The sequence below is a fragment of the Mustela putorius genome, unplaced genomic scaffold (assembly GCF_011764305.1).
Source record: "Mustela putorius furo isolate JIRA1106 unplaced genomic scaffold, ASM1176430v1.1 tig00000151_pilon_pilon_pilon, whole genome shotgun sequence".
NCBI classification, from domain to species: Eukaryota; Metazoa; Chordata; class Mammalia; order Carnivora; family Mustelidae; genus Mustela; species Mustela putorius.
In genome coordinates this window covers 10,621,067-10,765,245 of record NW_025421296.1, presented here as the reverse complement: position 1 = coordinate 10,765,245, position 144,179 = coordinate 10,621,067, and the positions used below count along the sequence as shown (strand labels likewise).

Here is a 144,179-nt window from a genome sequence, read left to right as displayed (position 1 = left end):
AATGAGGTCAAGAGAAATTAGAGTATTTCATAAAGCAGTGCTCAAGCTGTGTTAATGTTGCTTGGAGATCAAATAGGAATGGAGAGAGAATCCAAAAATCAATCAATGTATTTATTACGTTATATCACTAGAATAAAGGACAAAACCCACATGATCATTTCAACAGAAATGGAAGAAAAATATGACAATGTTCAACATACCTTTTTTTTTTTTAAAGATTTTATTTATTTATTTGACAGAGACACAGCGAGAGAGGGAACAGAAGGAGTGGAAACAGGAGAGGGAGAAGCAAGCAAGCTTCCTGCTGAGCAGGGAGTGCATGCTGGGACTCCATCCCAGGACCCTGGGATCATAACCTGAGCCAAATGCAGAGGCTTATGGACTTGAGCCACCCCAGGCGCCCAAAGTTCAGCATACCTTAATGATAAAAACACTCAACAAACTAGGACTAGAATGTAACTTACTCAACATAATAAAGGACCTCTATGGAAAACCCACAACCAACATCCTACCTAATGATGAAAGACAAACAGGATTGCAGGATACAAGATTAATAGAAGAACATCAACTGTATTTCTAAACTGAAGCAATAAATAATCCAAAAATGAAATTTAAAAAAGATTTCATTTCTAATAGTATGAGAAAGGATAAAATACTCTGGAATAAATTTAACAAAAGAAGTAAAAAACTTATAATCTGAAAATTATAAAACATTGTTGAAGGACATTAAGGAAGGCCTAAGTAAATGTAAATACCTCCAGTGTTCATGAGTTGGAATAGTTAATATCATCAGGACATCAGTACTTCTCAAATCAGTATATAAAATCAATGTAATTCCTATTAAAATCCCAGTTGGCTTCTTTGCAGAAATTGTCAGGCTGATCCTGACACTCCCATGAAAATTTGAAAACAATCTTGAAAAAGCAAAACAAAGTTGGGGGACTCGCACTTCTTGATTTAAAAACTTGCTTCAAAGTTATAGTAATCAAGACAGTGCAGTACTGGCATAAAGACTGACATATAACCCAGTGGAATGGAATTGAGAATCTAGGAAAAAGCTCTCACTTTTTAGAAAATTGATTTTTGAAATAGATATTAGAATATGATTAATAAGGGCTGGGGAAGGAGGAAAAGAGGACTTTCAATTCAAATGGGGAGAAGGAATAGCCTTTTCACAAATGGTGTGGGTACAGCTGCGTACTCATACACAAAAGAATGAAATTGGATCCCTACACATACCATGTGCAAAAATTAATTCAAAATGTATCTAAGACCAAAATGTAAGAGATTAAACTTTAAAACTCTTAGAAGAAAACATAAATGTTTGTGACCCTGGATTTGACAATGGTTTCGGAGATACGACAGCAAAAGCACATTCAACAAGAGAAAAAAAGATAAATTATACTTCATCAAAATTAAACACTCTTGCATGTCAGAGAACACTATGAAAAAGTGAAAAGATAGCCGAGTGTAATGTGAGAAAATATTTGCAAATCATAAATCTAATAAGGGAGGTATATATAGAATGTATAAAGAAATCTTATAATTCAATAATAGAAGACAAATAACCCAATTGAAATATGAATAGAAACTTCTTAAAGATATACAAATGGCCAATAAAAATATAAAAAGATGCTCAAAATAATTAGCCATCAATGAAATGACATAAGAATTAAGAAGACATGGGACACCTGGGTGGCTCAGTTGGTTAAGTGGCTGCCTTCGGCTCAGGTCATGATCCCAGTGTCCTGGGATCAAGTCCCACATCGGGCTCCTTGCTCGGCGGGGAGCCTGCTTCTCCCTCTGCCTCTGCCTGCCATTCTGTCTGCCTATGCTCTCTCTCGCTCCTCTCTCTCTCTTTAACAAATAAATAAAATCTTAAAAAAAAAGAATTAAGAAGACAATTGATAACAAGTATTAATGAAGATGTGGAGAAATTGGGAGCCCTCTTACACTGCTGGTGGGAATGTGAAATGGCTCAGCTACTTTGGAGGACAGTTCCTCAAAAGGTTATTTACTATCTGACTTAGCAATTACACTCTTAGATCTATACCCTAAATAAATGAAAACATATCCATGCAAAAACTTGCATGTGAATGTCCATAGCAGGATTATTCATAAAGAGCCAATAAGTGGAAACAACTGATGAACAGATACATAAAATCCTATGTGTGTCTATAATGTTATTTTAATATAATGTAGAGTAGTATATGTATAATATATAATGTTATTTGGCAATAAAATGAAATTAAGTACTGTTACATATTACAAAGGAATTTACCTTGAAAACATGAGGCCAATTGAAAGAACCCAGTCAAAAAGACCACATTGTATATGATTCCACTTACATGAAATGTTAAGACTAAGCAAGATTGTAGAGATAGAAAGTAGATTAGTGTTCATCTGAATTTTGAGAGGGGAAGAAAAGTGGAGTGCTGCTAATGGGTATGGGGATGTTGAAAATATTCTCGCATCATTTATGATGATGTTTGTGAATATACTCAAAACCATTTAATTATGTACTTTGAATAGGTGAATTGTATATTGAATTATATCTTAGCAAGGCTGGTTTTAAAAAACAAGATAGAGGGGCGCCTGGGTGGCTCAGTAGGTTGAGCCTCTGCCTTCGGCTCAGGTCATGATCTCAGGGTCCTGGGATCAAGCCCCGCATGGGGCTCTCTGCTCAGTGGGGAGCCTGCTTCCCCTCTCTCTCTGCCTGCCTCTCTGCCTACTTGTGAACTCTCTCTCTCTCTGTCAAATAAATAAATAAAATATAAAAAAAAAAAAACAAGATAGAAAATGGACCATTGATTTCTCAAAGTGGAAGCAGTGGTATGCATGACCTTGATAACAAGATATTTCAAGATAGTATTAGGTTTGAAGTGGGGACTGCTCTTTGAAAAACTTTTACTTTAAATGAAAGCATGTGCGTACATAAACCATTTATTCATTTTATTATATTTTTTGATGTCTTAATTTTTTGTGATAAAAACATAAAATTTACCATTTAAAGCATTAAGTGTACAGTTCAGTAGTGTTATGTGTATTCACATTGTTAGGAAAGGATTTCCAGAACTTTTTTATCTTGAAAATTTGAAATTCTGTACTAATTAACAAGTCCTTTTAAGTTTGATGTAGTCTCATTTGTCCATTTTTACTCTTGTTGCCTGTGCCTCTGGTGTCATATCCAAGAAATCATTGCCAAGTCCAATGTCATGAAGCTTTTCTCCTCCTTGTTTTATAGTTCTAGGTCTTATGTTTAGGTCCTTAATCCATTTTGAGTTAATATTTGCATAAGAGTAAGGTAAGAGTCTAATTTCATTCTTTTGCATATCCAGTTTGCTCAGAACCATTTGTTGAAGAGATTGTTCTTGTCTCATTAAGTGGTCTTGGCACTCTTGTCAAAGACCATTTGACCATATATGTGAGGGTTAATTTCTGGGCTATTTTATTCTATTGGTCTATTTGTCGATCTCTGCCATTAGCACGATGTGGATTATTGTGGCTTTGTAAAACATTTTGAATCAGAAAGTTGTGAAGCCCTCAACTTTGTTCTGCTTTAATCAAAATTGTTTGGGTTATTTGGGGTCCCTTGAAATTCTATTTGAATGTTAGAATCAATTTTTCTCTTTCTGAAAATTTTCATTGGGATTTTGATAGGGATTGTGTTGAATTTGTAGATTGCTTTGGGTAGTATGGACAGTCTTAAAAATATTAAAGTCTTCCAATTAATGAACATAAGATGTCTTTCCATTTATTTATTCCTTAATTCCTGTCAGCACTATTTTGTCATTTTCAGTGTACAAACCTTTCATCTCCTCGGTTAGATTTATTCCTATTTTCTTTTTGATACCATTGTAAATTGGAATTGTTTTCTTAATTTCCTTTCCATATTGTTCATTGTTTATACACATGCAAGTGATTTTGGTGGCCATTTATTTTTAAATAAGTATTTCATTATAAAGAATTTTGAAAATGGAAAATAAGAAAAGCTTTTAAAAAATAAAAAAAAGAGACAGCCACAGGTCCCCAGACAACCAGCCCCAAACAAAAACTTCATTCTTTTTCTACATGTTTTGAAAATGACTTGTTTATTTAAAAAGTGATAAAAAAAAAAAAACCTGATAATTTTGTATCCCACGCCATTCACTTAACACTGTAGTATAGCCATTTTTATGTTGCTATAATCACTGTAACATTTTTAAATCAACTATTGTATTGTAATTTATTTAACCATTTTGTACATTTACCTTGTTTCAAATTTTGCTCAAAATAAATGGCTCTTAGTGAACATTTTATTAATTAAAATACTTATTTTGTAGCATTTGCTATGATGGAGTTCCAGAAGCATTATTAGTGAGTCAGTGAATGGCAAGGACTTGCCAAAAAATTTCAGTTATCTCTACTGATACCAGCAACATATAGAAGATTCTGTTTTATTGCAACTTCATTAGCATTAAAAATATCATGCATTGTCTATTTTTAATACACCCTATTTCCCCTTTGCATTTCTTTAAGGACTTGTGAGATCGACATTTTCCTGTATTTCGTATTTGTCTCCTAAATGTAAAATCGACTTTTCAAGATTTGTACATTTCTCTATTAGAACATGGTGATATTTCATTTTTATTTTTATGTGTTTGTTATAGAAAAAGTATTAACCATTGTCAGTCACATTTTGATCAAATATTTTTCTCAGCTCATTGTTTGCATTTTATTTATTTTATTTTACTATCCAGAAGTTATCATTTTTATGTATTTAAATGTGGCAATCTCTATAGTTTTTACATTTCCTTGTAGAAAAGTTTAGAGATTGTTTCCTCCTTCGAATATGTATTAACAATTCAGTTCTGTCTTCCTCCAGCCTTACAGATGCACTCCAATCCATCTGGAAGTGATTTTGGTGTGTGGTATGTAAAGTATTTATTTAAAAAAATATATACTTTTAGGGGCGCCTGGGTGGCTCAGTTGGTTAAGCAACTGCCTTGGGCTCATCAAGTCCAGGGATCGAGTCCTGCATCGGGCACCCAGCTCAACGGGGTGTCAGCTTCTCCCTCTGACCTTCTGCTCTCTCATGTTCTCTCTCGGTGTCTCTCTCTCAAATAAATAAATAAATAAAATCTTTAAAATATCTATATTTATATATATAGATATATATACTTTTAGTAAAGCTATTGGTGGTATGCTAAAAGCTCTTTGAAAACAGAAAGCATGACTTCCTCACTCTATGGTTTCCTCCACTTTGCGAGAGAGAAGACTCACTAAACACAGCCTCTGTTTCCTCTGGCTGCAGCAGCCACGCTACAGTCAGAAAAGATGGGTTCCCTCCTCCTTCCCTCTGCTCAGAGACGCCAACTGCTTGTCTCCTTGGCTGGTGTCATGACAGCTCCCCAGGGGCTGCTGCCTCTGTTCTCTCTTGCAAACGTCTACCTTCGCAGAAGCAGGGAAAAGGTTACCCCAGCTGTTAGCCAGCAGCGCCCCCTAGCGCCTATTTTTATTTTAATTGTTCTGATTTCAATTGTTCATAGAACCGTCCACCCTCCCCACTGGTAATTTTTCCTGGAAGACACCTTCAAAGATCTTCTCGATCCCTAAGGTAGCCTAACCTACTTGCCCTGATACTGTTTTCAGAATAGATTTTTTTTTTCCATTTGAACAAACTCCTCCTCAACTAAGGAGATACTATTATTTCCTGATCCTCATTTTATCTTTTTGATAGGGTGAGGTGGAGGGATTGTGGGTGGGGATCCGCTGTTGACCCTAACTTCTTAGAGATCTCTTCCATGAAGACTCTGAGGCTTTGTACCAACAAAATCCCAGTCTGGCCCTTCCCTTGCCTTCACCGATGCCTGCAGTTGTGAGTTCCAACTACAGATCTGACTCTGGAATCCCATTAAAGAGTTAAAACAAAAACAAAAACAAACCCCCCACCCCGCCCCAAACCCAAAGCAACCAACTCTTTAAAATTGAATTTTTGTTGCCTAAGGAGGAATCTGCAAAATAAGGAGCTGGTGAGGATACAAATAAATGAAATCTACAAGTAGTCCTCAAATCTAATTAAAGCCAATGCTGGATAACAGACCTGTTAGGAAAAAAACAAAACAAAACATAGAATGTATTTCTATCATTTTCTCTCTTACACCCTAGTCAGGGTGCTAAGGAGTGCCAGAATGGCCAAAATACAGACAGCAAGAAATCCAGAAGACAGATCCTGAACAGGAATTACATACTCAAGCCTGAATTCAGTCAGTCGACTCTATCACAGAAACATAATTGTCCTTGTGATGGGTAATTCTCACTCAAATTAGTAGCAGGAATTTCTGAAATAATTACGGAACAATAAATTCAGTAGACAATGAGTTATCTGATCTACTTATAGAAGACTAGCGTGATCCTGTCATGAGATTCATTTGAGAAATAGGAGTGAAAACAGGTTATTTTCTTGTCTTTTTTTCCCCCAGTGGTTTATTCTTCAGATTGTGGCAGCATCACAATTTCTTAAGGACTTCAGTAAAGATTACTCAATGTTTAACAAATGTTTGGTCAGACTGACTGTACAGTGTGTTCTAATATGATTCACTATTCCTGAAAGGGGGGAAATCTACTTCCAGTTCTGAAGCCAGGGAAATTCTGTAACTTGACTCCACTGTAAGGGGACTTGCTTCTGGCATTGGCAGCCATTATACTGTCAAGTTTTTCTCTCCTTTCCCTTTAAATTTCTTCTGGCTGTACTCTATTATTCCATAGACCTTTAGGTTTTCCCTCTTTGTAATTTGATGCCCTATTCAGCAGTGTTCAGGAAGCTGTCTTGCTTTACTTTAGTCTGCTGCTTCTGCTTTCCTTAGCTGAATGGGTGGCTTGTTCCTTCTTTTAGGCTTTTTCCCTTTTGAGAGAGCCTGTACTATTTCATCATGCTATTATAAGGAAAGTATGGATTTCACATAGTTCAGTTGATTCACATGTATCAAAGTAATCAAGGAGAATATTTAGCTTACTTTTTGTTTCTTAAAATTCAGTTTATAGGAAAAGCATGGTAAAATATTTCCCTATCATCCACCTTTTCCTGAGACACACTCACAGAATTATTTTCTTTTTCTTTCTCAAATTTAGTTTTACTTTTCATCAGTTATACATGAACATCAGTTAAAGAGTCAAACAGTTGCACTAGAATTATTGCGAAAAAAATTTAAAAAGGCTTCTAGGATGCCACACCAACTCTTGGAGTCTTGCAACCATTTTCGACTCCCTTTTGGTGTTGGTTTTGGTATCTATGTCTGTGCCTGGAAGCAGTGTACTCATGTGGACATTTCTTGATTTTTTTTCCCCCTTAGTTTAAGGAAATACCTATTGACTTGTGTCTTCAGAAGATCAGGATTTCGTGTTTTCCCCAATTCCCCTCCACCAGCCCTTCCTTTATCGTTGTAACTTCTGTTAGATCAACATAGACTGTTGCATTATTATAGCTACATAAGGCTATTTTGAATTGAACCATTTGTTATGCCGTATTTGCTTTTCTTGTATTGCCCAACTACCTGTGTTAATAAATTTCTTATTTCATTTGCTTTGTTTTCTCCATACTCATCAGTTAACCCCAAACTCTCCTCAAACTATGGAACTGTTCTTTCAGATACTCATTAGTTTCATCTTCTTGAGTCTGGGATCTGCTCTAATCTGCATCACTGCATCCCAAAACAGCTTGTGATTTTCAGTCACCACCATCTTTGGAGATTCCCTTTGTCTATTGGGCTGTAACTGTTTCTTGGATCCCATATTTTCTTTTTTGGTTTATACTTGTGCTTTGGTGGGATACCTCCTAGAGTAGTTTCCTGAGAAAGGGTACACAGGCATAAATTTTTGAGGTCTTGCTTGCCTGGAAAGGATTTCAGTCAGATGCACAGTCACTCGATATTTTGGCTGGGTATAGATTTCCAAGTTGGAAATGGTTTTCCGTCAGAAGTTTGGAGGTGGCAGCCTCTGTTATCTTTTAGGATCCTTATCTTTTGTATGTGATTTTTGTGTGTGTGTGTGTGTTGGGGGGACTTTTAGAACTTTCTAATTGCTCTTACTGTTCTCAAATTCTATGGTAATATGCCTTTGTGTAGTTTGTTTTCACTTGTATTGGCAGTCAATCCTGCATCTTTTCAGTCTGGAAACTTTTGTTTCCTAAATTGTGTGTTGGTAATCTTCTCCTCTTTTCCATATTTTCTCTTCTTGCAATGTCTATTGTTTGGATATTAGACTTTCCAGGCTGACCCTCCCTTGTCTTGTTTTTCTATTTTTAATCTGTTTTTCTGTATTTTCTGAAAGATTTACTTATCTTTGTGTATCAGTTTTTCTAGTGAATTTTTCATTTATGTTAACATAGTTTTAACTTCCAAGAGCTCTTTACTATTTTCCAGGTTTTTTTTAAAAAATAAAACCCTATTTTTTTTAAATGTTGCTGATAGCTACTTTTATATATATGTTATTGAGGATGGTTAAGGTTTTTTTATCTTACTCTTTTATATTCAAGACTCTCTTTAAAAATAAGTTGAGCTTCAAAAAAAAAAAAAATGCTGAACTATCTTCTCCTATTTAATAGTAGGGCACCAAAAAGCTGTCTGGTGACTCTGTACATGTGGATGGACCATTAAGAATGAAAGTCTGACCATAGGTTATTCTGGCTGTTTTACTGGGGAACCTCCACTGTTGGATTAATCATATTTCCTGGACTATTCATATTTCTTTGCCTACGGAGTATTAGCTCAGTTGCCAGATTCTGTGAACTTAAACAACCAGTGCAACCTTTGGGCATTCTATGCTACAACTCAGGTAGTATCTCAGTTTCCTCTAATAATGGCTCAGGATTAAGCTTTCTGGGGCATACTGAACTTTCCAGATTCCAAGATTTTGTTTCTGTAATTTGTTCTCTCATTCTCTTTGCCCTTATGAACTCATTCTTTAAAAAATTCATTGGCTGTCAATTCGTTACTCTAGGAAGGAGAAGAGAGAGATAAATGAGTATGTTTTGCCCTTTATCATTCATTGGAAGTTCCAAAATATCCAGGATGGTCAGGCAGTTTTAAATTTTGGAAATGTGTTTAATATACCAATAATGAAGTCAGTATCCACAAAAATCTTAATTTAAATATAGTATTACATGACCTCTTCAGCTGGAACATAATATCAAATCCTGGGTCTGTCTTTGTGCCTGGGTTTTCTCATGCAGTGCCTGCCAGGATATTTTGGATGATGAAATATAGCCTTGCTGAATATGTGAATACATGGGTAAGAATGATTTTTAGGAGAGGATTTATGTGAAGGAAAGGAATAAGTACAGACTATAACCATTTTTTCTTTTTCTCAACCTTGAGCACCATATACTTCTAGATGTCTTTTCTGTTTCTTTTAAAAATTATCCTCAGGGGCGCCTGGGTGGCTCAGTGGGTTGGGCCTCTGCCTTCCGCTCGGGTCGTGATCCCGGGGGCCTGGGATCGAGTCCTGCATGGGGCTCTCTGCTCAGCGGGGAGCCTGCTTTTCCTCATCTCTCTCTCTGTCTGTCTCTCTGCCTGTTTGTGGTCTCTTTCTCTGTCGAATAGATAGATAAAATCTTTAAAAAAAAAATAAATAAATAAAAATAAAAATTATCCTCAATTGCACTGTTCTACTATTTGTACAAAGTAATGCCTTAAATAGTAATTTTCTTGGTTGATTTCTGTGAATTAGATAAAACAAATTGTTGAAACATTTGAGATAATGACACGAAGAGTAGGGTATTTCCTGCCCCTACCGCCATCCCAGGTGCTGGATTGAAATGGTTAAGGATATGGGTTCTGGCCCTGTCCTTTAGCTGTATGACCCTAGGTAAGTTCTTAATCTCTCTGTGTCTGTCTCCTCAATATTTAACAAGAAAATAGCAGTAAATATAGAAAATAATAATAGTAAATATGTTAAGAGTAGTTGTGAGGATTTAATTTGATATCTATGTAAAGCACTTTACAGTTCCTGATACATAATGCTCTCAATAGAGTTTAGCTCTGATGTTGATGATTCTTCTGAGCCATAAAGATAGTAATTATAAGAGTGGTGGATGCTGTGGAGATGCAGAGTGTGTTGAGAATGTTTACCAGAGGATGTAACTTCACCTGGGTGAGCTTTAGTCTTTTTCCTTCAGAGGCCGTGGCCCTGGAAGCTGCTCTCTGCTTTGAATCTGAGAAAGGTCAGAAAGAAATGAATTTCCTGGCACACTTAAAAGCATGTTTACCATGATTTCATTGGCTCAAGGGAAGCTGGATGAAGGGAGCAATTAGGTGAGAGGACCTAATTCAAGGTGGTTTAAGGCAACTTGTTTGACTTTATTTTTAAACATTGTTACTATTAAGTGGTACTATTTTTGAATAGGCAACGCGTTCATATGGTTCAAATATTAAATTAATAGAATGGATACACAGCAAAAGCTCTCATTACCATTCTTGCTCCATCCATCTCTTTTCCTGCCACAGAGAATAACTTTTATTTTGTTTTTCCTTCTAGAGTTCTTAAATAATTACAAAGAAATATGAAAATGTATTCTTATTTTCCTTCTTTCTTTCACAAAAGGAAGCATAGCATGCCATATTGCCTTTGTTAGTGTCTTATACCCTGCTTTGAATTTAAAAATACATTATGCAGATTTCTCAGTAACAGTAAAAGGTTTATTCTTTTTGTTCCCAAGCAGAGTGTTTTAGTATATGGATGTATCATAATCTAACCAGCTCTTATTGAAAAGGGCTTGACTTGCTTCTAATCTTTTGCTATTATAAAAATCCTATAATGAATAAGCTTGTTCATATATCTATGAGTATATCAACAGGATACATTTCCAGGAGTAAGATTAGTGGATCATAGGGAAATGATTTGGTAATTTTAATACATGTAACCAAATTACTTTCCATAGTTTATTGCAATTTATACTTCCATTAGCAATAGCTAAGAGGACCTAGTTCCCTATGCCTCAACAACGATATTTGCCAATTTTTTACATTATAGTGATCTATTTTCAATTTCTGTAACAGAAAATGGTATCTCAGAGTAACTTTAATTAGGAATTCTCATATGTTTAAGGACTATTCATGTTCCTATTTCTGTGAACTGATTGTTCATCTTTTATTTTTTTCTTATCAAATTCTAATCACTTCTTTTATGTTAGGGAGATTAGCTCTTTGCCGTGATTTGAAGTACAAATATTTTTCCCCCAGTTTGTTATTTCTCTTTTGACCTTATCTATATTGTTGATTTTTTCCCATGTAGCTATGTTCCTTCTTTTTGTAGTTAAGAATACCATCTATTCCTTTCATGACTTTGGAAAGACTTTCTCATTCTAATGTTATAAAGGAATTTACTCATCCCGCCCCCACCACCCCATAGTTCTCCTCAATTCATTTTTCACTCTAAATCTTTGACTCATTGAAAATGTATCTGTTTGTTGTGAGATCTAGTCTAATTTTGGTTTCAGTTGGCCACATAGGTGTCCCAACATAATTTCATTGAAAAGTCCATCTTTTCTCCACAGATTTAAAAAACCATCTTTATCGTGTACCAAATTCCCATAGGTGTTTGGACATTCTTTCTGTTTGAATGATCTGTGTATTCACACATCATACCACAATATTTTTATTACTTAGATTTTATACTAGATATTAACGTTTAGAGGGGTTAGTTCTTCCTTATTGCTTATCTATTTCTGAATTTTTCTGGTTCTTTTTGTTTTTTTTTAAATTTTTTATATAAATTTTACAGTCAGCTTGTCTGATTTTCAGTTGGAGATAAACACACACATATATTGAAATTTGGAATCATTTTAATATTATAAGTTAATTTAGGAAGAATAGCCACCTTTGTAGTAAGTCTTCATTTTGTTGGATGCCTCTTATGTTAAGTGTTTTAAAGTCTTCCCCATAAAGATTTTGCACATTTTATTAAACTTACACCTACATTTTCCCCTTTGTTTTAATTGTTTTATTTTGAAATAATTCTAACTTACAGAAAAATTGCAAGAATGACACAAAAGCCGCCCAAATTCTCTTCAACCAACATTCCCCCAATTGTTAAATTTGATCACATTTACTGTATCATTCTCTTTATTCTGAAACAATTGTTTTTTATTCTGAACCAATTGAGAGTAAGTTACAGACATGGACACCTCATTACCCTTTTAGCATCTCGGCAAGTATTTCCTAAAAACAAGGACACACTCTAACATAACTGCAGTATAACCATGGAAATCAAGAAATTGATTATGACACGAGCGTCTAATCCAGAGACTTCATTCAAATTTTGCCAACTGTCCTAATAATGTCCTTTATGGGACCATAATCCTATTCAAGATTATGTGTTCTATTGGATTGTCATGTCCTTCTCAGTCTCTCCTTGATAGTTTTGAACTACACTGGCCAATTTGGGTTTGTATGTTGTTCCTTGATTTGAATCAGGTTACATATCTTTCTCGGGAATATCACAGAAATGGTGCTATGCTTTTTTCTGTGCACCATATCAGGAGGCACATAATTCAATTTATCCCATTGCTGGTGATATTAACTTGATTAAAGTAGCTTATATCTATCTATAACACTTGTAAAATAGTGTCAGCAGGTCTTCTCCACTCTAAAGGTAATAATTAATAAGTATTTTATACTAATTAGCAATTCTGCTGAAAGGTAGGACTTTACTTTCTCCTTTATTTAGTTATTCATGTTAGTATGAAATCCTATTTCATTCACTATGATTATTTGTTCCTGCTTTTCTTGCTATTGTTTTTTTTAAATGCTCACATAGCCTTAGGTTTGGCCAGTGGAGACCTGTCCTGTGTCCTTTTGACATGTACCTCTCATTCCTGGAGCACTTTCTTATTTGGGGCATAAGATGTTCTAGGTCCATTTTGTGTTTTCCTGCTGTAGAATCAGTCATTTTTCTAAGAAGCCCTGGATTCCTTCTATTGTGAGTAATTAAGAAGTTAGGAACTAAAACTCAGAATTCACAAAATAAGATCTGGTGCTAAAGTCTGCTTCAAAAAATTATTTTAGATCCTCTCAAAGGACAGAGCTAGGAAATGCATGTATGTGCATATAACACATATACTCATTTGTCTATTTCTGTATCTATCTGTATCTCTCTAGCCATCTATCTATATTAACAAGTGAATTCACACTGATACCTCTTATTTCAATCCATCAGAATACAATTTATTACAGACTTCCTCCTTTCTGTACCTATAGCCCTGTTCTCCAACAGTTGTGAAGCATGATTCCCATTATCTTCAATATGTTTACTTCTTCAGCCCCCAGGTATACAACTAATATTCCTCCCATACTGGCCAAATAGCCCATTTTCTGGCCCTAGTATCACCAACCAAGCAGGCCATGGATGTGTCAGAAAGGATATTTTCTCTTTTTCATTGCTATTGAAAAATGTATCCTCTTCTATAAATAATGGTATTTTTAAAAAACTGTTTACGTATTCAAAGTCTCTTGACTTATGTTAATTTTTTTATTATTGAAATACAGTTGACATACTTCATGGTAATTTTATATAGTGCTATACTATACACAGTATTTTCATTGCTCATAAGTTTTTCTGTTAATTCTTTTTATTTTCAGTTACACATCCTGAAAATAGAATCTGTAAACAGAGTTAGTTTTCCTTCTGTCTTTACAGTTATTAAACCCTAGATTTCCTGCATTTTTCTAATTTCATTGACAAATAGAGTGTTAAATAGTAGGGTAATGGTATACATAATGAGAGAGGCAGCGAGAGAGAGGGAACACAAGTGGAGTAGTGGGAGACAGAGAAGCCGGCTTCCCACTGAGCAGGGAGCCCAGTTCGAGGCTTGAGCTCAGGACCCCAGAATCATGACCTGCTTAACCAACTGAGCCACCCAGGCGCTCCTATTCTTGACTTTAGCGGGAATGCCCCCACCTAATGTTGGGCTGAAGTGTGTGTGTGTGTTTTATGATTTTTAACTTTTTCTTTTGAAATAAGTTTAGAAATACAGAAGTTTCAAAGATAGTACAGACAATTCTTGTATGCCTTTCACTCAGCCTCCCTTAATGTTAACATGTTATGTAACCATGATACATTTATAAACACTAAGAAATTAGCATTGGTATATAGAGTGTTTTAAAAAATATTAAGGAGTCCTCTTTTTTTAGTCTCTTTTTAAAAATTGGGAATGAATGTCTAATTTTGTCAAATGTCTTCTCAGGATACTTATTTTTTTTCTTTTGACCAATGAATATAATGAATTAATAGATTTTTAAATATTGAGCCATCCCTGCATCTTGGAATAAATCTATGTTTATTTATCATATATATTTATCATGTGTATGTGCATGGTTTTTAAAATTAACTGTTGATGGGGTGCCTGGGTGGCTCAGTTGGTTAAGCATCTGCCTCTGGATTTCAGCTCAGGTCATGATCTCAGGATTGTGAGATTGAGCCCCACATGAGGCTCTGCCCTGGGCATGAAGCCTGACTAAAATTTTTTTCTCTCCTTTTCCCTCTGCCCCCTGCTCCCAAATAAATAAATAAAAATAAAATTAGCTGTTGGATTCTGTTTGCTAATGTTTTATTTAGAACATTTACACTGGTAGTTATAAATGAGGTTGGTCTGTAGTTTCTTTTTAACGCAATCTTTATCAGGCTTCAGTGTATTATTCTCAAAAAGAATTTGGAAGTTTTTCTTCTAATTTAAGTTGTATCAAGATTACCTGGTTCTTAAGGTTTTCTAGAAGTCAGTGGACTTTGGGTCTTATGCCTTATGGGGTGGGGAGGAGAATGATTAGACAACCTTCTCTATTCTGTAGAAATTGACCTGTTTAGATTTTCTATCTTCACTGGTGTCAGATTTAGTAAATTGTCATTTTCTAAAATATTGTATATTCTTCTGTATATTCTTATAATTTATCTACTTGAGACTACAAAATTTTTTGACTTTATTGTTTTCCTTTGGTTCTAATATATGTGTTTTCATTATTGTTGCTCTCTGGAGTTCCTGCAATTTTGACTAGCATTTCTTTCAGATACACAGTTACTTAGGAGTATTGAAATTTCTAGAACAAGGAGCCTTTTAAATTTTGTTAAAATTTCAATTTTAAGGGCGCCTGGGTGGGTGGCTCAGTTGGTTAAACGACTGCCTTCATATCAGGTAATAATCCCAGAGTCCTGGGATCGATTCCTGCATTGGGTTCCCTGCTCAATGGGGGTCTGCTTCTCCCTCTAACCCTCTCCTCTCCCCTCTCATGCTCTCTCTCTCTATCACTCACTCTCTCAAAAAAAAAAAAAATCAATTTTATTTGACTTTACTATTTTTAGGTTTTGGAATTTGTACTAAATGGTATAGATTAGTTTTCCACAGGTACTTTAAAAGAGCTATCTTTATTTTTTACAGTCTCAAATGTCAGTGTTACAACCAAATGTATTCTATTAATTCTCAATGTCTTCTACATCATTCCTTATTTTGTGCCCATCTAATCTGTTAGTCTTCCATGGAAAATGTTTCAATTTGTTCTTACACTGCTTGTTATTTCTGGTCTGTGAAAACAAATATTTGGTTCACAGTTACTTGTGATTTTTGTTTCTTTAGTGTGAATTATATTCTTTGACATTGTTTCTTTAGTGTGAATTATATTCTTTGACATTGTTCAGTATCCTTCTTTGGCTTCAATTCCATTTTCTCTTGTAAAATTGTGGCTCCTTTTTTTTTTTTTTTTTTTTTTTAAGATGACAGAGAGAGATCGCAGGTAGGCACAAAGAGAGAGGTCCTATTTTTGGCTTGCATTTAGTTGCTTATTTTTGTCCGTACTTTAAAAAAAGAACTGTATCTGACAGGACAAATATTTTCTTTAATAGCTGAATGAAGTCACTCATATTTATTGATAATGACAGATGAGTTTGATCTTAACTCTCACATTTTAAGTTATTTTGTTTCTATAGTGTGTGTTGTTGTCTTGCATTCTGTACTTGGTTCTTTAGCCTTTTTATTTTGTTTCAGTAGTTCTGATTTTGAGGAAGGGTGTCTTTGAATCTTAGTACAATTATTTAACTGTATATAATTTCCTTAATCCTAGAAGATATCTATGAGTTTACTTCTATGAATAATAATAATATTGACAGCTTTTCCTCTCTCCTCCTCTGCCCCAATTTAAGTCCATAGTATATCTTTAATACTTATCTTTGTACTATTAAATATGCCTTTACCTCTGACTTGATTTGTCTACTTTAAATAATTTCCTTTGACTGTTAACTGTTGCAGGTGAAGCAGCCCACGTGCTTACTCTACCTCCCACAGAGCAGTCCTCCCACAGCTCAAAGACTTCCTTTCTCTGTGTCCCCAAAGACCATATTTGTTTCCTTCAAATATGGCATTTCTGTGGGTTTCTTCAGGCAACCACACCTTTTTCTCTCTCTTAGGAGGCTTCTGTGCCTGTCTCACATTTGCCTGGCCCCACCCCCAGACTGACTGTCTCCTGTGTAGAAGGAGCTCTTTTTTCTTCCTTCCTTCCGTTCTTTCTTTTTTTAAAATTTTGTTTCTTTGAGACAGAGTGACAGAGATAGCAAGAGAGAGCACCAGTGGAGAGGAGAGGGAGAAGCAGGCTCCTCAGGGAGCAGGGAGCCCGATGTAGAGCTCCATCCCAGGACCCTGTGATCATGATCGGAGCTGAAGGCAGACGCTAAAGGACTGAGCCAACCAGAAGCTCCCAGAAGGGGCTATTTGCCTCCACTTTCTGAGCTCTGTCCTGGCTAGACGCTTCTCAACACTCTCTGTTTCTTCTTTCTGTATCAACTCCTGTAAGCTCTGCTCAGTTTGACCTCAGCCCGGTCCTCAAAGAGTTTTTTTCCTCACCTTCGGCACTTCAGTATCTATCTGTTTATCAGGACATCTATGTTTGCCAAGACTTTCTGAGATCTGCCACTGACAGGTCCTCCCCTGAGCTATCCCTCACTGCTCTGTGCACTCATTTCCTACAGGCTCTGTCCAGTCATCTGGCATCACTGCATACATGTCAGAGTCTGTACACTTTCTCTGTCTTCTCATGTCACCGATTATGGAGTTTACAAAGCACCTCCCACTTTGGTATTCAGGAGAAGGGAAAATATTTGAATCCAAGCTGTGGTCATGTTCATTCTGGAAGTGAATTCTGGACCTTAAAGCTTTTCGTAGAGGATCCCCATGTAGCTCACTGACAGTCTGTTTATGAGGTAGCAGAATTAGAATCTCATTTCAGCACACTTAGTCGAACAAACGGATTTGTTGTAATTTTGTCTGTGAGCCATTGTATCTTAAACTTTCCAACACGAGCTCCTGTTGTTACAGTGAACAGAGGAGGAAATTAGTCATTGGTATATGGGTGGTTTGTTCTCTAAGCTGCACGGACAGAGCTAGCATCACTGTATTTTATGTAGCCATGGACAGCTCCCTTCTGCTTCCCTCAAGAACAGTTCCAAACCATGATTTCCATGTAGACCTCCTACTCTCAATCCACTCTTAACAGAAAAAATAGAAGTCCACAGATGTGAACCTCCCCAGTGTCTCTTTTTCTTATGGAAAACTTCTCTTCCATGGCAGTTGTCCCATCTTCCAATGCTCACATATAGGGAGAGATGCTCTTTCCTTGTGAAGCTATAGCCTCTTTTCCTGGGTATTACTTTTCATTTCTTTTATAATTTTTTAAATTTTATCAGTTATCTTTGTCTCTTCTTGCTTCACTCACAAATAAACTCATTTCCTTCATCCCAAGACAACTAAACCAAACCCCAAATCCAAGAACATGTGTATCTTATTCCTTTTAAAAGTTTCTGCTCCCCCCTTTTTCCTCAATAGCAAGTCCTCGCTGTAACTGTCTGGTCCAGTGCAATGGCTTTGCCCTCCACCACTCACAGAAACTACTGTTGCTAAATGGAAGTCACAGTGGTCCTAATGGCAAAATCCAGTCACCTCATTCTTTTAAATCTTATGTACTGGCAGCCATTGTCTTGCTTTCTAGAATGGGCAGTCTGGTTTTACTTGTCTGATCTCCATCCAAATGTTAAATTTTACTGTTCCTCAGGGTTGTCATTTTTTCCCTCACATATCATAAATCTTTGCTTTGTCATCTACTTCTGAGTCCAAATAATAAGAAAAAGAGACCCAGTTGAGAAGCATACAATTTTTCTATTCATGGCATGTACAAGTCAAAATATCACAAGAAATCATTTAAGATACTATTCCTTTAAAAATAAATGTACCTCAGTTGGTAAATTTTACGTCTGAGGGTCATTACAAACAAATTTTGGGTGGAGGGGCAGAAAAAAATTAGTATTTTTCAAAAAATTTTTACTTGTTTGGTTTGGGAGTAGTAAACTGTTAATAGTTTACATTTAGGTGGTGGGTTTGGAGTTTATTATTTTAGTTTATAGAACATCTTGGCATTTTACAATTCAGTTCTGTCTTGGACAAGCTGGCTTCATCAATAACAAATCAGAACAAGTGCAATACTAGAGAACTGTTGAAGTAAGCACATTTGCAGCGAAAGCAAATGCTCTGTGAGGGCATAAGTTGAGTTACTAACAATATTAAGCAGTCTACTAGATTTGTAGCTGTGCTATTTGTCTTAGAAAAAGCATTTAGACCAAAAGCCGTTTTTAATAACTTTATTTTCTAAAAATCCGTCCTGCAAATATGTTTTTTTTCTACACAGTCACTAATTTAAGAACGAAGAGAAATAAAAACAAAGCTTATGTCGATACAGATTAATAGTCAGTAAAATTCAGCCCTTAAAGAGTTAAGTTCAACCAGGAGGAGTTCTGCACTTGGCCGCTGCAAAGCACTGGCCCTCCAGCAGCATTGGATGATCTTCTCAAGTCTCTTCCCAGAGATGGAGTCAGTGAAGACAGCTGCTGACAGAGACGGCCGGAGATTATAGGCCACCACGGCGTAGAGCACGTAGTGCCTCTCCCCTGAGTAAGGGGCTTCCTTGGTCACCATTTGCCAGAGAGTGATGGCAAAGGAATAGATGTCAGCTTTAGGCGTTAGGGTCTCTCCTTTCAGGAGCTCTGGGGCTCGGTGTGTGTACGTGCCCCCTAGGGGGTAAGGAGGAGTCCGGAAGCACAGCAGATCTTCCAGCTTCTCTGAGCAACCAAAGTCACCAATTTTGCAGACATCCTGCTCACTGATCAGAATGTTAGCCGGCTTCAGGTCCAAGTGTACAACGTTTTGCGAGTGAAGGAAGAGCAGGCCATTCATAACATCTAGGGAATACCTGAGACACTTTTCCAGATTTAATTGCTCTCCAGCACAGCAGTGGGGCTGCACATTGTCCTCGTCGGGGCGGCTGGCTGCACCGTATATGGCTTGGTGTAAGGTGACATTGCCACCAAACTCCATGATTATGGTGCCCAGGCTGTTAAAGCCCGCAGGTGTGCGTGTGCTGGCAGCCACCACCCGCACGATGTTATCATGGTGAAGCCCTGCAACATTGAGCTCTGCCCAGAAACTGCGCTGGGATGCCAGTCGGTTCTTGGTGCACTTTTTCACTTGCTTTATGGCCACCAGAACACCGTGGTAGGTTGCCTTGTACACGGAGCCAAACCCGCCAGCTCCCAGCCTCTGCAGGAGGCACACCTGTTCCCAGTCAATGGAGCACCAGGCCAGCCGGCGTGGTAGCCTTGGGGCCCTGGGGGGAGTGCCCAGGAAGAGCTTCCCTGCCTTACCTGGGAGCACTGAAGGGCTACTGCAGGGCCTGGAGTCCACCGAGGGAGAAAACTCGCTGGGGAGGTAACTTCGCCAGGGAAGAGGGGAGGGCATCGCGCCTGACCCCAGAGTGCCTCAGGTAAATGAAAAAAGAAAAGAAAAGAAAAGGGCCAGCAAAAAAGGGAAGTCGCTGACTACTCCTTTGCTCCACCCAGCGTTTTTCTCCTCTTCCTTCATTGTCCTCCAAATAAGCCACATCTGTGCTGTTACTCGGGGGTTTTTATCAGATGAGGGGAAATAATCTGAATGAAGCACAACCCTCCTGTTTAGATGAAAATATTTCCCTTCAACACTTAAAGTGACTTATAAAAACAAACCCTCCTCGGAGAAGAGTTCGCCAGATAACACTGAGCTGCTCATAGACTCACCCCCCCCTTTCCATTATTTCCTTAATTATAATAAAACTGGCTCCCCCCCACCAAAGTGTCATACCCTGAACATGATCAGTCCTCACGCTAAAGAGACCGCAGTAGTGTAATGAAATTATTTCACACTTTGCAGGCTATAATGATTGTCAGTGTTATTCTCCAGCTGCATTAAATCACTTCCAGCAGTTATTGGCAGAAAGAGTTGAAATGCGAACAGCTGACATTTGTTTAACTGATTACGGGGATAATTAGGTGCAATATTCATATATGGATAAAAAAAATTATAATCTTAAAGTAATTGATCCAAATACAATCACTGATACAGGTCAAAACATACACCTCCTAAGTTCATCAGGGGAAAGGAAAATTCTCTGACGCTCCATTCAGCTTATATAGCAAATTAGCAAGACTTCTTAGCAACCTATTGACTTCCTAACAATCCTGGTCCACAGCAGTTTGGCCCACCCAGTAAGCTCACTGGCAAGAGAGTCTAGATTGCACAGCAAATGGATTACAGAAGTTTTGAAACAGAGTTGGGGGAGGAAAAAAAATAGATTCAGAGCTACAATCAGAGTTACAGAAAATAACAAAGATGAGAGCCTCCTAGGAGAGGAAAAATCTGAATAAAAATGGCAAAGAATCACCACTGCCTATATATATAATGTGGAAAACCAGATGTTCAAATTAAATCAGGGTCTTGCTATCCAGCTGCAAGTTTCCCCTTTCTGGTTTTTATAACAACAAACTCCCCAACCTCCCACTCATTTTCATTCCATATCTTTGGGGGAAAGACCAATAATATTAACCTGTTGATTAAAAAAACATAGAAAGTATTAGGATCTGTGTCTTTAACAAAATCGAATGGTAAAGTTCTGTTCTGAATTGTACTTAGAGTACATAAGTGACGTTTAACCACATTTTTATGATGATAGGTCTACGCTTCTGAGATATATTGGTTCTGAGAAGGTGTGTGAATAAACACAAGCCATTTACATAAACCATTAGGTGTCTGTTGAGCCCTAGGATAGGATTTCTAGTCTATACTACCCATCTGCCTTAGTATGTGATATTGTGTATAATATTTAACCTGTTTGAGCATCAGTTTTTTCACTTAAGAAATTAGGATAATAATTATTCAGCTTTTAAAATTTTGGAATAGAAGTTGGGGAGCCCTATACAAATGAATAACTAAAGTCTAAAAAATGTACACTATGAAACATTTTAGAAGGCAGTTGAATCAAACTCAAAATATAAAAGGATAGCAGTGAAGAGAGTAAAATAAGATTATATTTTACAGTAAGTCTATACTGCAAAATTTATTTAGTAGTCATCACATGGCAGTATAATTCAGGTTTCTGAAACTGTTTTATGGTATTAGGAATGCTGTGAATGAGTATTAGTCAAATAATAGAGTGCCATAACCTTCTTGGCAAAATGATGTGATTTGTTATTATATCATCTTTATTTTTAAAATAAGAGCATAGAGGGGCGCCTCGGTGGCTCAGTGGGTTAAGCCTCTGTCTTCGGCTCAGGTCATGATCTCACGGTCCTGGGATTGAGTCCTGCATCTGGCTCTCTGCTTGGCAGGGAGCCTGCTTCCTCCTCTCTCTCTGCTTGCCTCTCTGCCTACTTGTGATCTCTGTCTGTCAAATAAATAAATAAAATATTAAAAAACAAAAAAAAAGATAAGAGCATAGACCATTAATTTTCCAAAGGCTGATTTTATCCCTTACATAGAATGTAAGGTATCAATGAAAATGTGGTACTTTACATTCACAAGCCCCAAGTTCATTATAGCCATCATCTCCAATCCGCTCAAGAGAGTATTTCAGTGAATACCCATTTTAAAACAGCTGCTGGGGCCAGGAGGCCTGGGTTTCTTACTGTCCCTCAGTTTCCTCATCTGCAAGTTGAGGGAAATCTGACTACCTCAGGACTGCTGTCAGGACTGACAGAATTCCAGATACTTAGATCAGGTCCTGATAAGTAATACCTAATTGTGAATTATTATTTATGAAACTCATTTTTAAAAAGTGTACATGGGTTCATGCCAGTAAGAAACAGATTGGTTAGTATTGGTTTAAAATGCACCCTGCCAGGGCTGAAGTAACTCATTATAAGCTAAACCAATCTAAAGTTTGACTGTTTTTCCAACTTAAATTTTATTTGAGGTTGTAGATATGAGAGCATATTGCCTTACTGTTCTATACTAAAAATGCAGAGCGTTCACCTGAATTCGATCAAATGCAATAATCCTGCCATCCCAAATAAAGGCAAGAACATCATTTGTTGATAACACGGTAGACACTATCTACCTTGGAAGTGCAAACGAAACAAAGGAGAGAAAGACACCGGGTGCACCCACGGAGGAGCTTTCAGATTTTCAGAGTAAAGGCGTTACAGTTTCGCTCAGATCGGCAGCATTTCTGTTAAGAGCTGCTTGGGCATCAGGCAAACATCCGCGTACTCATCACCAGCTGTGACAACCGACTGCGGAACTGAAGCCCCCCTGAATTCGACTGAGGGGCCCCGACTGCGAGAGAGATTCCCGCGGCTCGCGCAACGTTTCCCTTCCTAAAGGGCGTCAGCTCCGGTGGCCAGGCCGGGCGCTCCGGCTCCCGGGCAGCGCCGGCGTCCCGCCGCGCCTCCTCTCCCAGGCCCCGGGCTCGGGGGAGGGGGGCGCTCTCCCCGCGCCGCTCGCGGGCAGGCACGGGGACGACGACGTCAGCGCCTCCCCTCCACGACGTACGGTCCCGAGGCCTCCCCGGCCCTGAAGTCCGCGCGCAGCCCCTCAGGCACCGCAGCGCGGCGGCGGCTGCCACGGCGCTCCCTGGGGTGCCCAGACGCACGTGGCCCAGGCCGTCACGCCCGAGGCGGCTCGCTGCCCGGGGTCGAGTGCGCGCCCCGCGGCTGTGTTTCCCTGCCCCTCGGCCTACACCGAATTTCATTTTCATTTCAATTCAGAATCATCACGTAATCTCCCGGAAGGCATTTTTAAAAGGCCGTTAAACTCAAGGTCGCACCGACTACGCACACAGCCCCACTGATGACGACCACGTCGGATCGGCCACGGCCATATCTGCGCATGCGCGCCGAGTGACCGCGGCTTCCCAGCGATCTCAGGTTACAATCCAATTTCAGAACGCAAAAATGGGAAGGAATAGGCGTTTTGGAGTGGTTGAACTGGGTTGGGGTTTGCAAGCATGAATTAGGGTCGAATATACACTTTTGCTTTTTTTAGAAGTATAAAACTAGTGAGCGAAGACGTGCTTTGCTAAAAATAAAGATTATAGAGTCAGACCTGAAAAACTTTTTTTTTTTAATTTAAATGGGATTATACTATTGATATTATTCCGAAATTTGAATTATATGCTTAGCAGTGTATCATGGACTTGTTTCCGTGTCTTTACAGAAGCATAGAGAGCTACCTTGGGTTTTCTACAATAATATGGTCAGGGGCAGACCCAGGTTTTGTGGGGTTTACAACTTACAGAAATAGAGGGACCCCTTTTAAGAAAAAGATTTAAAAATTAGATATGGAAGTGAATATTTCTTAGATGAGCAGTCGCAACAAATTACACATTTTGGAAAGCTAACAACATGAGTCATCACAAAATTCAGAGAAATAACAGTTTTATTAATGAATAATATCCAGCATATATATACTGCATTCCCCTGCATTTGGGGGTGATACCCTTTAAAAAAAATTACTTTTTTGTATGACAAGGAATCTGTCAAAAATTGATTTGAGGTAGAACTTCAATTAATATCAGCACAAGCAATTTTTTAAAGTATTATGGATTTATTTTATGGAAAATTAAATCAATCCGAAATTTGTAAGAGTGTAGAGCACTAGAGAAGTTGCTTATATTTAATTCTATTCAATATCAGTCAAACAGCACATCCCATAGAATAAGATGAGGTATTTAGTTCTGATGATGAAGGCAAGTCAAAACAACTGCCACTTCTCTAAAATATTTGGCTGTTATCTTATTTTTGCTGAAATAATGTGTGTCTGTACATCGTTCCTCTGAAAATTTGTTGTGACCTCCAGATTTTTACTATTAGTATTTAGCTTTTCATTAACACAAATATTAAAGGACATTCATTGCTTGGTTAGTACCATACTGCGTCTTGGCCAAACTTTTATGTGGAGAGTGTTAGTTAATTTTATATTTATGCATATTTCCATTCATATACAAACTTGGGTCAGTAGTAGTATTTATCACCTTATGTATTTTTTGTTTGTAAAATTGCTTTCTTAAAACAGTATAAGAATACAAATGAAAATAAAGGAACATATAGGGGTTATTTAACTGATATAGCTTCTCATAATTTGGGTCAGTAATAAAAGTTCATGGGCTTTACTAAGTATATGCTAAGCTGTCACTAATTTCTCCCTAATCTATTCTGACTATTAAATACTTATAAATTTAGTAAACTAAACAATGAATGGGATGAATCTTAAGTTTTTAAAAAATATGATCTATTTATTTATCTGAGAGAGAGAGCATGAGCAGTATGAGGGGCAGAGGGAGAAGCAGACTCCCTGCTGAGCAGGGAGCCGGATGAGGGGCTTGATCACGGGACTCTGCGATCAGGACCCTGAGATCATGACCTGAGTCGAAGGCAGATGCTTAACCATCTGAGCACCCAGGTACCCCCTCAAGTTTTTTTTTTTTTCTAATAGTAGTTTGAATATTGTATATGGCCATATCTTAATTTAAAAATCACCTATCTAAACAAGTTAATGAATTATACATTTTAAACTGGAGATACAAGCCAGCACTCTAATAGGCCAAATTCTCTTACGTGTTACAAGTGTATAAAATCTGAAATACGCACAGGTTCCTGCTTATCAGACAGTAATGCTATGGATTGCATGGACCATGTCCTTGGGTGGAAATCTGCATACACTACCTGCTTCTGTCCATTCACAGATGTTGGTGGCTTTTATCTGGGCCGAGTACTTGGATTTTTGTATTTTGACTCTTAAGATACATAAATATATTTTACTTCTCTAATGCTTAACTTCTAACTTCTCTACCTTTTAACTTAATAGGATTTTAAGACCCTTGCAAATGCCTTTCAAACTGGTTTGGAAGATCACTGAGTTTAATGGTAACTTGCAATTTTTCCATATTCTTAAGACCATAAAACACTTATGGATATTTGAAATGGTACCTGATTGAGATTTGGTGAACTTGAATGTCTTTGTCCAACTTACAGTCACAACTTATGGGATCATTCAATTGGCATCCTCCCTTAAGCCAGAAAACACTTTTTAATGTATTTAATATTTAATTTAATGTATTTAATATTTATTAAATTCCATATTTTTCATTGCTAAAGTAAACAAATCAAAATAACATCATCTTTGAATAAAGGATTCAAAAGTAATACAGGCTATTCCTTTCACCACCTTTGTTCAGCTTTATGCTAATTTTTCTCCTGTATATCATTATGGATTCATGACTTTTCAGGGATCAGTGTGATTTAACCAACTGCAACAGTCATTGTCTTTAATTGTTCAAATTGAGGCACCCCTGGGAATTACAACACTTGTGTTCTTTTGACACAATCCCATGGATCTGCATTATTTCTTGTCTATTAGTACAACAAATTGCCCCAGGCTTATACCCTACCCTACCCCAAACATGGATTCAGCCATTTCTCCAGGGTATCCTAGAAAGATGGGAATAGAAATCATAATAGTGAAGTTTACACATTGGCTTCATTCTCTTGGGCCTTTCTTCCCAGCTCATTTTAGCTGACAGAATTGGGAAACATTTTTTTTTTGAAGCCTGGGTTTGTATTGATGTTTCTAATTCAGTTCTAACATTAGAGTTCCTAATTAAAACATTTGATTTTATAATATCCTTCCCCTTTCTCTTATACTTAAAATCTTGATTCCAAACAAAATTAATATAATTACTAATATTTGACCAAACTATTAAATAAAGTTTAAATTTTTTTGCAGTTATTGGTATTTCTAATTCAGCTCTAATATTATAGTTCCTAATTAAAACATTTAGATATTAGGGGCACCTAGGTGGCTCAATTGGTTAAGCATCTGCCTTTGGCTCAGGTTATGGGGTCCTAGAATCCTAGTAATCAAGTCCCATGTCAGGTTTTCTGCTCAGCTAGGAGTCTGCTTCTCCCTCTCCCCTTGCTCGTGTACTCTTTCTCTCTTTCTCTCTCTCAAATAAATAAATAAAAAGTCCTTTAAAAAGTAAAACATTTTGGTAATTTCCTTACCCTTTCCCTTATATTTAAAATCTTGGTTCTAAACAAAATTAATATATTTACTAATGTTGTCTTACAAAAATATTAAATAAAGTTTAAGATTTTTTTTGCAGTTATTTTTATCCTTATACTTAATGCCACTAAGGATGTGCAGCCCAATTATTTTATGGTAGAGTCATTCATAATAATTCATTCTGAGCCTTTGTAATTGCATGTATCATATATAATATATATCATATATATAGTATATATATATATATATATATATATGAATAATATGTGATTAGTATGATTTAATTTGCTTTCAGTTCTGGAAGTTTATCAGCAATTTTCTTTGAAGGTGGTAGTTTTTGGCCAAGACGTTTTCTTCTCCTTTGATTTCGAACCCTGGAGGATTGTAGAAACCTTATGAGATGAGGAGTAAAGGGTGAATCAAGCAAATGAATTTCCCAAATTCTGTATGAGAGTTCCATTTAGTTACTGGCTAAATATTACCAAATGTAATATTATATGCATCCAAGTTCTGGTTGGGCAGCTTAATTCTGTCTTCTGTTCACTTTGTGGCAATATTAGAACCTACATGTTTTCATATATCCCATTAATATTTAATTTAGCAAATATGAGATATTAAAACCTTTACAATTCATTATTCTTTCTTAGCTTCCTTATAGGAAAGGTAACATTGTTCTACCAATTTTTCAAAAGGTAACAATTTTCTACCATTTTCAACTCAATATCACATTATACACGAACTTACAATGTATAGAATACAAATGATTTCCTAATTTAGTTTTATCACAAGCCAGTAACAAAATCTTTGGTCCAGGAAGATTTTAATCTTCTTTTAAAACCTTTCCTTCATGGGGTGCCTGGGTGGCTCAGTGGGTTAAGCCTCTGCCTTCGGCTCAGGTCATGATCCCAGGATCCTGGGATCAAGCCCCACATCGGGCTCTCTGCTCAGCAGGGAGCCTGCTTCCCCCTTTCTCACTCTGCCTGCCTGCCTTTGTGCCTACTTGTGATCTCTGTCAAATAAATAAATAAAATCTTAAAAAAAAAAATCTTTTCTTCAGGAAGATTTTAATGGGTACATAGTTTCTTAGAATTCTATATTATTAAGAAATTAAAAAGAACAAAAATTCTTTCTTAGAATTTTTAGATTAGAATAATTGGAAATAATTTTAGATTAGAATAATAAGAAATAATATTTCTAATTAGAATATTTAGAAAAATTAGAAATAATCAAGAAATTATTGAGAAATCTATCTATCTATCTATCTGAGGAACAGATAACAAGACAGGATTAGCTGTGCAACAGACTTCTTAGGAGGAACATCTCTGAGGAGAAATGAGGAGGGAGCTGGGGGCAGCTGGAGAGCTTTCAGCCCATGATGTGAGGGAGAGAAGGGAGAAAAGGAAGGTGGAGTGGGAGAGTTTTTAGCCCACAGTGTAGTCCCTGTAGTGCAGTCCAAAGAAGGTTCATTGTGATAGATGAGTCCTCAAGTCAAAGTTGTCCATTAGAGGCATCCCGTGTCTCCTGGGAATGGACTGGCTTTTGTGTCTCTGCTGCACAGAGTTACTGGCTGGGAGCAGTGCAGGGAAACATGACTTCATTTAGTACAGACATCATAGTGGATTCTGGAAAAAGCACAGCTTACTCTGGGGCCACTGGCCAGTCATACCTTCTGCATTCAAGGATCTGAGAGACACATTTTCATGGCCACCATGGATAAAACACAAGTTTTAAAGATTTTGTCTGAGAGCCTCTCTATTTGGGTCAAAATTCTGATGTCACATTGTACATAATAGTTATTATTATCCTAATTTTTAATTACAGTGTAGAATTCCAGTTTTTAAGAAGCCTTTGGATAAGTTATATTTCTTTTTGAGGTTAAGGCTATGCTTTAAAAAATAGCTGTATTTGCTTAAAACCCATTCTTATTTTAGCTTTATACAAATACATATATACTTATACATGCTCAACCAAAGAAGTAAACACAAAGTTGTATATATAATCAAAGCAACAGAACCCTTAGAAGTTTTCAAGCAGACCAATTGACAATTACAGCACCCCAAGTGCTTTTTGGAAGTGAGGCATTTTTTAAAATTGGTATAAAGAGAATTGTTTTATGTGTGTGTCTGGATAGATAGGTTGTATAAAACTATAAGTAGTTATCCTTTTATTGATTAAAAAATTGCCTTACTTGACTTATAAAATTTAAGACTTAAACCTATGTCTAGGGGCACTTGGATGGCTCAGTGGATTAAAGCCTCTGCCTTAGATTCAGGTCATGATCCCAGTGTCCTGGGATCAAGCCCCACATTGGGCTCTCTGCTCAGCGGGGACCCTGCTTCCCTCTCTCTGTCTGCCTCTCTACTTACTTGTGATCTATGTCTGTCATATAAACAAAAAAGAAAATCTTAAAAAAAAAAAACAACCTATGTCTATATAGTGTATCTTCTTAATGCCTCTAGTTAGACTGAGGCTTTTTAAATTTGAAATACAAACAATTCATTTCTCACCTGGCCTCTGGCAGTCTGAACTTAATCTAAGGAGAGATTTATGTCATTTTTCATCTCTTCTCAAGTACTCATGTGTTCTACCTTTAATGGACAAAAAATATTCTAATTATTTCTAGAGTGTGTCTCCTTGCCAGCTGAGGATTTCAGTGCTAATACTTTAAGGCTTAATCTTCCATGAAATTAAAAAGCATTTTATAGTGAAGTTTCTGGCATCCCTGGCTCACATCTTTGGAAACGGAACGTCAGGATACTTGCTGGAACTCCACACAGATTTTGGATGATTGTGGAGGAGGAGGAACTCATTATTAGAAGATTTTTAGCTGTCGTTGATCTGGGAGGCTGGGGTATAGTCTCAGTGGCTCATACTTGGGCAGGCAATGGAAAGAGAACCTTCTGGTGGGGTTCTCCTCAGTTTTTCTCTCAACATCTTTAAAGATGTTTTAGCTTCTTTCTTGGCAACTTGTGTCAGATCCTCATTTCCTCTTCCATACACATTACGAATCAATCTGGTTGGCATGGTGATTACCCTGGTTTTCCTTCAGATGTTTCAAGATATCATAGTCCCAGGATCCATAAAGGAGAAATTGAAATGTAGGGTCATCTCTACTATACCTATTGCAGTTTACAGACTATGGTCTGTACTAACTGAGGAAAGCTAGACATGCCTTCCTGACATTTAGACATGGTGGTAGCCATGCTTTGTCATTCTAGCCTATGGAAGAAAGCAGGACATTAAATCCTTGTATTTGCTGTTACTGGAAAGATACAAGGAGAGAGAGCGAGTGAGTGAGAAAGAGAGAGAGAGCGAGTGAGTGAGAAAGAGAGAGAGAGAGAGAGAGTGTGTGTGTGTGTGTGTGTGTGTGTGTTTGAGAAACAGAGGCTTGGCAAAAAGATTTAATGTTTGATTCCTGCCTGAAACTAGAGGTTGCTGAAACAAAGTTGAGTACTGGAGTCCAAACACGGCAACCCAGGATAACAAAGAGCAAGTGAAGAAGGGAAAACAAGGGGCTTATAAACATCGAGTGAATGATTCTGCAGCTTCCTTTGCTGAGCTGAGGTTGCCTGTTGCAACAGATTCTGCAGACCATGATAAATTCTTACAGAGATAAAAATCATGGTCTCAAACTTGAAAATATTTTTTTAAAGATTTTATTTATTGGGACATCTGGGTGGCTCAGTTGGTTAAGCAGCCGCCTTCGGCTCAGGTCATGATCCCAACGTCGGGGGATGGAGTCCCACATCGGGCTCCTTGCTCGGCAGGGAACCTGCTTCTCCCTCTGCCTCTGCCTGCCACTCTATCTGCCTGTGCGCTCTCTCTCTCTCTCTCTGACAAATAAATTAAAAAAAAGATTTTATTTATTTATATGACAGACAGAGATCACAAGTAGACAGAGCAGCAGGCAGAGAGAGAGAGGGAGAAACAGGCTCCCTGCTGAGCAGAGAGCCCGATGCAGGGCTTAATCCCAGGACCCTGGGATCATGACCTGAGCTGAAGGCAGAGGCTTTAACCCACTGAGCCACCCAGGCGTCCCTCAAACTTTAAATTGACTCTGTCATTTAAAACTAACCTGTACACATGCTGTGAAGTGTGTAAACCTGGTGATTCACAGACCTGTACCCCTGGGGATAAAAATATATGTTTATTAAAAATAAAAAATTAAATAAAAATTTTTTTAAAAAACTAACCTGTACACAGAAGGAAGAAATAGAAAAGCATATACATATCAATGATTTAACCTCCTGGTTGTCTTTGAATCTTTAAGTTTTATTTGCTCTTTTAATCATTTTTTTTTTTTTTTTATGGAACACATTTAACAACATCAGCAACCTATTTACCTAGGCAACTTGAGAACATCTCAGAATTTGTGTGTGTGTATGCACGCGTACATACACAAGGGTCTCCTGTGAAACAGTGAGGCATGTGGGAAAGGATCCCTATGTCATATGGGAGCTGCACGTGCTTCTGGGAGGGATGAGTAGAATCTTTGATCCCATGGAGCATGAACTAGGAGACCAATGGGCACTTGTGAAATATATATCCCCTTATTCACAGAAACATTTGATTTAGGCTTTGTACTTATTAAATTACTACTGTATAATTTTTAACTATATCTGTAGGCCTGTCAACTGGAGGTTGATTTGGGATGCATAGATCCCAATTACTACTGACACATTTGAAAAATGTTTAATTTACTAATTACCAAAAAAGAACAGTTTAACAGCTTAGTCTCTTCCACAATTGAGTGTAATCCCTAATGACCCAGCTCTTCTACAGACAATGTTTAATTATGTAACCAGATGTTATTAATAATTTGAGTCTGTATAGGTCCCTGCATGCAGCTGAACCCAAGGAAGGGGATTGGCTACACAATAATTTGTCCCAGATGACCCCATGGAAGCCTGTAGCTTGTGTCATTTTTCCACCGAAAGGAATAGTGTTGAGTTAGCACATTAGTAAGAGCTTTAGTCCAGGTGATGCAGAATCGTGGTTCCAACTTCGAACAACAACAATTACAGTCAGAAAGCAGGATCAGGGAAGCATATTAGAAGATATGAGATAACTATAAATTTTCATTTTGAATGGCTTTGTGTTTCCAGTGCTCTCAACTTACACTTCTTTACTGTTCGGTTTGTGTTTTGCATTATTAACCTACGGGTTGTCTCCCATGTTTGCATCTTCCCCCACCCGAATCAATGTATTATCAATGTAATGGGTGATTATAAATTCTTGAATCTAGTTTAGGCTGAAAATTTAAATCCCATAGCATTGCATTATGGCACAAACTGTGGAGTGTATAAATCAAATTATTGCTTGTAGGTATTATAAGGAGGTGGAAGACTACACTAGCTTGATTCATAAAAGCTTATAAAAATTAGGGGGCTTTAAGATGATATTTCAATATAGAAACAAAATTAGGGATAGCATTGACACAGCAGGAGAAGCCTCATTAAGTTTACTGTAAACCATAGTTAACCATTATGTTAGGGTTCTTAGGTCCCCTCCCCCCAATGGTAGAAACCAACTAAAGCAACCTTAAACAAAGAAATTTATTGGAGATATTTTATAGGCTCACAGACTCAGTGGGAGTTTGAAGAACCTCAGAAGTGACTAAGAACCAAGACATTTGTTCAGGACTGGGTAGCACAAACCACTGTAACAGGCTGGATAGAAAAGTATGACCGGGACACAACCACTGGACTGAATGTCCCCCAGCCATTTCTTTAGCCTTATGATGGAATAGGACAAAGGTCAATCTGGTTCACTTCTCTGTCCTCCTGGTTGTACCAGTATAGGGAAAGAGAGGACATAACCCTTTGGCTTCATTTGTGGGAAGCAAGCAGATGCCTGGATATACTTTTTCAACAAGACCATGAAACACTGGGGGAGAAGAAAAGGAAGCCAAAGTGTGTAGAGAAGGACTGGATATTTTGTAGCCAAAAGATGACAAATACATTCTCTACTCACCAGGGGATGGATCTCTGGCAAAAACCAAGGTATTAAGGGGGATGTGGAGGTGTGAACTACCAGAGTGCCTCTAATTCCTGCATTCAGCTGTGATGATTTTTCATCCTCAAGAACCCTCATGCTATTTCAGGTTTATAGTTTGGGTGGTGGTAGAGGGTTCCAAAGACTCCTGCTTTGCAGGTCCTCATAACAGTCCCTTTCAATGTGCTCTCCCCACATTCAAACTTTTCAAGGATAGTTTCCTTTTTTTAGGACCATAATAAATCAATTTTTATGCTACTCTTTTTTTTTTCTGTGTGTGTGTTTTCATATTTTTCTTTCTCTTTTTTTCATTTTATTTTATTTTTTCAGTGTTCCAAATTCATTGTTTATGCACCACACCCAGTGCTCCATGCAATACGTGCCCTCCTTAATACCCACCACCAGGCTCACCTATCCCTCAACCCTTGTCCATTCCAAAACTCTCAGTTTGTTTCTCAGAATCCACAGTCTTTCATGCTTCATCTCCCCCTCCAATTTCCCCCAATTCACTTTTCCTTTCCTTCTCCTAATGCCCTCCATGTTATTCCTTATGCCCCACAAGTAACTGAAACCATATGATAATTGACTCTCTCTGTTTGACTTATTTCACTCAGCATATCTCCTCTAGTCCCATCCATGTTGATACAAAAGTTGGGTATTCATCCTTTCTGATGGCTAATATGCCATTTTATATAGACCATATCTTCTTTTTCCATTTATCTGTTGAAGGGCATCGAGGCTCTTTCCATCTTTCCACAGTTTGGCAATTATGGCCATTGCTACTATGAACATTGGGGTAGATATGGCCCTTCTTTTCACTGTATCTTTATCTTTGGGGTAAATACCCAATAGTACAATTGCAGGATCATAGGGTAGCTCTATTTTTAATTTTTTAAGGAATCTTGAAAAACTGGAAAACACTGTTTTCCAAAGTGGCTGCACCAACTTGCATTCCCAACAGTATAAAAGGGTTCCCCTTTCTTGCATCCTCTCCAACATTTGTTTGCTGTCCTGTTAATTTGGGCCATTCTGACTGATGTAAGGTGGTATCTCAATGTGGTTTTGATTTGAATCTCCCTGATGGCTAATGATGATAAACATTTTTTCATGTGTCTGTTAGCCATTTGTATGTCTTCACTGGAGAAGTGTCTGTTCATGTCTTCTGCACATTTTTTGACATGATTATCTGTTTTTTTGGATGTTGAGTTTGAGGAGTTCTTTATAGATCTTGTGTATCAGCCCTTTGTCATGTTCCTGATCTCTTTGTCATGTTCCTGATCTCTTTGTCTGTAGTGTCATTTGCAAATATCTTCCCCCATTCCTTGGGTTGCCTCTTTGTTTTGTTGACTGTTTCCTTTGCTGTGCGGAAGCTATTAATTATGATGAAGTCCCAAAAGTTCATTTTTGCTTTTGTTTCCTTTGCCTTTGGAGACGGTCTTGAAAGAAGATGCTGTGACCAGTGTCAAAGAGGTTACTGTTTACTAGGATTTTGATAGATTCCTGCCTCACATTGAGTCTTTTATCCATTTCGAGTTTATCTTTGTGTATGGTGTGAGAAAATGTTGACCATTTCATTCTTCTATACATAACTGTCCAATTTTCCTAGCACCATTTATTGAAGAGGCTGTCTTTTTTTCACTCCACAGCCAAAAGCTGTTTTCCACATTTTTTTCCTGCTTTGTCAAAGATTATTTGACCGTAGAGTTGAGGGCCCATATCTGGGCTCTCTACTCTGTTCCACTGGGCTATGTGTCTGTTTTTGTGCCAGTACCATGCTGTCTTGGTGATCACAGCTTTGTAGTAAAGCTTGAAATCAGGCAACATGATGCCCCCAGTTTTGTTTTTCTTTTTCAAAGTTTCCTTAGCAATTTGGGGGTCTTTTCTGTTTCCATACAAATTTTAAGATTGTTTGTTCCAGTACTTTGAAAAATGCCGATGGAATTTTGATTGGGATGGCATTAAAAGTATAGATGGATCTAGGTGGTATAGACATTTTAACAATGTTTATTCTTCCAATCCCTGAGCATGTTTTGCTTTTCCATCTTTTTATGTCTTCAGTTTCTTTCATGAGTGTTCTATAGTTCCTCAGTACAGATCCTTTACTTCTTTGGTTAGGTTCATTCCTAGGTATATTATGGTTCTTGGTGCTATAGTAAATGGACTCAATTCTCTAATTTCCTTTTCTATATTTTCATTGTTAGTGTATAAGAAAGCAACTGATTTCTGTACATTGATTTTGTATCCTACCATATTACTGAATTGCTGTATGAGTTCTAGTAGTTTAGGGGGTGGAGACTTTTGGGTTTTCCATATAAAGTGTCATGTCATCTGTGAAGAGAGAGAGTTTGACTTCTTGTTTGCCAATTTGAATACCTTTTATTTCTTTTTGTTGTCTGATTGCTGTTGCTAGGACTTCTAGTACTATGTTGAACAACCGGCAAGAGTGGGCATCCTTGTCATGTTCCTGATCTCAAAGAGAAGCCTGTCAGCTTTTCCCCATTGAGAATGATATTTGCTGTGGGTTTTTCATAGATAGAGTTTATGAAGTTGAAGAATGTTCCCTCTTTCACTATATTTTAAAGAGTTTTAATCAGGATTAGATGCTGTATTTGGTCAAAAGCTTTTTCTGCATCAATTGAGAGGACCATTTGGTTCTTCTTTCTTCTCTTATTGATTTGTTCTTTCACATTGATTGATTTGCGAAGGTTGAACCACCCTTGCATCCCAGGGATAAATCCTACCTGGTGATGGTGGGTAATCTTTTTAATACTGTTGGATCCTATTAGCTAAGATCTTGTTGAGAATCTTGGCATCCATATGGTACTCTTGAAAAGGAAAAAACTAACACAGTATCACTAGGCCTGTCTGGTCCACTTGAAATGTTTGCACAACTAAGTCATTTTTGACTCTCGCTTCTCCATGAGTTCCAGTGGTGAAAGGGGGCTTTACACTTACTAGGAACTTTGGGCCTAGCTAATCATATATCATATCCTCTTTCTCTTGGCCAAATGACTGGTTCAATGAGTCACAGTTCCAGGAATTTTCTAGACCAATGAAGAACTAGTACCTTTAGCATAAGTTTCTACCTGAGAGAGAAGTGAATGCAGAATAAAGCAGAGCAAATATGTGGCCAAACAGAGGTGAAGATGTAGTAACAGTGTTTGAATTCTTAGAACTAATTCTGCATGAAGCAAGATGCTATGGACACATCAAATTACATGATGCAGTAAATAAGCTACCTTTGGGGAAATGGAGGATGTGAGGAATTCCCCCTGCTGATTGAGATAGAATTTCCCTACAGGTTGGGGAGATTTGAACCATGCTCACTAGTCTTTCTTACCTGTTACCCAAACATAACCCCTTCCAACTTTGCAAACTGTGTATCTGGGTATTTACCTATTCTTGCACACACTTCTGCCACTTTCCTATTTCCAAGTGGGTGGTTGCTCTAGTCTATTACTAGCTACCCATTCTGAGTTGGCCCTTTATTTCTACTCTTGGCAAAGAGAATTTTTTGCCTCTCTCTTGGTTTAGACCCACTTTTTCTTGCATTCCCCACGTTCCTCTTGTCTGGTTTATTTTCTTGTTTTGGTGGAATACATCTCACTTCCTGAGAAAGGGTAGGCATGAGATCCATTTTCTTCAGTCCCTACATTTCTGATAATATATTTTATCCTGACCTGTGATTAATGATTTGGCTGGCCCAAATTGTATACTGAAATAGATTTTCAGGGAAGCTGGGTGGTTCAGTCATTAAGCATCTGCCTTTGGCTCAGGTCATGATTCTAGGCTCCTGGGATCAAGCCCCGTATCAGGTTCCCTGCTCAGCAGGAGAGTCTGCTTCTCTCTCTCCCACTCCCCCTGCTTGTGTTCCTTCTTTCACTGTATCTCTCTTCATGAAATAAGTAAATAAAATCTTTTTTTTTTTTTTAAATAGATTTTCCCAGTTTTGAAAGCAGCTGATGAGTTGTCCAGTGTTTTTTTTCTGGGTGCTTTGCATGTAACTAATTTTTCATTTGTGAAAGTTTTTAGGATACCTTCTGAATTAGATATCTTTTGTTTATAACACATTGCCCCAGGACTTAGTGGGGTTTGTACCTCACACATATTATTTCACAGTTTTTGTGTGGTCAGGAATCTAAGTGCAGTTAAGCTGGGCTCTCTAGTTTTGAGGCTCCCAGACCATTGCAATCAAGGTTTCAGCTGGGGTCATGATAAGGTCTGTTACTATGTTCTCCTGCTTCCATGGACTTCTATCAGAAACTATCCAATCTAGAAGATAATGGAACAGCCTTTAACTTTGAAAGGAAAAAAAAGAAAAAACAACTAGGCTTCCACCTATTAATCTTTACCAAAACTATCACTCAAAAATGAATATGTAGTAGACTTCTTTGGGCAAGCAAAAACAAAGGAATTTGTTCTCTCTAGACCTGCATTATCACAAGTGCTAGAGGAAGTACATTAAGCAACAGGAAGATGATAGTAGATGGAAACATCAACATATATGAAGGAATAAAGGCTATCAGAAATTGTAAATGTGTAGCTAAATATTCTTCTTATTTAAAAAAGTGTCTTTAGTGCAATCGAGTACTTAAAATAATAGAAATAATACGTTGTTGGGTTTAAAGCATGTGTAGAACTAAAAGGCATGACAACAGTAGCACAAAGGGAGGAAGGGAAATGGAAACCTGTTGTTGTAAGGTTTACATTATAACTGAAGGGATATATTACATGAAGATAGACCATAATGCGGATGTATATTGAAACCTTAGAGAAACCACTGAAACAGTAAGACAAAGAAACATAGCTAATAAGCCATTAGAGGAGATTTTTAACATGTCTTAAAACTTAATCAACCCAAAATAAGGCAGGAAAAATGGAACAAATTATAGTTATGAAATAGCAAATGTAAAATGACAAAATTAAACTTAATTCTATCAGTGCTTTCATTAAAAGCAATTGTTCCAATTAAAAGGCACAGATTGTCAGACTGGATAAAGTAGTAAGAGCAAACTATATGTTATCTATAAGAAACCTATTTTAACTATCAAGATACATATAATATAAGAGTAAAAAGATGGAAAATGAAATACTATGTAAGGACTAACAAAAAGAATACCAGAATGGCTATATTAATAATAGGAAAAATTAGACTTTAGATTAAAGAATTATTAACAGGAATTGCAAAGTACACTTCATGAAAGGAATGTACACTTCATTAAAGTAAAGGAATCAAGTCACACAAGGAATCATTAAGTGCATTTCATTAAAGTAAAGGAATCAAGAGAACACAATAATCCTAAATGAGTATGATAGAGCATCAAAGTGAAAAAGACAACTGAAAGAAGTAGACTATCCATAAATGTAGTTAAAGAGATCAATGATTAATAAAACAAGTAGATTAAAAAAATTATCAGGAATACCGAAGAACTGAACAACAGTTCTCCAGAGAATCAGAATGGATAAGATGTCTGTCTATCTATCATCTATCTATCTATCTATCTATCTATCTATCTATCTATCTAGAGATTTATTTTAAGGAACTCTGTCATGCAATTATAGAAGCTTTGGCAAGTCCAGAATCTACAGAGTAGGTTGGCTGATTGAAGACTCAGGTAAGATTTGCAGTTCTAATCCAAAGGGAATGTGTTGGAAGAATCCTTCCTGCTTCCTTTGGAAGAATCCAAAGGAGGTCAGTCTTTGTTCTATTAGAACTTTGATTGGATAAGGTCTGCCCACATTATGGAGACATCTGGGCATGGTGGTCCAGCCAAGTTAACACATAAAATTAACCATCACAATTCTCAACTGAGTTGACCCCAAACTGCCAAAATACACATGATTTTCAAGTATGCATGGAAAAATATTCACCAAGTCATGAAATGTGTCTCAGTAAATCTGAAAGGATTAATAACAAATAGAATACATTCTCATATCACAGTGAAGTTAAATTAAAAATCAATAAAAGAAGGATTTGGAAAATCCCTAAATATATGGAAATTAAACAATATACTTCTAAATATCTATGGGCCCCAAAAGAAATCCCACAGAAATTATAAACTAATTTTAATTGAATGAAAATGAAAACTCAGCATATCCCCTTTTTGATATGCAGCTAAGGCAGTGTTTAGAGGCAATGTTACTGTTTTAAAATGTTTACATTAGAAAAAAGGAAAGTCTAAAATTACTGAATTACTTCCATTTTAAACTAGAAAAAGCAAGAAATAGTAAAGAGAAGATTGTAAGTCAGTATAACAGAAAACAACAGGAAAAAAAAATCGTAATTTTAGGCTAGGCAAAGATTTTTTTAGGTGGGATGAGGAAATTATGAATCAATTCAAATGATACCACTAAGAAAATTAAAAAGCAAGCCATAGCATGGAAAAAAAAACATTTTTTTTTCAAATAACTGTATTCGATTTATGCCACCAAGGAAGCCCTCTGCCCTCCACAGTTAATTCATATGCTGACTGATCACTCACATAATTTCTTCAGCTTTTGTCACAGAGCCCACTGCATGTAGCAATTGTGGCCTGATCCTGCTATTTTTTTTTGAGATTTTTATTTATTATTTTTTCATTAAAATTTTTTAAAATTTTTTATTTTTTATAAACATATAATATATTTTTATCCAGGGGTACAGGTCTGTGAATCGCCAGGTTTACACACTTCACAGCACTCACACCCCTCAATGTCCATAACCTCATCACCTTCTCCCAATCCCCCTTCCCCCAGCAACCCTCAGTTTGTTTTGTGAGATTAAAAGTCTCTTATGGTTTGTCTCCCTCCCAATCCCATCTTGTTTTATTTTTTTTCTACCCCCCAAACCCCTAACATTGCATCTCCACTTCCTCATATCAGAGAGATCATATGATAGTTGTCTTTCTCTGATTGACTTATTTCACTAAGCATAATACCCTCTAGTTCCATCCACGTCGTTGCAAATGGCAAGATTTCATTTCTTTTGATGGCTGCATAGTATTCCATTGTATATATATATACCACATCTTCTTTATCCACTCATCTGTTGATGGACACTTCATTAAAGGAATGTACACTAGGTTTTTTCCATAGTTTGGCTATTGTGGACATTGCTGCTATAAACATTTCGGGTGCATGTGCCCCTTCATGATCCTGCTATTTTTACAGCTACTGTTCACCCTATATTTTGACAGGATGACTAGCAGGTACACAGCACCATCCCATCCCACTTCATCACAGCTCAAGTTGTAACACTTGCTCTGCTACTTTGTATAAGAACCTACCTGTCTCTATCTCATGCCAAGAGCCCTAACTATCAACAAATAGGGGTGGGTCAGTGCCCCTGGCCACTTGACTGCTACTGACTCAACTGTAGCAGATTGGCTTCCCTGGGGGGGAAAAACCAGTGTGACATGGAGATTGTTATGCACAGTGTTCATTACAGAGTGGTCTGGGGACCAGAGTGGTCTGGAAGCAGGGTTGTGCAGAGATATATAGTATGGGCTATGAGATTGCGTGGTTGCTCCAGAACTGGGATGGCCATTCAGAAGTGTCCCAAATGAGAGCAGGGGGTGGGGCATTTGTACACCAACTCTGATCAGTTATTGAATGCAGACTGCCCCTGGGGAAAGGGTGTCTGACTGTAGCCAAGGTGGTGCTCTTCCACTGAGGCCATTCTGAAAGAAGGGTGACAATGGAGGGCTCTCTTGGGAGCACTCCAAAACCTGGGAAAAGTCTTGAGTCCTGAAGAAGGCTATGAGCACTCCCTCACAGTGTCCCCTGGACATCTTGCATAGCAGATTTCCTCCTCAGAAGATGCATGTTTTTCACCCTGGTTGTCACATCATTCGACCAAGTCCTCTGGAAGTGGAAGGATTCTTCAGCACTACTTGGTTTCCGGGTTATCTGAATTCTGTTCATTCATTCAAAGCAACATGGGGTCCCTAGAATCTACAAATAGGCAATGTCTTGGAGACCATTTCACCAATGATTTCTTAGATCTCTTCTTAGACCTTTTGATATATATATATATATATATATATATATATATATATATATATATTTTCATCCTAATTTTGACATGTTCTCTAACTCTGGAATATGAAATCTTGGTTAGGATACTCCAAATTCTAACAGTCCCTATAGAAAATTGGTGTTCCTCTGTCTCTGTGTCTACCCTGTATCTATCTCTAGTTATGGAAAACAGCATTTGCATTAGTAGTGAATTCCCCCACTGTATGTGACAGCAGATCTATGGGCCTTTGGGAAATAGAGTGGGGGAGACTCCTCCATGGTGCCCTTGCCCCAACAAGAGTTGATTACACAGAATTTTCATGGGGCTCCACTTCAACCTGTAAGGTCGGGCCCACAAGGAACAGGTGGGAGAATGGCCCAAGTGTGCAAGAGCCAAGTTTTCTCATGGAGTTGACATAGTAGGCTTAGCTGGGTTGCTTAGGCTGGTATCCATTCATGGTGGCTGCTAGGGCTCTTGCTGGAGGTGACTAGGAAAACAGGAAGTTTGAAACTCAGTGGTTATAGAGGGTGTTCTTAAGAGAACATTCATTTTATAAGAAGCATCTCAGCACCTCTCATTATAAAGATTGGGAATGTTGGGTCTCAGGGGCTTAACTGCTGGATTATGTGATTAGATTGGAATTTCCCAAAGGGATAACAGGGATAAGTGAGAAGATAATACCACAATTGCTCATCCAGCTGGGGAGGCATTTGAACAGTGCTGGCACCAATTGGAACAATTCTCAACTTTTTCATAGTGGTAGTTCAATAGTACAGCCAGCAGGCAGGTACCAAATATCTGGCGACCCAGACTCATCCTGTTCTGAAAACAAATGCCTATGGATGTTAGGGGCTGAGTAGAAGTCCAAATCCAAGAGCTTCAATTTTAGAAAATCTTCTGTTTCTGAGGAGTAGCTAGAGACTGTAAGTGAAATTCTTAAGCAGGGAGCATTGTTTTCTCCCTTGTGAATAGAATGCATGTTTTCTCAATGTTGCTCAACAGTCATTTGAATAGAATTTCAAACAACTTTTGAAAGGGTCTAGGAAAGCATATTCAGTCCAAGACTCATAGAATCTTATTAAAGGGTGCACCATTAATGATAAGACATGTAAAATTTAGAAACTTTTATCCATCTTCTTCACCCTGTACTGTAGTGATGGGGAAGAAATCAGGAAAATGAAAAATGTGTGTAGACCCTTGCACTAACAACAGAATTAATCTATTGTCCATATCCATTAGTTCTCAGAACTGGACTTGATAAGTAGATATTAACGTATAGGCAGGACTAGGGAAGGCAGCATGGGAGCTGCCTTCATGTGTCCTCTGTGGTTTAAAATTTTGAGTGAACATCTCAAGATATTTCTGGGGCCCCTGCCAAATTCCAGCAGTTAATAGAAAAGGAATTGGGGTTATTCATCATTTAGAATTGTTGGTTTGGCTTGATCCCTGGAAGTGGGTGGAGTAGGTATACAGTTGTCCCTAGGTATATATATAGTTGTCCGTAGACAAACACCTATTCTGTCAGACATCTAAAGAATGCCTGGGTGTTAGTGCTACTCCACGGGCTGACTTGAAAAGTGCTGCCATGGTCCTTTCATTCTATTCATTATAGGGAATTTATGATTTAATAACAATTATAAGAGGTTTAAGAAGGCTCACTCCCCAATTTTTAAACTGCTCAGAAATTCACTCAGAGTCATCACATGAAGGCTGTGCAACAGCAGACCCTCCCAAGGGCCACCTCTGCTCTACACATATCCTCCAGGATATGATGAGATTTGTGTTTTTATCAAGTTTCTTTTGGTAGTTAGTGGAAAATGGACACAAGCGAGCCTGGAGGAAGGGACCCAACTGGGAGGGCATTCTAGTAACCCCAAGCTTTGAATTAGAGGACATCACCCCACCCCCCACTAGCCCTTGCTCAGGGCTACTGGGCCCATGAGGCACTCATAGAGATTTAGGATCATTTTAGAACTTTGTTGTTTTAGGTCCAGCTGGAAAAGAGTGGGGCTGAAGGAGAGATGTGGACCTTGATCACAGAGGCAGGCTTCCCATCCACTAAGCCCACCAGCAGATGGGACACACAGAGGTCCAAGAATAAAGTGCAAGGTATGCCCTGGGAATGCCTGGGAGGCCGATTTGACTTGGGTAAGGACGTCGGGGAGGCCCCACCAGTCAGAAGGCCAGATGGCGGTTTGCAGTTTGGACACAGTTGGACTCACAGTTTCTCTCACTCTTTTTTTTTTTTTTTAAAGATTTATTTATTTGAGAGAGAGAGAGAGAGTGTGTGTGTGTGTGTGCAGAGGGGGCAGAGGCAGAGAGAGAGAGGGAGAGAGAGAAGCCCATACAGACTCCCCACTTAGCACAGAGCCCAACAGGATTAGATTCCAGGACCTTGAGATCATGACCTGAGCCAAAATCAAGAGTCAGTATTTTTTTTTTTTTTACAGATTTATTTTATTTTATTTATTTGACAGAGAGACATCACAAGCAGGCAGAGAAGCAGGCAGAGAGAGAGAGAGGAGGAAGCAGGCTCCCTGCTGAGCAGAGAGCCCGATGCGGGACTCTATCCCAGGACCCTGAGATCACGACCTGAGCCAAAGGCAGTGGCTTAACCCACTGAGCCACCCAGGCACCCAAGAGTCAGTATTTAACTGACTGAGTCACCCAGGCTCCCCAGGACCAGGGATTTCTTGACTATTTTGTACCAGATAGGGCAAGAAAAAGAAAATTTCCTGGGAGGATAGGAGAAGGGAAGATGCAGATTCAAAAGGAAGAGCTGAAATGTTATGTCTATGTTCATTGAAGGGTTTAGGGGTTGCAAAGCTTGTTATAATAGTGTTCCCTCATAACCACCTGGTTGATATTTTATTTACTATTTTGTTGTTGGTATTGATGCAGATGTGTACCTAGTCCACTGTGGTTTTTTTAAAAAAACATCATCCTGAGGGGTAAGAGTTTTCTCATCCTCATGGGAATAGAATTCTTTCACTTTTGCTATGGGAGATTATGACAGACTCTGGTTCTGGAACCATCTCCGGGTTCACAGGGGATTTGTGTAAGTGAGATCAGAGGTTCTCAAATTCTTTGGGCTCAGAATCTACTATAATTGCCTCCCCCAATAATATAAGAGTTTTTTAAAATTTAATTTCCCAATAGGTATCAAATGATACACAGTGAAAAGTCTGCCTCCCTTCCTGTTTGTGTCTGTCCACTTCTTCCTGTCTGCCATGGAAATCACTGTTACTAGAGTCTAAATATCTTTTCAGAGTTGATATATATCTAAGTCCACACTGATACAGAACCTTATTAGTGTAATTTTTCTTTTTATTATTTTCTCTATTTTTTACACCAAAGGGGGCATACTATGCACTTTGTTCTGAATGTTATTTTTTACTTACATTATAACTTGGAGAAATTTCCATGTCAGTGCACAGATAGCTACTGATTGGTTTTTATCAACATATTACACATTATATTGATATGTTATAACTTACTCAAACTCTTTTCTTTTTCCAGCATGTACTCCTCTGCCATCTTATTGAGATACAGTTGGCATACAGCACGATGTAAGTGTAAGGAGTACAATGTAATGATTCAACTTACATATACTGTGATTACCAAAATAGTTCAGTTAACATCCATCATCTCATATAGATACAAAAAAAAGGAAAAAAAAAGTATTTTTCATTTTCCAAGATGTATTTGAATGACTCACATACCATATAACAGTGTAACTAGAGTCAGCATGTTGTACATTACACCCCTCATGCTTATTTTTTATCTTGTAACTGGCAGTTTGTAGCTTGGACTACCTTCCTCCAGTTCTCCTTTCTCCATCCTCTACCTCCTGCCTCTGGTAACCACAAATCTGGTCTAATTTTCTACGCCTTTTTTTTTTTTTTTGCCTTTGGATTCCACAAATAAGTGAGATCATACAGTATATATCTTTCTCTGTCTGACTTATTTCATTTAGCATAATGCCCTCAGGGTCCATCCAGTGCTCTCTAAGATGGCAGGCAGGATTACTTCCATCTATCCATCCATTTATTTATTAAGATTACTTCTCTCTCTCTCTTTTTTTTTTTTTAAGAGATATTTATTCGAGAGAGAGTGAGAGCAAGTTAGCAAGCGTGAGAGAGAGAGCATGAGTGGGGTGAAAGGCAGAGGGAGAAGCAGACTCCCTGCTGAGCAGGGAGCACGATGCAGGGATCCTGGGACTCTGGGATCATGACCTGAGCTGAAGGCAGAGGCTTAACTGATTGAACCACCCAGGTACCCCAGGATTACTTCCCTTTAATAGTTTAATTGTCTATACCTGTAACTATATCTATATATCACATCTTTACTCTTTCATTTGTTGATGGACGTTTAAGTTGTTTCAGGTCCCATGATAAATAATGCTTCATTGTCTGTTCTTTCCAGCAAAATGGAGTTCCATGAAAGATGCTGGTTCAGCTTACAACTTTAACTGTACACATGCTTTTCTCCAGGACAGTTATATGTTGGTGTACAGCCTTAAGCATGCATCCTATTTAACTACACAGAGTAGTAACATAATATGTATTAAAGGTTAAAAAGGGGATGCCTGTATGGCTCAGTTGGTTAAGCAGCTGCCTTCAGTTCAGGTCATGATCCCAGCGTCGTGGGATCAAGTCCCACATCGGGCTCCTTGCTCGGCAGGGAGCCTGCTTTTCCCTCTGACTCTGCCTGCCACTCTGTCTGCCTGTGCTCGCTCTCTCTCTCTGACAAATAAATAAATAAAATCTTTAAAAAAAAAAAGGTTTAGGAGTTCATAAAATGAGACTTTTTAGTGCTGTGTTGGATATATTCAACTTTTTTTTTTATTTATTTAAATTCTAGTGTGAATGCTAGGCAATGAAGGAAAAAATACCTACTAGGTGGTTTGGTGCTATTACCTTGACTCATGCTAAGGTACCAGCACTTTTGCCCATCTTTACTTTTGCTTCATAAACACAAACACCAATGGAGGGAGACATGCAAATTCAATTCTCCTTTCCTGGAGTTCCTGAGGGGGACTCTCAGAGGCCACAGGGGTCCATGTCAGCATTCCTCATGAGCTGCTGGTGAAGACAAAAATGAGAAGAGCATTAAGCCGTGAGGTTATTTCAACCTTCAGACTTGGGCTGAGGAGGAGAATCTGCCAGAGAACAGTGAGGAGTGGCCAATGAGGTGAAAAGACATCCAGGAGGATTAAGGTATCATTACCAGAATGAGGAAACTAATAGTAGTAGAAGGCAAGCGTGGTTGAGTGTGTTTTCTTTATGCTGATACTTTGAAATCTGGGACCTTACTGATCTTGGATGGTCTGCCCTTCTCAGGGTTACCAGTTCCTAGAGATACTAAACAACCTGCTCCTGAGCACAATTTTCAAATAAAGACCAACCGGTCCAGAACCCCTACCTCAGCTTTCACATTCTGGACCACTGTACCCTGCTCTGATCACCCAGGCCAAGTACCAGACAACCAGGGATACCCTGTGCCCCAGAGGCCACTGGAATGATTCAAAGTAGTCAATCCTAAGCCTGCTTTCCCTACCTTGCCTGTGCCTTCCTGTGGAAGCCACTGTAAAGCTTTTGTCCATGGTGGCTCCCTCTCCCTCTGCCAATGGTGTGGCATTCCTCTGCCTTTAGGAACAATGAGTAACACACTAACTTTTCAATGGCACTCATTTCCTGATCTGTTGGCCCTACCATACCTCACATTTTCTATGAATATAATATATTTTAAAACAATAGTGATGGTGAATATAGATAACTCCTTTAGGGCATTTTGGTATAAAGAATAGAAAAAATGGGAGGTAAGCTGAAGGGGAATATGGGAAAAGATGTGGCAACACACTTGCATGCCACGCTGCTGATGGTAATTATCTTACACAAAGGGGGAAAGTCATGATTTTCCTTTAGTGGGGGGTAGAGGGGGGAAGGGGATCCAGTGCAGAAATAGAGTAGCTGGTCTTAGGTGTGTGGACACGTCATTTATTTTAACAGGAGGGAGGGCAAAGTGCAGATGGTTAGATTCCGTGGTCAAAATGCAGAAATTCTCTTCTATTTGCTTCTATTTTCTTGGTCAAATATGAAGCAAGACTAGCAGCTAGGACTGGGCCGGGAGGACCCCGGAAATGTGACTTAGAGAAAGGCGGTCAGATTCGTTCAGGATGAGATAGTAAGACTGCCAGGCAACACCGAGCACCCAATTGAGGTTTGGGGTCGCAAAATTTAGGTGAGATGAGTTAGCCGGAATGTGTGGCTTTTATAATGAAAGGGTGTGGAGTAAACAGAGTTTAAAATTTTATTTAATTTTAGACTTGTTACTTTAGAACAGTTTTACATATACAGAAAAATTGTAAGATACTACAGAGTTCCCATATAACCCACACTTAGTTTCCGCTGTTACTAACAGTTGACTCTGGGATGGTACATTTAATGGCCACTATGGATACATTATTATCAATAGTCCATACTTTATTCAGATGACATTATTATTATTATCATCATCATCATGATCATCATCATCATTATCATTTTACCTGATGTATGTTTTCTGTTCCAAGATCCCATCTAGACTATATCACATTTAGTTGTCATGTCTATGTAGCAAGTCCTCTGCTTATGGGATTTTCTTAGACTTTACTTGTCTTTGATGACTTTGACAGTTTTAAGGAGTCTTGATCAAATATTTTGTAGAATGTCCTCCATTTGGGATTTGTCTGTTTTCCCCGTGATTAGACTAGGGTTATGGGTTTTTGGAACGAAGACTACAGAAGTAAAAGGCCATTTTCATCATATATCAAGGGTGTAAAATATTAATATGACTTATCTCTGTTGATGTTGACCTTGATCACCTGGCTGCAGTAGTGTTTGTCATGTTTCTCTACTGTGAAGTCACTGCTTTTAACCACCCCCTTTTCCAAACTGTACTCATTGGAAAGAAGGCACTATGTGCGACCCTTACTTAAGAGGCAGGGAGTTATGTGGTTGCATATCTACATAAGTTACTTGGATTCTTCTGCACAACAGATGTGTCTGCTCTCCTCCAATATCCAATCATTTATTTGCATCGGTATGCAGTCATGGATATTTACTTTATACATTGGGTTATAATCCAATATTACTTTATCTTACTGCTCAAATTATTCCAGCTTTGACCATTGGGAACCCTTTCAATTAATTACTGTGTCTCTTTGACATACCCCTATCATTATGGGTTCTTTGTTTCTATTTTGAGCACTTCCTTACTTTCTGACACTAAAAGATGTTCAAGGGTCGTTTTACATATTTCCTGTTCCATCCGAGAAACAGCTATTTATCCAGAGCTATTGTTTTACATTTATTCTTACATTTTTAGCTTTAAAATATTCAAGAAATAAATGTACAGCTCTCCAAGTTATTACAAGGAACACAGCCTCCCAGTGCTGTGTCGGAGCTGGCTCACACAGTCCCCTTAGAGCTGTTTGTGCAATTTCTTCCCAGCTCCACAGACAATGACATCATGTTGGTAGCTTGAAAATTGGCCATGGTGGTAGTGTTTACATGATGGAAATCAGGAAATGCTACAAGTCCAGGCTTTCTTTTCCCCCTGGAGATCCAGTTGTTAAATACCAGCACACCACTGCTTGCTACTACCACCCAAGTCAAGAAGTAAAACCACAAGCTAATAAATAAAATGTTGCCAGTCACCCCAGTAACCCCTCTGTATGCCCCATCATAACCCTCTCTATCTAAAAGTAACCACTACCCTGACTTTTATAGTAATCACTTCTCTGTGTGTGTGTGTGTGTGTGTGTGTGTGTGTGTGTTTAATGGTTTTTATCACCCAGTGTCCATCCCTAGACACTATGGTTAATATCACACCTTATTTTTACTATGCTATGTATTTTAAGGTCTTTAATCTGCAGATTTCCTCTCTATCCCATTTTTTTTTCTTTACAAATTATCTGATGAAGCCTGTGACCCATTTTATCTGTAGACTTTCCCTGGTCTGGATTTTGCTGATTACATACTGATGGTACAGTTCAACATATTTTTTTGTGCTCCAATTATTTCAAATTGACATTGATAGAATATTCCACTTAACAACAACAGCATACACATTCTCTTCAAGTGTCTGTGGAATATATCAAGGATACCAAATCCAGAAAATAAACTTCAACAAATGTAAAAAAATTTGAAACCAAACAGAGTATGTTCTCTGATCATAATATAATTAAACTAGAAAAGAATAACAAAAAGATAACAGTAAAACCTCCAAGCACTTGGCAATCAAATTACACACTTGAAAATAATCCCTGTTTCAAAGGCAAAAGTCTCAAAGGGAATTAAAAAAACAAACAAGGATTGAACTGATATGCATACAGCATATTCAAAATTTGTGAGACACAGCTAACACAGTGCTAAGAAGGAATTTGTAACACTAAATGCTCACATTATAAAATAAGAAAAACCTCAGATCAATGGTCTACATCTTCCCCTCAAGAAGTTAGAAAAAGAAGAGCAAAATAAACCCAAAAGAAGCTTAAGAAATAAATAAAAGAGATAGGAAACATTGAAATTATAAGCAAAAAGGTAATATTGAAATCAACAGAACAAAATCAAGCTCTCTGAGATCAAAAAGATTGACAAACTACAAGAAAGATTGACATATAAAAAAGAAGATACAGCTTATCAAGATTGAAACAAGGAATATTACTACAGATCCTACAAACATAAAAAAAACATAATAAGACATACTACGAACAATCATGTATGTATAAATTTGGCAAATTAAATGAATAGACCAATTCCTCAAAAAACAAATTACCATAATTTCACCCAATATGAAATGCATAATTTGCATTGCTCTGTAAGTATTAAGGAAATTGAATTCTTAATTTAAGGACTTTCCAAAAAGAAATCTTGAGTCACAGATGGCTTCTTTGGAGAATTCTCCTAAAGGTTTAATGAATAATTAGCACTAAAATCTGCATAATCTATACCAGAAAATACAAGAGGAGGGAACATTTTCCAATTCATTTATGAAGTCAGTATTACTTTGATACCAAAATCAAAGACAGTACAAGAAAAGCAAACTAAAGACCAATATTCCTCATGGACATCGATGCAAAAATCCTTAACAAAATATTAACAAGTAGAATTCAGCAACATATAAAATAATTGTACACCATGACCAAGTGATGTTTATTCAAGGAATGCAAGGCTAGTTCAATATTTGAAAGTTGAGCAATGTCATCCATCATATCAACAGGCTGAATAAGAAGTCAAATCAGCACATTAATTGATGCAGAAAAAATGGAAATATTCAAGATTTATTCATAATAAAACTCCTTACAAATTAGGAATAGAGGGTAACTTCCTCAACTTAATAAAGTGCATTTACAAAAATCTACACTTAACAGTATACTTAATGGTGAAAGGCTGAATGTATTTCTCTTAAGATTGAGAACAAGGCAAGGAGGTCTGTTCTTCTACTCATATTAAAAAAATGCTGAAAGTTCCAGCCAGAATAATAAGGCAAGAAAAGAAAAGGAAAAGTCATAGAGATTAAAAAGAAATAAAATTGTTCCTATTTGCTGATATCATGTTTATTATCTATGCAAAAAAATCTCAAAAACTATAAAAACCTCCTAGAATTAGTAAGTGAGTTCAGCAAGTTTATAGGATACAAAATAAACATGTAAAAAACAATTGTATTTTTAGATACTAGCAATGAACACATGCACACCAAAATTAAAAATACAATCCCATTTACAGTCACTCAAAAAAAAAAAGAGCAATATCTACATGTAAATCTAAAAAAACATGTACAAGATTTGTTTGTTGGAAAGTATAAAGCATTGACAAAAGAAATCAAGGTAATGCCAAGTGACAAGTATTTTTCCAGTACAACCGAAACCTTGACTCAGAGGTTTTGATATGACACATGCTCCTTTTCTGGACCTTTTTTAGGTAGGTTGCAAATTCAGTTTGGATTTCTTCATTAGTTGAAAGAATATTTAGGATGGTATTTCTTTCTTTCTTTCTTTCTTTCTTTTTTTTAAAGATTTTATTTATTTATTTGACAGAGATCACAAGTGGGAAGAGAGGCAGGCAGAGAGAGAGGAGGAAGCAGGCTCCCTGATCCCAGAACCCTGGGATCATGACCTGAGCCGAAGGCAGAGGCTTTAACCCACTGAGCCACCCAGGCGCCCCAGAATGATATTTCTTAGTTTTCAAGTAGTTATAGGTTTTCTAAAGTCATAATTTTATTATTTATTTCTAACTTTATTAAGAGTCTGTGCTCCTAACATTAATACTTTTAAAAATGTATTTATTTTTTTCTTTTTGAAAAAATGCATGAAAGATTTTGTGATACCTGGACATAAATACATGTGTGTATGTGTTCCTTTTTCAAATGATAAAGTTTCATTTAATATACACATCAAGTTTGATTATATTATTTGATGACTTTTCTTATTTTTGTCTTTTATTCTGAGAGAATTATTACTCTCATTATTTTAAAAGATTTTTATTTATTTATTTAACAGAGAGAGAGTACAAGCAGGGGGAGCAGCAAGCAGAGGGAGAGGGAGAAACAGACTCCCCACTGAGCAGCGACCCCCCCAAGGCAGGACTCAATCCCAGGCCCCTGAGATCATGACCTGAGCTGAAGGTAGCCACTTAACTGACTGAGACACCCAGGCACCCTATTACTCTCATTTTAATATAATTTTTAGAATGAAGCTCTTGCATTTCTAATTGCCATTTAGATATTTAGCTGCCATTTTTTTTTGAGCAACACCTTTATAACTACTATTATCTTGTTCTTAAAATTATATGTTATTACTGTATGTCCTTGTTTTTCCTTTCTGAAGATTTTAATGTTAAATCTATGTGTTTTGATAAAAATGATGCCACTTGTGATGACTTTTTTGCTTGTACTTAATATCAGGTTCTCATCCCAGTTTTTCTTTTTCCTAAGAGTTACAGCTCTAATCTGTAAAATGAAGATGATAAAACATGCCCTACTTTTGTGAGAAGGAAGGAAGATAATGTTGTGGGAGTGTTTATAAACCATAAAGAACACCAGATATATGGGGTATCCTTTCCCCTACTGGTGGGCCTACTAATCCACCTAATTTGTTGTTGTCTGACTTTGAATGTACATTACTGGGAGGATCGGATCTGCTTTATCATTCATCATCTATCTATTTCTAGACCTACCCGCTTGTCATTTTATCTGTCCATCCTGATTATCTTTCTAACCAATTTAATCATTAAGCAGTGGGCTGGTTGTTCCAACATATATAGATAACTATACCACTCAATTGCCAATTTTCATTCCAGACACCAGGAAGAATATTTTTATCATTATTATTATTATGGAACCCATGAATAAAAAATACATGGACTTAATTTGTATTTTCCTACTATTAATGTCTAAAAACAGGTACAGAGGTTAAAAATAAAAAAACAAAAACCAGCTACTGTGAAACACCAAATAAAGAATACTCAGGTAGAGGATTAAATGTGGGAAATTACAATAAATTTACAAGCAGTCACATGATGAAACACTTTTGAGCACAACTTCCATTGGCACCCCCCTGCCTTCGAAAATGAGTAAATTACAGACTCAAAATTTGTCCTTTCTTTCTTGCTACATCATCAGCCTAGGTCCTTCTTAGTTTCCTGTATCCTCCTGGATATTAATAAGGGAAAATCCTGGGGTGCCTGGATGGCACAGTTAGTTAAGCATCAGACTCTGATTTCAGCTCAGGTCATGATCTCCGGATCATGGGATTGAGCCCATGTTAAGCTCCACACTCAGCAGGGAATCTGCCTGAGATTCTTTCTCCACTTCCTCTGCTTCTCCCCCACTCCCTTCTGTAAAATAAATCAGTCTTAAAAAAAAAAAAAGGGAAAATCCGTTTATTTCTAATCCTGCCTTATCCCTTGGTTTTAAGTGTGTTTGTTTGTTTCTTTCTTTCTTTCTTTCTTAAGATTTTATTTATTTATTTGGCAGAGAGAGAGGGAACACAAGCAGAGGGAGTGGGCAAGGGAGAAGCAGGCTCCTGCAGAGCCTGCAGCACGGGGCTCAATTCCAGGAGCCTGGACTCATGACCTGAGCTGAAGGCAGACGTTTAACAACTGCACCACCCAGGCTCTCCTTAAGTGTGTTTCTTGTAAACAACATATATGTTTTAAAAGTTCCTTTGTGACAGTGTATGTATTCCTCATTTTTATAGGTTTTATGAACTTAAGATTAATTTCCTTCTTTTTCACTTATTAATTTTTCATTTCCATTAACTAGCTCCATTTAGCCAGTCCTTTCCCAATACTCAGAATCAAACTCCCATTTCACCATCGTTCTATGACAAGAAACTTTAGCTGTTTCTCTTAGGTTTTAATAGAAAATATATTCTTTTTTAAGAAGTCTTTTGTTTAGTAACTCATATAATTCACATTTAATGTCATAACTGGATAATGTAATTTTTCCAACTTATTTTAATATCAGCTATTTATCTCCCTTTTCTTTTTTCCCTTCCTTACTCTTACTTTATCAAGTTTCTCCCTCACTAATTTCAAAAGCTATTTTCCTTTCCAGTGCTCCTAACAGTTACCACCCTGATCTTGAAATCACGATCAAAATGTTTTCTCATTATAACAATAGAGCAAAATAATACATGTTACCCTAAGATACTTTCCTAACCCCCTCCCACCAACAAAACCTGTAGATGCCTTTCCAGTGCCTTCTCTCCCTGACTAACTTCTGGCCATGCTGAAACAGTTTAAAATATCTAGGCATGGGCTAAAATTATTCTTCCTTTTCAAGAATACTAACCTAACATATTATGAACTCTCAGTGATATTCTCATCACCCATAATAGGATCTTTTGCTCACCATGTTTTTCTCTGCTCCTTGTCTCATGCTCTGGTTTGAATTTAGAGTTAGAGGGCTTTTTCAAGTGTTTTCCTCAGATAGGTTACATGGCTTTTGTATTTTCTGAATCCTTGCACATTGGAACAAGGCTAGAGAATGTGCCAACCTAGTGAGGGAAGTGTCGGCATCTTCAGAAAGTGCCTTTCTGGCTGTTCCTTCTAAGCCAGAAATTCTAGTACAAGATGCTGCAGTTGAAATGGGCTCCCCAATGTCAATAATGGTAGGTTATCAAGGTCACAGCTGGTTATTTCCAATAACTCATGGCAGGGTAGAGAGAGTAATCAGAAATATTTGTCCCACAGATACATTGGGCTGTGTTAATTATTTATGTAGTTCTTAAGTATTAACTAGATGAGCCAAATAAGGCCTTCGTTGAATTTCTTTAACAACTAGGGTCTTCATGTGATGAACAAGTTCCTGACTTGAACCACCCAATGGCAAATGATCCAATTCCCAGACCCAGCTCTCCTTAAAGGAACAGTAAGGGAACCACCAGTCCCTCTGGGGCAATGATGTCATTGTTTGATGCACTCCGTCTGCCACAAACACATAATGATGATGGATAACACTATAGGAGAATAGATATGGTCTGGCTCAAAGACAAAATAAAGGTCTCTAGAAACCATACACAGTAAAGAAACACAAAGCGGTGAGTGGCGCTGAAACCACATGTTGTTTGGGTCTTGGATTCAGAGATTAGCAGTGTCTGTAAGCCATTTGAATCCCAGGTAAATTGGGGATGGACCTGAAAATTTAATACTTAGATTGGGGGATAAAAGTCAGGATCCTGCTTGAAGTCAGGAGCTAGAGGGGAGGTAACTCCTCCTCCATAAAGGCTGCTGCCTTGTAGGGCTATGGGTTTATGGAACTTGGGAGCCTAGAGGGATGGGCAAACACAACCATCTTTGGGACCAGGAACCAGATCATGTTCAAGAGATGAACCTGTGATGTTGCCAATTAAGCATCATGTGACAGTAGCTCAATAAGACTATATAAGAACTATTGTGGACCAGGGGTCAGATGGAAGGGAACTTAGATGGAGACAACTATAAAACTAGCAGTGGGGGTTAAAAAAGGGGGGGAAGTAGAGAAAAATGAACAAACCTCAAATATCTCACTCAAAATGAGACTGTTAGTCAAATCACAAAACACATGAAGAAATCGAATATGGAGAAAGAAATAATATTATTTTTATGGAACAATCTAGCAAAAACTTTAAATGTACTGGATGATCGGTAGTCAACATTTCCAGTTATTTCTTGCATCCTTAAATGTAGTGATTGAAAACAATAGCAGCAACGATGTATCTGTTTTCTTCATGAGTCTGCAATTGGGCCAGCTTGTGGTTGGAAAACTGAGGAATGGTCCCATCTAGAGGTCTACTCACTTTCATGTCAGGTATCTGGGTTGGGAACAAACAAGTGGGACTGGAACATCTGGCACTCTCTGTGCTCCAGTGTCGTCCTGTGGTTTTTATGCAGGGCAACTTCTAGGCAGCTGGATTTCTACAAGCCAGCTCAGAACACCCAAGGTGTGTGTCCTAAGAGGGGGACTGAATCAAGGGAAGACTATATTTTTATGCCCTAGCCTTATAGATCTTCCAGCAACATTTATGCTGCGTTCTTAGTGACTCACTAATTGACTTAGTGAGTCACTAAGGTCATTACGGTTCAAATGAAGGGGAATTAGATCTCATCTTTTTTTTTTTTTTTTTTTTTTTTTTTTTTTTAGATCTCATCTTTTTGACAAAAGGAATGTCAAAGATTTTGTGGGCTTGTTTTAAATCTGCCACAGTCAACTCACTGGCCTCAGTTTATTTACTTTTTCCCCATGTGCAAATTGTATATCATCTTCCCAAATTCCCTAAAAGGTTTATCTGTTATAGAAGAGACTCAGGTTTGAGGTCTAGAGTCTTGTTTTCTAAATCTGGCTCAGGTGTGGTGGAGGCTTCTTGGGGATGGTGGCTCCAATGCTGCTCCTGACTCAGCACCTCAAGTACAGCTTCTATCAGTCTGAGATCTGGGAACTAAACACCCCACATATAATGGTGGGACAGGTATAGAATAACTGCTGCATGAGAAACTAATTCTCATTCGTAACAAGAAACAGTATGGAGCACACAGGACTCACTGTACAGTTTTGAAGCCCAGCTAGGCACATGTGCCTTGACTAGACTCAGCCCACCATGTGGCATGATTCACCATAGCTCTGGGTCGTGATTCTGCCTTCTGAATTGTACTTCCTTTTCCATAAACAGAGCCATATTGGCAGCCGAGGAATTTTGGCAGCCTGCTTCTTGCCCAAAGAGTCTCGAGAGTAAAAGTGTCTCTTCATTTTGTTCTCTGTTCCTTTCAGTCCATGTTGATACAGTTCTTCTAAAAACTTTTTTTTTTTATTAATGAATCAACTTTTAGAAATCCACCCCCAGAAATCTCATTGATGGGGCTTCAAATGAAGCTGCTGAGAGACAACAGACTCAATTCTTAGAAGTCCTACAATTTAATGGAGAGGATCTGTGAGACACATTTAAGATCCTTCTTCCTTTTGCACTACCCTCATACCCTTTCATTCCATGCTGATACAATTCTTTTAAAAACATTATGGATTTCCTGGGAATCAATCTACAAAACTCAGTCCATTAAAAATATTACATTCACAAGTGTCATTGAGTTGGCTTCCACTTGGGCTGCTGAGAGAAAACACTGAAGATTCTTAGAAACCCTATGGTTTAATGCAGAGGTTCTTTGGGGGCACACCCTCAAGATCCTTAGATGGCATTTAGTCTGGTTAAGTGTTTTTTCAGAGGCACTGTTGTCGATCTTTCTGAGGTATTAACAAGGGACTTGGAGTCCTACTTTGGATTTGATTCTCTCTCATTTTGTGGTAATTTGTTACAGCAACCATAGAAACCTAATCCAGTTATCCAGCGTCTTTAGTTTTTCTTAATCTGAAACAGTTTCTCGGTCTTTCTTGGCTTTGACATTTTGGGGGGGTATTTTGTTGAACATCCCTCAGGTTTGTCTGATATTTCCCCATGACTAACTTCAAGTTATAAAATTGTGGCAGGAATATCAGTGAAGGAAAATGCTCTTGTGTTCTTCTCATGTAGTCTATTGATTTGTCCCATTACTGATGAGCTTAAATTTGATCAATTACAGACTGTTGACTTGTTACATTACTAATGAGGTTAACTCTGATCAGTTGTTGAAATTGGTGTATACTTGATTTCTCTATTGTGAAAATATTCTTTTTTGTAATTAATAAGTATTTTGTGGAAAGATTTTAAACCTGTATAAATAAGCTGCTTCTCATCAATACTTAGCTTACTAGTTTATACCTGTTGATGTTTCTCTTGTGAAGTACTTATCACTATGGTAGTTGCCAGTTAATAGTTTTTGAATTTCATCATTCTTTTTCTCCAGTTATTAGGTAGAATCCCACTTCTCTACTTATTTATATTTATTTATTTAATTTTTACCATCATGACCTTTTATGTTCTCTTATTCCATGGGTTCCAAACTGTTACTCTCTGTGTGTTTATTTATTTACTTTTGCTCCAATTTTCCCAAATTAAACCAGTGGGTGCCACTTCAGGGTGGCTCCTAGGTCATTTTCATATGTTCCATATTATCCTTTGATCCTTTCCTTACTTTATGGTACAAGATGTTCTAGGACTATCTTGTAGTTTCCTTGCTTCAAGTCCTAGAAGCAGGCCAAAGAGCTTTGGACTGGTTAGTGGAGCATGGTACTTAGATACCAAGATCTGGTTATTAGTATGCTCACTGCTTCTAAACCTTCTCAGAGGCAGAGTTAGGAAATACATGTATGTGTGTGTGTGTGTATTTATATGCACATATATGTCTTTATATTACTCATGTACATGCACAATGCTGTTTTATGTCTTTTAGGAACAATATATACCCCTGAGAATATTAATTAAGGGATTAAAAATTATTTTCTGTTCCTCATTACCTTTGTTTTACCTGAGTTTTCTTTTTTTCTTTCCTTTTTTTTCCTTTTTATTTTCATTCATTCTTTCTTTTCTTTTCTTTTTTTTTTGCCATTTTGGTCACTGTGTCTTCCATGTGGGGAGTTGCCTGAAATGTCCAATGGTCACTGACTGTCATGCCATATTTAAGAGTCATTCACAAGGGATTTCTTGTTTTCTATAATGATGAAATACTTCTTTCAGACCAACCTTTCTATGAAAACAACTATAGATATTGGAGAAAAGTATAAAAATATCTTCTTAGAAGCAACATAAATGGGAATACACATAGATACAACTGTTTTGGAGAGGAATTTACAGAATCAACAAAACTACACATGCACTTACATTTGGCCCATCAGCCCAAATTCTAGAATTTACTTTGACAGATATACCTCGACAACACGAAAATGTATATGAACAAGTCATTAACTTCATGATTATTTGTAATTGTAAAATATGGGAAACAATCTAAGTGCCCACATATAGGAGAGAGGTTAAATAAGCTACAGCACATCCGCACAAATACTATGTAGTAAAATAAGTAATAAGGGTGATTTCTATCAACTGATAGGGAGTGATATCCCGGATATATTGTTCATTGAAAAAGCAAAATGCAGATCAGTATATATCTATAATATACCATTTATGCGAAGAAAGGGAGATAGGGAAATATACATGTGTCTGTTTATTCATGAAAAAAAAAAGAGAGAGAGAAGGAAAAGAAACTTAGGGATAATAGACCAGAGACTAATGAGACTGTTTTCTAAGGCTAATGGGTGGAAATTGGGTGGAAAGCATGAGGGCACTGGAATAGAAGTGATGACAAAGGGGCATTTCTTTGATTTACTTTTTAATATGTTCTGAATTTTAGAACTATGTTAATGTTTCACATACTTAAAGAAAATATTAACAAGGGTGGGAAATAATAAAAAAATAGAACACAGAAAAAAGTGAACTTAAATATATTCTAAATGAACAACATGACCACACTGAAAGGGCACGAGGGATAACTTTGAACACAGTATTTTGAATATATGCCCACAGGCTAAAGACCACAAGAACTGTAAACAAATATTGTGCTCTAGTTAGTAAGTGTGGGTGAGCAATTATGAAACTATATGTATTCCATAACTGGATAAGTAAATATATTGTGGATAATGAGAGCCTGGTTTCTCACTGTTGGAGAAAGCAGTTAATACATGAAAAATGCTAGACTGAATTCTGAGTTGCTGGGTTGAAATTTTTGGATGCATAACTGTAAGCTGATGGAAAATATCTATCTGTCTATCTACACACACACACACACACACACACACAACACACACACACACTTTCTCATATATCCAGAGGAAAGAAAACTTTAGGCCACTATCTCTCATGAACACAGACACAGAAATCCCTAATAAAATATTAGCAAATCAAATCCAGCAATATATAAAAAAGGATACCACCTCACAGTCAAGTATGGTTCATCCTAGGAATACAAGGCTGGTTTAACATTCAAGATCAATCACTATAACTCCCCATATTACTATACTAAATAAGTAAAAACATCATCTTATCAGTAAATGCAAAACAGGCACTCAACATAGCATCTATTCATGATTTAAAAAAAAATCATACAAACTGGAAATAGACACAGCTTCCTTAACCTAATAAAAGGTCTTCATGAAAACCCTACAACTAACATTATATTTGATGATGAGAGACTGAATGCTTTCTCCCTAAGATATAGAACAAGGCAAAGATGTTCTCAATTACTGCTTCTATTCAATACCATACTGGAAATCCTAGTTTGTACAAGAAAAAGAAAAGACACAGTGACTGGAAAGCAAGAAATAAAACTGTCTTTATTCAAGATGATTGTAGAAAATCCCCCCAAATCTACACACACACACACACACACACACACACAAAATCCCCTGGAACTAATAAGTGAGTTTAGCAAGGTCACAGGAAAAAAAGTTAAAGTTTCGTGTATACTTATACATCACCAATGACTAACTGGATTTTGAAATTTTTAAAAATACCATTTATAATAATAGAAAAAAAGTAGTGACAAAAAATGTGCAGAATTTGTATGCAGAAAACTACAAAGTAGCAATAAAAAAAAAACCCCAAAAGATGATCTTGATGATTAGATCTATACCCTGGTTCATACATTATAAGACTCAGTATTTGAAAGATGTCTATTCCTGTTAATTTGATTTATATATTCAGTATAATCATAATCAAAATCCAAACAAGTTCTTTAGTAGATATTAATAAGCCAATTCTAAAATGTACACAATCTACACAATGTATACGAAAACAAAAGGAATAGCCAAGATAACACTGTAAAGGAAAAATACACTTGGAAGACTCACATTTCCTGATTTTGAGACTTTTAATGGAATTATAACACTATGATGCTGGTAAAAAGAGAACGGCACAGGTCAACAGAACAGAACAGAGAGGCCAGAAATAACCAAGTAATGCTGGTATAATTGGATGTCCATATGCCAAACAAAATAAAAGAGAAGAAAAGGATCTCGTACATACCTCACATCTTATACAAAAATTAAATAGAAATGGACCATAGACCTCCATGTAAAACATAACAATACACAACTTTTAAAAGAAATCTAGGAGAAAAATCTGCATGATGCAACAATCCACAAAGGAACAAATACATAATCTGGATTTTATAGAGGTTGAAAACTTTCTCTCTTTCAAAGACACACTTAAAATGATTAAAAGACAGTCACAGACTGAGAGAAAATATATGCAAAATACCTATCTGATAAAGGATTTCTATCCAAAATATAAATAGAACACTTAGGATTCAATAATAAGAAAATAATGAGTCTAGTAAAAACCAAAAGGTCTGGTTTAAAAATGGGCAAAGGCTCTGAACAGATATTTTATTAAAAATGATAGATGCCAATAAGCATATGGAAATGTTCCCAACATCGTTATCATTGGGAAATGCAAATCAAAACAACCATAAGATTCTAGTTAAAATCCAAACATCCTATAATACCAAAACACTGGGAAGATATGAGAAAACAGGACCTCTCATTCATTATTGAAGGAAATGAAAAATATGCTACAGCCATTTTGGAAGATGGTATAAAACTTTGTTACTATGTTAATCCTATACTTATCATATGATCTAGCAATCATAGAATATTTGCTATCCAGGCAGCTTACCCAGAAAAAAAAAAAAAACACTTTATGTTGTAGGCAAAGGCCATACACAATAAACCAAGGAAACACACATAAAATTGAGGAAACTTTTCTAGGGTTTAACAGATTTCATAGATTCTTCACATGTAGTATTATAAACCAAGGCAAATAAAATTCACTTTCCAAGTTTATTACATTCCTAAGGGCAACTAGAACACTGCAGTCTTACTGACTTGATAAACCAGTCACAGAGTTTGAAGGGAAAACAGTAGCTGGAAAGGTGAAAGGGGGAGAATCCCAGAAAGAGTGGCATTGAGCAAAAGGCAGATTCTGTGTATAAACTGGTCAGGATTCCTAACCCTTGAAATAGCCATCTATTTACTGGGCAGACTCCAAACAGTCCCCACTTAAGCTAAAAGAAACTTTGTATCAGTTGCAGCCCACCATAGAGGAGCCAAATCTCAAACAAACCCAATACTCTTCAGAGAAACATACCAAAATCACAAAACTACTAGAAATACAAAGAAAAAAAAAAACCATGTGAGCCATACATAAGAAAAAAAAATGATTCCCGGAGGCTGACCCTAAGAAGGAGTCATGACTAGAATTAGCAGGAAAGACACTAAAATCGGTGTTGAAAGGAATAAGAGTAAATAGACACCTTAAACAAACAAGAAATCTCCACAGAAAAAGAGAAATTAGAGAAAAGAACTAAATGAAAATTATAGAACTTAAAAATACACTATTGGAACGAACCATTTCATTAGATGGTCATATAGAGCTACAGAAAATAATAAATGCTAAACTAGGTTGCAAAATACCAGGATATTATGCTGGGGGTTGTGCAGGTAGGGAGGTAAAAGGATCCTTTCTTGAGGGCTAGGATACAACAGGTGAGTAGGGAAGAATTAGTGTGTTGTGGGGTTTGTTTCAGGGAAGGAACATAGTTGGTATTTTTGTCTACAGATAAAAGGAGAGTTGTGTGTGACAGACTAATAAAGCAGGGAAAATAGGACACTAATGATTAATGGGATGAAAACATACCAAGGAAGATCAAAATTAACAAGAGGAAGAAGTGAAATATATAACAGCTCTATCAAACTCACAAAAATAAGGTAGAAGAAAAAGACAAATAGTCCTAAAATGATATAAATGATGATAACATAATATTATAATATTATACATTACAATGTACAATGTTTGTGATGATATCATAATATTATATAATATTATATATACTAAGTATAGAATAAGATAGAAGGGAATAAAATAAAACAGTCCAAAATATGAAGAACCAGACAAAGACTGAACCAGACAAAGACGGTTAGATTAAGCGAAAAATTAAGAGCCAACTGTGAAGCTGTTGCACACACACACACAAAATGAAAGCAGACAAAAAAAGTTTGACATCCCAAATGAACTGTGATGGTTTTTGATGGATCAGCTTGGTGGGGTAGAGGATGGAAGGGAGGATGGCAGACTTAAGGGACTTTCAGTGGAGATGAAAACATCATGAGAGAACCAAAGCAGCAAGCCCAAACCTGAGGGAAATGCATGATTCTGTGGCAAGTCCAACTACCAGAACTCATCCAAGAATGCCTGGAGGATTTGAAGTGAGCAGTCGTCCCAGTGAAGATAAGAAGGTCAGTTGTAACTGATCAAGCAAGGCTTAGAGTTCTCCAAAACTATCAGCAAATGTTTTCAATTCCGAACACTAAAGCCATTGCAGGAGAAAGCAATGCCTGTCGTTATTATTATTGAATATCTTCTCAGAGGTTTTGGTAAATATGATCAGACGAGAACATGAAATGACTGGCATGAACATAGAAAATATATAAAAGTATCTTTTCTGTTGATGGTATGAATGTACACTTTAGGAAGTCCCAGAGAACAGTGGAGGGAAAAAAAACCCAACCAGTTAGAATAATTGTGCAAATATGGTTAAGTAGAGATGAAATAAATATTAAAATAAACCAACTACTTTTTAGTGTTCTAGTTGTTAAAATCTAGATGTGAAATGGGAAGACAAATTTTAAATTACATAGGAAAAATTTTAACAAGACAGACTGAGGGCCAACATTAAAAGCCTATTATATTAAAAGACATTAAACAAAATCTTAAAAAATGGAGATGTCTCCCATGTTCTGGATGTCTAATTTTCAATTAGAATCAACAGGTTGTGGTGCATAAACAATGAATTTTAGAGCACTGAAAAAAATTAAATTAAATTTTAAAAATGTTTAAAAAAGAATCAACAGGTTTTTTTTCATAATTGAAAAAAATTCTTAAACTTCTTATATTGAACACATGCCTATGAGGATAGCTAAGAGAACCAGGAAGGGTGACTGGGTGGTTAAGTTGGTTAAGTATCTGCCTTTGGCTCAGGTCATGATCCTGGGGATCGAGCCCTGGGTGGGGCTTCCTGTTCAGAGGGGAGCCTGCTTTTCCTTCTCTGTCTGTCTCTCTCACAGCTTGTTCTCTTTCTCTCTTTCTCTTAAACTTTTTTTTTTTTTAAAAAAAGAACAATAGAGGGGAGATTTGCCATATTAGTTATCAGAACTTATGCTAAAGTCACCTTAAGCAAGTAGTCTTGGTGTACTAATGGACAAATAAATCAGTGGAATGGAGAATCTACACTTAGATCCCAATTTATATGAGAAATCAATATCTGACAAGTGTGGAAGTTCAGATGAGGACCGGCCAGTCAATGGTGATACCAGCACAGCCATCTCCTCTTCTGCGAGATAGTAAAATTATACCAGCATCTTATCCATGATATAAAAACAAACAGATTGAAATGTAAATATAAAAATCAAATCAGTAAAAAATCTTATAAGAAAATCTGGGAAGTAAGGGTGATACAGATACTCTTCAATCCAGTTATTCTATTCCTTAGAACCTATCCTGTATACTAAAGCCTGGAAAGCTAAAGCCACAGAAGAAAATTTAGTCATGTCTGACAATATAAAAATTTAAAACTTTAAAAATGATATCTATGACATCATTTGGTACCAAAGGCATGAAAAAACAATATTGCTGGAAAAAGCTTATAATGCAGATGGAAAAATGATAATTTCTCTATTATACAAAGCAAACTTATGGATTGACCAACAACAAACATCTTGTGAAAATGAGCAAAGGATCTATGGATAGCAAGAGCAGAGGCAAAAACCCAAATGAATGAAAAGACGTTCAAATTTACTAGTAAGCCAGGGAAATGTAAATTAAAGTAACAATTAAAATATCTCTTTACTCCCATCAGACAGGAGAAACCGTAAGGAAACCTAATGCCTGTTACTTACTGGTTGGGAAAGAGAGCGATGGCGTTTTTAGATATTGCTGTAGGAACACGAAGTGTTATAGCAACTGAAAAATAAAATGTTTTTGGAAAGCAATCTGGCAACATCCTTTAAAATTAAGATTTCAAATACTCTTCAACCCCTTCTGAGAGTTTGTCCATGGATCAATTAATAAGGAAATGTGATCATGAATGTTTACTAAAGCATGGTTCATAAGTCTTCAAGACGAGGAAACAAAAAGATTGCCCATCATTCGCATTCTTATAAAATACCTAAGCAAATTCATTTAAATATATTGGTAAGCAATGCTTAATGTTAATGTATTAGATACAATTAATAAGTTTTGATGAGTTGCATTAGTAATGTTTGTTTGGAAAATTTTGTTAATTATACTTACAAAATTTTTTTTTTAAAGATTTTATTCATCCATTTGACAGACAGACACCACAAGTAGGCAGAGAGGCAGGCAGAGAGAGAGGAGGAAGCAGGCTCCCCGCCAACCAGAGAGCCCGATACGGGGCTCGATCCCAGAACCCCGAGACCACGACCCGAGCCGAAGGCAGAGGCCCAACCCATGAGCCACCAGGTGCCCCTATACTTACAAATTTTATAGCTAGGTGAGAACTTGCACCAATGCACCAATGCATTCCTCTTATGCCCCCAAATTCCTTGGGATATTACCAGATCCTAATAATGAAGAAAGTGACATTATGGTAGTAACATCCATCTGGAAAAATAAGCACATATAAACAGCAACTTAGAGAAGAATAAACACATATAAAAATGCTCACCTTCATCCAACAGTTAGAAAAAAGTAAACACACGTAAATTGGTGTTACTGTTTTGGAGAGCACTCTGGCAATATTTATCAGAATTTAAGAAGTTTGGGAGAACTCAAAATTCTGCAATGCCTGTTGAAATAGCCTACTGTGGGAGGGGTGGGGATGCATTGTTTGTTTTTAGTGATTCAATACGTGATCAATTTTGAAGTCCAATAAAAGTTTCAAAAATACACATTTGACATTCACAGGTTCCTAATTCCCTGACGTGCATGCTGCCTCCTTCCTTGAGGGTACCTCTGCCACTGTCCCTCCACACATGCTGCCTTGTTTGCTCCTGACATTGACATCCTGGGCTTGCTGGCCATGCTGGACGCATTAGTGGTGCACTTGCACCAAACAATTCAGGAGTTTGGAAGCTGGAACCCCATCAAGATCGTGTGCTTCAGGTTGGGTGGGCACCAGGGAAGGAGGGGTATGGAGCAGTGGGGTAGTCCAGGTCATCCCCCAGTTTTCGTTCATCACGAGTGTTATCTCTTCTTCGCAATCACAGTGTCTCCTTTTCAAACATTCAAAGTGGGTATGCATACTCTGAAGCAGCATTGGTAGGGTGTTGGGGAACACTGAAGTATGCCTTGGTTGACACAACTGTCCACTTTTGAGACCCAGGACCACATACTGGATGCAAACAAAGAGGTAGTTTCTTAACAGGATCTGGAGTGTATTTGGGGAGCATTGTGACCAGGAGCAGGGAACCCTGGCTTTCACTCCTTGGGAACTAACTCCAATGAATGTGGGCTCCATGGGAATAGAACTTGGTCTTGTCCAATACTGTAGTCCCAGCACATGGAGCTTGGTGCATAGTAGATGCTTAATCAACATTTGAATGGATTCTGTTCGTCAGGAATCAAACTTGGGCAGGAGGTGCTGGCCATACTTAAAGCAAATCCAGTCCCCCCAAACTGAATTATTGTATGGGGTTCCAACCCTGAGATTTATTAAATTTTGATGCCCAAGGGGTAGTCATCATTGGTCCTTCTTCTTCCTAATAGTGAGAATTTGGGAGTCTCTTTATGTTTCTTCATAAAGTTGAGTTTCTCCAGTATTCTTTTTGCGCTAAATTGCTTCCGTCCAAACTAGATTGCTCCAAATCTCACTCCATGTTATATGGTTTCATGTGGAAGTCTCCAGAGTTTTCATGTGTGATCACACCTTGGTATGTAAGCCCTAGCCACACACCCAGGTGAGGACATCTGCATTACAGTTGAATTTCTCTTTCAAAATGCTTACTCACTAGCAAATGATCATAACTTTAAATTTAACCAAATCATTATCATTATTGTTCACCACTTAAGTATCTTCTGCTTTCTTGAGATGTCCATGTTGATTCCATTATTGCTTCTCTGGGTTATTTGCAGCTTTTTTTTTTTTTTTTAAATAACAATTGAGTAATTTACTTTCTAAATGCTTATGTGCATTTATGTGTCTGTTTGACAACTCGTTTGGTTTTGCTGGCTTCTATCACTATTTCGGGTAAGTATGATGTCAGTTCTGATTTTCTTTCAAATTGTAGGTTATCTGGGACCAATATTTTTTGTTTTTGTTTTTCATTTATTCTCATAATTCCCCATATTTTCAGTAAGATTGTGGCTTGATCAAAGCCTCCTAGCGTTTCTAAAATATTGTTCCATATATTTTGTTGTTAGTTTGGTGTGAAAATACTCAGTCCAATTTTCTTGACTTGGTGAAACAGACCTTTTTTGGTAATCTTCTCCAGCACATGTTGATCTCACGTGTTGGATCTTCTTTCAGCTTGGTGCCAGTGGGTGGGTGGGTGGGATTCTCATCATATTTTTGGAGTACTGTCTCCCCAATACTCAATCCTCACCTTTCTCTCTCCTGGATGCCTGGGTATTGGCTCTCCTGAAACTATAGTGGTTAAGGGGGCAGGCCCTGGGGTCAAATAACCTGGTTTAAACCTACCACTTCAGGTTACCAGCTCTCTGAGCCTTCGCTTCCTCATGTAAAATGAAGATAGTAAAAAGTACTGACAAGGGCAGCAGAGACACGTTTTCATTATCTTCCCAGAATTTGAATTTTAAAGGCAAAGCATGAGACTTTTAAGAGATTTCTGCTTGTAGCCTTGCACGTGGTAGTGGCGTATCTCCCAGCCAGGGCTGGCTCGGCTGGGGGAAAGTCAGCCACCTGAAATGAAAGCAGGAGGAGCTCTGGGCTGTGTGAGGAGACCCCCGGGCCCTGCCTGGTCTAGCTGCATGGCCCCAGGACTAGTCTATAAAGGCGAGGGGAGAACTTCCAAGGTCTGCTTTAGTTTGGGAGTTTGCTTTTTTTTTTTTTTTTTTTTTTTTTAAGGACAAATTGATTTTCACTATGTAGAGTAAGCAAACAAATGGGTTCCCCTTCAGTGGCTTCTTAGTCAGTGGTCTAATTGCGGAGGAGAAAGGGCAGATTAAAGTTTAGATAAGATCAAGGGAAATTTCAAAGGGAGAATTTCTGTTACGAGAACTTGATGAAATAAGATCTAAGAACCCTATCCACTGATACCTGTTAACTAGTCCCACTCCAGAAATTTTAAATAGAGCTAAAGACTCCATGGTCTGAGATTTTGAAGTCCAAATTGATAAGAATTAGAGCTCTCACAGGTTCTTAGTTTTGGTCCATCGTAGGGAAAGCATTTAGAGTGGTTTACTTCTGAAGAAATCATATGTTCTTATGGAATTTGCTTATTTTGGTGCAAAAGGGCAGAATAAAATAGAAGTTTTGACACAATCTTTGGTGTATCAGATAAACTTTTCTATAGAACAAAGGTAATCCAAGTGATAAAATTATTACTTGCAAAACTTTCTTTTAATGGTAAGATGGTTGATGATTGATTACACTTCAGCCAATAAATATGTGTTATTTGCTTGCCAGGTGCAGGGAACTGTGTGAACAGGGTTTTGCCCTCAAGTACTTACAAGAGTTAAAAATATACACATCCTTGAGAAGATCTCAAATGCTGTAATAAATATTCAGAGGGAAAGTAAGTTACCTTTCAGTGGGTGAGACAAGAAAAGGTATGGAATGGAAGAGCCATCATTTAAAAAGCGGGTGGAAGATGGTGAGATTTTGCTAAATGGATTCATAAGCAGGACCATAGAAAGGAAGCATTGCAGGGGCAAGTGTAGGCAAAGGGATAGATAAGCACAGGCAACAGTGAGTTAACGTCACATGAAAATCAGAGAAAGAGGAAGAGGAGGCAATGGGCAAACTGCTAAGAATAGATGAGAATTTTCAGGGTCCTTCAAATCATCGACGAGTACTGACTTCACACTCTCTTTATCAAGGTACAGTTTAGAAGCAAATATGGAAATAGCATATGAAAGAATTTACAACAGAAGATACAATAGTAGGTAGCACTTTACTCCTGCAAAAGGTAATTGAGTTTTGAAAATTGGATGAACTGAACTCATCTGTCCGAAGTCTTTAAAAAATATGGTCTTTGAGACCTTTAAAAGGGTGTGTATCTGTGACAGCCACTGAGCACCACAGATTCTGGGGTGGGAAAAACTGACATACCTTGAAATCTTAAATAGGGCATGGCTTGGGCTATTAACCTACTTGCACAATGAGAGTTCCCAGGGCATGAAAATCTGGTTACGGGAGCCTTCTTAGAAATGTCATCAGGGGTGTGTGAATGATAATAACAGATCAATTATGTATTTTTAGAAGCAGGACAGTTTACCAACATCATGCCTATAAGACTACCAAATGCACTAACAACACTTTGAAAGGTCTTCCCCATCCCCACCCCATAAAAAGATTAAAGTTCTCTAATAACAAATAGAATAAACCAAAAGTTAAATCTTTGCAACAATTCTAATATCATAAAATACAAAATTCTGCAGCTTATGTGAGGATCCATTATACTTCTGACTCTCATCCCCTCAGAACCCCAAGCCTTATTATAAGGGGTATTATAAATCGACTATCTATTTTCAAAAAAGATGCAATTTACATTTCCACGTGTGCATGTGTAATAAATACTGGTCTACGTTTCAAGTATGCTTCTACTGAGTAAAGGAAGGTTAGTCTGTTCTTATTTTTAAAAAAGATTTTATTTACTTATTTGACAGAGAGATACAGAGCGAGAAAGGGAACTCAGCACTGCGAGTGGGAAAGGAAAAAGCAGGTTTCCCACTGAGCAAGGAGCCCAATGCAGGACTCAACCCCACAACCCTGGGATCATGACCTGAGCCAAAGGCAGACGCTTAGCAGCTGAGCCACCCAGGCACCTTCTGTTCTCATTTTTAAAAAACTTGTTCATTAGGAGAAAACCCTTCATCATCTGCAATAATGGAAGCCATTATTATTATTTTCTTTTTATTGATGCCAGTACTTTATTTCCATCTTAAAAGACCAACTGCAACCAAATGAAGTGAACATAACCTCAAGATTTTACTGTCTTCATAATATAAAAATATGAAGTTTAGAACTGGATCACCTGGCCCTTTCTCTTCTTATCTCCTCCCAGTTCAAATGTTTGCATCTCTTAATAGCCAGCATTCTCTTAGATCTGCAATTGGGCTCAACACATTCAAGCCTCAGCACAATCTTCTTTGTAGTTTTAGCCTTTTTCCGGAAAATAGGCTTCGTCTGCCCACCATAGCCACTCTGCTTCCTATCATAACGCCGCTTTCCCTGGGCATAAAGAGAATCTTTTCCTTTCTTGTACTGTGTCACTTTATGGGGTTGGTGCTTGCCACACTTCTTGCATTAAGTCCGGCGGGTTTTAGGAACGTTCACCATGTTTGCGAGAGCGCAAAGGAGAAAAGGAGATTCTGAGGACTCATTTATACACACAATCTCCACTAAGCACTGAGCTCGTGTGTGTGTGTGTGTGTGTGTGTGTGTGTGTGTGTTTCTTTTCTAAAGCAGTCAGAATCTGGGAATATGTTCTCTGGCATAACAGCATTATCAGAGAAAATATTTCTACCAGCACAACTAAAGAATGAAAGTTGAATCTGGTCATATGAAACCGGTTTCTCCAGAGAAAACAATCAGATGTGTGTATAAATATATAAATGAATGAATGTGTGTGTGCATGTATATTATATGTGTGTGTGTGTGTGTGTGTATAAAAGAAATTAGCTAATGTAATCATGGAGGTTGACCAAGTCCAAAATCTGTCAGACAGGCCGGCAGGCTGGAGATCCAGAGAAGAGTTGATTTTGCATTCTGAGTTCAAAGACAGTCAGGGGGCAGACGTCCCTCTTGCTGGGGAACCCAAGTCTTTTCTTCTTAAGGCCTTCAACTGATTGCGTAAGACCCACCTGCACTATGGAGGGTAGTGTTCTGAAGATTTCTTTATTTATTTGGGAGGTGGGTAGGGGCAGAGGGCAAGAATCTTCAAACAGATTCCCCACTGAGCCTAGAGCCCCACCCTCGGCTCAATATCATGACCCGAGATCATGATCTGAGCCGAAACCAAGAGTCGGACACTTATCCGACTGAGCCATCCAGGCACCCCATAAAGTCAATAGATTACAAATGTTAAGCACGTCTACAAAGAACACCTCCACAGCAACATTTTGTCTGGGTACCCCAGCCTAGCCAAGTTGACGCACAAAATTAACCATCACACGGGCCAAGAGTCAAACATCTTCAGAGTAGAAAAATTTATTATTGACCTCTGTGTTGAATAGAATGCAGGTGAAGTCAAGACATTCTGGGTTTTATCGTTTGTTTTAGTTAGGCTGAAACTCCCAATATTTGACCATTTTTGATCTGCAAAAAAGGATAACTGGGTATGGCTCAATATGGTATTTAGGCTTTCCAGCAGTTGCAGTGACGCTGCCATTATCACTTAGATGCCTGATCAGAAAACCTTTTTTATAAAGCTGATTTCTTTGTAATACCCCTAGGACTTAGCACAAAGTGATGCCTTTTGCTGAAGAAATGCCTGATTAAGGAAGAGTGACAGCCAAAGTCAAGCTATGTATAGTCAGACTTGAAATTCCATCTTCCCTCAATGTAAACCATTGGTATGAACTTCTTAAGAGTGACACAAATGAAAAATGTGCAAACTACTTTTCAAATTACTTTTCCATAGGGAGATTATGCCTTAAGTGAATTAATCCTAAATGTACTTTTTCAAAGTATTTTAACTAAGAAAAGCATCATGTTTTGATAACTAGTCCTTGGAATATTTCAAATGCATGAATTTAAATAAAAATGTATTTAGTGTTAAGAATTAACAAAGCCATGCTTTTTGATTTTCCGGAAGCAAGCTGGTGAAAAGAGGGACTGCTGACACTGCAAATTGCTCTTCAGTCTTTTTCTCTCTGAAAGTGGGAGAGCCTTGAAACAGGAAAGCCAAAGGTAAAGAGGGAATTTTTCTATCCCTCTGAAAGAGGCTATCAGATACATAAAACATGTTTTCTACAGCTGATTCCTGCTCAGATTATTAACTGAATCGTCAGATAATGTAGCTCTCTGCATTCCTGTTTCACTGATGAGCCTTAGAAGTGGTGTGTGTGCTTTGGTCCAGAGAGCTGCCAAGGGAGGGTTTTCAGCAACATTTTAGACAAAGAGCCCAAAGGAAACCTCCAAAAGGATAATTGATAGTACCAGCAGACAGCAGGTGTTAAAGGAATGCATGATGCCAATCTTTTCTCACACGAACAAGAGACCTTATTGATTTATACATTCTAATTCCTTTTGTGGAGTTCTTTTTTGGATGCTCATCTGGATTACACTTTTGACTTTTTTTTATTTAGTTTCTATCCTTCCTTTAAAGTACATAAGTTTTAAAATAAAACAAAGACACCCTGGAATTTTACATTTCGTTTCAACAACAAAGTATTGTCCTCGAGTCAGCTATTAGAATTGTATATTTACCCAATGAGAAGATATTTAAAATTCAAAGTGAAAAGAAAAAGTTATACCCAATAGAAATGTATCATCTATTAAAATTTCAGGAAGATCTACATTATCTAAAGCCATTCTATAATTTTATTCATATATTTTGTGGAGTTCACATATCTTTTTCTTACAGCAAACATAACACTGTAGGCCACAAGAAGCTGCAGTACTATTGTTTCGTTAGCAGCAAATTAATATTTTATATCTGGGTAACTGGACAATAAATAGCCTGCTTCTTTGGATGTGGATGTTGAAAATGTAGAATCACTGCAGCTTCAGAATGTGATTGCTATTTTACAGAGCTTATACACACACAAAAAATACGATCTTTGTCTATATTTTATACAAATACAACAGTAGTTTGTGAATACATTTTAAGTACATGATATACATGATAAGCCACTTGATCTCCCAATATCACAGAAGAGCGATTTAAAATGCAATAAAAATATACAAAATTCAGCCTGGAATGCAGATTTTTCTTTTCTATTTTGACTCAAAACTTTATCATTCAAACGTTTTTTAGAGTACTAGTCCAAACACTTTTTCGTCAGCTAAAAATACAATTTCAGCAGTCCAGCTTATGTTCAGGCATGATGCAATCCATTTCCTAATGGATTCCCAGTTTTTGTTAAATTCAACGGGCTGTTAGTAACATATAGCATGTTCTTCACTCCACACCATATTACAAAGCCCACTTTTCATTCTGAGTTAGAGTCACCTTGTGGACAAAAGCTGGGTTTGTTCTGATAACATTTGCACGTCCAAGATTTCCTTTTGCAAGTGCACGTGAATACATTGTGGTGGGTGGTGTTAAAAGTCTGTTAATGACAGATTAAGTCACAGTATAAAAATATATTGTACACCTTTACGCCTAATGGAGTCCTTTTTTTCCTATGGCTAAAAAAATACGACTGAACAAGACAGAGACGTTTGTAGCACCATGAAGAGTTGTATCCCAAGTTACATTAGCAGCATGATCCAACATAATATTGAAGGAGTGTTTCTGAGAAGATAAACATTCATTCTGGTTCATCTGTACCACTGAAGCTTATACAAGGAAGTGTTTCAAACATTAGCAATAGTTCCGTCATTTCTAGAGCAAGATAAACTTATCAAAAGACACTGCCTTTCCATCCTCAAAGGGTTGGTAACGGAGAAGGGCCTAAGGGTGATGATCTGTGTGTGCCTTTACCAACGCAGGTGTTACCAGTTTATGTGATCCAAAAGGCACTCCGTATGGGTTTCTAGCACAGAACTACACAAGGCGACTTTCATGGATCTATGGAATCACAACAGACTATCTGTGCTGTAGACACGGCTGCTGACACAGTGTGAGAACAAATAAGACAAGGTCAACTTAGGCACTATTTGGCAGAGATAACAGTCCGCTATTGCTAATGAGGAATACTCGACATTTAAAAGACCTCCTCCAATGTCACATGGATCTCAGTAGGCTAGAAGCAACTTGGGTGAACTGGTATTTTTTAATTTACAAACTGGGAAGACAGTGTGTTTTGAAACACGTAAACCTTGTAAAAAAATAAACCATTGTAAAACCTTATGAAAAGACACACACTGATTCTGTGCAATATAGCAAATTGATAAGAAAACACTGTAAAAATGTACCTGTTTAAAATACATCTACCATTTTTGAACACAAAGCATTATATATCAAAGGCCTACATATATATCATCTAATGGCACTTGAAACAAATTATAATAAGTCTTAAAATAAAAGGCATAACCTATAAGAAAGTTTCTGTAAAGGTTTAGATTCGTTTTGAAAGTGCTATATCTTGTAATATGTGTAGTATAGAGGTTGACCAAGCTCTATTTTTTAAAAAATATTGGGCCTATATATGTGTATTGCTTACTAGATGAATGATCCTGAAATATGTACTCTTTAACATTCATTATTAGCTTAATAAAGCAATCAGCTCTGGCTCATGTTTCAGTCAGTATATGGTTTTTAAAAACCGCTACTGTCCAAATTAACACAATATATCACTATATTCCACAAATGACTAAGAATAATAAAGCACAAGCAACAAATAGGCAAAAATACATAGCTTGGAAAAAACACTAAGTGAAATTAAAAAGTCGCACAAAGAGTGGTGTGTGATCAGCCAGGACAACTTAAGTTTCTGAAAACTGTACTTGGTAATAGCTTTTAAAATGTGAGTTTTAACAGTGACCAGTAACTATAAAGATGATATTTGCATACATCAGCGGATAATATTGCTTACAGTGCTGAGACCCTTCCACACTCATGCTTCTGTGTCTGGTGATTGAATTCGTACACACGTGTGGAAGTTCAAACTGAATGAGGTTCAATATCTTGTCTGAGGTCCAAATTCTAAACTGAAATATTTTTACTTAATGATAATCCCTTTTTTTTTTTTTTTTTTTTTTTTTTTTTAAGCAAGTGAAGGCACTATTAGAAATTTCAAAGATGATGATTCTGGCCATGGGGAGAATGAAAACAGCATTGGCAGTAATTATTTTTAATCACATCCAGTTGATGTAAAAACAAATGTCAATTTTTTTTTCTAGAAAAAAAAGAGCCAGTTCTGAGTTATATCCTTGTTAAATCACTGCGCAATTAAAATAAATGAATCTGCCTCATGTTTAACAGAAATAATCTCAGAAAGGGTTTAGTGACCAGTATAGTCAATGTGAAAAACACAAGCTGAATTCCCTCTTCCTCGCATGTGTCTCAAGTCTATGAGGTGGCAACAGGCAAAGAGGTGTTCACATGAAAATTAAGACTACAATGTTCGCCCTGGTGCTCTAAAAGACATGCCTCCATGTATTTGAATTCCATGCAGGGCGAGAATTAGGTTAAAAATATACATATATATATATATGGCGCCATTCCCCATTTCCAAAATGTCTTACTGAATAAATCCTGGTACTCCCTTTTTTAGTTGTTTATTAGCAGTGAAATACAGCCTGCTAAGGCCAACGTCTCAGGTCATTAATTTGACTTTTCCTTAAGCAAATTTTAGACAAAGTAGTGCTTCCACACTTGTGTTTGTGACTTCTGTGTAAAAGTACATTTTCTATTTATTTGTGCTCTGTCACCAATTTTTTTCCTTTTTTTTAAAATGGTGATTAAAGCAATATTGAACACTAATCATTCAACTAATGATTTAAGTAAGCAATCTGTTTCATAGAAACTAAAGGAAGCAGTAATAAAGCAGAGCTAAAAGTCTACTTTCAGAGCAAATATTCTCCTAATCAAAAGCTTAGGAGCAGTTTGAAAAATTTTAAATGTATTTCCTTATTAAAACATATATAATTTTAATGCCTTTGGAACACACTTTTTTTAATAAAATGTATTTTTTATAATAAAATTTAAATACATAAGTATAAAAACTACTGCTCCTAGAATTAAAAAAAAAAATAGGAGCATGATAAAATATCAGGAGCCAAAGCTCCCTTAAGAGAGCAACTCTGATTCTATGAAGTGCGATATGTGTGTGTGTGTGTGTGTGTGTGTGTGTGTGTATAATATATATAGTGAAACCCCCATTTACATTATTACAATTTACATTTATCCACAAATTATACTACTCCCAAATATTTTAAATAATGTATTATATTCAGTAATCTGCACTCATTTTTAGAAATTCTTGGTAAACATCACAATCTGCAGTGATAATTGGCCCTACAAATGAAAAAAGAAGCTTCTGTATAGGGCTAATGAGTGCTCAAATATTTTTTCTTTTTTTTTTTTTCCTTTTTTTTAAGAGATATATACTCTTTTATAAACCTTCCCCTTCCTACCCACCCCAAAAGACAGGGTCCCCAAATAAGTGCTTAATAGATATGTTTCGTAGGCTGATGTCCCAACCAATATTTAGAAAAGTATAATTTGACCTTCAAAAAGGTTATGGTGGTTGTCTAATATGAGGAAAGCCCACAATAACTACTTTATTCAGTGAACACAATATTCTTAATTGTTACTTTCACATTACCTAAGACAGTGCTTATTCTGCTTTAGTTTTCTCCCCCCCTCTAGAAATTTAACGGATTCGCAGCTCTCCCCCAATTTCGCAGAGACGTGTAAAAGTAGGGTTTTACTGTATATATTTTTAGTTGCTTAAAACTTTGTGGTCATTCCTCCAATAGCTTTCTAATGCATTTAATTTTAAAGTCTCCATCTGAAAATAGCAAGGAAAGATAAATCAACACTGAATAAGAAAGATACCATGGGGGGTAGGGCTGTTTTGTTTTCTGCTTTTGGCTCTTATGGGAAAGAAAACTGTATTAAATTCAGCAAGAATTGATGTGAGCAATATGCTTTTCCTTTACTCCTCAAGAGTCTAGTTTCCAACCCTGGCAACAAGGGACAGGGTCCCTAGACAAGTTCCCAAGAACCAAGGGCTTCACATCTATCTTCGTAGGAGACTATCACACCACAGAAGAAGAGACAGTCTACTCTGGGATAAACACCCGTGACATCTGTGGTTCCACGATGGCTTTCGATTCCGAACTGTGGACTGACAACTAAAACAGAATTGCTGGCTGCACCTGACCTACCCTTTGGCCATGAAAGGCGGAAATGATTAAAGAGATCTAGCCGCACACTGACTCTGAAGACTCGGATGCTCTAACACAATGAGCACTATTAAACTGGAAAGAGTGACTTTGCAATGTGGCAAAACATCCTGCATACAAGTTTAAGGCCAACTACGGAGTAACATGGAATGCGTGTCACCTCACCAGGAGTCTCTTTTTTGCTACAAATACTGGTGCGTTGTGTTTAGGTTTTGTTTTCCTTGTATGTGCATAATATAGACAGCAAATATTTGAGCCAGACAACAGCAAAGTCTTCAAAATATACTGACCTGAAATTATGGTATATCTAAGAAACATCTATTATCTCCCCAGACTGGATTCTGAATTCATCTGAAAACATTTGCTTATGAATCCATTTAGAGAGCAGTAAAAATGTAAAAACTCTCAGGTTATTCATATACATTTTAGAAAATGTACATTCTGTTGCAAACTTCTTTAATGAGACAAATGTCAAAAGCTAGAGCCACTGTTATTGAACAGAACTGAAAATTTTAAGATCTCAAAGCAATTTGAATGTGGGACTCGTAAGACTTTACTGCTAATAATGGCTTTCCTAGAGGAAAAAGCATCTTAAAATATGACAATTGGCAGTGAGTGTGGACAAAATACCCAGGTAAACATAACTGAACGCAAATGGTTCCAAAGCTCATTTATAAAGCTTGTTTCTATTGCATACTGGCTTAATGAAAATTGGTACTGTACAAGAGCAGAAGTTTTTATGCGGTTTTAAAGTAGGCACTAAAATAAAAATGGTCCTCTAAGGCAGGGCTACACATAGGTTTCTGTGATCAGTCCACGTCTGGGACGCCTACTGAAAAGCTTGATGGAAACGTGGCAGTGTGGTGCTGGTGCTGAAACTACTGGTGAACGCTGCTGACAGGGAGTGCAGGGAGCCGAGACCTAGAGTGTTTGCAGGATCCTGAAGATCCTGTGTCTGCGGGGGCAGCTGAGACACAGAAGAATGTGCTTCCTCTTGGGAATAGCTCATTCCCAGGCTCCCCACTGAGATAGGATTATAGGGAGGGCCATTGAGGGGTATGAAATTAAACAACTGGGAAAAATCCAAGGCAGGCGTATTTAGGGGGTCACTGATAGAAATAGAGCTTTTTGACAGGGAGAGGTCCCCTGCACCATCATCCAGGGACCCGACTTGAGGATCCAACCCTAGTTTAGATGATGATGCTTGGGAATCCTGGGATAAGGAAGGCCCGCCACCTTGCAGCTCCATCAAATAACTCTCAATCTCCCCCTTTAGTGGCTGTTCTTTTTCAGGAATAGAAATGGCATATGAGGTAGAACTGAATGGGTATTTGAAAGAAAGGTGGTGAGAAGGATGGACAGTGTCCATCTCTATTGGGCACGTCATTCCCAAAGGTAAAGTCGTGATCATTTGGTGGGCAGGTCCCGAGCTCTGCATGGACTGAAATGGAGTGTTATAGAGGTTTAACTGCAGAGTGTTTGTGAATGGCTTTGACAACAGTTCGCTGGAAGGTAAGGACATCACCGGGAGGAGCTCATCTTTTATAGGCACAGAAACGTTGCAGGTGAATGGATCCAGAAAGTCCACCGGTTCGGTTTTGACTTTCAGAAGTTCTTGATTGTGACTCTTCTTCATGTGTCGAGTCAGGTGATCCTTCCGCCCAAATCTCTGTGCACAATACTGACAGAGGAAGTCCTTCCTTCCCGTGTGCACCACCATGTGTCTCCGGACATCCTTCCGGGTGTAGAAGCGGCGATCGCAATGCTCGCACTGGTGCTTTTTCTCTTTCACCCCGCCGGACGACTTGCCAGCGTGTGATTTAAGGTGCTCCAGCAGCACTCCCGTGCTCTCGAAAGTCTGCAGGCAGACCTTGCAGGTGAGGTCGCCGCTCGTCGCGGCATGCAAGGCCAGGTGACGCTTAAAGCCGAGCTTGGTGTTGTAGTTCTTGCCACACTCTTCACACTTAAACGTCTCTTTGTTGGGGTCATGCGTATGGAGGTGATTCTTCAGGTGATCTTTCCGGTGAAACATTTTCTCACAATAATTACACTTGTGGGTTTTCTCAGGAGAATGGGTAGCCATGTGCCTTGAAACACAGACATATTCTGTCAGTATCATGACACAAATGGCAGGGAGTCACTTTTCAAATGGAAGCTAAGCTGCTATGCTAAAACCGGCTGGCTCCCTGCTAACGGACACGCTTTAACTTAACATGCGCTACAAGGACAGTCAATACCCCTAAACACTGCAGAACTCGAGCCGCTGAAGTTGCCACTTCAGGATTCTCTGGTTCGTAGCTATTACTACAAAAGCCAATGAGTGAGGCTGAACATACTCACGTAAACGTCCATACCCTCTCCTTGTAATCTCTTTGAACAAACGGAAATTCTACTCTTAATAAGCATTTCATTAAAAAAAAAAAAAAATCCAAAGACACTAACACATCAAAGTATGTGACTTAGCATACTAAAGCTAGCCAACATCTAATCTACGTTAACATTTCCTCTCTGCAAAGCAGCTCAAGAATGTGTATACACATATATATACGTTTACAACGGCTTCACATGGCCAACATAATAGAAAATATAATCTGAAAGACAAATAGAGTTTAATACCTTTGTAATTTGTACTTAGAAACAAAGGCCTTGGTGCAGTCTTGTTGTATGCACTTGTAGGGCCTCTCTCCTGTGTGAGAGTAGGAGTGAACCTTTAATTTCTCAACACTGTTAAAGGCCTTGTCACACAGTTGGCAAGGAAAGTTTTTTCTTGGTTTGGTTTCACCACGCTTACGTTTCCCTGAAGGGACTTTCTGGGTATCTCTTACTTCTGACAAATCACCAGGAATGACAGTGGCCATCGCAGCCTAAAGCAGGCCTTCTTGTTGGACACTTGGGAACTGCCCAACTCCACTAAATGATTTAGCTTTAGGTGGCTTCTCAAGTTTCATGTGGTCGTAAAAGAAAGCAAAAAGGGACTGGAAAAAAAAATAAGAAACAACTAGTTTGTAACTAAATTTAATTTTTAAAATTTTTATTTGTTATGTGATGCTTTTGAATTCAAAAAGAAACCATAAAATGGATTCAGCTGGTCTAATGTAATATCTGTAGGTCTCTTTACATTTGCCAAAATACATATTAACGCATTGCTCAGAATGAACAGTTCACACACCCCCAGAAATTCCACCTGACAAATGTCGTACTTAGGGAAGGCAGTAGTGATCGCAGGAACTCTCAGGAAGCATAAAACATGACACTCAAAGTGGCACTATGAAGCTTCAATTTCGACAAGGTAAGATTAGACAACAGAAATCTGACTAAAAACAGAAAAATGTTTCTGCAAATATTTTAAGGTTGAAAAACCATCTTAACTTGTGTAAGTAAACTCTAATTGGACTCTGTGTTATAGAGAAATACAGAGAAGCGACTAGAAACTCTTTTAGGCACCCTGTGAACCATTCAGTCCAAGGAAGAAGTGTTTAATGCAGCCACGGGAGGCCTGAAAGAGTTGAAGGCACCATCCAGAGTGGAAATTTGCTCTTGATACCAGTGTTAGCACACACAGAGGGATTTCTGAGTCAAGAGTGGAAATGACTTCTTTTCGTAACAATGCACATTCTTGAAATGGTAACACCTTGTGAAGTTATTTGAGGTGAGGATCATGGTTCCTTATCACTTGGGGGAAAAAGATTTGGTCAGGGTAAGTTTCTTCACCTTTTTGCACATCACAAAAAATGATTCTGTTCACTGGGCACACTGAGGTTAGTGCATGAGCCAGAGTCCTCAGGCCTCCCGAAGAGCTGAGGATATCAGTCTTGGGCACACCTGTAACCCAGTCACCAGTGTGACTTTTGGCTTGGAGCCCAATACCTGTGCAAGGACGCAGCATTACGGAGGCATTTCAGGTAAAAAGGTGTATAAGAGCTTCAATGCACTATGGCTGCTCTGAGGAAGAAGGACATGTACGGATCACATGGCAAAGAGCATGTCTACTTACACAGAAATGTTTGACTTGATGGGAACCTTTGGAAATTCATAGACAAGAGATAATAAATATTATTAACTGTATTTCTAAGAGTGAGAAACCACCTCCCCAAAGATCCACCTGATACAAAAGAGTTAAAGAGACTCAAGTTTCATGACTGCCAATCTGGCAAAGTACTTCTAAGAGACACAGAAATGAGGAGACCTACAGCCTCTCTTGAAAAAGATGTTTTTTTTTTTTTTAAGATTTTATTTATTTATTTGACAGAGAGAGATCACAAGTAGGCAGAGAGGCAGGCAGAGAGAGAGAGAGGAGGAAGCAGGCTCCCCACCGAGCAGAGAGCCTGATGCGGGACTCGATCCCAGGACCCTGAGATCATGACCAGAGCCGAAGGCAGTGGCTTAACCCACTGAGCCACCCAGGCGCCCCGAAAAAGATCTGCTTTTTGAAGTGAAAACTGCATGTGGCTAAATGATGTTTAATCAACCACTACTCAGTTGGACTTTTCCACCTATTATTTACTTAGAAACAAACAAAACCCAGTCTCTTTATAGCCCTTGTTTTGGCATCGGACTGACCCTAGTTTGCCTTTAAGAGATAGATGTGTCTAAGTGACTCTTAATCTCACAAAACAAACTGAGGGTTGCTGGGGGGAGGGGGTTTGGGAGAAGGGGGTGGGATTATGGACATTGGGGAGGGTATGTGCTTTGGTGAGTGCTGTGAAGTGTGTAAACCTGGTGATTCACAGACCTGTACCCCTGGGGATAAAAATATATGTTTATAAAAAATAAAAAAAAAAAAGAGATAGATGTGTCCAGCTGAGTCCTGCCAATTCCAGTTACACTTTTTTTTTTTTTTTAAGATTTTATTTATTTATCAGAGAGAGAGCAGGGGAGAGAGCGAGCACAGGCAGGCAGAATGGCAGGCAGAGGCAGAGGGAGAAGCAGGCTCCCTGCCGAGCAAGGAGCCCGATGCGGGACTCGATCCCAGGACGCTGGGATCATGACCTGAGCCGAAGGCAGCTGCTTAACCAACTGAGCCACCCAGGCGTCCCTCCAGTTACACTTTTGCAGGGGCTCTCTGTTTAACCTAACTTCTATAAAACTAAGTGTATATTACAGTGCATCCCTCTGTGTTTTAACGTAGAGGCTGTCACGAAACAGGCAAAATAGGGCTGTTATCCACTCACTTGATTGAAATGGAAGGCTTGTGGGTTAAGTTAACCAGTGTCTTCTTTGTGTACCCTTTCTTTATCAGTAGGGAGACACAGACAAGGCCTTCCCTTCAAGCTGTGCGAATTGTCTAAATCTCCTCTGCAGTTTAAAAGTGACATTAACACAGTTAACACAACTGACATTACTAATGCTAACACAATATGCTCCCCAGTTTTAGATTTCCTAACTCTCAGGGACTTGTTCTTTTCCTGTTACATTCTCTTCAAGAGACAGTTTCTCTAGCTCTCCCAGAACTATTCTGCTGTGACGAGCAATGGCACTGTAAATTGGCAGAAAGCACTCTGCCAAGACAGGAAAATACCCAGTAATTTTGACTTTTTGATTTCCTAACATGATGCTTTTATGCACCTATTTAGAACACTGTGGGAAATGAGCTGATAAACTTGTCAACTGTAAAATCAGCACGGAATGCAAAATATCTAAGTCCCTGTATATAACGAGTATCTGAAAATATTTCAAAGACTGGTCATATTTGTCATTGTTGTATTATGAGTTCCAAGCATAAGGGGCAGAGAATTCCAGTTGGGGAAAAAAATGTAACTTCTAAGTCAATGAAAAAAAGTATTTAAAGTACACCATGAAACAATATACAGACATTTGATTATATTAAAGTTGGTGATAATATGGAGTAACAAGTAAATTCTGTTATCTTTGGATGTACATACTGAGCAATGAAGAACTGCAGATTTCAAATATTACACTTTTCTAAGACCAGCTGAAATTTTTTCATGGCTAATAATAGCTTTTCATCTCAATATATTACAGAACTCAAATTAGTTACAGGTGCATTTAAAACTACAGGATAATATAAGGTTGTGAACTCAACATTGAATAAAAGTCCACATTCATAATATGCATATCAAATACTTTAAAGAAACATGCAGAGAACTGTAGTGATTCTTGTTCAATACATACCTGATGACAGATGGAAAAAGCCTCAGACCTTGATCTTAGCCAGTCCCATTGACTCTTCGTGGAAGAGAGCGGAATCCAGTCCTTCCCATTTTGGCCAATCTGTGAAACAAAGAATAAGAATGGACTACACTCTAAATGGAATCAGTATGTAAATGAAGGAAAATAAAGGATAAAGGAATTGCAATTTCATGGCACATGCTTACATTCCATACTCTGCTGATAAGTCATGCATTAATTTTCACCAGTTGCAAATTTTTATTAGTTCTAAGCACACTTACATGACCAAATGAATGCAGAAACAAAAAGTAAAGTAGTATTACCTATATAAATGGCATTTTGTGATGCTGAATGACTCCCGCTTCTTTCCCAAATTCAATTTTTAATTTTTTAAAATCTAACTTGCCTACTGAGAGAAATGGATATTAGGGTTATTATCTTTAAATGAAACTGATCAAAATTTCATTAAATTTAATAATATTATGGAACAGACAAAGTCAGTGCATCTGGAACCTTATCAAAAGAGCAGACTCCTGAAGTAAGCACCTCATCTGCCCACGGGACACATACTTGTACAAGGAGGGTATCTCTGAGCTGCACTTTTTGCTACCTGCAACACCTGCTGATCTATTTCCCAGAATGCTGCAAGGATTGCTAAAATGGAGCAATAACTCTGCACTCTTTAGATTTCAAAACCATGCAAGGGAAATTATATACCGGTTTGCTGCAGAGGTATCAGGAACAAAGCATCATTGGGTTTTAAAAGATCACTGTTGAAAAAATCTTAAAATATCTGTAAAAAATGCCTATTGGCATGATCTTCAGTTAACTAAGAACATGCATAGAGAAAAAAATCTGTTAATAATTCCTGATTGTACAAGTAAATGAGAAAAGAATGGTCAAAAGGCATAAAAAACAACTATAGTATTATCAATTGTAGAGACTACAGGGCACAAAGAAGTTAATAAGCTCTGAATATTCTAAAGTTGAATGTTCAGAACTCATGACTGTAAGAGCATGAGGGGGATAATATAAATCAAATGGTTAAAGGACAATAATAAAAGGATTCACCAATGACAAGCTAAGTGGAAACAATTTTACATAATGTTCCAAACACAAATCTAATTAATTTCTCCTAATATCAAATATTCACATACTTTTAAAAATTTGATGTGTAAATACAATATTTACTAGAGAACATTCAAGCATCATTACAAAAGTAATAGAGGTACATTTGAAAGCAGCATTATTCTCGTAGTTGAAAAAACAAGAAAAATACAAATTCAGACTCATAAAAGATATTTAAAAAGTTAAAGCAAAAGCTCCATTCGTTTGTAAAGCACAGGACATGCATAAATGGAAGAACTGAATTCCGCACATCAAAATTGTAAAATAATAAAATTAACTTTGTAAATACTTACTTGCCCAGGGCACATACTGAGGTTTTGGTAGGGTAGTTAAGAACATGAAAGCCTGCTTTGTGTATTGTGTTATTTTAATAATATAAATACCTTGCAAGTATAGAGTGTTTTCATCTCTATGGCCTCCCTGGAAAATTCAATGGACCTGAGAGGTGGGTGCATTTATCATCACTGCCATTTTAATGTGAGAGGCTCATAGAAGCTGACTATCCCGACAGCATGTATGTGGTCAAGAAGGGGCATAAGCCTTAAAAATTCCTTTTTCCACTCTTACAGGGCTGCATTCTAGGAGAAGGGTAGGTTGGCAAACCATTACGCAAGTGGATAAATCCCATATTACATTTAAAAGACAAGAACAGGGAACAGTGTCTATTTTCTCTGTTGGAACTGCCAATATGATCCGCAAAAGGAAACAAATATAAGACTTGGCTTCTTTTAATAAAGACAGTTTGCAAAGTAAATTTTAAGTAATTTATGTAACAGTTAAAAAACTAGCATATCTATCTGAGTGGACAGTGATTTGGGCAGAAACAAATATAGAAGCTGACTAGTAAACAATACATTTTTGTATTTTTCCTGACCAAATCAATTTTATTGCACCTCAAATAATTCATAAAAATTTCAGTGATGCTTATTCTTCAATGGCACTTATAATAAAAACTTTAGAGTTGAAGCATTTCAATATAGTTTAAAATTTCTATCTTGATTTGAAATACTAGTGTAGTCTACAAAATTACCTATATTTTAGCCTGAAATAAAACAATAAATAAAGCCAAGATTTTCATTCATTTTATCGCAGAACATAATTCCAAAGTCACAGTTAATTTCCCTAACTTCAATCTAACTATTTTGAGTTTTTATGAGTGACCCAATAATTTCAAAGGGCTGCTAATTATTTCCCCAAACAAAGGAAACCAGGAGCCAGTTAGAGTTCATTAGTATATGGCTTGATAAAATAAACATTGAAAAATATACCGTTTGCATTTATGTAATGCTAACTAAAATGTCAACTAAACTGATCTGTGTTCTTTTTTATAGAAGTAAGAAAGACTTCTAAAAAGTAACTACTATTTTCTGAAAAGTCTACAACAAAATGTCTTCTCCCACCTTTCTTTTTTATGTGTCAAAGAGCAGTTATTATGCTTTTCAAACGATTCAAATTCTTTGCCTCGATCTAATAATTGTGAAGCAATATACCCATATACCCATTTCAACTCACTCTGAGAAAGTCACAACCCTTCGGACGCCCTTCCAGTTTTTGCTGGTACGGAAACACACATTTATTTTCTAGGGCAACTTCGCATACATAAAAACAGGAAGTAAAGGGAACACTGTGTGTGTGTGCACGCACACATGTTCATCATCCTATGTTTTACATTCTAGAACCGTGACTCACACAGAAACATAACAAGCAAAAATGAATTATACATCAGAGGGTCTACTAAAACAAATTCCTATGACAATGTTGGCGTAAGAACAGCCCTGTACTGCTTCTATACTTGCAATTCCACAGCTCTGTCACTCATCTAACAGCTGTGAATTCTTAGGACACTTACCTGCATCAATAATTTGTTCGTATTTAGGTTAAAAGTCAAACACACACTTTGATAATTAAGGGCAAATGCCATCGATATTCAAAGCTTTATTTATGCTCCCATATGCTAATCATAAAACACCATGAGTAAACAATGCAGAAAATGTCAACATTTGCTTAAAACATGTTTTTCATATAAATAGGTAGCTTGCAAAAGGAAACTTACCAATAGTCAATACTTTAATTCACATGTACAAAACATAACAGAGCTTCAGATAAGAAGTGAAAGAAATTAACAAGGTAACAGCAGACCAATACTGAAGTAAGGGCAATGGCATAGTCAGCACACTTTTTTGATCAGGAATGTTATGTGGAAATTTTTACTGCATTCCATTTCTGTAGGTGTGTAGAATCCCTTATTAATGGAAAATAAGAGAAGTATATCTTGCAAGACTATTAAAAACAGACTGTAGGCGGCATTGGGGCAGGATCTCTGTCAGTTTTATTTATTCACTGCTCTTTCCCCTAAAAGTAAAGTTTTACTTATTTATTTATTTTGAATGAATGAAAGTAATTAAAGCAGAGCATGTGCTTTCCAGCATCAAAATGAACTATAGGCTTGCTCAATCACCATAACAGACACAGGACAGAATATACGTACCTATGTTCAAGTAAAACATAATAATGGTATGGATACAATTTGGTCCAACAAACTAAGCCACTAACAAGGTATTTTTGAAACTTACCAGCTATTTGTAAAGGCTTAGATAAAAACAGCAGCAACTGTTGTAAAGTCTAAAATTATTTGCTTCAGAGAACAAGCCTTCTCAGACTGGTCCGCTGCTAAGGAATCAGTACAAGTAGGTAATATCGACCCAGTCCCCATTCCTAATAAAAACTGCTCAAGTGAAAATATGCCTGGTACCTGCACCCATGCCTGACACACAGCAGGAAGAATACAGCAGGATGGTCAGATGGTGAGATGGGGCTGCTGATGCCTCAAGAGGACAGAAAGAAGCAGGAGACAGGGCAAAGAGCTGGGATTGTGCCTGACCCACCAAAGCTTTAAGTAGGTACCTGATTAACACATTTTGTACCCCAAATACTGACAACTACAGTACTTGTTTTCCTATAGAAGTCATAGTTAACTAAAACTAGTAAAAAGAACTCTGCCTGTTTTGAATGACTGTACTTGATGTTTACAACTTCTGAGCAGTTCATTAAAACGTAGTTCTAGCACACCCCTTTTGACACTTAGCATAAAATTTAGCCATACTCATATGTAGAAAGTATGCTTAATGTACAAATAATAAAACCCAACAGACAAGTGAAGGGAAAAAGCAGACCTGTTTGTTTTTAAGAACCAACAGGAAAAAAACAATGGATTCCAAAGTGGAACCCACAAATCCCAACATCAGTTCTCTCTCTGTACAATTAGGATGTTCCTTGTGGGCCACCTTGAGCCTGGGTATGGCTGTTTTATTACATTCTCTAGAGTACCCAGAGAGAAGGAAGAGACAATCAAAGTTTGTTTTCCAATTCTGAAATATTTTCTTGGTTATTTATTTTATAGAACATAAATGTCATGTTAAGTAAAAATTTTTTTCTTCTCTTTTAAAACCTCTCTGATCCGTGACTTAGAAGTCAGCATTTCCTTTAAAAAAGTACATGGAGGATTCTTCCCCCTAAGATTAGTCTTGTCAAAATAAAAAGCTAAAAACATACACATGGGTGGCATATCAAGTATTTCCATTTTCATCACATAGGGTGATCTTAGTATTTGCAAACAGGATGTGTGAGGGGAACTATTTACAAGGAAAGCAATGGTGCTTGGGAGAGAGCAAAGAAATCAGTGATATGTGAATACCAAGTAAGATTGCTTTATCAAGACTTTAATGGCTTTTAGAGCTTTTCTTGGCTTTGTTTTTTGGTATGAAACATTTCCAAAATACTGGTGCTCTGGCTAGGTATAAAGTAAGTGATTCACAGGTCAGCCCAATTTGAAAATTGCCTATTTCCCAAATTGTGAGGGGCTGTTTTTATGACTACTGACTTCTTATATTCCTGGGGTGACAACAAAAATCCCAGACATCAACTCTAAAAATGTTCACACGGATGGACCACAAACACCTGGAGCACATGCCTCCATTCATTTAGGGTTAACTGACTGATACTACTAAAATGACGAACACAGCATCATCTAGGTTCCATGTTTGAACTCTCCAAGCACTCCTACTGTGTCTGTCTACAAATGCAAATGGGAAAGCAGAAACAGCACATGTTCAAACAAAAGTGATGAGGAGAGAAGGTTTTATGTAGTTACAAAAGCTCATGCAGAGAATTAGTTTTAAGCCATCTCAAAATAAAGTGCACTTGAAATACAGGCTAGCGCTGTGCTATACGAGAAGATATAAGTGTGTGTGTGTGTGTGTGTGTGTGTGTGTACATGCACACACACACAAAATCTTGAGCAGCATTAAGCTGTATCATGAAAAAGAGCCCAGTCCAGGGAAGGCTCTGTATTTGCCATTACTCTGTCCTTAAGCTATGCCCGTGTAACCCTGCAGGTCACAACCACCTCTGGAAACCACCACCTCTATGTATTCCTATAGTTGAGTAAATAGGATTAACTCTAGGCAAAAATGTCAAGTTGGGGTGGCCACTCCCTCCTCCACCTCCAGAGGATACATACACTGCCCAGGCCACCCCAGTCAGAAGAGATTTGGTAATTACATTCCTAGACCGATTTAACTTGAACGAGAAAGAAATTCACAATGTTATGCCTTGGGGTGCCTTTTACCTCTAATACAGACTGTGACACTCTCCCTGAGATGACCTGTCTCCCCCACCCCCGGGGATTCTAAATTCAGCTGCAGGGAGACGATTATTCATCTTTCCACCCCCCAGCACCTGGTCAGCATCCTGGCATGTAGCAGACACTTGATAAATATTTGTTGACCATAACTATAGTCTTGATAAGGGATTTCAGAAATCAGAACAGCAGGTAAACATGTTTTGGTGTTTCTGCAATTTCACATCAGCATAAAGCAGGCTCAGAAGACAAACCCTGTAGGAGGAGGCTGTTTGTTTGCTCAGACGGCAGAGGAGAAACATGGGGAGCATCACAACCACCTGGGTGGGGGTCCCTCCAGTTTCTGTCAGGGGGTGCTGAAAGCTAGGAACATGTGGACACATACTAGCAGGGGCCTGCAGGTGGCCCGATAGGCAGGGAGACATAGCTGGGGTGCGCTCCATCGGCCCAGATTTTCAGAACATATCTGCTTTCACATGTTCTGTCCCACAGCTCCTTGTGCGCACGCAGCCTGCATCCCTTCCGACTTATCGTTTGGAAATAGCCAATGAAGTTTTACAGGAAAGAAAAAGGAATATTCAAAATCTTGGAAGAGGATGTTCTTTATGGGAAATTAAAATGTAAGGATGATGTTGAAAATGTCAGAAAAAATGTCTGAGGGATTACTGATAAAAGAAAAATAAAAAAGGAGAAAATCTACATAAATGTAGTTGGCTCCATCAAAGGACTGAACAACTTTTTTCTTTTTTTGAGCTGCTAAACCAGTTTCATCAAAAAGTGGTTCAAAAATGACAATGAAGTAGAAAAGGAAAAAAAAAAACCACCATAATCTGCAACACTGAAAAACCGTTAACATCTTTAAAAAACTGACTATATAAATATGCAAATGACTAAAAATTTATGCTAACTAGATTTTAATGCTTAATTTTCAGAGAATACTGTGTTAGGAATTTTAGCCAGATTAGTTTATGTACATTTTGTTTGACTGTAAAACTCTGTTCATGCACAGTGGGGGACCCTGCCTGGCTCTCAGGCTGTGTCCTCTTTTCCCCAGGGCCCGCCCCTTGCCTGGGCTCAGTGGAGTTTATGACCTTGAGCCTATCCTCTGGCACTTGGCCTAGCCATCTTTATTCATACCATTCTTACTTCCCTAGGGCTGAGGGTCCTGGCCTCTAAACCTTGATCCTGTGTGTGAGGTCCTGCTGACAGACTTACCTGGTCCCACATCCACAGGCGCCTGGACTTCCAAGTATCACTATCAATTCTGTGCCACTGAGCTGCACCTACAGGCTGGAAAGCCCAGATGCTAGGGTGTGTCCCCTTCCCAACCAGGCTAGCAAACTGCTCTTGCCCCACGAAGTTCCTTACTGTAGCATCTGCCCCATCCCAGCAAGCAGAGTGAGCAGCCTTCCCCACCTGCCCGGAGTTCATCAGATCCCTCTCAGTAGACAGGAAGAAGACATAGTGGTAACATGGGATAGTCTATCACTCTGAGCAAGAGGAGAAAGAGGAGCTTAAAAGTTCATCTGCGGGCTATTTGGGGAACATGAACAAATAAGCTTTTACGGCAGCTATGCATTTTGTGCACAAAGTAAGGAAGACTGCTCACTGCCAGTATTTCAATCCTTCCATTAGACTATAACTATTAATAAAGTCCTGCTGAACACAATCCATATTGATAGACCTTAAAATAGTAAGTGGCATGCTTATTATGTGGCATGCTTTTCAAAGCTTTTAATACGGTATCTTAAATTATTCTGAAACTGAAATAATGGATCACTTTGAAAGCCATGCCATATAATGATAAAAGCCACCTACCTGAGGCCCTGCTCCAAACTCTACAAGGTAACCTTATTAATAGACCATCACAGAATGAAGCATTCTGGGTGCCAAATACGGCCAATGCAGCACCAAGAGGCAACCTAAAAAGAAAAGAAGAGTTAGTTTGAAATTACAAAAGTGCGAGCCAATCTGGTTAATGGCATATGAGCCAAACTGGTTTTTATTCATTATCATATTTTTATACTTTATCGGAAAATCTAGCTCAGTTCCTGTTAGAAACAAATGTGAAACACATAAAATATTTACAGTACACTGAAAAGTGAAAAGTAAATAAATCAGTACCCCTAGATTTAAATATCTCCCCACCGAATCACAAGTTATCTAGATTGTTCATATTTTTATTCAAATATTACTCCCAGTTTACGGTCATTCCTCAAAATTGCTGCTTATTTCCCTCATTTACATTTGAAACACATCTCTAACAGTTTCTATGTAACAGTTTCTGGAAAAACTTTTGAGGTGTAGATCTTGTTCTAAACAACAGCTTGGAGAAACCCTCTCAGATTCCCTCAGGTCATGTGTTCGCAGGCAAGGGTGCAAACCAGAAATGTCCCAGAGTAGAGGCAGAGTAAAGAGAAAGACAATTACTCAGCTCCTGAGTGTGTCTTTACAATGAGACTACCATTCATTTTAAAGTGCATTCATAGGTGGCAAGACCATCTTCAGCAACACTCAAAGAAACACAAACATGTACCCCCAAAGTACTCAAGTTTTCGGATTACTCACAGCTTCGTTCTGTTGATACAAGTAAGGAAGGCCTAACACCAGGGGTAGTAGAGCAAGAGAGAAAAGGGATTGCTGGGAGGTCTGTACAGAAGTCGTCTACTTCATTTCTCCAGACCAGAGTCAACGCTCCATCGTATGTGGCTCCTGCTCCATTAAGATAAGTAGCTGACACCAATGTAATAAATATTACCAGCACCTATTACGTACGGCACCAATCTGAACTTATTGGGATGCAAACAGGCATGACCCCTGTTCTCAAGGAGTCTCCAAGACAGCTGTAGCCATGGCATAGACACCTTATGCCAAGTGAAGCAATATGCCTGTTAATTAAAATAAAAGTTGCCCTTATAAGGCAGTATTAGAAGGACAAAGCAACAATAAAAAACAATATTATGGTATAAACAAGTACCTCAGAAGGTCAGAAAAGGAAAAGAATACAATGGAGTTCTGGTGATTTTTACCTTGAAGAAAGTACATTAAAGGAAAGGGGACATGAGAGTGTGGGGGGGGGGGGGCATGCCAGAAGAACTCTGAGACAAGCACCACAGATTATTACAGATTCAAAGATGATGCTCTGGCTGGAGTGCAGTGTGGTTTATAGACATCGTAAAGATTCAAATGAGAAAAGTGCACTGAATCCCACATACACTCACATACTAATGACAAGAAGTGGGGCAATTCTGAAGCACTGACAACAAGCACTCAGGGCAGTGACGGGAGTTGGGGGGTGGGGGGGAGGGAAAAAGGTATAGGGTATGCTTATTCAAATGAGATACAGAAGTTGGGTGCTGGAGTATCTAAAGCAGAGAGAGAGCCAAAAAGCAGCACAAACGGGCACTTCCTAGAGGAAACTGGACAGGTCCTTAAGTGCCTGACCACAGTGACTAAGGAGATGCAAAGAAGTAGACAGGGCTGTACAACTCACTCCTACACAGACAGACTCAAACCAAGTTAATGGTTAAGTCATGGTGGTATCTAGTGACAGCCACTCTAATTTAAAGAGGTGATGGGCAGAGACAGAGCTTCAAAGAGAAGGAAGAAAAAGATGGCGAGCCCCACAAAAAGATAAAACTACAATGAGTTCTAGAACCACCCTGAAATTCTTGCCTAGAGCTCACCACTTAGGCATGAAGACACCACACTTCAGCAAAAAAGACTATGGGGTGGGGTGGGAGGGAGGGCAAGAATGGGGAAGGAGGAGGAGGGAGCAACACTCCCCTGTGAATTGCCAGTTGAGCAAGAAGGAAGTGACTTCCAACAAAAGGATGGTTTCTTCCAAAGAGCTTTGCACTGGAAGAGAAGAAAAAGACAGGCTGGTAGTTGAGGGGCAACTCGGGATGCCAGGTGGGGAAGACCTGGGACAGCTTCTGTGCTTAGTGAGGGTAAAGAGGCAGGGAAGAGAAATGGAGCATTCTGGGAGACGGGACACAATGGGAGCCTGAGAAAAGGGAGAACTTTTCATCTCAGATGTGAAGAGGGCCTTCTTTACTGAGCTGGGAGAAATGTAAATTCAACCCCATAAACGTTTTCATAAAAGAGGCAAGAGATGCAAGGAGTTTGCTTAACCCTGCCAGTGCCAAGTAGAAGGGTCATATGAGGAGAATGACGGGGAGCAAGGCACTTGGCCAGAGTGAATGTTAGAAAGACGCTGAGGAGAACAAGAGAGGGTGTCCCGGAGCATCCCTGATGCTTTCAAAGAAACAAACAAAATTTGCCATAAGAATTAAATTTTGTTAGTAGTTGTTGGTGGGAATGTAAACTGTTAAAATGTTCTGGACTACATTGTGGAAATATGTAATCAAAGCCCTTTAAATGTTCATGTATGCTGATATGTTGACCTGGTAAATTTCTAAATGTAAGCCAAAGGAAAAAAAAAAGAAAACGAAAAAGAAAGAAAGAAAGGTGGGAAACAAAGATTTAAGTATAAGCATGTTCAAAGTATGTTTTAAGAATAAAAATTGGTAATGTCTAATAAAAGGGGTAAAGTATATGTTTAAGACAGAATAACTACTTAGCATTAAAAACCTTGCATTTAAAGAATATTAAATAACAACAACAACAAAAAAACCTTGAATTCCTATCTCACAAAATAAACAATACTTAACTTCAAATGGATCGGAGACACAAATGTAAAACCTGAAACTAAAAAATTCTAGAAGAAAACAGACAAAAATCTTGTGACATTCAGTTAGTCAAAAATTCCCTGGGTACAACACTGAAAGCACAACCCATAAAACAACAAACTGATAAAATGGATTTCATCAAAATCCAAAACTGCTGTACAAAGGACCACATTTAAAAAAATGAAAAGACAAGCCACTGGAAGGAAATCTTTGCAAAGCACAGATTTGATAAAGAACTTATACCTACAATAGACTTCCAAAACTCAACAGTAAGAAAACAAAACAACCCAACTGAAAAATGGGAAAATATCTGAACAGACATTTTGGCAATGAAGGTACACAGATGGCAAACAAGCACATTAAAAGATGCTCAACATCACAGTTCATTACAGAAATGCAAATGAATACCACAGTGAGATACCGCCATCTACCTCCTAGAAAGACTAAAATGAAAAATACTGACTATCTGACTGGATCAAATACTGGTGAGGATGTAAAACAAATGGAACTCCTACCACTGGCAAGAAAGGTAACAATAATTACATCACTTTTTAGAAGTTGGGCAGTTTCTTAAAATGTTAAACATGTGTCTACCATATGACACAGCCATTTCACACCTATGTGTTTACCCAGGAGATATGAACACACATATCTACACAGAGGCTTGTACATGAACATTCATGCCAGCTTCATTTGTGATAGTAAAAAAACCAGACACAACTCAAATGCCAATCCATATGTGAATGGGTGAACAAGTTGTAGTAGATTCATGTAGTGGACTTGGCTAACTTGCAGTAAAAAGCAATGAACTACTCACACACACAGCAACATGGAGGGACCTCGAAATAATTACGCTGAAAGAAGTTACACAGAAAAAGTAAATATTAAATGATTCCATTTATATAGAATTCTAGGAAATGCAAACTGATCTACAGTGACAGGAAGCAGCTCAGTGGTTATCTGGGAACAGGAGGGTGGATTGGGAAGGAAAGCTCACCAAAGGACATGAGTAAACTTCTGGGAATGATGGTTATGTTCAGTATGTTGGTGGTGGTGAAGGTTTTAGGGATGTGGACATATGTCACAACTTTGCAAATTGTAACCTTTAATTGTGTGCAGTTTATTAAGTATCAATTGTACCTAAATAAGGCTAGAAAAAAAGCCCATGTTTTCATATTGAAAGAAGCAAAATTAATGAGGATGACAAAAATATCTTCAAATGAATTTACTGAAGTATGCCAAAAAACAAAAGACAAAAAACAAAAAAACCAAAGCCAAAAACCCAAACCACTTTCTGTAAACTGATAAACTAAAATCCTTTATAAGGGCAATGACTCAAAATGACGAAAATCTTTCTTTCCCAATCCGGGGGGGGGGGGTGTGTGGTGGGTAGTGGAGAAAAAGGGGAATCTTGGTTTAATTGTAAGAGTCACATTCAGTCCTTACTAGAAAGGCTACGTCTTGGCAGTGCTTAGAGTCACATTCTCAGCTGTTGCCCGTGGAGGAAGCCAGTGCAGTTCACCTGTCGCTTTATAGACTGGCGCATCGTACTAGATGATTTAAAGGCTCCAGGAATACACTCTCGCTGGAACTGAGACCCACAAATAATACATAGTACTGGGATAAGTTCCATTTATCAAATACCAAAGGAAGCACCCACTGAAGCAACTCAATGCAGCCTCTGTACAGACCTTTTAAATATGTTAATTAGCGGTAGCCTTAAAAAGAAAGAAGTGCCTTGCTAATTGGTAGGCCCGCCTTTGATTAATTAAAAAAAAATAAACGAAGTTACACTCCAGCCAAGATAACAAAGGAACAAGTACTAGCCAACCTTGGACAGGTATTCAGGTAGAGGGAGTCAGAAACTGGAGTGGGTCTGGGTAACTTGAGGTGATTTGTTATTTTTGGAGCCACACACAGCAAAAGACAGACTGGAGCTAAGAGACTTGCAATGGGTGGAGGGGCCTTATATAAGTCCTTTTACCAAGGGCTACTGTACTGATAATTTACAAATTATCTTAAATGTAGGTACCTGTACAATTTGCTCCATCCACTCCCATTCCCAGCATGTTTTGAGATAATTCAGAAAACAACCAATCTTTGTGTGCTTTCGTTGCTTTCTGAAACAGAATTAAGTGGGGATTCTTCCAGTTTTTATTTAGGGTAACATTTTTTTCAATGAAATCTGACCTGGAACTATAAACTCACTTAGGCCTTTGCAGTGTTTGCTGACAGGTAATTAACAAAAGGGGGTTTAAATCTGTCACTGTGAGGCTTCAGGGTCCTCTTTCTTGAAGCTCAACCTGGACCTGGTGCAGCCCATTCTCCACTACAGGACTCATGCCCGCTTGCTCCCCTGGCCCACTCTGAGAGGAACATGTATTGCAGAAAGGCTGCCCGTCCATAATCCGAATGGGTACAGTTCTGGCAATTGTCTTTACACTGCTCCTTTGTGACTCGGACTTGGGAGAGGGCCTCACCCCACAAACACTTTTACCAAATCAGAGCCTCGAGCACTACAGGGAACAGTGTGTAGAGGCAACAGGCTTGCCTTTTGGGAATCAGAAAAGTGTCTGAATCCTGCCTGAGCCTTACTGTAAGCACAGCTTTGGACAACTTAATCTCTCTGCAAGACAGGAAAAGATACTTACCTTGTGGTGAAAAGCGAACGGGGGTCATGTATGTCCAGTCTCTGGCATCGTTCTGAGGGCTCAAAATGCAAAGCTATTATACTCAGTGTGTTACTCAGAAGTAAGTGCCAGCCCCAAATGGCCTGATGTGCACTTAAAAGTAAGGGGCTTGGATTTTTTTTTTTTTTCCTGGCACAGGCTCCTATTGAATCACAGCCAATAGAATCTTTGAAGGACAAACAATGGCGATACTCCATGTAAGAAGACTGCACGCATGTGTGATGCTACATGAGTATTAAGAGTGATGCTTGGTGAGTAGTGTACCTTTATCTTCTCATCTCTGTGACATAGGTGGTGTGTGTAACGTAAATTTTATGGTGGTCAGAGTGGCAGATAAGGCCAAATCACAGCTAAAACAAAACACATCCATGTGGAGCCAACAGTCATTTTGCATGTTGAACTGAACGGTAATTTGGTATTATGTGATTATGACCACCCAGGGATGGACTGACCCCTGCCTGTGGCTAACTGCGGGAAAAGATTATATTGCGTCTCCAAAAATATTAAGATTACTAAAAATCAGAGAAAACAGCTATGTATTAGGGAAAAAACGCACTCCATCGAAGTACTCGACAAGTACACCTCAAATTCCACACTGACTTCTACAACATGGGAATGTCTCTTTCACCTACCATCTCAGATTAATCCCCTACCCTCATCCTCCTAAAACTGAAGCAAGGGGTGGCAAGAAGAGTGTGAAAATGAATCCCATCTTGCAGAGCCAGGCTGGCGGAGGGATTAGGTACAGAGGGAAGGCACCGGGAGGCGATGGAGATCCAATACTAGGGAAAAAATCAGTGCTCAACTACAACACACCACAAAGGAGGTTGCTCTAATAGATAGCACTTCTCTCAGTTTTAAAACAAGCAGTGTGTGATTTCTGAGATTTCCAAATGATCAACTTGTGTTACTTTCACACTCTTGCTTTCCCTTTGCAGAAGAAATGCTTCTACACACTAGATGCAATTTCAACTAAATAAATTTACACTGAGTCCACCTTGGCAAACTTCACCTTTGGCAACACAGTTTATGTCAAATTTACCTATGGGTAGGTACCTGCCATGATATGGACACTTGCTTGTCTTCTTTTGTTTTGAAGAAACTGACTGGCATTGATCCTGATCATGAGGTAATGAATGATACAGAGACCTGAGTATGTATTTTTCCACATATTTACCTAGGTGATATGCATGTTTTGACCTTCCTGAGCCTCAGTTCTCTAACTGCAAAGAGAACACAGTCAATTCTTGATTAACTGGGATACCTTAATAAGATAGAAGGCCACAGAAAATCATGGCTAAAACAAAATTGGTCATAATAATACACTGACTGGTGCTTCTTCTGCATTTTAAACTGAAACTCATTTGAATAACACAAAGCTACAGATCAATCTGTGCTGGGCATGAAGGGGAAAAGTGACCTCAGGAGTAACAGAAAAACCAAAAACTCAAAACCAAAAAAACAGGAAGGAAACTCGGATCGGTCTTTAATATCATCCACTAAATCTCAGCAAAGGCTCTAGAATCAGTTCCAGCACAGCAGAGATCTTGCTTTTTACTGTCCATTTCTAGGACCCTAATATCTAGAGCAGACGGAGGCCCTCAAATGGTTTTTGAAGCAACAGGACGAGGAAGAGAAGAGAGGAGGGCGGGAGGGAAGGTTTTCCTTCTATCGGCCCGACGGATCTGGGGAAGGAAACAGCTGCCCAACCTACTTGACTATCTTTGTGAATGATTAGGAGTTGACTGAATACTTTAAATTTGAAAATTCTCTTGGATTTCCCTTGAGTGCCCAGCAATCAAGAACACCTTGTTCTCTTTCTTCTCTTGGCCCAACCTCAACAGATGCTATGACACTGCAGTCACTGTGCCATCTTGTGGTCATGTCTAGCAAGTTCGTCTTCCTCAATATACCAATTAGGGTCTCCCTACCTGCACAGAGGCTCTTGGAATGAATGGGCTCTAAGAGTAAAGTTTTGGATGAATAGCTCTCCAATATTTAATTCAACTATCATGGAAAACAAAAAGATGAATCAGTTACCGGTCCCACCACCAAGAAGCGTGTAATTTAGAAGGGAAGATACAGCAAAAGAATATTTATAATTACTGGTAACAAAACAGAAGGTAGAAAATGCCCCCAAATAGTGTGGATTAAGAATAATGGGAATTCTTAGAGATAAAAGATTCATTCAAGCTTTGAGGGTGAAAGTTTGGGAAGGAAGAGCCAAGTAAATGGTGAGTGGAGAGAGAGAAGCCATGAACCTGTGGCGGGGGGCTGGGAATGGTGTGCAGCACCAGTTTGTGGAGCAGGGACCAGGGCAGGTGCAGTTATTTCTTCCTTGCCTAGAGCCGATGGTATTTAGTGCTGAGTAAAGGCTGAGAGGGACCAGGAGGGTGAAGGAAGCTGAACACCAAGGAAAAAAGCACTTTTATGGGCGATGTCAGACTCACTTGTGCCTGTGGAGGCAATCTTGTGTGGGGGTAACGGAGGCCAAATGGACCAGCTGCGATGCTGTGGATAAAAAATCATTTACCTTTTTGCAGACTGAGTTTCTTCAGCTCAAAAGGGAGATCATTAAACCCCAGAATTTGCTACGAGGGATAGATGGCATCTGCTATCATCACATGCAAAGCACAAGCCACAGCCAGTGGCACTCGAGAGTTTTACTGAAATGCTGAGGAACCAGTAACACAAAGACCCTGGCAGTGTCTTTCACAGATAAGGGAGAACTGGCACAGGCTTTGAAGCAGGGGAAGGATGAGAGGGGACAGTGGCTGTGACATAGGACCAAGACTGCTCATGACACACAGGTGTTTAGGGAAAGGAGTATGGAGGCGGGCAAAAGGAGGAACCCTACCACTTGCAGAATGGACAAAACAGATGGGCCAGTGTATGGGGAGAAGGCAGGCCATGGAACAGGGGGAAAACCATGTCACTGTACTGTCAGAAAAGCAAAAGAAGAGAATTTCATGGAGACAGTGATCACTGTAAGAACTAAATTCTACTCCCTTTTGCTTTGGAGACTTGCAAAGCAAAATGTCTGGAAAGCAAAAAATTGTAATCCTGGAAAGAACTATGTCAGGGGACAGCAGAACCAGCATGGAATGCTGGGGATGAGGAAGGAGTGCCATGGGAGAAATCTGAGGCTTGAAGCTCTTTGGAGAAATGGTATCTGCTGAAGGGGAAGGTACAGAAAGAGTTTTCTGTCCCTGTGTTTGTTCTTAAGACAGCAGAGGCTTGGCATGTTTACATGCTGACAGGTCAGGTGGAGAAAGGATAATGGATTAGCAGGGACGAGACCCAGCACACAAGAGCAGGTACAGGAGGACAGGCTGTGTGAGGATGCGGACCAAAGACCATAAACACACAGAGGACAGAGAAGACAAAAATGAACATGGCCTCACACAGGAGGGGACACCCGAGCACAATTTTCAAGGGTGAACTGGCACTGGTCAAGTGGGCAAAGGAGGTGAACATTTCACCAGAGGAAATGGCATAAGTCAGGGCAGGCATATGAACCCCAGACTGATGAGCCTATGGAACTTCAGGTTGGTGCTGTGGGGGTGTAAATGGGAAGGGAGCCAGAGGGTGTGACCTGGGACCAAATCACAACAGGCCGTGGACTCAAGCTATCCTTTCAGGACCACTTTACACATGTTGTTTGTTTGTTTGTTTCTTTCTTTCTTTTGAAAACGTTATTTACTCATTTGAGAGACAGAGCGAGAGAGCACAAGCAGGGGGAGCACCAGAGGGAGAGGGAGAAGCAGACTCCTTGCTGAGCTGGAAGCCTGACATGGGGCTCGATCCCAGAACCTGGAGATGATGACCTAAGCCGAAGGCAGACGTTTAATGATCTGAGCCACCCAGGTGTCCCTACACATGCTGTTTCTAAAGCATCTGGTGATGTGGCTGTCCCAGGCACTTGGAATCCCAAGGAAAGAAAAAGCAAGGATTCTTCCAGGGTGGGGAGTAGTGACGTGGGAAAGAGAGCAGCTGATGCAATGGAATATTTTGGAGCACAAGCAAGCTGGGGAGGCAGAAAGCACGTGAAGACACGCCAAGGGAAAAGGAGAGGCTGAGAGTGTTAATAGAGTGAGACCACCAGGTCCAGCAGAGCATGGCAAAGTGGATGGAAGGAGACTAGCTGTGGATGGCAGGGCTCACTCTGGGGTTCAGATGCACAGAGGTGAGCAGGCTGAAGTGACGACAACACTCTGGAAAGCTGAATGCAAACATGAGGTACTTTTAGTTTGTATGATAGTGTCAGAATCTTGATTGTAACAGTTGACCCTTCCTAATTTTTAGATTTCTCAACTGACATCTACCTGTTTAATACTCAAGGGTACCAAAAGAGGTGCCAATTTGAATCCTTTTTTTTTTTAAAGGAATTAGGCAATGTGAATAACCACTTCCTTAGTTGATTTGCTTTGAAAATTCTGAGTAGTTCAGAACGTGCGTGGCAGGTGAGTGTTTTCCCGTCACCATAGCATGAACTTGGGAGTGTGACTCTACAGCCATCTTTTACTTGTCCTGTAACATTAATGATCTGACACAGGGAGAAGAAAACCAGAGAGGAGGAACAAGGGTCTGAAGAGCTGAACCAGAGGTTATAAACCCACACACTTCCTGCACTTTCTGACAGAGGCAGCGCTGTGTGCCCTCCTTCACTTAGTGCCAATCTCTCAGGCAGAAGGAGGCTGAGAGTTCTGGCGCAGCGAAATGAGCAGCCTCAGGTGTCAAGGGCAAACGTAATGATGGCAGCAGGAGGGACAACTCAGAAGGGAAAACATGAAAGAGAAAGATGTTCAGGAAAAATCAAAAAGCACAGACAGCAGCAAGGGTTCTTTAAGTGGTCGTGGCCCACATCGGGGAGGGTTAAGGAAATGGGTGGGCATGCCCACGTAAGCCTAGTGACACAAGTCCTCCCAAGGGTCAAAGTGGCCAAACAACTACCAAGCCAGAGGAAGCATTTATCATTTTCTCCACCCACTTCATACCTAAAAATTTATCTGCAAAGATGCAAAGAAGCCAAGATGTACATAAAGATTTATGCACCAGGCCATTCATCTCTGCTTATGTAAAGACCACGAATAAGCTACATAGCCAATGACGGGAGAAGGCTAAATACATCGTGGCGGTCATTCACAAGTAGTCTAGCTTTTAAAGAACAAGTAGAAGTAACATAAAAGTACAGGGGAGGGGTGCCTGGGTGGCTCAGTGGTTAAGCGTCTACCTTCAGCTCAGATCATGGTCCCAGGGTCCTGGGATTGAGTCCCACATCGTGCTCTCTGCTCAGCAGGAAGCCTGCTGCTCCCTCTCCCACTCCCCCTGCTTGTGTTCCCTCTCTTGCTGTCTCTCTCTCCATTAAATAAATAAAATCTTAAGAAAAAAAAAAGTACATGGGAAACAACATTAACACAATGTTAGTTTTTCAAAAAGTAGGACAAAAAACAAAGATCTCAATTCGGCTTACCAAAGTATTACCTAGGTAGTTTATTTCTAAAAATTTAATCTTTAAATTCTATTAATATATAGTGTATTATTAGTTTCAGAGGTAGAGGTCAGTAATTCATCTGCTGCATCCAACACCCAGTGCTCACTACTTCATGGGCCCTCCTTAATGCCCATCACCCAGCCCCCCACTCATCTCCCCTCCAGCAACCCTGTTTGTTCCCTACAGTTAAGAGTGTCTTATGATTTGTCTCCCTCTCTGATTTTGTCTCATTTTATTTTTCCCTCCCCTCCCCTATGACCCTTTGTTTTGTTTCTTAAATTCCACGTATGAGTGAAATCATATAACTGTCTTTGTCTGACTTATTTCACTTGGCATGATGGTCTCTAGGTTCTTTTCCTAAGCACTTTAAAGAAAAAAAAAATGCTATTTGTATTTAACGTAGTTTTGATTATATGAACTTTAATATTATAGCAGAAATATAATATCATATATCTATATTTACTACATGTGTAATGATGTAATTCTTCTTGCTAATGGTACATAACTCAGTATTTATTTTTCCAAAGATTCAGTCTTTCTTTCCAACTTTTCTTTACAGGAGACTCCAAAAAGTTTGGAGGTAAGAGCAGAATGTGAATCTCCCATCAAATGAGGGGCCACAGATGCCTGTCAAACAATTTTCCAGAATGCAACCAGGAAGAAACAGACTTAAGAAACTCTAAACCAAACCAAAAAGACCCCACTTCTTGCTTAGCCGACTGAGCCACCCAGGCACCCCAAAAGACCCCACATCTTAAACAAATTTTAAGGGGGAACAAAGAGAAGGGGTAACCAGTAGATCAGAAAAGATTTAAGAGATATTATGAACTACCTGTAGATACAGCCTTACAGGTCCTGCAAACTGTTAAAAACACTGAGACATTTGTAGATATTTGAACATTAACTAAATATTTGGTGATACTAAGACATTCTTGTTTTTGAGATGTGATGATCATATTTCATATTGTGATTATATCTCTAGAAAGGATCTGTATGTTTTAGAAATACACACCAAAAATATGTAATGATAAGAAATATTCTTGCATCAAAACAGTGTGCAGAAAAGATGCACATGGGTAGGGGAACAGCCAAAATACAAATGGCTACTAAGGTGGTAACTACTGAAACTGGTTACAGGTATATGAAAATCCTTCAAGGACTCTCTGTGCTTTCGTGCTTCTCTGAAATATTCTAAAATAAAAAGTCCCTTAAAAATCTCTCAAGGCAGAACTACACGTAACTGCTATATGTGGCATATTCCAAACCATGGGTGCTCAATAAAAACTGGTGAACAGTGACAAAGTCAGAAATTATTTACACGTAGTTTATGACACAACTTGTGTGTACTAAGGAATGCACATGACCATTTCTAAAGCCCGAACCCCGCCACAAAGGTTACAGGCCAATCCACTGATGGATACTACTCTACTGAAGCCAAGTAGTTCTCTGTACTTGCATGCGAAAGGCACAGGGAAACAACTATCTTCAGTAGTCACCGCCTTTCAATCAAATAAATTACTTTTTTAGAAATAAGTATTCTGGGAGAGGATTTTTAACATTTAGGCTTTCAAGTACTCATCATACAATGAGTGGGTAACTTCAACTCTCACAAGGGTGGAGAACAGGTTAGTCTAGCAGGATCAGAGAACTACGTCAGGCTGGGGGGTGGATGAATATGGGGACTCATGGAGGCAATGGCACACCACTGGGGAAGGGTCATGAAGCAGACAGACCAGGCACCAGGGGAAGGCATCTGTTGGCCAGGTGTGTGTGTGTGCATGTGCACGGAAACCAGGTTGGCAAAGTCTGGGAAAGGAGGCAAAGATGTGATGGTCTGAGGAAGAAAAAGGAAGTCCAGACACAGTGGTAGAGTCAAGTGAGGGCTTCAAGCTGCTTTGGTCAGGACAGCCTTGAACATGTCTATTGGCTGAAGAAAAAGAGTCAGTGCAGCATACACATTTCCATATTCCGTGGGACAAGAAAAAAAGGAATAGGTTTGTGGTAAGGGAACAGATAGTAGGTAGGGCATATCTGATAGACCCAATTTCCTCAGTGAACTTGAGTACTTACCTAATGTCTACTATAGATTCTAATTAGAATCTCAGACTGTTAACTATTAATAGATCAGTATTAATCATTAGAACATAAAATATTATTTTTATTTTGTTAAATACTAGAATATAAAAGGAAAATATTAATTACTTAATAGATTTATATTAGTTTATTAATGATTATTAGATTATTAAGATCCTAGTTCTATAAGAACTATTATCATTGTCATCATTATTAGCTTGAAATTCATAGAAGAGAGTGGAAAAGGTTGCTTAGACAACAAAAGCCATTTGAGCACTTACTTACATGAACCAGGTATTATGCTGAGAATTTTGTTCATGCATCATCTCATTTAATACTTACTTCACTTCTCTGAGCCTCACTATCTTCCTCTGTGTATGAGGGATAAGCACAGTACATATCTTATGGAGTTGTTATGGGCTTTAAAAAAAAAAAAAGTCCCTAGGTACAAGTGTGCTGGACATCAAGCACAGAGTAAGCACTTCCTAGTGTCAGGGGTTACTGTTGCTCCAAGTGAGCTACCTTCCCAATTCACCAGGTCTGTAGCAGGGCCGCCTGGCTGCCACTGCATTCCCCATGTAACCAGCTTGCCGGGGGACTCCTGCCATGAGGCCAGAGCAGTCCAGGGGTGAGCATATACAGGGAGAGAGGTGCCTGGGGGTGGGGGTGGCTGGTAGTAGGGCGGTGGCACAGCCATGATGAGGTCCAGCTTCAAAGTCTAGGGATGGGTGAAGGGAGTGACAGTCTCGAGGAGGCCCAGAGTCATTGCCAGTAGCCAGGGAAAGCAGATACAGGCTTCCTTGTCCCTAGCCCGCTCAGGCTGATTCCAAGGAAGCAAGACGTCCTGAAGTTTGGAGTGCCTGATTTCCTATGGGGGGACAAGGAACAGTGTAAACAGGTCGGTGGGGGGGTGGCAACTCCCAAGAGCTCTGGGTTAGGTGAGAACACAGGACCCAAGACTCCACTTCTAAATGTTACAACAGCTCAAGCCTCACAAAATTTGCCAAGTGCTTGCTGTATAAACCTTTCTGGAAAAAGTAAGACTTAGCTTTATGAGTAGGGGAAGGATATCCCTGACTGGAAGTCAGAGCAAGCTGTGTGCTAGGGACTAGAACACAAGCACTAACTCAGGACTCTCGGGGCACAGAAGAACCACTGAGTCAGGTCTGAAAGGACACTGTCTAATGAGAAGTGGGAAAAGAGAATCCCAAGCTGAAGGACTTGAAGGAGCCAAGGGCATGGTGGATTCCAGGTGGTGCTTCAGGTAACCACCTACGGTACAGGCTGAACCAAATGATCCTGAAGTCTACTGAAGATGGCGGGACTCTTAAAAAGGAGTCCTACAATGGCTGTGATTAATAGGTGTGTTACACTCTGAAAAAAAAAAAAATCTCTAAGAATGTCCAGTACCTTTTTAGTATTTTAATTGGAGTGAAAGGAATAAGGTGTGACCTTTCTGGAGATGCGTGACAGCCTGGAGTTTAGGGTACCCTCAGCAGTCAAGTGATTATGCTCATTTACAGATTCACCCTCCAGGAAAACCCAATGCAGATTTCAGAACACATTACTCCCCAGGACTGAGAGACACAGTGAGTACTTCCCTATCCTGAGTCTTTGGTGTGGTCATGTAAACACCAATAGTGTGGGTGAGCTGTGTGTCTCCCTAGTCGTGTCTCCTCACACTGCCCTGTGTACCACCCATGTGAGACCCCCCTCCCTCCTTCTGTATGTTGGCCTCTCTTCCCTCCTGTTACGTGTCTATGTGGCTTCCTCTATGGGTACCTGTGGGTGTGTGAGCACACATGCATGTGTGTGCACAAGTGTGTCAACTCTCTTCTGAATTTCTCTGTTGTTCTCCTTTCCCAGTTCGGGATATATAGATCTCTCTCCTCTCCCTCACTCTGGTATATGTATTTGTGCATCCCTAAGGGTGTGTGTGTGTATGTGTCCGTGCGCGCGTGTCTCCTCCTCTGGCCTCTGGGAGTCTGTTTCTCTCTCCTACTGAAGGTATGTGTATGTGGTGTTCCTCCTCTGATTCTGGGGGATTTCCCTCCTACTCTCTGGATGCCTGTTGTGTGCCTAGCTCCTTCTGGGCATGAGGGTACCTTCCCCTCCCCATCCCAGTATGAGTGTACCTAGTGGGAGTGTGCCTCTCACAACCTTCTGGGTATGTGTGTACAAATGATCTCCCTTCACATACTTGTAGGAGTGTAACTCTCTCTCCCACCTTCTGGAAGTGTGTGTATCTTTCCTGTCCCCCCAAGGCCAGTGTCCACATCCCATGCTTGTATGAGTATGTCTCCCCCTTCCCACCCATCCTGGAATCTGTCTCTCTGGCTCCACCCCTTCCACCTTCTTTTACCTTCTGGATGTGTGCACTCTCTCCCCTTCATCCAGTTATCAGTGTCCCCAAGTCTGGGGCAAGACAGACACAGAGTTTCTGTATCTCTCCCCAGTCTGGGTATGAGGTGAGTGTGCGTCTTTCTCTCTCTTCTCTCCCTTAAGTGTGAACAATAACTCACACATTTATTCATAGACATAGCATCCCTGGGCATACAGGTCTCTTCTTCCCACTCTGTGTTCAGTCTGTGCATCTCTGAGTCTCTCTCTGGGACTCTGGGTATGTTGTGTCCTCTCCCACCATAAGCATGTCTGTCTGTCTGTCTTTCTTTGGGATGTGTGTACTTGGCTCCATACCCCACTGCAAGGCTTGTCGAGGACAAGGAATGGCCTTCTACCTGTTGTGGGGAGGGCTCAGGTTGAGCAGAGAGGGGTATCAAGGGTGGGTGGGGGGCAGCAGAGACGAAATAAGCTACCTCCTTGCCTCCCAAACTCACTGCCCTGCACTTCACAGTTAGCAAGACACTGGCTGCCACTCTTGAGGTCAACACCCAGGTGTTTTCCTGCTGACTTTTCTATGGGCCCAGTGCTGCTGCCATTCTTCTCCTTGATGCTGTACTGGGACACCCACTGGGAGGATTCTCATCACACAGCAGCTAGCCACTGCTCCAAGCTTCCTCAGCTTCCCTTCACCATAGCCAATCCTTTAGTCTGGCCCTGTGGCCAGAGCGTACATCCCCAGTTATTTACTGTGTGCCTGGTTCCAGAGGGAGAAAGAGGGAGGGCGTCGGGGCTCAGTCTAGCGAGGAAGCTGGACCAGCGCGGGATGGGAGGATGCTAAGAGCAGGGAATGGAATCGGCTGTGCCAGCACAGAGATGTCATCCCAACTGCAAGACAGGCAGGTTGGGGACACACCCAGCAACCAAGTTACAATGGAGGAGGGAAGGGAGGAGGTGAGGAAGGTGTGAGCTGGGGTGGGGTGGGGTGTCACTGGTCCCAGGGAGCTGCACTCTCAAGGACACGAGGGAGGGGGGTGCCACCATACCCCAGGCCCTCTGGCTACAAGGAAAGGGCAGTCGCGAATGAAGATGAGGCCCAAGGTGGGAGCCAGCTGGTAAAGGGCAACCCATGTGCTGCTCCAGAGTTCTAAGCAGAGTGTGGGCCAACTGTCCCCAAAGAGGGTATGTAATGGTACTGCAGAGTGGCTCTCTAGCCTCATCCCTTACCTTGCTGCCTCTGCCTGGCAGGGGTCCCCCTCCATCAGGATCCTCTCTGTAACTGCCCCTCCCAGGCTCTTCCTGGTTTGTTTGTTCTCATCAGTTAGGCCTCTACACAAAGGTTCCCTCATCAACATGTCCTTTCTAATCACTGTCTCTAAGGGTCCCTTCTCCCCCAGGTCTCCAACTCTTCATCCCTATATTCCTTATTTCCTTCATACCACCTGCCATAAGTTGAGGGGATTCTGTTCACTGTCTCCTTCACTCAGTCTGGCTTAGTGTCTGGCCCAGGGGAGGCCCTCTGTCATGTCTTCTCATGGAGTAAGAGATGTGAGATAAAGTGACCTGTACACAGACATGGAAATGTTTGTGGAAACAGAAAAACAGGCCCAGAGGCCCAGGAGGAGGGTAGAGACTGAGGCTTTCTTAGCGCAAAGCTGCCAGGCACCGGTATGGTAGAGAGTGGAAGCTGGTGCTCAGGAAGGGTATATACTGAGGGACGAGGAGGACCCAGGAACCCTAGGAAATGGCCAAATGTTGGAGGAACGGGCACCCTCAAAGGGAAGTCCCTAAGAGGTGTCAGAGCAGGAGCAGCGGGGCCAGAAGAGTGGGAGTGGAGGGGGATTTCAGAAGCCTATCAAGTCGTGCAGAAAACCCCAGAGGGAATACAACTGAAAGATGCTACTACTGATGGATAGATGTTCTCTTTGAAGACAGACTGCAAAGAGTGGGGCAGGACCAGGTAAACAGAAAGGGATGAAGGAAACAGACTGGACTGAGACCACCCTTTCAGGAAGCTTGGCACTGACAGGAAGAAAGAGAAGATACACAGTTGGGGGGGGGGGTGGAAGGCAAAGGTCTACAGTATTTTGTTTCTGACAGAGGAAGACTGAAGCATATTTGCAGGTGGACAGGAAGAGATGGAGAATACCAGAATGGGAGGGGTGAGGAGTAACCCAGTTGGCTCCAACCAACTGAAGCATGCCTCCCAAGGCCATGAGGCCCAGCCTCCCCTAGACAGACTCCATAGGCTCCTCTGAGGCTTGTCCAACCCACAGGAGGTAGGCCACTATTCTGGAAGAGCAAGAGGAAAAGAGGAGCCGGGCAGGGGGCTGTGTTGATGGCTCCTGTCTTCTCTGTGGACTGACAGGCCACTGGGTACGAGGGTGGGGGAACAAGGTGAGGGCTGCAAATCAGTGAGGAGAGGACTGACCAAAGGAAGGAAGAAGAGATACACTAAAGACTAGCTCTGTATCACTAAAGACCCAACTGTGAATCTCAGGGGTCACGGGTGAGGGTGGTTCTCATTCCCAATAGCATGAAAATCCTTCATGATCTGATACATCCTGGTCCCAGTCCCCCTTTCCAATCTCACCTGCCATCATTCTGTTCACCCCTGACACCCTAGACTCCAGTTCCAGGTGAGGGCCCAGCATGTGCCACATGCCCAGAAGGGTCACCCCTCCCAAATGCTGCTCTAGGACCACCTCCTCTGTGGAGAGAATAACCTACTGCTATCAAACTACTTCTTCCTCTATATGTCTCCTCTGTTTCATGTCTCTAGAATGGAAGTACTAGACCCACATCAGAAATTCCAAGTGAATGTAGACAGGCTGGCTTTGTGCCTAGGGGCTTGAAGGAATGGTAGGGTCATTAATAAAATTTCTGAAGTCTGAACTGCTAGTTTTAGGGATGCTGAGAGTTTGAGAAGCCAGCCTTCTGTTCAGACAACCATGTCAAAAGAGGCCCTTGAAAATGTACATCAAGAACTTGCCAGTGAGGAAGGGACTAGCAGTGATAAGGACTGGAGTTACATGCACGACAGTGGGCCGCTACTTCAGATCTGGATTATAGTAACATTTCTGTAACTCTCATCTCATACCCATGGGCTCCACTTATTCTGGATTCTGAGTCGACTTTACTTTCCTAACTCATCCTCCTGTATTCAAAAAGCTAGAGTGCCTTCTACAGTGTGGAATGCAAACTCCCTGGGCTGGCAATCAAGACTGTTCAGAATCAGGCCTCAGCATACCTTTCTATTCTCACCTTGTGCTGCCCTCAACAAACCCTCCCTTTGGGTCAGACTGGTATTCCTGGTGGCTGAGGACAATAAGCACATTTCTGCCTGCTCACCTCTGCTACAACCATTCATGTGACCTGAAGGCCCTCCCTTCTTTCTGCCCATTCTTAACTCAGACATGTTCAAAGCCCACCTCAAGTCCCCCCTCTCCCTCCCTGGAACACCTGTCATGTTTACCGTACCACTCATTTTGCATTTTAAAATCTGCTGCTTTGTGTTCTCTTTCATATACCAACCTATCATCCACAAGGCATAGAGAAAGACAAGGAAGAGGTAGAAGGCAAATATAAGTACCCCATGAGGGGCAGGCTGTACTCTTCCTACTTCAGGCTCCCATCTGGAAAATAAGGCAACTTCAAAAAGATGGTTTGCGACGGTACTCACTGGACAAGATGCAGACAGGTATGAGAGGAAAGCTTTGCAGGAGCTGGCCAAAGTAAAAAACATGCACAGTCAATGTGGGGTATGTCTCTAAATCCTCTAAATCTGGATCTGGAACTTAACTTGGAATTTTGGAGAACTTGGGATGATACCATATACTGCATTAAATTCTTTGAATTCTCCTGAATGTTAAGATCGTCAGTGACATTTCCATCTCAGAAGCCTAATATCTGAAATTAACTAAACACTATTTTCTTTTGTCATAAAAAGAATTATATTGTTTGCTGAATGAAAACCATTCAAAAAGAGACATGCATTCTGAGGGGAAATGGTTTTGCTGTAAATGTATTTTGAAGTAAAAACTGATGAAACTATTCTTACTGATACCATTAAATCCTATAAAACAAAGTTTAGGTTTATATTTTTAAAAATCTCCTTAAACTTAGCAAATTTATAATTTTCCCCCAATTCCTAATACATGGCTTAAAAATAAATAGACAGGGATGCCTGGGTGGCTCAGTTGGTTGGTTAAGCATCTGCCTTCGGCTCCGGTCATGATCCCAGAGTCCTGGAATCGAGTCCTGAATTAGGCACCCTGCTCAGAAGGAAGTCTGCTTCTCCCTCTGCGTCTGCTGGCTGATCCCCCTGCTTGTCCTCTCAATATCTCTCCCTGAGAAATAAAATCTTAAAAAAAAATAAGTGGACATGTAACATGTTCTAACTTGAGTTAGTGTCAACTTTATGACCGAAAATTTTATTTTTACTTTTTTAAATAAATACAAAAATTCCGATCTGGATATAATTTAGGCTTACGCTAGCAAATTAATGTCTCAATAACTAGCTTACATGGCCTGCCCATCCTAAAGACTTACTTACACAAAGTCACAGAATTCCAGTTTCTAAAATAAGGATTGCTCCTTGAATACACATAATGCCTGCACTTTCTATCTCACAAGACTGTGGTAAGAATGAAATGAGAGAATACAGGTAAGAGCAAAGACTGCTATCTAGCCAAAGTCCTTTATAACAGATGCATGGCAGTAATACTCAAAATATTTTGGGTGATATAATTTAAAAGTCATGTTGGCTAATGATTCGGGGAATACTTTAACCAATCCAGTTAAGTTTCTTTTTCTTTTAAACAGAAACAGTCTCTTTTTGTGCTCATTTTGGTTTTGCTTTTACCGGGAAGAACTTTTCACTAAAACTCGGCTAAAAAAAAAACCAAAAACAAAAATAAAAAAAACTTCTACTAGCTCTCATCTTTAAAGGATCAAAACCTCTGCTTTCGTACTTGATCAGTTTCAAGCTCTCTGAAAAATACTCGTACAATTCCACCTTATTTTAGTGAAGTAACTGATTAAGCCGATGATAAAGGTGTTTACCTTTAAAAACTCCCAAATTTCATTTTTTGGCAGCTGAACACCATCCTTCTGAACCGTTTAACTTCAAAAATCTAGATTTAGTACAGCCTCAGACACAGAAGCAGGGTATACGAAAACATCTTTAAAATCTATAGTAATATGTGTGCTTATTTTTCAGAAGTGGTTTTGGACGTCATGGCTTGACACAAAGCAAGGAAAAGGAGTGCATACAGTACAGAGGCACTGCCATACACAGGGTGGCAGCACTGAGAAGGAAATCTAGACTGACGGCAGAATGCCTGAATGGCCAATGCAGCCTCCCAAGTGTGCCTGGAATCTGATTATGAAAACACTTCTTAGACACACGGGGATTTTGGTTTTAATTAAGAAATTCCTTTTAATTCTGGCAGAGGTATTCTGCATTTTAGAAAAGCTCTCATGAGTCAGCCTCTGAAAGTGATCAATTGCACTTTTCTGAAAACAAACTACTTTCTCTTCCTCCTCCTGCACTGATAAAAGGTAAACTGAGTAGGATTAAATTTAAGCACCATATCATACTCAGTGTTTAAGCAGAGCAACTGTATCTCAAGTGTGTGTGTATACATACATACACCCATTTTGTTGTTGTTGTTGTTTTATGGGTTTTCTTCCCCCCAATTTATTTAAACTAAAACCAAAAACAGTTCACCTATTTCTCCCCACCCTCACCCCACCCTCTGCCCCTGGGAACTACCAATCTGTTCTCTGTATGTATGAGCTTGGTTTTACTTTTGCTTAAAGGTATTTAAATTAATTTAACATATAAAAAAGATCATAGAGTATTTGTCCTTCTCAGTCTTACTTCACTTAGCATAATAGCATCAAAGTCCATCCACACTGTCACAAATGGTGAGATTTCATTCTTTTCTATAGCTGAATAATATTCCATTATATATAATATAAAGTTTTATAATACTATACTTTATATTATATACAATATTATATATAAGTGCCACATTTTATCTATGCATCCATCCATGGGCACTTAGGTTTTTCGCATATGCTGGTTATTACAAATAATGCTGTGCTGAATATGGGGGTGTACATATCCTTTCAAAGTTAGTGTTTTCATTTCCTTTGGATAAATACCCAGAAGTGAAATAGCTGGATCATATCATAGTTCTATTTTTAATTTTTTGAGGAACCTCCACACTATTTCCCACAGCATCTGTACCAATTTATATTTGTACCAACAGTGCACAGGGTTCTCTTTTCTCCACAGCCTTGCCAACACTTGTGATTTCTAGGCTTTTTGAAATAGCCACCCAACAGGTGTGAGGTGATTATCTCATGGTAGTTTTGATTTGCATTTCTCTGATGATAAATGATGTTGAGCATCTTTTCATGTGTCTGTTGGCCATTTGTAGGTCTTCTTTGAAAAAAACGTCTATTCAGATCTTTTACCCATTTTTACTTGATTTGTTTGTTTTTTGCAACTGAGTTGTATGAATTTATATATTTTGGACATTAGACCCTTACCAGATAAATCATTCGTAAATATTTCCTCCCATTCAGGAGGCTGTTTTTTCATTTTGTTGATGGTTTTCTTGCTGTGCATAAGCTTTTTAGTTTGATGTAGTCCCACTTGTTCATTTATTTGTGTGTGTGCATGGCTTTTGGTGTCAGATTTAAAAAAATCATCAACAAAGACCTGTGTCAAGGAACTTACTGCCTATGTTTTCTTTTAAACCTGGTTTCAGGTCTTACATTCAATTCTACAATGAGTGTGTTTTCCTCATTGTATATTCTTGGCTCCTCCACCATAAATTAATTGGCTATATATGTGTGGATTTATTTCACGGCTCTCTATTCTGTTCCACTGATCTATGTGTCTGTTTTTATGCCAACACCATACTGCTTTTATTATTACAGCTTTGTAATATAGCTTGAAATCAGGGAATGTGATGCCTCCAGCTTTGTTCTTCTCAAAACTGTTTCAGCTATCTCATGTCTTTTGTGGTTCCAGACAACTTTTAGGACTGTTTGTTCCATTTGTGAGAAATGCCACGGAAATTTTCAAAGGGACTGTACTGAATATGTAGATTACTTGGGCAGTATGGACATTTGAATATTAATTTTTCTAATCCATGAACATGGAGTATCTTTCTATTTATGTATATCTTCTTCAATTTCTTTCACGTTTTCTAGCTTTCAATATACATGTCTTTCACTTCCCTGGTTAAATTTATTCCTAGGTATTCTTTTTGATGCAATTGCAAATGGTAATGTTTTTTTCTTTTTGATAGTTCATTATTAGCCTATAGAAATGCAACAGATTTCTGTATATTGATTTTGTATCCTACAACTTCACTGAATTAGGTTATTAAATTTAACAGCTTTTTGACAGAGTCTTTAAGGGTTTCCACATATATAATATCATATCAATAGCAAATAGTGGGCAGTTTCATTTCTTCCTTTCCAATTTAGATGCCTTTGATTTCTCTCTTTTTTTGCCTAATTTCTCTGGCGAAAACTTCCAATACTATATTGTATAAAAGCAGCAAGAACAGGAATCCTTGTCTTGTTCCTGATGTTAGAGGTAAAGTTTTCAACTTTTCACCATTAAGTATGATGTTAGCTATGGGCTTGTCCTATATAGCTTTTATTAAATTGAAGCACGGTACCTCTATGCCCTCTGCACTGAGAGTTTTTATCATAAATGGATATTGAATTTTTTCAAATGCTCTTTCTGCATCTACTGAGATGATCATATGACTTTTATACCTCATTTTGTTAATGTGGTTATTATTTTGACTGATGTGTGGATATTGAGCCATTCTTACATCCCTGGAATAAATCCCACTTGATCACAGTATGATTTCTTTAATGTATTACTGAATTCAGTTTGCTAACATTTTGTTGGAGATTTTTATACCATGTTCATCAAAGATATTAACCTGAATTTTCTTTTCTTGTGACAACCTATTTGGTTTTGGTAGCAGGGTAATGCTGGCTTCATATGGTGAATTTGGAAGAATTCTCTCCTCTTCTATTTTCTGGAAGAGTTTGAGAAAGATTAGTATTAATTCTTCTTTTAATGTTTGGTAGAATTCACCAGTGGAGCCATCTGGTCCTGGACTTTTGTTCACTGGAAAATTTTTGATTAGTGACTCAATCCCCACACGAGTAATTGGTCTGTTAGTAATGGGTCTGTTCAGATTTTCTATTTCATCATGAAACAGTTTTGGTAGATTGTATGTTTCTAGGAATTTATCTGTTTTTTTCTCGGTTATTCAATTTGTTGGTATATTATTGTTCATGGTAGTCTCTCATGATCCTTTCTATTTCTGTAGTATCAGTTTTAACATCTCCTTTTTTCACTTCTCATTCTGAGTCCTCTTTCTTTTTTTCTTAGTGAGTCTAGCTAATGGTTTGTCAATTTTATCTTTTCAAAGAATCAGTTCTTAGTTTCACTGATCTTTCCTATTGTCTTTTTAATTTCTATTTATTTCTGCTTTAATATATGTTATTTCCTTCCTTCTACTAGCTATGGGCTCTATTTGTTCTTTTTCTAGCTCCTGGAGGTGTAAAGTTAGGTTGTTCATTTGAACAAGAAGATACAGCATTTGTAAATATTTATGCACCCAAAATAGGAGCACCTAAATATATAAAACAAATATTAACAGACATAAAGGAAGAAATAGACAGCCACAACAATAAGGGACTTTACTACCTTACTAACATCAATGGAGAGATAATCCAGACAGAAAACCAGTAAGTTAACATTGGCCTTAAATGATATATTAGACCAGACAGACTTAACAGACATTCACAGAACATTCCACCAAAAGGAACAGAATACACGTTCTTCTCAAGTGCACATGGAACGTTTTCCAAGATAGATCATACGCTAGACCACAAAAAAGTCTTCAGAGGATTAAAATCCTATCAGGCATCTTTCCCAACCACAGTGGTATGAAATTAAAAATTAATTACATGAAGACAACTGGAAAATTCACAGACATGTGGTGATTAAGCAGCATGCTACTGAACAACCAACTGGTCAAAGAAGAAATCAAAAGAGAAATAAAAAAGACAAATGAAAATGGAAGTGTAACCTACCAAAGTTTATGGGATGCAGCAAAAGCAGTTCTAAGAGGGAAGTTCATAGCGATAAATGCCTACCTCAAAAAACAAGAGAAGACTAGTGCATATTTAAAAAGATTACCTGAGCTATGATTAGGAGTGCTCCAAAGTAGAAACTTCTTTTAAGAATATGATCTTGGGAACAAAACTGCTGTTATTAAATACAAGCAGCTCAAGTTTTAAAGTAATTGTCTTTATTATGTTATAACGTTCAAAAAGAGAGACTTTTAAGGAAAACTATAATGATGTAATGCTACTGTAAATGCTGTATTAATGTATGTGCTGTAATGTAATGTAAATGTAATATAATGTAAATGCTGTATTAATCTGTAATGCTACTTAAAACGAACTAAGATACCCCTAAGAGTCTAAAATGCTTAATGATTAAAAATTTCAAATGCAGTGGATATTCAAGTGACATAGATAAAAACAGTTCTAACACATTATCACATTCTTCCTTCAAAAATAACTACAATAACCAAATATTATTTGATTCTCTAAGTAATTTTGTGCCTCTATTTGAAAAACATATTCTCATTGTGTGAAAAGATAGATGTTTATGAAATTCTACAAACTGTCAGATAATGATATGTATTCACTTTGTTTACAAACTTCTAGGCATATAAAAATAAATTCAGGTACAGAACAGCTTTCAAATTAAGATTCCCTAATTTCAGTAGTACATCAAGTTATCCAAATATTTAAAACCTTTATTCTATATCTAATTAGATCTGTTACATGATAGTTATTTCCATTTTGATTTATAATTAAATATTTTACATGCATTACCTTTTAAAATATACTGTATGTGAAATTATTGCTAAGGAATATTTGTCTTAAACTTTGTTCTTAAAAAGAAACTGAAGCAAATTACCTTAAAAGTTAAGCCTGATATATACACTTTACACTGGGCATAGTAAAATCAGTTATTTGTTTATATGACAGGAGCTCTGAGGATGCTCAAATTTTATGAAGCATTCAAAGAAAAACATAAAATATCACCAACTGCTGTTAGAAGAGTACCCTGTATTTGTAGGCATTTTCCTTCTTTGAAACATTTTAAACTCTTCCAAATAAGAACTACTAGAGCTGCTTCCACAACCCCTGGTATAATTTACCTACCTATTTTCTTATATGTCTAATTCTATTTTAGAGCTGAAACTATTAGCATTTGAATAGTGATTTGCAAACAAAATACTAATATTAGAAAAGTAACATAACCAAGGTTGAAATTTTATCCAATTAAATGACCTCAGACAATAACAAATTAGAAAAACACATGAAAAACATTTTCTCAGATTTACTTAGAAAACAAGTTTAGAAATACAAGGAAAGTAAATTCATGTTTGAGATATAGTCCCTAATCAGATATGCTGGTCATATTAATTTTAAGGTTAAAATAGATCTTACTCAGCTATATAAAGACACAACTCTCATAAACTGCAAATTTAAAACAAATTCAATTTTAAAGTAAGGGAGCTAATTTCTCTTCTTTGGAACAGAGCAGTTTATAGGAATTATATTTAGGAAATACAAAAAGCTTAAGAAAGGTAATATATTCTTAAATAAAACCGTATTTTCATTTCATTTGCTAAAGTTGATTTAAAAAAACAACAACCCTGATATTCTAGCTCTTTTAGGGTATGATGAAAAGTGATGTGGGCACTATGTAATTCCAGCTTTAAGACAATACAAGAAAATAAAATCAAATTACTTAGAAAATGTAGCAGACTAAAATTCAGCTGGTGTCATTTTTAACCTGAACGTTTGAACAACCTTAATCTGTCAGGTTCAGTTTCTTAAAATTCTCCTGATGGAGAACAATTCAATCAACTTTTTATCAATACACCTTCAAGTGAACAAAACCGATTAAAACATTTTCTCAGCTTGCCTTCTAGCCAAAAGGCTAAATCCCTCATTCTCTGATCCATTTCTAGTTTAACACTCTCCAAAAATGTATCTCAAAATTAAAGGCTCTAATATCTAATTATTGATTAAAATCATAGAAATTAAAACTGATGGCAGCCGTTTAGCTGTAGCATTTACTCTGAGAATTAATATTTCCATATTCAGAAACCAAAAGATAGGCTATCATAAGTAATCAATATGCACACATGCAATTTCAATATAGGTTTGAGACAATAATTCAAGTGTTTGATAACTCCAAGTCTAAAATGAGCCTCTTATTCTCAAGAAAGGTAGAGTTCAAGACTCTGCAAGGGCACATCATCATTCACAATCTGTAGGGGATTCAGTTGCCTTTTAGGAAAAGATGCCACCTCTAACCTCAAAATATTTTCTTATACTAAAGGAAACTTCCACACCAGAACATAATACTGTAAGAAGTCTAGATCCTCCTTCAGAAAGTCAATTGCTAATTAATAAATAGGAAAGAAAAATTTCCTTTAACTGTCAGCATATACCGAAAAACAATCCAGAAATTTAGAATTTTGTTGACTGTTCTTATCTTTACCTTTTGAAAAGCTTTTTAAATGTTATTAAGTGTGTAGGAAATGATACAAATTGCCCTAAAAAAGCCCACAAAGTACCTTGTTCTTAGGTTAAGTTTTTAAAATCCATTTCATTAACCTAACAAAGCTTTAAACTTTCTGATGAAAAATGGATAAGATAATTTTCAATATTTTCTAAGATTTTTCAGAACATTTCCCTTAGGTACACATTTAAAATAATCTTTAAAATATTTTTAAAATATGAAAAAATATTTTTCCTTACTTAAAAATAAAGAATTGAAAATAACCACTAAAAATTATTCTTAGAATTTAATTTAGTTTAATTCAAACCTAAGAAGATACAGAAGAAAGGCTTTGGGGGAATGTATTTTTAAAAGTTTATTATAAAGTCAGCAATTTGTACTGAAAATACTCTCTTATAGATTCCCCCAATTATCTCTCCACTTTCAGAGGGTAAATTTATTATTTTTGCTTTGTATGTAGTTATTCTTTACTCAAGTCAATTTTTAAATTTGCCATGATTTTTATTTTATTCTGAAATTCTCATCTCCCTATTTCTTTCCTATTAATTTTGGACATTTTAGTCCATTCTTATATTCTCATTACACACTTTCATTCTTTAAACTCTTATTTTTAAAAGGCATCAAATAAACTTTCTAACACCTTTGTAGTTCTAGGTTTTCTGTTTTTAGATTAGGAAAAAAAATTCCACTTTAAAAAAAATGCAAGGAAACATTTCAAGCAAACTGTTTATCCTATTAATCTAGGACCTAATTGCCTAAATTCACTCACTTTACATATGCACACACATTTCTTAGGTAGTCATCTCAAATTCCCAACACACACTGTGGTTAGTTTTAATACCATGATCCTGCAGTAACTCTGTTTACAAGACATCCAGGGACTTTTAAACACTAACAATTTTAATGCAGTATCACACCACTTCACTTTTTCAAAATGAGAAATTATTTGTTTTATAAAAATGGATTTGTTTTCTTATAAGCATTAAAAAAAAAAAAAAAAGGCAAAAGCCTTAACACCCTAAGGACTACAAACGACAATACATACAGAAAACAAAAATACCAAACATACAGAAAATAAAAATACCAAACCACCCTTGGTAGTTCCCCAGCACCCTAACCTTGTCAATACCACTCTGGAAAGAGAAGGCAGGGACAGGTGTACAAACTGAGTAGAATGCAAACCACTGGACAGGAGGCCAAGTGATTTAGAAGTAAAAATCAACTTATGCCTCTGTCATAATTTCTAGAAGGCTTTCGTACATGTATATTTCTTACAACATCAAATGTTAATAACTATACACTAACACTTTTATAAAATATTATGACCTACACTTTTTCATTAATTTCTCTTAATTAAGCTTGAAAATTAAATTTGCTAATGAAATATAAAACTTGTCTTATTATAAATGAAAAGCAGTAACAGAGTAGATGTCAGGTTCAGGCATTTCAATAAAAATTAGACACTGAAATACATGCAAAAAGTAAAAATGAGCTACCTCCAAAGTGATCTTATCATAAAATGGGAAAGAATTCCCACCCATGAATCCTAAAATCATAGTTAACTTTACAGCTTATCAATCTGACATACCCTGCCCTCATATTTAACTTATTTGTAAATACTTTCACATGGCTACCTAAACATTTACTAATTGGTTAAATATGCTGCCTACATTAATTCCTGTAAAAATTAAAGAAATTAAAGGTCCACTTTTGTTTTTTCACAGTGGCTGATATATATCTAAGTATTTGATGTTTCAGAAAAGGTGTTTATCAGGTCCTTTAAACATTTAAAACATGGCTCAAGGGACAATTTATAGCCCTTTTACCTTTAACATATTCACTATCTTGGATTTTGTTGAACACATTCAGTTGTTTTTTCCTTCTTCTGAAACTCTTCCCTTACTCAAATAACTAAAGAATCTAAGATGTTATCAACACAAAGAGAAAAAATTTATATTTATTCCTTATGCATTTGGAAACACATAAAAAAGAACGAGTATTCCATGCCGTTTGAGTAAACTTTCAGCAGAACCTTTTCCTGGGGGTGTGTGTGTGTGTGTGTACGTAAATGTGTGGGTAACAGGTAATTTTTTGTACATCTTAATTTCCCAAAGAACAGAGTTCTAAATAAAAATATTAAAACATTCCTAGAAGGAACCAATATTTTGATTACACAACTCAAGGGGCAAATGATTATTGAAACAAAACTTTAAAGATGGTTACAGATACAGCTTAAAGTTATCTGGCTTTTCAAATACCCAAGACAGGAGCATTACATTTCATTTAGCAAACAACAATTTAATCCTTAGAAAGGAAAATTTCCAGAATACCAACCAAAATGTGTATGGCAACAACCAGCATTATGTTAAAAATGAAGGAAAAAAAATTCCACCTTTGTAGGATATTAAAATACAAAGAGTACCCTTAAAAATTTAAAATTATATTGATAAAGGCAAATTCACTAATTTATTTAGCTCTAGATATCTGTTTATTAAAATATTTTGGTTATAATAAACATACAGACATGGGATTTTTTCAGTACTAGCCCATATCTATAAACTATCTTCCACAACAGCTAAATTCCTTATAGAATTTCAAATGGCAGAATTAGACATATAAATTTCAAGTAATAATCTCAAAGTAGGAAGTTTTGCTAACTGTAACTGGAATGAAGATTTTGAATATACAATATCCTTGGATTATTTATCCATAAATTATCTTCCATAACAGCTAAACTCCTTATAGAATTTCAAATAGCAGAATAAGGCATATAAATTTCAAGTAAGAATCTCAAAGTAGGAGCTTTCTCTAACTCTAATTGAAATAAAGATTTTGAGTACACAATATCCTTGGATTATTTCTTTAAATAGGTGTAATTCAGTGGTAGCTTCAGAAAAAGTATGTTCAACAGACATTATATCTGAGATATTAAAAAAGCCCAATACAACCAATTCAAATTAGATATTATGCTATGCTCTACCTAAATAATACTCTCCAACAAATTAAAGTTTTTATACTTTGCGCACTCTCAATGCATTTTCTAATTCAGATAAGCAGCCACTTGTGTAAAACCCAAACACGAAGAAACTTTTATACTACCCTTTGTGAGAGAGGAAAAAAATCACAATGACAGCACTTTTACTTAGGTTGACAATAAACTAATCATAACTTGAAGTGTCCAAACAAACTGAATAACTCAATGGTCTAATGTAATTGGAAGAAATATTTTTCCTTCACTTTTACAGAAACTGAATTTATTTGTTAGTAGTATATAGTCTGTCGAAGTGGCAACAATTAAGATCCAAAAATCTCATTTATTTTAAACAGAGAGCCTAATTCTGACTACTTATAATTAATGTAACTTTCATCAGCCAAAGTACAATAAAAATGTAAGAGAAATTTCAAAGGTTGTATAAATAATAATGGCATTCTGAAACCTCTGGACAGATGATTATTTGAGGGAAGGGGAAGTTTCCCTTTCCCATTGATAATTTAATCACTTTTCAATCAGTTTTGATTTAACAGTGGTTCATGGGAATAATTTTTAATGAGTTCTTAGAAAGGTGTAATTGCTTCCAAAATCAGAAACCACAAGATGATGTACTCAAACACTGTGCCGATGTAATGCTGATCGGGAGGTATTTACTGAAAGGTGCAGATAGGAGCTCAGTTGTGAACACATGTTAACATACAATGGGCTTCAAAACAATAATCTGTTTGTACAGTAGGGAAAGAAAAAATAGTCTGTATAAAATGTACAAAAACCCAGCTCTAATTTTAATCTATTTCTATAACTCATAAAAAAAACAAAGGAAAATAGGCATTTATTTCAAAACTCCATATACCTGTGGAAAACGGAGCACAAGTCAATTCTATTTGAGATGAACCTTAATCTCAAACAGAATTCAGCTAACAATTAACATATTTTAAATTTTGAAAATATTGTGAAAATGTCAACCATTAAAGTCAACAGTAGTATATGATCAGTAAACATTTCCTGTTAAATAACACAAATAAATTCAACTTAAAAGATGCAAACTGATAGGTCTCAGGATTTTAAAACCTTTTAATTTCAAAGTAGCACAGTTACAGCACATGTATAGGATGGGCTTTAAAAATGGGTATGTGTAAACTTTTCCATGTTGTTGGTGTATGTGCTTTTTTCTCCCCTTAAAGAAATGCCTACTGCTTACAGTGTTAAAGAATCTCCACCACTCTGTCTGCAGTTTTCAACCAGAAGTCTTCAATGTACCTTAAGCCAAATTGAATATTAGGTATTTTACAGCTTTTATAAAATGGCTGTAAAATCACATTATGGGCATACACAGCTCTTTGATCTTACTGCACAGAATTCATAACTGTTCAATAATGCTATACCATTACACCACACACCTTAAACTATTTCCATTTTTCCACAAATCCTTCCAAAATCAGCTTCCAAAGCAAAGAAAGGTAACATGAAAAGTTCCTGGGAGGCTTGTTACACAAAAGAACAGCTTGGATACAAACTAATCTACACAATATCCATCTTCTGTTGAGCCTGTTTATCTCTCCTTTCCCTCCATCACTCCTAAAGGTGGGTGCATTTGAGTAATGGAAAGAGATGGCTCTTCCACCACCACACCCTCCCAGCACCTCTGCCTTTGGTCTTCAGACAGTGATTGTGTGCAGGTGATGAAAATCATAAGAAAAGAGAAGCTGTCCCTTTAAAATGCCCTGCTCTGTCCCATATCCCACGTGGAACCAACATCAGCAGCACTTTCCCATTAACTTCAATGTGATGCAAGAGGCACCATCCTTTTATATACGTAAAACCAGAAAACTTCAGCTTAATACTCTTTACAGAGAATGAACAGGTGACAAACGGGTCAGGAAGGGAGAAATCAAGCAACGCCCCACCCCTCCCCAAAAGGTGCTCCAGTCCTGCACTACAGTCTCTCTGTGCAACATCACCTCTCTACCCCTCCTCTGTAGAGCCCAGTTTAAAGAAAGGAGGGAGCCACTAACAAAACCTGAAACATAAATGCGACGAAAATGCAATCTAAAGCCGGAAAGGTTTATTCTTCCAATCACACACATTAACTCTATTAAGAAAATGGCATCACTTTTTTTTCCACCAAAAAAAAAAAAAAAAAAAAAAAACCACCCCGCAAAGATCATTAAAAGAGAGTTATAAAATAGTAAATATAGTGTTTATCTTATCTCAGATCAATCCACATTACCAATAAGTTTAGCAGTTTCTGCACTACCACTTCCCCCCTCCCTCCCCCTCCTTCTCTTGCATCGGATTTTCACGTTTTCTCATTGTCGGTTGAGTTATAAAAGGCTTTTGCCCTTCGAAAGTTTTAAAAAATAAATAAATATTAACTCCTTGGTCCCTGCAAAGTCAAAATGGACTTCAGGGGTAAGGCGGTTCATACTTCTACCTTTAGCGAGAAAAGGGGGAGCATCCCGGATTTTTAGGGATTTTTTGCGATTTTTAAAAAAATTTTATTTGGTTATATGCCTGAGTTCTCCCTCCATTTTGGTTGTTTATGATACTGACAACAAGCTGTCCCTGCTCTGTGCAGATCTCCTGCTTTCATTTAGCACCCCCTCCCCCTACCCCCGCCCTCGCAGCCACACATCCAGGGCTCACACCTCCCCGCAGACCCCGCACCCCGACCCCGACTCGCCCACCTGAGGAAAGGGCAAAAACAAATTCATTTCTCCAAAAAAGAAAAACCTCTTTTGAAAAAGGGGCAAAGTTACCCCCAAGTCACTCAAAGTGCCCCCCAAATATTGCCGACTGCGGGTTTCCGCCAGGCCCTTTGGGAAGCGACCTTCCCCCGGGATGTTTTGGTGGAAAATGCGGAGAGTTTACTCTCAAAACTGAATTTATATTAATTTTTCCCTTATTTTTCGGGTCTCTAATGTCTTCCGCTCTCGCTGCTGCCGCTGCCGCTGTCACAATATTCACAGCACCAGAGAGGAGGAGGAGGAGGAGGAGGAAAACTTTTCAAACTTTCCAGACCCTGAATAAAGGGTTTTTTTTTTTTCCCACCGACCTCACCTTTGGGTCTCCAGCCGCATCGCCCCCTGCCCTGTCAGAAGCGACTTCGGGAGTCCCCACACCCCCGCTTAATTATTTTATTTTATTTTTTATTATTATTTTTCTCTCTGGGGTCCTGAGCAGGGGCTGAGAGTAGCACAAACTTTTCCTCCTCCTGCCGCCGCTGTTGCTCCTCTGCCCCCTCGGCTAGTCCCATAATTTAAATAACCCTGATATTTCTCCCGCTAAACGCCTCTCCGCCGCCCCGGACCCCGGGAGAACTCACCGCGGGGCTTTAACATCCTCCCTCCGGCCCGTCCGCCGCCTTTACACCGCCCGCGGAATTTCTAATAATTTTTTTCTCATATTTCGGGCTGGACGCGGCGGGCCTGGAAATTGTTTCCTTACGCCTCTTTCCAGCAGCCATTGTAGTGTATGCGCTGCCCCTGCAGCCCAACTTGCAGCTGCCGCTGCCGCCGCCGCCGCCGCCGCCGCCGACGTCGCGCCCACCGCCGCCTCCCCCTGCCTCCTCGGCCACCGCCCCCGCCTCCCGCCGGCCCGCCCCCGGTCCCCGCCCGCCGCTGTGCCCGCCCCCCAGGCGGGCTCCGCCCCGGGGCCGGCCACTAGGCGTCGCCGCCGCCAGGGATGGGCTCGCCGATTGGGTTTTGGTGCCGCCCATCAAACCAAAGTGTTAAGAGGCGGGCCGCGGCGTGGGGGGCGCGGCGGGGCGGGGGGGTAGGGGCGTGGCCGGGCGCCCAGCCCCGCCCACTCCTCCCACCTCGGCCCTCCTCCCGCCAGCTGGGGGCGGGGCGAGACCCGCCCGCCCCCCGCCCAGCAGGGCCCGGGAGGGCTGTCAGTCTGGCGGCGGCGCGCGTTGATTGGGCCGGCGGCCGCCGGGGAGCGGGGGCAGCACGTTGGGATGCGCGCTACTTAAGGTCCTGCTGCGTGAGCCATTGACGTGTTTGGAGCTGGAGACGGCCTGGGCGCTGGCAGGGTGGCCGTCCGAGGTGAGTGGTTCCCCCGCCCCATCTTCCGCGGCGACTGCGGGGATGCGAGAAGAGAGGAGTGTGCACCTGGGTCACCGCGGGCCCGAATCCTTTCTTTCGGCGTGAAGCCGCTGCCACTAGGCCTTGCCTCAGCGCAGGCCCTTTCCTGTCGCTTCTCCTTTCCACGACACCGGTTTGTTCGGGCTGGAGACGAGGAAAGTGACCCTCACTCTGCCTGGGCACCCCAGCTCTCCTTTACCCTGCTTCTCAACCTTTGGGGCGTAATTGCCACCCCCACCCCCCCAGTTTCCTGCGTTTTCCTGTCCCCCTGCCCCACTCGGCTCCATCGAAGGTCACAGCAAGGTGTGTTCTGTGCCCGTCGTCCACTGTTAGACCGACAGGCAGCATCGCGGAAGGTCGCGAGACTGCGGACCCGCACCTCCAGTTTCTTCATTCGACTTCCCCACCCCTCCCCGCCTTGCTATGCCGACTTCCTGACCCTGCCTTTCTGCGCTCAGCAGTGGGGTAAGGGTTTTAGGTTCTCACATAACGTATTTCAGTTTCCTGCTAGTTGCATCTGCGTTTTATCAGAGCCACAGACCCCTGCCTTGGCTCTGACCAGCATGTGAGCATGGACGTGTTCAGTAACGTTTTCTTCCTCTGGGGATGTGAACTGGATGGAAAATCAACACATACTTTTTAAAGCAATTTGCCTTTTGGAGAAGGTGTTAGAGTTACTCCTCAACTGTGCTGTGCTTTTGCGGCCCCTCCCTCAAATCTTTGGTTTTCTTTCCGGCTGTCCTTTGCATGTAGAGCTCTGTAATATTTGTTGAGTGCCTTCAGAAAGTAAGCAGGCAAGTGTTCTCTATCAGAACACTCGATCTTCCCTTTAGCCCTTCTTCTTGTAAACAGGCATTTCCTCTTCATTTTCAGTCGATACGTGAGGATTCAGGCAAAGAAGGTGACATTTAGAAATCCAAACTTAACATTGACTCGTATGTAGAATCCGGAAAGGAAAGGAAAGGAAATCTGAATAAATTAATGCTTCAAACTTGATTTGTGTACATATGATGTTACCTAGATGTTATTTTAAAAGAATTCTTGACTGATAATGATAATAAAATGCAGTGAAAGTGCATCTTCATATAAGGCACGCAACCAGAGTTTTGTGTATGTCTCATTATTGTTGAGATTATATATAGGGAATATAAACAGCTAAGTAGAATTCTGTGTTCTTACATCATAGGATGGATGTAAAAAAGAAGGGTGTGGATTTACTTAGTACTGTGTTCTCTTAGTGAGAAGTCAAGCGAGCAAAAGAATTGTGTTCAGGAGAGGAAGAAGCTTCTAGATAAAATTGAATAGCCACTTGAATTTCTTTTTTTACCTAGATGCTTTTGTTAGCTAGGTATATATTCATGTATTGTTCAGGGAAAATCATGAAATATAAGGATTACTTGGAAGATTCCTAAAAGTGAAAGGATACTGGAATGACTAAACTTTTTTCTCTTTTAGCCTGGACACCCTGGTCTCTGAACTGGGTGACTCTTCATTACAAATACCTCCACTTTTTAGGAGCTTACGAGGTTTGATTGATTTTCCTGAATGTACCTTATTTCTTTTACCATGACTGATACTTTTTAACTGTGTCATCTAGGGCAAGAAAAGTAGAAACCATTTCATACCAAAATTCTGACCTTTGTCTGGTTATACTGACTGATGCAGTTTTTTATTGGGTGGTGTTGTGTAGGTCATACTGCGTTACCGCTTCCATTTTTAGGTGGAAGATGGTTAAGCTAGAAGAGAATTCGAGAGTACATATTAGCTCAGGCCCTTAAACTTAGTGCAGAGCATTTAAAAATGCTTGTGGGTAGCTCATCAATAGTATACCCATATAGTGGAATGAAAAAATCACTTTGAAATATTAAATAGTTTGTTGATTATTGTTTTTTTTAATTTTCTTTTAGTTCCTTTCTATGACATGTCTTCCAAGATAATAGGCATACCAATTTCAGATGAACTCCATTATAGAGATCAGTTTTCCTGGAACATAGTTGACATATATGAGTACTGTGTGACTTGACTTGGAATCACTAGTTGGCTCTTAGGGAACTGTGATCATCTTTAATTGGTGAGGACTTCTGCAGAGTTCTCCATGTGTAAGGCTTGAGTTGGAAGGTTAATGGAGCACAGTAGCATTTTATGACTTCCTTTAACCCAGGGAAGTATCAGTTAAATAGAAGATACCACTGGGAGTAAAGTTTCAGTTTTTCTTTTTTAGCTTTTCAAAATGCCAACTAAGCAATAACTGTGTTTTTTTTTAGTATATTGACCACCCTAGTGCTGGCTACAGAGTATGCAGTTAGGTTTAGTAAACAAATGTTTTTGCTAATGTTGGGTTGTACTATTTGTTCCACACTTATTTTGTATAATGATCAAGGGTATAATAAGGAAGTAATCATTAGAATGTATGCTATATTTGGGAGGTCTAGGTGGCTCAGTCAGTTAAGGATTGGACTCTTGATTTCAGCTCTGATCATGATCTCAGGGGCCTGGGATTAAGCCTGGAAGGGAAGCACACTCCTCACTCAGCAGAGAGTCGGCTTGTCTCCTTCTGCACTTCCTGCCTCCCCACACTTGTGCATATTGGCTTGCTCTCTCTCTCTCTCTCATAAATGAATAAATATCTTTTGAAAAAGAATGCATGCTGTATTCTTAGGGTTTTTTTTTTTTAATGTGTTTATAGCTTAACCTTTAGAAGTAAAGATAAACTAAAACTGAACTATAACTGAACTTTCTTCCTGGACATTATAATCAAATTTCAGTGGATGAATTTAAATATGGCCTTTGTGCTGAGGCACCATAGCAATGCAAAGGAAAAACCCAACCAAATATTTATTGTCATAATCGAGAGGGCATACAAAGTTCCTTACTGGATAAGCATCCCAAAATTAATTTTTCAAGTACTCAGGGGTGTAATGAGATGCACTGGTTTATTTTCTGTCATTCACTGTGTAACTCTCTTCTCTAACATCTCCCTGCAGTAAGGAAAGTATTAGGATGCCCATGGTAGCACGGAGGCTGAGAGATCCTGACATAAACCCTTGCTTGTCGGTAAGGTGATTTACTTTTGATTTTCACGAGTATTAACTTGGAAAAACAGACTTGTTGTGTTCTTATGGGCATCCATTTTCTGAAGTTCTTGAATAAAGTTATTTCTGTACAAAAATATTCCTGGCCAGCGTATTCTCCTTTCAGCAGAGCAGTTTTAGGTAACAAAGATCCATCCCCTCAAAGTTTCCATTTGTATAATGTGCAAGCATATATTTGCCACTGTAACACCAGACGGAGTATGTAACACCAGGGAAAGTCTGTAGTCCAAAAGTGGAAAGTGGCAAAGTATATTTTTCAACTGCCACTAAAATTTGTTTTAATTTCATCCTGTCCTTAAGACAGCCTGGCGACGAATAGGGCCTATAATGGAATTTGCCTATTTAAAGCCTAAAGCTTCCCACAAGGGTATCATGTACACAAAATGTTTTGTTGTAATAATAAAGTCTTATTGGCATCTATTTGGTATGACTAGCAATACTGACTTGTAGCTTTGTCTCCCTGGAATAATGCAGTCATCAGACTGGTGCCATTCCCTGAACCAAATGCATTTTTCAAATGCACACATTCATTAAATATTTGGCATAGAATTTTAGCTTTGTTTTGTATATTTGATCTGTTTTGAACAGCTTTATTAAGTTTCTTTAGATAGACCGTTTCTTAGATCCGTGAAGCAAATTACCTATCCCTGGAGTTAAAGCTTTCCTTTAGATGACCTCTCAGAATCATACTTTTCACTTTGAAGTTTGTTATCCAATCTACTTCCAGTTTAGACAGCTTAATTTTAATTCCCAAATAGCTCCTACCTTTGAACTCACAGCCCTGTGTTGTTCACTTAGGTTTTGAAGTGATATTAATGATATCTATTAAAACTGCATGCATAATGGTATATGTAGTTGCATAATGGAGGGAATGATAGCCAAAAATACATTGAGATGAGTGGTGTTAATATACATTGCCTTGATGTAGACTAGTTACTAGCGACTTGCTTAGGATCTTGAAACCTGCTTTACATGAAACAGTCACGTCAAAGTGAGAACTTGGAAAAGCAGGACAGCTGCAATCTGCGTTGGGAGATTGGGTTTTGATTCTCACTGTGCAGTAGTGATTTTCAGCACCTTGCACCCTGCCTCCGCTTCTTTGTTAAACGGTAACTGGGATAAATGATCTCAGTCTGCACCCTGGCTCAAGTTCCCATAATCAGATATTCAGAAAACTGACCCAGACTATGAAAAGGAAGATGTCTGCCCTGAGCAGAATGAGTGCTGGGATGCTTGGGAAGATAATTTAGTTTCTGTTCATTACATGCTCATTAAAAGAGCAGAAGGGAATGAGTTCATATTATCTGTTCTGGAGGGAAGTGGCTTCAGAAGTTTGGGGGTTTTTTGTTGTTTTTTTTTTTAAGATCCCATTCACCCTCTTAAATGACGCCTTTCTTACATATTTAAGGAATCCGATGCTTCTACCCGATGTATGGATGAAAATAACTACAACAGGGAACAGTGCTCCACTTACTTCTTGAAGTATAAAAACTGCCGGAAATTCTGGGTAAGCCTGGCTTGGTTAGCTTTGTGTCGAAACTCTTCTCTTAGGCATGAAACTGAAGCCCCAAATCAGTGCATACCCACAGTCCCTTCTTGGTGATGCCTGGGGAAACTTAAGTTTTTCACTCTCCTCAGTGTTTCCTGAAGGATCCTTGCGAGCTTTTAGTGGCTGCCTCCTCCTTCTCCAGGCTGAAAGAATGCAGGTCTCCTGTGGGTCGGTCTTCCTATGAGTGTTTAAGAGCTGCAGCCCTAACACAATAACCTTGTTTTAATTTTAGTTCTGGGGATGAACAGAATGGAGAGCTTGCTTTGTCATCATGCATTTTATGCTTCCATTTCTGCCTTCTACTTTCCCACCACCTCTCATGGTTGTTAAAATGGTCTCATTTTTCTTGAGACTTTGGTCTGTGATTTCTGTATCTCTGAGCACTAGATCCAGCTACTTCCTTTCCAGATCTTCTAAATTAACTATTGCTTTCATGTGGCAATTATATAGTAGATCCTCTTGATAGACTGGACTCTTGTGCTCTTGTACTCGAATAATATACATTCCCATCCCAATTACCATCAGCGTAGTTGGAATGATCACTTCTATTTAATTAGTTTGAAAACATAATCTGAAGTCCTAGAATAAGTTTTTTGGTTCCTCTTTACACTTGGTTTTTAGAATTTCCTCTTTGAGGAAGTAGTGGCCAATAACTGGCAAATGAGTAGCATTTGATATATGACTGATTTGGATTTCTTCTTTTTATACTTACATGCAGAATTCTGTCATGGTCCAGAGAAGACAGAATGGAGTGACACCATCTATGCCTACAGCAGCAGAAAGAGATGAGATCCTGGGGGCAATGGGAAAGATGCCTTACTGACTGTTTGCATTAAAATTGTTTATTTAATTTAGAAGCAGATGAATACTTTCAACAAAGATAACTGTAATCTTTTAACCCCTTTTAGGCCTTACCCAGACAGATCTTAAATTCTACAAGGGCAGATAGAGTTAATTTAGCCTTGCGTCCTATGTGTTTGCCCTCAGTGCCGTGAGATAGTCTGCCAGTGCTGACTGTGCCATGCCGCTGAGTTCACATGACTTGCCAAAGGTAAGGGAGCATTAGGAAAGGTGATGGGAGGAGTGGAGCTTTTCAGCTGGCTAACAAGCAAAGGTAACAAAGTAAACACTTACTGGCAATGAAAGGAAGGTGGTTTCCAAGGATGGGAAATGACACGAGCAACAGCATGGTGGAAAGAAAGCTCAAGCTAGCTTTGGAGAGTGGTCTATAGGCTGTTTCACCTAGAGTTTAAGGTGGTTGGTGGAGAGGCAGAACAGAGACTGGGAAGGTAAGTTCATGGTGGATGAGCAGTGGGCCTCAGATCTCAGGCTCAGCAAAGGAAGACCTCCATGCTCATTTCACTCCCTTGTCTTTGTTTAAATCAGAGTAGTACATTAACTGGGCAGGGAAGAAGTGGTCTGGAGGATTGTCGAATAAATGGCCTTTTTCTTTTTTCTTTTTCTTTTTTTTTTTTTCTTTGTTTAGGGAAAGGCTTTAGTTAAAAGGTTCTGTGACTAAAATCCATACATACTGGATAACCTGAAGGCCTATACTCTTGAAGCACAGTAATGGGAAAAAAAAATTTTTCTTAGAAGGGGGATTTCTATTCGCAGGAGGAGGTGGGCAAGAAGTATGAACACACTGGGATGAGACTAGAGCTCCACTTCATTTGTGCTGTAAACACACAAATATTCAGTATGGTGATTGGGGTAGGTTGTGTGGCAGCTCTCATATCTACCATGTTTTTAAATCCAGTTTATTTCATTTACAGGCCAGTTTTAGAACCTATTATTTATTAATATTTAATGCATACTAAAAAAAATCAATGAAAGCAAATAGCTTGTGTCCCTTCTCTTTATCTGGTGCTGGATCAAGAGTGTTATTTTAAAGGCTGCTGACCACAAACTATCCATCTCATTGGTATAGTCCAAAACCCAGGTCAGATGTTTTTAAGCCATATGACCCTGATTGTTAAATGTGATTCTGTTTGAATAAAAGTTGGATTGTATGAGAAACGCCTTGATTTGTATTGATTGCTCTAAAAATGATGGATTAAAATAGGACCTGACAAGAAACTAATACTTGTGTGACAAGTATTTCGGTATTTTAAGCGTGCTGTTCAAGGGTTTGGAATTTTACTGTCACCTCTTTAAATGTACCTACCAATATCAACATTTATCCAGGAGCTATTTGTCTTAGCCTAGCCTTTTTTTTTTTTTTTTAAATAGCAAGTTTATTGAGATACAATTCAGATACCATATAAATCATCCACTTAAAGTGTACAATACAGTGATTTTTAGTATATTGACAAAGTTGTGCGGCCACCAGCGCAATTGATTCTAGAACCCTTCACTTCAGAAAGAAACCGTAAGCACACATTAATTTCTTCTTAACACCTCCCTTTCTCTTCAGCTCTCCAACACTTAGGCAACTATTTTCTGTCTCTAGAATGGGCTATTCTGGTCATTTATAGGAACGGAATCATAAAGTATGTGGTCTTTTGTGACTGGCTTCTTTTACTTGGTCTGATGTTTTCAAGACCCATTCATGTTACGTGTGTCAGCCCTTCATTGTTTTTTGTTGCTGAATGGCATTCCATTGTATGGATCTACCATATTTTTTGTATCCATTCATCAGTAGATGGGCATTTTGGTTGTTTCTACTTGGAAGCTATTATGAGTCATGCTGTTTCTTGAATATTTGTGTACAAGTGTTTGTGTGGTTATTCATTTCTTTTTGAATATATCCCTAGGAGTTGAATTGCTTGGTCATATGGTAACTATGTTTAAACTTTGAGAGCACTGAGAAACTATTTTCCGAAGTGGCAGCACCATTTTAAGAGTTCCAGTTTTTTCACATTCTCATTGTATAAGAGTTCCAGTTTTTTCACATTCTCATTGACACTTATTATCTGCCTTTGATTACAGTCATCCAAATGGGTGTGAGCTGGTGTCTCAGTGTGGTTATGATTTGCGTTTTCCTGAAGGCTACTGATGTTGAGCATCTTTTTATGTGCTTATTGACCAGTCATATGTCTTCTTCCTTGGAGAAATGTTCATTTAGATCCTTTGCCTATTTTTAAGTTGAGTAATGTATCTTTATTACTTAATTGTGAGAGTTCTTTATATATATTAAATACAAGTCCCTGATCAGATAGAGGTATACAGATGTTTTCTTCCCTTCTGTGGGTTGTATTTTCACTTTATGTTATCCTTTGAAACACAAAAGTTTTCAATTTTGATGAAGTCCAATTTCTTTTTTCTTTTGTTACTTTCGGTGACCCTTCTAAGAAAGCATTGCTTAATTCCAAGTCAAAAAGACTTTATCTTCTAAGAGTTTTGTAGTTTTAGTTCTTGTATTTAGGTCTTTGATCCATTGAGTTAATTTTTGTATGTGGTATGAGGTAGGAATCCAACTTCTTTTTCTTCTTCTTCTTTTTTTTTTTTTTTTGCATGTGGCTGTCCAGGTCCTAGCACCTTTGGTTGAAAAGGCTGTGCTTTCTCCTATTGGATTGTCTTGACACTCCTACTGCAAATCAATTATGTATGTCAGAGTTTATTTCTGGATTTTGAATTCTATTCCATTGATCTATATGTCTGTCTTAAGTCACACTGTCTTGATTATTGTAGCTTTGTAGTAATGGCATAGCTCTTTGATGAATGGTTTCTGTAAGTGTGTTTTCTATGAAGTACTCTTGGTGACAAACTAATTGGGGACATTTGACCAGCAAATCATTAATGTGTGTAATCATAATATGGCTTCACTTAGGCAAGGATGTTCAGTTCTATATTTGTCTTCACTAACTCCCCAATTCCTTCTTTGCCTCTTTACACCGTACCCTGATAACTCCAGCATACTCGTCTTATACCCAGATTATGTAAGACTTTGCTGTACCACTTGGGAGAGGCAGAGACCCATCCCCACTGTCACATTTGCCAGTATTGTCCTTCTCTTTCCAAGACAGTACAGGAAAAGTGAAGCTAATTAACCTGATAAATCATTTGTATCAGGATGTGTATTGGTGCAGTGAGAAAATTTTCAGACAAGCCTTTGATATCAACTATCAAATATTTTACTGTGTTCACCCACATCTCTCAGAGAAGGTGTCTCATTGCAGATTCTCCATGCCGTGGGAGAGAGTGGCATGCTGTGAGGTAGTATGTAGAAGCAATCCTTTTGAGGATCATTACCTACTTGAAAGCTCCCTGTGGATATAAGCTATATCATGCATAGTTATATCCCTAATACCAGGTAAGCATCTAGTGTGTGTAATTGATCAACAAATGTGTATGTGTGGGGGATGAGGGGTGGCTTTTAAAATTGAACACATTGAAGAACATGCTCAAACACCACAAAAGGGTACACAATGTTCAAAGGTCCAAATAATGCAAAAGAAGATAAATCCGCCCAGAAGCAGCCCATGTCAAGTTTTCAAGGTTCTTAATGCATATAAAGGATATCCATATGTTTGTTTTACACAAAAGGAACAACCTATTGTATAAGCCGGAGGTACCTTGCTTTTTTCTGTTATTGATACATTTGGGAATAATTCTCCACCATTTCTTTCAATGACTGCAGTTTTCCCTTATGTAGTTATATTGTCACTGAACCAGCCTCCTGCTGATGGGTTCACTGTTAGAGACAAGGTTGCAACATGCATTATTGTGTGTCGTTCTTTGCCTGTTCTGTTTTCATCTCTATAATACATTGCTAAGAATAGAATTTCTAGGTTGAAGGCTCTTGCATTTTAAATATTGTGGGTATTGACAAGCCACCCTCCCTGAAGGAACACACTGGTTTCTACTCCAGTGAACAAAGCCTGTGACTGTTTTTTCCTTACACCTTCAGTCTTACTGGTACAATATTTTTTTTAAAGATCTATTTATTTATTTGTTTATTTGAGAGAGAGAGAGAGAGACGGGGGCGGGCAGAGGGAGAGCAGGAGAGAAACTTAAAGCAGACTCCACGCTGAGGGAGTGCAGAGGCCAGCACAGGGCTGGATCTCAAGACTCTGAGCCAAAACCAAGAGTCTGACTCTTAACAGACTACGCCACCCATGTGCCCCCCAAATGGGTACCTGAAAACCCTTTCATCCTTACAACTGTCAAATGAAAAATGGAATGGGTGTACTTACTTCCTTTGTCCATTTTTTTTCTTTTTTCTTTTTTTTTTAGATTATCAGTGAATGATTTGGGGAACTCTTGATTTTTTAAGGAAACTACCTCTTTGTCATTTATATTCTGTATCTTTCGTCTTTTATAATCTCTGTGAAGTGATTTACATTTTAATGTATTTAGATGGACTGATGTTTATGTTTTCTGGTGCTCAATAAATATGAAATGAATCCAACTACAAGTACTGCTATTACAGTTCAATTCTGCTCAACAAATATTTGCCAAGTGTCTATAATGTGCAAAGTGCTAGGCTAACGGGGTTGGAGGAGCATGCATGAGTAAGTCACCATCTGGCCCTCAAAACACTTCACTGTGCTGTGTGGGAGGAAGAAGCTGGGAGGAAGAAGTGAGCACCTCAGTAAGAGCAAGAGGAAACTTCTAAGAGGGTAAATACCTTAATAAAAAAGGGACACATGCTTTTGGGGTATCGGGGATTAGTCTCTACTGACTGAGACCAGAGTATGTGAAGGAAGAAATGTAGAACAGGTAGAGTAGGTTTACATTACAAGGGGCCTTGAATTCTATGCTTGAGACTTTAAACCTTGTTCAGTATCTAAATGAAAGCTGCTGAAGTGTGATGGAGAGGGTCAAATCAGTTTGTGTTTGGAAGAAAAATTCAGGAGGTGCTGAGATAGGATTTTACAATGATCCTAGATCACTGCAACCGTCTCACTGTTTTCCTCCATACATTCTTGCCTGACTCCAGTTCCTTTGCTATGCAGCTGGCCAGAGAGTCTTTCCAAAATGCAAATACAGGTCTGAAAATTCCAAGACCATTGCCTCAGGACACATGTCTAAATTCCTTCCCTTGGTTCACAGGGTCCTCTAAGATCTGGGGACATTTGTGAAAGGGTGCAGACTTGAGGAAGTGGGGAATGGGTCTGCTTTTGGAAACACAAGACCAAACCTGTGTCTTCAAGCACCTTCCATCTCAGCAAGGGAGGCAGACACGGAAATATCAGACTGTATCCTTTCCCTGTGGGGTGTCTTGCTGCCACCTTCTCCATTGCCCATACACACTCAATTTTCTCAACTTGAATGTCCATCTCTCAAATGCTGTGGTTAAGTCCTGCTTTCACGTTCCACTTACATGGATTGTCTCTAGTACCCCTTGCCAGCACACCAGTCAGAATGAATGCCCCCTCTTCATTCCCCTCCCATCTCTAGGGTGACACTCACCCTGTATTCCCTGGCTAGCTGCGGATGTCATCGGATGTGGTTACATTAGGCAAACAAAGTCACCTATGTGTTCTTTTAATTTCTCACTCTCTGTTTTTATTTTGCAGAATAAGAAAATGAGAAATGTGACCCAAGTGTCCAATGTTTTATTCTGAAAAGGAGCTACAAAGACGTGGGCTTGGTTTGCTTTTCAGCTGCGAACACAGGAACAATTTCCCTTGACAGGTTGAAGATGATGAGTGGTTTCTGTTGTGGGTGGTTGAGCGTGCAGTGGTCAGTGTGAGGTCCACCTCCCACCTGCCTTTAGACTCTGCGGGCCCGCCGGACCTCTTGGAGGGTGCTGGGCTTTGCCTCTGTCAACTGGGTGAAGCTCTTGCACACTGACGCAACATCTGCTTCACAGCACCTGCTTTCTTCCAGGGAAGCCTGTAAATTTACATTTAAAAATCTGTCTGTCTACAAAAACTGTCACCGGGCTACACAGCAACATCACCCAGGTGCAGGGGCTTGATTTTTTGGTTTCTCATCACTGCATTTAGAGTCCACAAATAAATCGGCTTGGGACCAACTCCAGTTTCTCCAGCGATATTGATAGCCCCCCAGAGAAAGGAAAAGAAAGCAAAAATCATTTCACAGCATCATATTCTGGTGTCGGCAGGAGGAGGGGAAGAAGGCAGGTTGGAGGGACGTTTTGGCAGGGGGAGGAGATGACCTGACAGAGCTGATGAGGAGCTGAGAGAAGTTGGGAGTGCTTGCATGGGTGCAGGGAGCTGGCACTGGCAATGAACACCGAAGAATAAGAAATAAAAGATTAGTAATGATGAAAATAAAGCTTCCAATGCCAGAATCTGTAACAAAAAGTCCCCCTTATTACACGGAAGTAAAACATGATACGATTGAAAGCAGCATTGTGTCTAGAGTCAAAATATTTGGGTTTGAGTTCTGGCTCTGCCACTTACAGCCTGTACAGTAAATTGCTTCAGCTTTTAGTGTCTTTCCTATTGTGAATATGTATTTTTTTAAGATTTTACTTATTTATTTGATAGAGAGCACAAGCTGGGGGAGTGGCAGGCAGAGGGAGAAGCAGTCTTGCCGCTGAGCAGGGAGCCCTATTCGGCTCCATCCCAGGACCTTGGGATCACAACCTGAGTGGAAGGCACATGCTTAACTGACTGAGCCTCCTAGGCACCCCACAAATATGTATTTTTTAATGCTCTGTCTTACAGGTCACTGTGAAGCCCAAAGAAGATTTCACATATGTTGTGCAAGTAGATATTAATATTTGAAACACATTTATAAGAAATAGGCTGAATTTATTTATAAGAAGTGAAAGCCTAGCTAATTCTTGGTCTACTTCGGTAAAGCTATATAACCTCAATTACTATGATCTTCTCAACTTGATCCCCTCTTTCAGAAGCCCCCCCCCCAGAATAATGCCCCAAGTTTGGCGAGTATGAAAAGCCAAATTGATTGCTGTTTTATTTCACTCCTTCACTTTAATAGTTTCACAATGTAATTTAGCTCAAAATGTTATCTCCTTATAATTTTTTTTCTCACTCACGCCCATAACACTACCCTAGATGCTTCATATACACCTGAAGCCTCCAGAAAGCAAGAACAAGAAAATTCATTTTGGAAGAGGGAGATGATAAAAAGAACTGGAAACATTTACTACATCACTCAGAAGAAAATCTTTTCCATCAATGTTCAGGGCATGACAGACATGTATGAATAAAACTGATTACCGGCTAGATTGTCCCTCAACCTGGCAACAAGAGCCCTCTCCTTTCCTTTCCCTTCAAAAACTGTCCTCCGTTCCCTTTAGGGACCTCCTCTTGTTCTTCTGACATCCTGAAATCTTCATGTATGTCAGCTTTGTGCCACACTCCTATTCCCCAGGTAACTCTCCAACCTCACACGCAGCTTCCCCTCTTTGCACCTTCCCTGTGCCTTGACACCCTGTGAGACTCTGACTTTGTCCCAGATTATATGTTGGTGCCTGTCATTTTGTCCCTGCATTGTACACATAGGTGGTATCAGTCATTTTCTGCACTGAATTGCAAAAGCAGAGACCGTTATGGTCCTTCACACTTTGCACAGCACCCTGCAGTTCACAAGATATTGTCAGAAACAAGATCGGATTTAAAACCCACCCCAGTGCTGTGAAATCAGCATTCTCCTTGGCTTGCAGACAGGAGACTGAGACCCTTGTGGCTTAAGGAACCTGCGACTGAACGCGGTTGTCATGTCGCCTGCTCCCCACGTGCACTCCCGTCCCCCCCCCAACCCGCCCCCGCGGTGGACTCTGCATCCCCAGTCCTTTCAGTTTCTTTGCGGCTCCTGACCGAGGCCATTATTCAGATTACTGTTCATTTTGCCATTTAGCACTTACTGAGTCTGCACACAGATAAAAGGCTTCTGTAGGGGATGTAAAAGTGAATGAGAAAATTTATACTCTAGGAGGAAATATACAAATTAATCAGCATCATTGACTGTAGAGAGGTTCTCTCCCAAACCTTTTATTGACTCTAAGGAATTCTTTCAAAATGTTTGATTCTGTGTGCGCTGTCAACCCTGTCTCCGTTTCTGCTCTTGAAGTGATAGTGAGATGTGACATTAGTGAGAGGACAGTGCTCTTTGTTTTGAAATAGCAAGGGAGAAGAACACAAAAGGTCCGGGTGATATGCAGAGGGGATTTCCAACCTCCTCCCGCCCAAGATAAAAAGGCTGGTTTTGTCATTTTATTGTACTGAAGAGCTTCCTGACACATACATAGGCTCCTTAAAGACTCAGAGAATTGTGGATTGGGGCGGGGGTGTTTTCAATTTATAGTTCCTATACTTGGCAACTGGAGTGTCATCTTGTCTCTCTGTTTCTTTCATTTCAGATGTATATGTCATCTTGTAGAACAGCATTCCAAACCCTTGACAGCTTCTGTATATAATTCCCACTTTTGAAGAATGTCTTGCACAACCTCAATAGACTACATTTCTTTACCTCTTGGGAAAACAAAACCGAACAATGACAATACGAAAACAAAACCCAGACTGGTTAATTTCTTCTGCTTCCTGTCAACCATAGGGTCCACGGTCCCAGCCCTTCACAGCCTTTGACCCCTCAGATCTAGCACAAGATGGTTTAGAGTACTGTGGGGGTCACTTCTATCTCTTTTAAAAAATCCTTTATTTTTAATTTTGGTATGGAGAAGTGGAGAGAAGATGTGAAAAGCTGCAGAAACGAGGTACAGTAATAGGACATGTGCAGCTGGTGGTTAAAGTTATCTGCTTGGCTTTGCACTGGCTAGATGTATACCCCCACTTCTTTCTAACTATCCTGACCTATCCTAAGCCCTGAGCCTTGGACAAAGTGCTCACTCTAGAAATATCTAATTCTGTGACTGCAAAATACCAACCTCAGAGGGTGGTTGAATTGAATAAGATGATATCTGTAAAAAGCTTTCGCACAGTGACTGAAACATAGAAAGCCCCAGTAAATATTATTTATTTTTATTCTCTATTCCTACCTTTTCAGGAGAAGAAAAAGTAAAGAAACAAACAAAAAACTTATGAAATCTCCATCGAATAAGGGGGTTTACATTTTGAAAATCAGGGATCTTATACTTTGTCTTTCCTTTGCTGGAATAGTAGGTCAATACTGTCTGCTTCCATGTAGTTGAACTCTTCATATTCTCAAATAGAACTCTTGAGTAAGAGGTTTTTAGCGCTGAGTGATTACCAAACTAATTATAGTAATTTTACTATCTGGATATCTCTAAGGGAGAGAGTCAGATGCATAAAATTGTATGGTTTGGCACCTTAATAATCTTCAAGAAGACAATAGCAGATTTACAAAAATAGAGCATTATGTTAATCTGAATAGAGACTTTTTCCTGAAATGCTTATGACTCTAGGGTTCTGAATATCTCCCTAAACAAGAAAACAAAGGATGGGATGGATTTACTTAGAAGGGGTGAATAACCATGGGTGAATGAATTATATATCGAAACACAAGGCACTTTGAAGAATATGGGTCAAAATGGATAAAAGAAATGGGTGTGTTTAGATTAAAGTTCTAGGCCACAGGGGGTTGTAGAAGAAAGACATGAACAGAGTTTAAAATTTTGCTAGAGTTCAGCACCCAGAGAGGAGGAAAGTAAGCAAGGAAAAGCTCGAGCGATCAGTAGGAAAGTTTCATGACCTGAACGTTAGGGAAGTACCTATCTCTTGGCATTTGCTCATTTGTACAGCAAATATTTATTGAGTTTCTACTATAGCTTCTACACTGTCCTTAGAGATTTGAAGCAAATGATATTTATTACTGCACAATATAGGCAAAGACCTCTCCTGGGACTGATCTGATTAGAGAGAGAGAAGGAGATTTAGCAATAAACACAATAAATAAATGAAAAAGATAGCATATTAGGAAGTTGTAAGTGCTGTGACAAAGGCAAGAGAGGGGGAGGAGCAATGGGATGTCAGGGGGAGGATGTATTGGGTATGGCAAGGGGTCCGGACAACACAGCTTAGTCCTCCCTGATGGTGGTTCAGGCCACCACCCAAATGGGTGACTTTACTTTTCTAATAAACGTCTGCTGGGTTTTAGGATGTGGAAGTAAAAGAGGTCGTATGAATGTCCTGGTGAGGGCAGGAATAGTCATATAAAGAACTTGAAAATCCTATTGATGGAGGAAATGAAAATGCACCAGTGAAAAGTAGTGTCAACGCTTTCCAGGATTCAGGCATCAAAGGACAACAGTGGGAGCAGGACCATGGGTTAGTGGAGTGAATCCTAAACCTATGAGCAGCAAGGGGTGAGTGGGTGCTGTTGTCATACATAAAATGAGCAAAGACATATCAACTCAATGTCCCGTTATAATCTTTTTGGATACTCATATTGATTAATGTATAGTATTGTTCTTGTTTAGAGTCAAATTCTGGAAAATGGATTTTTGTTTCATAATATCAAAAAAAAAAAAAAGCACATGAAGTTCAAAAAATAAAATAAGCTAAGACCGTGCATGAAGTTTTTGAATTCAAAAACACTTTCAATTTTGAATCTAGAGAATGCTAAATAACTCTGAAAAAACTCTTCCCATAGGGGATCCTAAGATCCAAGGTGAAAAATTCAGTTAGTTGTCCTTGGCTATCTTGTCAAGTACCTAGATGGCTGACCCAGTTTCTCACTTTTCTTCATGACATTGCATGGGTGTATTTAGAGTCAAGCTTGGAACTGTGATCAGAAGGTGAGTATAAAATAATGAAGATACTAATTTGAGCTTGGAGTCATATAACCTCAGGTAGGAGGAAGAAACACTTTTCCCTCTTTTTGGAAACATGCTGTCCATTGTCCTGGCTTCCATGGGCCCTACTAGGCTTAACACATTGTGTGTTTGACCTGTGTCTCTGACAAAGTGAGAAAAACCAATAAATCCACATCTCAGTATGTGGACGGTCCCTGTAAGTCACAGGGAGAATTTGACAACTTCTGATCTGCTGCTGTATATTCAGGCGATATTCAGGAGTACTTCTCTTCAGTTCCCAGCCCTAGACCAGAAAACCAGTTCAGAAGAAGTGGAAGAGCCAGGGCCCTTGTAGCAAATTCTGAGACCTTCTTGGGGTAACCTGCAATGTGAATGTCTTTGAACTGGGGGATATGATGGGAGCAAGAGTTTTCTGAACTACTTATCTACTTAAACAAAGTTTCTCTCCTCTGATCCTTCATGCTCGTGCTTGAAATCTTGCAAAATAATACAATAATTTATTGCTTCTTAGACTAGGCTGGAGGCAGAGTTGTTTCCCCGAATGAACTGAATGAATGCGACAAAAATCACCTATACCCTTCAGAACACCCAAGATACCCCACCCACACAAGAAGTTGCTCAGGTCAAAATCTTTTGCAATATTACAGCCAAATTAAAACAATGGAGACAATTATCATATGATCTCCGTGATACGTGGAATCTGAGAAACAAGGCAGGAGATCATAGGGGAAGAGAGGAAGAGAGGATACCAGAGGAAACCAGAGAGGGAGACAAACCATAATAGACTCTTAATCTCAGGAAACTGAGTGCTGGAGTGGAGGGGGATGGGAGGGGTGGGGTGTCTGGGCAATGGATATTGGGAAGGGTATGTGCTACGGTGAGTGCTGTGAATTATGTAAGACTGATGATTCATAGACTTGTACCCCTGAAACAAACAATACATTATATGTTTATAAAAAATTTAAAAAATTTTTAAAATTAAAAAAAAAAACAACCCCCTCCAAACTCCCATTGCACAAATGAGGAAACTGAGGCATAGAGAGGCGAAATAATGGGTCCAAAACTCAAAGCAGGCAGACTTCTAGCCCCAACTCCACCCCCCAAAAAATTATAAAAAAATAAATGAAACAGTAGAGACAACTAGAACGTATAATATGCACTGTATATAACAGAAGGAAAAAAAAGAGTCTGGATGACTCCATTCTTAACACCAACAGGCAAACGCAGAACACAGAGGTGAAAAATAGGCACCTGGCATTTACACCATTTTTTTTTTTTTCCAAGTTTGGGGGATTCTTTGTAGCAGATATTCTGGATGTCAGAAAGAGGAGAACAGGAAGCATCAGGGACAAGTGTGAGACAGAAGTAAGCAGACAGAGCCAGGGGCACGGGAAGCATATTTAATTTTAATTTGAACCTAAACATTTTCACAGAGATGTCAGAGTTTATTGGCTTAGCTGTGTTACTCTGCTATGAGTTGCGATTGTTCCATAATGTAGCAATGAGGAAAAGGTTCACGGATTGTGTTTTTCACCTTCGGTTTTCCCTGCTTCCATGCAAAATGTCGAGAAAAAGTTTACTCTGTGGTTTATGCTAAACAAATTCAATTCGGCATCCAGGTATGATTGCTCCATCAGCTAACTAAAGTACTTATTTTTAACAGTGTATTTTTGACTTTAAACACTTAAGTCCATTGTGGTTTATCATGTCAATATATGTTTTGGCATGTGCACAGCTCTGAGAAGGCCTGGTAAAATTCCTTAAAGGAGTCTTTGAAAAGCTCTTGGGGCAGGAGCAGGCCTCCCTGTTCCCAGAGAAGATAGATCTGCCTCTGAATACCGAAAAGCGTATTCCTCAGCTGCCTGTCCCTCCTTTTCCAGAGCCAAATCCAGGCGCTGACGATGGGGCAAATGTACCAACCAAAGAAGTTGTTTTTCAGTGAGTACAAACAAAATCCAAGAACTCGTGTTTCTGTGGGTGAGTGAGCTCACATTTTGAAATAAGAACAAATTAAATTTGTACCAGAACTTCAATTGCAATTCAATCCAAGTTTTCCCTCATCTGATATCCAATAACAACCTTAGAAGACAGGCAGGGCAGCTCCTAAGGTTCCTATTTTCATAGAAGAGGAACTAGATTAAAAAATATATATATTTAGCAATAGTCCAGAGCTGCAGCATTCTGTCCAAGATGGTAGATGGAGGTGCAGTTTATATACAATGTGCCTGGTTTTGTTTCCGCTTCAAATCCCGTGCACATCTATTATATAATAGTGCTCCTTGAGAATCAGTTGACTGCAGGTAAATACTTAAAATACTAATAATATTAGAGCAGTGAAAACTGTTATTATTAGAAATACTGGCAGGAATTTTTATTGCTTTTATCAGTGTCCTATTAAAGTGGCACAAGAAGGATTTTTAGTAAAATCAGAACACACAGATCGGCTCAGGAGGGAAAAATGTTTCCTTGTCTAGAATATTACTGGATAACATGTTCTTTTGGTTCCTCTAGAATGTTCTTTCAAAGGTCCTTATACCATTTAGAGAAGATGAGTATTTGTAATGAGCTTTAGTCAAAGACGGAAACATTCATTCTGCCAAAAACATTTTTGGGGGACATATTCCACTGCTCAAATAACTACAAGTTGTCTCCATAATAAAGCAGTATTGTTACCATTGCTGCTGCTGTTGCTGATGCTGCATTTCCATTAGTAATCACAATAAGTGATATTTTTAAATGCTTACTATGCATGAAGCACTGCACCATGCAATTTCTGTGGATACATGGCTTTTCTTTCTCACTTATTCTTCATGACAGCCTTCAACTTTACATTATAGAAGAAACACCTAGACTTGGAGTTAAAATGACTTGCACATAGTCATCTAATTACTATGGGATAGAGGCAGGATTTTAACATAGGAAATGTGATTTCAGAGGTCACAAGCCTAAATGCTATGCGACATTGCTTTCTCCGCAGCTGCTAAAAACCATAATAATAATAACTGAAGTGTGTCATTATCCAGCTTGTCATCAGACTTGTTTTTACCAAAGATCTAAATGAGATTTGAAGAGGTGAAGTGATTTGCCCACGTTCCCATGGCTAATAAGTTAAGGAATATGTTTTTGGATTCAAATCTGTTTTCCAACAAAGAGAAATTCAGTCTCCTGATTGTACCACTCCCCCTTCCATGAACAATCTCACAAATTAAATTGTGCATCTAGATTCTCTAGAACAAGGACCTCAGACCTTCTGTCCTAAATCCAAATTCCTAAGTTAGGAATTCTCAAAGTTTTGAACTGACAAAGAATCGCTTTCATTCTTCTGGAATGCAATGGATTACAAAAGAGCTTTAGAGACCTGCCAGGTGTAGAGTCACAATTAAAAAATAACAAAAACAAAACAAAACCCCAAAACTTCTAGATGATTGGGGAGGTTTTTATTAAGTGTCAAGACCTGAGACCTTGAGGTTCAAGGAATTACATTCTTGTTTGTTTTGAAGATGCTTCCTACCTGATTAAAAAAATGTTTTATTTGTTTTCATGAGAAAATATTACAAGAGGATATGTGATAGCAGGATCTGCTGGATCCTAGGGTTTTGGATGAAGTGGTCCCTGCACAGAGCAGGAGAAGATACAAAGGCATAGCTCTCATCAAGCCTTGGCAGGGTCTAGGGATTAACTCAAGAGGTGCTGGAGAAGCCTCACTGCAGAGCCAACACAGGCATGATAGCTATCTGTTTTGATCTCTCACATGATAAAATGGAAGTGACCATCACTCCATCAGGTGACGAAGGCTATCTTTATTATCACCAATAGCTGAAATGAAGGGAATTATCTTCTCTCATGGAGTTCTCCTTAACTTGATCTTCTCTTTCCAGACAAACCCAGGGAAGAGATGTTGTTGAGGATTCCTCCTAGGGAATTGGCTTTTCTACTTTGACAGGTGTGTGTGTGAACTCAGCATATGCACAGTGTGCTAT

At 38.7% G+C, this 144,179-nt stretch overlaps 3 protein-coding genes and 1 pseudogene across 9 annotated transcripts; 1 reads left to right on the top strand and 3 right to left on the bottom strand.

Moving 5' to 3' along the window:
* Window positions 1–18,707: 18,707 nt before the first annotated feature.
* Window positions 18,708–19,981, bottom strand: MOS (MOS proto-oncogene, serine/threonine kinase). Its single transcript, XM_004768826.3, has one exon. It carries the CDS (start codon window positions 19,796–19,798, stop codon window positions 18,752–18,754), a length of 1,047 nt encoding a protein of 348 aa, XP_004768883.1. The 5' UTR covers window positions 19,799–19,981; the 3' UTR covers window positions 18,708–18,751.
* A 48,930-nt stretch (window positions 19,982–68,911) lies between these two features.
* On the bottom strand, window positions 68,912–69,355 carry LOC106007437 (annotated as a pseudogene).
* Window positions 69,356–76,688: 7,333 nt separating this feature from the next.
* On the bottom strand, window positions 76,689–123,398 carry PLAG1 (PLAG1 zinc finger). 5 transcript variants are annotated; one of them, XM_004768799.3, is made up of 5 exons: window positions 123,185–123,398; window positions 89,736–89,839; window positions 82,154–82,252; window positions 78,638–78,996; window positions 76,689–78,108 (listed from the first exon to the last, which is right to left on the bottom strand). In XM_004768799.3, exons 4-5 carry the CDS (start codon window positions 78,877–78,879, stop codon window positions 76,851–76,853), a joined length of 1,500 nt encoding a protein of 499 aa, XP_004768856.2. In that variant the 5' UTR covers window positions 78,880–78,996; window positions 82,154–82,252; window positions 89,736–89,839; window positions 123,185–123,398; the 3' UTR covers window positions 76,689–76,850. The 5 variants fall into 5 exon arrangements, with proteins under 5 accessions (XP_004768856.2, XP_012920186.2, XP_004768855.2 ...); XM_013064732.2 differs by lacking the exon at window positions 78,638–78,996; XM_004768798.3 differs by lacking the exon at window positions 89,736–89,839.
* A 375-nt stretch (window positions 123,399–123,773) lies between these two features.
* Window positions 123,774–130,601, top strand: CHCHD7 (coiled-coil-helix-coiled-coil-helix domain containing 7). 3 transcript variants are annotated; one of them, XM_013064733.2, is made up of 5 exons: window positions 123,784–123,905; window positions 125,400–125,470; window positions 126,929–126,998; window positions 128,445–128,543; window positions 129,304–130,601. In XM_013064733.2, the coding sequence occupies exons 3-5, from the start codon at window positions 126,945–126,947 to the stop codon at window positions 129,406–129,408; spliced, it is 258 nt and encodes an 85-aa protein (XP_012920187.1). In that variant the 5' UTR covers window positions 123,784–123,905; window positions 125,400–125,470; window positions 126,929–126,944; the 3' UTR covers window positions 129,409–130,601. The 3 variants fall into 3 exon arrangements, with proteins under 3 accessions (XP_004768853.1, XP_012920187.1, XP_044931703.1); XM_004768796.3 differs by lacking the exon at window positions 125,400–125,470 and having other exon boundaries at window positions 123,774–123,905; XM_045075768.1 differs by lacking the exons at window positions 123,784–123,905; window positions 125,400–125,470; window positions 129,304–130,601 and having other exon boundaries at window positions 128,401–128,517.
* Window positions 130,602–144,179: the final 13,578 nt, after the last annotated feature.

What these genes read in the sequence shown, in the direction of transcription:
- MOS (XM_004768826.3), bottom strand. Translation starts at nt 19,798, where the DNA reads ATGCCCTCCCCTCTTCCCTGGCGAAGTTACCTCCCCAGCGAGTTTTCT.
- PLAG1 (XM_004768799.3), bottom strand. Translation starts at nt 78,879, where the DNA reads ATGGCCACTGTCATTCCTGGTGATTTGTCAGAAGTAAGAGATACCCAG. An exon ending in TCTAAGTACAAATTACAAAG is followed by an intron (nt 78,109 to 78,637) that starts GTATTAAACTCT and finishes CTGTGTTTCAAG; the next exon opens with GCACATGGCTACCCATTCTC.
- CHCHD7 (XM_004768796.3), top strand. Translation starts at nt 126,945, where the DNA reads ATGCCCATGGTAGCACGGAGGCTGAGAGATCCTGACATAAACCCTTGC. An exon ending in ACATAAACCCTTGCTTGTCG is followed by an intron (nt 126,999 to 128,444) that starts GTAAGGTGATTT and finishes TACATATTTAAG; the next exon opens with GAATCCGATGCTTCTACCCG. An exon ending in AAAACTGCCGGAAATTCTGG is followed by an intron (nt 128,544 to 129,303) that starts GTAAGCCTGGCT and finishes ACTTACATGCAG; the next exon opens with AATTCTGTCATGGTCCAGAG.